A 144,179-nucleotide genomic window follows, 5' to 3' on the forward strand; every position below is an offset into this window, starting at 1 on the left:
AGTAGTAGCAGTAGTAGTAGTAGAAGTAGTAGTCGTAGAAGATGTTTTGTTTGTTTGTTGTTTAACGCCACACTCAGCAATATTCCAGATATATGACGGCGGTCTGTAAACAATCGAGTCTGGACCAGACAATCCAGTGATTGACATCATGAGCATCGATCTAGGCAACTTGGATACGAAGACATGCATCAACCAAGTCAGCGAACCTGACCACTCGATCCCGTTCGTCGCCTCTTGCGGCAAGCATGGGTTGCCGAAGACCTATTCTAACCCGGTTCTTCACGGGTCAGTAGTAGTAGTAGTAGTAGTAGTAGTGGTGGTGGTAGTAGTAGTAGTAGTAGTAGTAGTGGTAGTAGTAGTAGTAGTAGTAGTAGTAGTAGTAGTAGTAGGAGGAGTAGTAGTAGTAGTAGTAGTAGTAGTAGTAGTAGTAGTAGTAACGGTAGTAGTAACAATGTTTCCCTGCATTTATGCTGGAACTCGGCTGTAGTGATCATGAGGCTCAATCAAGGTTAAACGGTGTGATTAATGATCACATTCATCATACAACCGATTCTCTAATCCAAACATGAGGAAATAATGAATATAAACTCCCAAATAAGTAATACGGCTCACTGGCCATCACCCAGGATTACCTCACCTATGACACATGCAGTAATGACACAGATAATCTAATAAATAGCTCAACGGTAGTGTCCAGTCGTCCGCGCATCCATGACGCGTACTTACAAATAACCAGTCAAAACCCTACTTCCGCGAAACTCATATTTCCGCAGCGAAATCCCATTTCCTTGGCGACGGCAACTAAATAGACTGTCTTAGCATGTGGCCCACTGAAGAGGCGATTACTGCGTATTACAACAGAGCGCCTCGGGCATCTGTAACCCGTTCGAGCATGTTTCAGAATCTTTCTGTCTCCATTGACATTAAAATCGAGAGTAATGGCGGAGCTCAATTAGACGTCGCAAGACAACTGTCCTCTCCTGAAGAAATGTATGGGCGTGTGACAGGGCATAGAGCCATTCGTCTTCAAGCTTGATACTGAGCGTACCGCTATCCACACAGCGCTTTTTACAACGATCCGTCTGCACCTCGGTTCCTGCCCATCAATCGTGACTGGACTTGGATCCTGTCTACATAAATCTGCAATCACCACAGCTTGGGAAGCTGTTCACATATCTATGGGTTGAAGCAACGATTGCTGGTTTTAATTCCGATATTGCACATGTGTACAAGCGGTGCTGACTTCCTGTCACTGCTATATTTAATTTGTACGCGCCATTGTCATGGCTGTGGATGAGTCTATTCAATGATTTGCGTTCACTGAATAACGAAGTCTCTCAAAGGTATGTTGAATAAATGGGCGGAATGACACAGATCAAACAGTTTTAACAAATATTGATTCGGATAATTACAAACGTGTGGATGCGTTTTGTTCAGCTCGACTCTTGTGCAGAAAGCAATTTTACGGCACAGTATCGCGTATAAAAATAATTGACTGATAAATGTGTTTAACGCGACAGTCGGCAATATTCCAGCTATATAACGGCGCCTAGATAATCGAGCCGTGGCAAGCAAGAATGTATGAGCACCGATCCACGCCGTTGGGGTACGATAACACATAATCACCCAATTACAGCCTGACCACCCAGTGGCAATTACAGTGGGCTAATGGTTAAAGCGTTCAATCGTCACTCCGGGTTCGATTCCACACATAGGTACAGTGGGTGAACCATCGCGTCCACGGCATGATATTGCAGGAATATTGCTTAAAACGGCGTTTAACCAAAACTCACTCATTCACTATCGTAGGCTCATACAGTAAACTACGGTTATAACGAACTCGAAGGGCCCACTACTTCTAGTTCGTAATAACCGTAGTTCGTTATAAGCATATATACAGCATTTATACAACAAATGGTCGGGACTGAAAAGTATGTTCGTTATATCGGTCAGTTCGTTATATGCGTGTTCGTTATAACCGTAGTTTACTGTTCTACAACTCTGGTGTACTAGGGTCCTTTTTTGACTCGTGATCCAGTCGATTATCACGATTAAATCTAATTCGTGTTCGTGTCCAGTTTGGCGATCGGAGGTGTTCCATGTCAATTTTCCATGTTGATAAGTAAAACTATGTGGAACATATATAGCGAGCGTGGGAGTTTGGTTTAACGCCGTTTTGAACAGCATTCAAGTTATATGGAATATAACGGTCAACTTAAGGTAGGAGAAAAGCACGAAGTGATAAAGGTCTTAGACGTTAACCATTTTGGTGAAACCCATGAGTAAGGCATGGTGCTGGCAAACCTAGAAACATAATCAGGGCGAACCGGGATGCGAACCCACAGTCATTGGTTTCTGGCATGCCCTAGGGACGCAACTCTGCAAAACTTTGAGCGAAATCTTTGCGCACCGGTTTGGGAAGAGGGGACATTTGTTTTGCACGGTAGTGTATTCATATGTACATTGTATATATGTCTTACTATTGACACATATCAGACACAACCACTCAGTCAGAATGCCACACGATATCTATCAGCCTCCGGCCCACACTTTAATGAATAACATTTCTACTCATTTTTCAGCCTGTTGTACGTTAGTATTATTGATTCGCCCTTTCGAAGATCGGGTCTAATTGAATATATAGTTTGTGTGATAGCTGATTGTATATTGTAAAGCACTTATCAGCCAAACCAATAATAATACTACACGAGCACTTAAATGTCAAATATCAATAAGCGTTATTACAACGACTAGCTGGATGATTGTATATCCATGCCAGAGACGGTAATTATTTGATGGCGTCTGGGGCAAGGCTGATCTGTTCCTTAAAGACCGGTCGGTTCAGAAGGGATGTATGAAGGACCTGGGGATGAGGTTAGGGAATACTGATCTTGAAATGTCAATATGTTCCCTACTCCCGGAATATTATCAATTAATTTAAAGGGCAGGATATAAGGGCCCCAAATTGCCCACGAGATTCCACAACTTTGAAAAGGTATTCACCTATTCGTACTGCTGACAGCAAGCATTCATTTGTTTTCCTTTTATACGCTTTCATGTTTGAACATGTAACAACATTAAGTTCACTAAGTGGGTCTGAAACATTTGGAAAAGGTCGAGTCTTGAGCATCCTCGATGGTCCGGGGTATTATCTAAATTTTATTGTGATAAATACCCCGGACCCACCATAGCCTCGTTTTGAGCCCGATTTGAATGACACGACGCTAAAGAGGGTCGTCCAATCAAGTTACACCCATGAACGAGAAAGTCATGTGCTAAGCTCGTGATGAAATAGATAGAGATGGGGAGTCACTATCGATGAGAAGCTTTTATGGAGAGTGAGTGAGTGAGTGAGTTGGGTTTGTGGCGAGTTGGTCCAGGCTATTTATCATAATCGTATGGAGACATAACACACTGGATAATCGAGGATGAGTTTTGAGGTTTTCCGAGAGAAAATCCTTTTTAATATTTTATTATGAGCAAACCTTTGACCCGAGTTGACTGGGTCAATTCGCCTCCTCGGTCAATTCACACAACACAAAGACAACACGTCGAGATATCCCGAGCTTAATCAAGTAGACCCCGTCATGATATCTCGCAATTAGGAAACTCCATGTCCGACCACCGTGATACATTAAGGGTTTACTTGATTAACCACTCGGCTTACTTCCGGGCTTACGATCTCAGTTGAATGATATTTCTCTATCAGCACACGAGCCGCCGCGCCATCGGAACCCGATACAACATTAAGGAAGTAACGGTATGAAGTACGTCACCCTCTTTGTTTCCTACTGCGCCAAATGTCGTTGTAGCTTTTCCGACATGAAATACTGTTGTTTGAAAGGCACGGGGAGAGGCGGTCCCTTGAACTTGATAGGGAATAACGGGGAGTGAGATTGGACGAACGCCGCTTTAAACAGTACTTCAGTTATGTTATGTGAGCTTCATTTTTGAATTCCCGAAGTGATGCGGAACTGAGGCACTGAAGCCCACGATGATAGCACCGAACTTGTTCTCGTGGGCTTCAATGCCCCAGACCTGTAGATCAGTCATGTGTTTGTGAATAGATCAGTCATGTGTGTGTGAATAGATCAGACGTGTATGTGTGTGTGATTAGATCAGACGTGTGTTTGTGAATAGATCAGACATGTGTTTCTGAATAGATCAGTCGTGTGTCTGTGAATAGATCAGTCATGTGTTTGTGAATAGATCAGACGTGTGTCTGTGAATAGATCAGACGTGTGTCTGTGAATAGATCAGACGTGTGTGTGTGTGTGATTAGATCAGACGTGTGTTTGTGAATAGATCAGATGTGTGTTTGTGAATAGATCAGATGTGTGTTTGTGAATAGATCAGACGTGTGTCTGTGAATAGATCAGTCGTGTGTCTGTGAATAGATCAGACATGTGTTTGTGAATAGATCAGATGTGTGTTTGTGAATAGATCAGACGTGTGTTTGTGAATAGATCAGACGTGTCTTTGCGAATAGATCAGACGTGTGTGTGTGTGTGATTAGATCAGTCATGTGTTTCTGAATAGATCAGTCGTGTGTTTGTGAATGGATCAGACGTGTGACTGACTAGATCAGACATGTGTTTTTGAATAGATCAGTCATGTGTTTGTGAATAGATCAGACGTATGACTGACTAGATCAGACGTGTGTCTGTGAATAGATCAGACGTGTGTCTGTGAATAGATCAGACGTGTGTGTGTGTGTGTGTGATTAGATCAGACGTATGTTTGTGAATAGATCAGACATGTGTTTCTGAATAGATCAGTCGTGTGTCTGTAAATAGATCAGACATGTGTTTGTGAATAGATCAGACATGTATTTGTGAATAGATCAGACGTGTGTCTGTGAATAGATCAGACGTGTGTGTGTCAATAGATCAGACGTGTGTGTGTGTATGTGATTAGATCAGACGTGTGTTTGTGAATAGATCAGACATGTGTTTGTGAATAGATCAGACGTGTGTTTGTGAATAGATCAGTCACGTGTGTGTGAATAGATCAGTCATGTGTTTGTGAATAGATCAGACGTGTGTTTGTGAATAGATCAGACATGTGTGTGTGATTAGATCAGACGTGTGTCTGTGAATAGATCAGACGTGTGTTTGTGAATAGATCAGACGTGTGTCTGTGAATAGATCAGACGTGTGTGTGTGAATAGATCAGACGTGTGTGTGTGTGATTAGATCAGACGTGTGTTTATGAATAGATCAGACATGTGTTTGTGAATAGATCAGACGTGTGTTTGTGAATAGATCAGATGTGTGTTTGTGTGAACAGATCAGACGTGTGTTTGTGAATAGATCAGACATGTGTTTGTGAATAGATCAGACGTGTGTTTGTGAATAGATCAGACGTGTATTTGTGAATAGATCAGTCATGTGTCTGTGAATAGATCAGACGTGTGTCGGTGAATAGATCAGACGCGTGTCTGTGAATAGATCAGACGTGTGTCTGTGAATAGATCAGACGTGTGTTTGTGAATAGATCAGACGTGTGTTTGTGAATAGATCAGTCATGTGTCTGTGAATAGATCAGACGTTTGTCTGTGAATAGATCAGACGTGTGTCTGTGAATAGATCAGACGTGTGTTTGTGAATAGATCAGACGTGTGTCTGTGAATAGATCAGACGTGTGTTTGTGAAAAGATCAGACGTGTGTTTGTGAATAGATCAGACATGTGTCTGTGAATAGATCAAAGTGTGTTTGTGAATAGATCAGACGTGTGTTTGTGAATAGATCAGTCGTGTGTCTGTGAATAGATCAGACGTGTGTCTGTGAATAGATCAGACATGTGTTTGTGAATAGATCAGACATGTGTTTGTGAATAGATCAGACGTGTGTCTGTGAATAGATAAGACATGTGTGTGTGAATAGATCAGACGTGTGTGTGTGTGATTAGATCAGACGTGTGTTTATGAATAGATCAGACATGTGTTTGTGAATAGATCAGACGTGTGTTTGTGAATAGATCAGATGTGTGTTTGCGTGAACAGATCAGACGTGTGTTTGTGAATAGATCAGACATGTGTTTGTGAATAGATCAGACGTGTGTTTGTGAATAGATCAGACGTGTATTTGTGAATAGATCAGTCATGTGTCTGTGAATAGATCAGACATGTGTTTGTGAATAGATCAGACGTGTGTTTGTGAATAGATCAGTCATGTGTCTGTGAATAGATCAGACGTTTGTCTGTGAATAGATCAGACGTGTGTGTGTGTGATTAGATCAGACGTGTGTTTATGAATAGATCAGACATGTGTTTGTGAATAGATCAGACGTGTGTTTGTGAATAGATCAGATGTGTGTTTGTGTGAACAGATCAGACGTGTGTTTGTGAATAGATCAGACATGTGTTTGTGAATAGATCAGACGTGTGTCTGTGAATAGATCAGACGTGTGTGTGTGAATAGATCAGACGTGTGTGTGTGTGATTAGATCAGACGTGTGTTTATGAATAGATCAGACATGTGTTTGTGAATAGATCAGACGTGTGTTTGTGAATAGATCAGATGTGTGTTTGTGTGAACAGATCAGACGTGTGTTTGTGAATAGATCAGACATGTGTTTGTGAATAGATCAGACGTGTGTTTGTGAATAGATCAGACGTGTATTTGTGAATAGATCAGTCATGTGTCTGTGAATAGATCAGACGTGTGTCGGTGAATAGATCAGACGTGTGTCTGTGAATAGATCAGACGTGTGTCTGTGAATAGATCAGACGTGTTTGTGAATAGATCAGACGTGTGTTTGTGAATAGATCAGTCATGTGTCTGTGAATAGATCAGACGTTTGTCTGTGAATAGATCAGACGTGTGTCTGTGGATAGATCAGACGTGTGTCTGTGAATAGATCAGACGTGTGTTTGTGAATAGATCAGACGTGTGTCTGTGAATAGATCAGACGTGTGTTTGTGAATAGATCAGACGTGTGTTTGTGAATAGATCAGACATGTGTCTGTGAATAGATCAAAGTGTGTTTGTGAATAGATCAGACGTGTGTTTGTATATAGATCAGTCGTGTGTCTGTGAATAGATCAGACGTGTGTCTGTGAATAGATCAGACGTTTGTTTGTGAATAGATCAGACGTGTGTCTGTGAATAGATCAGTCATGTGTCTGTGAATAGATCAGACGTGTGTCTGTGAAATGATCAGACGTGTATCTGTGAATAGATCAGACGTGTGTTTGTGAATAGATCAGACGTGTGTCTGTGAATAGATCAGACGTGTGTTTGTGAATAGATCAGACGTGTGTTTGTGAATAGATCAGTCATGTGTCTGTGAATAGATCAGACGTGTGTCTTTGAATAGATCAGACGTGTGTCTGTGAATAGACCAGACATGTGTTTGAGAATAGATCAGACGTGTGTCTGTGAATCGATCAGACGTGTGTTTGTGAATAGATCAGACGTGTGTTTGTGAATAGATCAGACATGTGTCTGTGAATCGATCAGACGTTTGTTTGTGAATAGATCAGACGCGTGATTGTGAATAGATCAGTCATGTGTTTCTGAATAGATCAGATGTGTATTTGTGAATAGATCAGACGTGTGACTGTGAATAGATCAGACATGTGTTTGTGAATAGATCAGACATGTGTTTGTGAATAGATCAGACATGTGTCTGTGAATAGATCAGACGTGTGTCTGTGAATAGATCAGACGTGTGTTTGTGAATAGATCAGACGTGTGTCTGTGAATAGATCAGACGTGTGTTTGTGAATAGATCAGACGTGTGTCTGTGAATAGATCAGACGTGTGTTTGTGAATAGATCAGACGTGTGTTTGTGAATAGATCAGTCATGTGTCTGTGAATAGATCAGACGTGTGTCTTTGAATAGATCAGACGTGTGTCTGTGAATAGACCAGACATGTGTTTGAGAATAGATCAGACGTGTGTCTGTGAATCGATCAGACGTGTGTTTGTGAATAGATCAGACGTGTGTTTGTGAATAGATCAGACGTGTGTCTGTGAATCGATCAGACGTTTGTTTGTGAATAGATCAGACGCGTGATTGTGAATAGATCAGTCATGTGTTTCTGAATAGATCAGATGTGTGTTTGTGAATAGATCAGACGTGTGACTGTGAATAGACCAGACATGTGTTTGTGAATAGATCAGACATGTGTTTGTGAATAGATCAGACATGTGTCTGTGAATAGATCAGACGTGTGTCTGTGAATAGATCAGACGTGTGTTTGTGAATAGATCAGACGTGTGTCTGTGAATAGATCAGACGTGTGTGAATAGATCTGACGTGTTTGTGCATAGATCAGACGTGTGTTTGTGAATAGATCAGACGTGTGTCTGTGAATAGATCAGACGTGTGTTTGTGAATGGATCAGACGTTTGTTTGTGAATAGATCAGACGTGTGTTTGCGATTGTATAGCTCGGGGAAACCTTTAGGCGCATGGGGGTGGGGGAACAAAAGGGAAATCCTCCCAGAGGAGTCATGAATTAAAGGAGGGACGGATCGATACATGGAATGGTAAATGGACGGGTGATTGACGTGTGGGGAAATCAATAAATATATTTTGTTGACAGACAACCAGGTGATAGAAGACTTGATGATAACTTTTGTTGATAGACAACTAGGTGATGGGAGAGTTGAGGATAACCTTCGCTTACAGACAACCAGGTGATGGAAGACTTGATTATATCGTTTGTTGACAGACAACCAGGTGATGGAAGACTTGATTATATCGTTTGTTGACAGACAACCAGGTGATGGAAGACTTGATTATATCGTTTGTTGACAGACAACCAGGTGATGGAAGACTTGATCATATCGTTTGTTGCAGACAACCAGGTGATGGAAGAGTTGATGATAACTTTTGTTGACAGACAACCAGGTGATGGAAGACTTGATGATAACTTTTGTTTACAGACAACCAGGTGATGGAAGACTTGATTATATCGTTCGTTGACAGACAACCAGGTGATGGAAGACTTGATGATAACTTTTGTTTACAGACAACCAGGTGATGGAAGACTTGATTATATCGTTTGTTGACAGACAACCAGGTGATGGAAGACTTGATGATAACTTTTGTTGATAGACAACCAGGTGATGGAAGACTTGATTATATCGTTTGTTGACAGACAACCAGGTGATGGAAAACTTGATTATATCGTTTGTTGACAGACAACCAGGTGATGGAAGAGTTGGGGATAACCTTCGTTGACAGACAACCAGGTGATGGAAGACTTGATGATAACCTTCGTTGACAGACAACCAGGTGATGGAAGACTTGATGATAACTTTTGTTGACAGACAACCAGGTGATGGAAGACTTGATTATATCGTTTGTTGACAGACAACCAGGTGATGGAAGACTTGATTATATCGTTTGTTGACAGACAACCAGGTGATGGAAGACTTGATCATATCGTTTGTTGCAGACAACCAGGTGATGGAAGACTTGATTATATCGTTTGTTGACAGACAACCAGGTGATGGAAGACTTGATTATATCGTTTGTTGACAGACAACCAGGTGATGGAAGACTTGATTATATCGTTTGTTGACAGACAACCAGGTGATGGAAGACTTGATGATAACTTTTGTTGATAGACAACTAGGTGATGGAAGACTTGATTATATCGTTTGTTGACAGACAACCAGGTGATGGAAAACTTGATGATAACCTTCGTTGACAGACAACCAGGTGATGGAAGAGTTGATGATAACTTTTGTTGACAGACAACCAGGTGATGGAAGACTTGATTATATCGTTTGTTGACAGACAACCAGGTGATGGAAGAGTTGGGGTTAACCTTCGTTGACAGACAACCAGGTGATGGAAGACTTGATGATAACTTTTGTTGACAGACAACCAGGTGATGGAAGAGTTGGGGATAACCTTCGTTGACAGACAACCCGTTTTTAACCTGGCATTGTATCGATGTATGGCTTAATCGGTTTCTTATCATACGGTCATGGATAGATAAACACACGGACATGCAGACACATACAACTGATACCCAGGCAGGCTAATAACAAGTATCGTTTAACGTCTTTTGGTTTGACGCGTCCGGATATAGAACTACAAACCCTCCGCTCTCCGAGCAGATGCTCTATTCACTAATCCATGGAGGCGGTCCTCAGTGACGAGAAAGACAAGCCCATGTATAACCGATATCTTCAAAAATTTGAATAAACCCATCGACCATAAAGAAAATTCATCATGTTTGAAAAAAAGATGACATCCACACTGTTCAAAGCCATTGCCCCCTTCAATTCTCCTTCAAACACTTTCTCAATGGTTGTTGCGCACGATGGCGCTCCGGCACTAAAAGTTAATCCGCCGTTTAATTCTACACAGTATGCCCACCTCTCTGTTTGACCATTATTCCATGTTCAATGCACACTGCCCTGGATGTCACAGCGGAACACAACGGCCCTAAGAAGACTTCCACACCGCCGGCAGTACTGCTTGCAGTGAAGGACACAGAGCTCCGACTTCGCTGACGTCAAATCACAAACACTCGTTAACCCGGGACTAAGAAGCACGTGCACCTCCATACATTCGCGGGCTTTTTCTCTGCACCGCAAAGTGTCGTCTGCTTACTTAGCACATGGTGCTGAGATCCGGCATTTTAAAGAAAACTGTAGGACAACAAAGTTGCTTGCCGAGAAATGTCAGCAGTGTTAAGCTAACTACTGAGATGCCGGCGACTGAGTGGAACGGAGAGGGGGATGTATATATATGTATATGCTAAGCAACCAAACTCGTCGGTCGTATTTAAGGTCGTGCCGGTTGTTTCTCGTCAGATGCGAGATGGCGTCCGTCGTGTTGATTCGGGGAGTTAGATTCCCTTTTTGTGGTACATAGAGAATCTGTGAATGATAAACACGTGAACGAGTATTTCAAACAATTCGTGCTCAGGATACACCGTGGAACCAGATTTATTTGCCATTCTGCTTCTCTAATGGATTCCATTAATGGAACAAATACTAAACCATGTATGACTATTTCAATTCTCCATGTGAAGAGTGTCGAAACATATTTTATAAATGTGATAAATATATGTAATGGTATTAAGTCAATCCAGTGTGAGGGTGAGGGTAGGGTGAGTGAGTGGGGGAATTCGTTCAAGACAAATTCAATTTGGGACGTTCTTTAATCACAAATACTTATTTTTAACAAGGGATCATACGATCTATCCATACCTTTACCATATAAAAAAAATACTCCGCTGTCAAAATCCGATATTCTGCCTTTAAGAGATGTTAATGTGTAGCACTTAACAAGTGATTAAGTTGAGTCTGGTTTTGAGGAGGGTATGGTATAATAATTGCACATGTTTCAAATAAGCACGCAACGAAGCGGAACTCTGCACATGCGCGGGGTCAACCAATCACTACCCTTTGTTGACCTTGCGGTTAGCCTGTCCATTATTCGCCATGTTTACGACTATGCTGCACGCGCTAGATGACCACCAGCTAGGGGTCAGGTGCGCCCTATTAGCGTCCATTCATGTACAAAATAGCCACTTATAGTTGCCACGTACAATGATGCTTTGTCTGGTTGATTTATAAGGTGCAGTATGGCCCTATTAGGGGCTGAGGGCCGTTGGAAGCGGAGACTAAAAGGATTATTCATCTTTACTCCGAATGTAATTTTCGTTTGATCTGGCGGTCTCTGCCTATGAGCCTGCGACCCGGGGCGTCCCACCACACCAATAAACCGACCCACATACAGCCACTTCAGACTCCAGTGCCGAACATGTTTTTAATTATTAAAAAAATATTGTTAGAATTCACCCTTTCACTCATTTAGTTAGGGTTCGCTGTGAAGATTTGAGACCAAATATGTCTACTGTCATTGCTAGGAATAGGCAAGATTGACAAAGGATTGACAAAACCAACTTTTTAAGGCAATTAATGACCCTTCAAAAAGAATGATTTAGTTTTGTTGCCCGGGCCGTTTTTCACGTTTTAGCTGAGACCGTTGTCTGTCATACAGAGCGTGAAACAAATATACCCAATACAGCCCATGCAAGTCTATAATTGTGGGCAAGTCTAGATTACTTCAGTCTGTGATAATGAATGGTGTCTCAGGGCTCCTTTTTATTATATTTTGCTGAAATAATTTAACAACAGTTTATTTGTGTAAGATATGTTCATTTCAGAGACTTGGTGTCAGTCTGCTGTGACCAAACCCAGAGCCAGAACTGCGTGAGTCGGTAACTGTAAATCACATCTATGTAATAATTATAATCAGAGACAATTATCTGGTAAATGTACACTGATGTACACTGTAAATAACATTAGAACTTGTTTCATCATATATTTTGTCGTCATGCCTTTATGCAATTATGATATGTATATTAATCATTTGCCATGTTCTCATCACTATGTCATATAACCTATATTTGTACCATAAAAAAGATTCTTGCTTTTATACCACCCACATCGGTATATGGTCTCTGGTTTTCGTTAAACAATACCAGGGAATATAAGAAAGTTTTGAGCCTCACATACCAGACCGCCTCCGTGGTCCTGTGGTAGAGCGTCCGCCCGGAGAGCGGAAGGTCCGGGGTTCGATCCCCGGCCGCGTCATACCAAAAGACGTTAAAAGATGGTACTTGTTGTTACCCTGTCTGGCGCTCGGCATTAAGGGGCTAAAACAAGGACTGGTCGGCTCGGGGTCAGTATACTGTGTCTGAGTGGGGTATTCATGTTAAACTGCGGCGTGGTATCTCAGTGAGCTAGCACTATAAATCGGCATCAGTCCGGACTAGAACAAGCAGCCACACAAACACATACATCTCTATGTAAGTGCAATAATCTTGGACGCGACGTTAAACCCAATTTCACCTCACCTCACCTCACATACCAAGGCTGTTGTTCCTTCGTTAATCTGTCATACAGACCCTGAAGAAATATTTTTAATACAGCCCATGCAATTCTATAATATTTGGCAAGTATATATAACTGCAGTGATAGAAAAATGAAATGAAGAAAGTCTCTGGGCTCCTTTCTATTATATTATATAACTATAATTTAACAACTGTTTTTTTCTGTAAAATATGTTGATTTTAGACTAGTGTTAGTCTGTGCCTACGTGTTAGTGGGCTTATCACAATGTACCCATGTCGGGAATCGAACCCGGGTCTTCGGCGTGACGAGCGAACGCTTTAACCACTAGGCTACCCGACCGCCCCGTGCCTACGTGTGACATTATTAGTTGTCGACCAGTCTCGGACGTTATTATACCCCCGGGGGGCCGATTAACAACGAATTATCTTTTCGCCTGTTTATCTAAAATGTCTTCTTCAGTAGGGCTTGCGAACCGTTTAACAAGACATCTTGACAGCCAGCAGACGAATAAACACACAGCATTACAATCGGATCTGCTCGATTCGCAAAACTGCATTTGATTGTTCAGGTGCGAGATATTATAGTCATGTCGTTGTACTCGCATTGGTAGGCGTTTAGCATTTCCCAGCGGTGTACGTGGAATTTGCATATTACTTGTCAGCGGCGCACATAGGACAAATTGCCAATTCAGTAAAGAAGGAGTATCACGAGGCAATGCCATGTAAGGCAAATATCAGTATTGACTTGTGTTTCACATCTTTCACAATTTTATAAAGCGAGAGACATTGTCTTAGTTAAAAGTATGCTAGGCTAATTTTTTATTTTTTATTTCTGGTACAGTCACTGTTGAATAATTTTTTAAAATGTTGATCTTATGTGCGGAATACAGCTGGCTTGACCTGCCTATTAAAAACGTGTAGATTCTTTTGATAAATATTAGTATTGACGTGTGTTTGTTGAGTCATCTTTCGCAATTTTATAAAGCGCAAGACATTGTCTCAGTTAAATGTATGCTAGGCTAAAATAAATAAGAATTTGGTATTTCTGGTAAGTCTCTGTTGAATGGGTTTTTTTTAATGTTGATCGGAATGTTGTGCGGAACACAGCTAGCTTGACCTGTCTATTTAAGAAATGTAGTCTTTAGAATTAAGAATTAAGATTTTTGGAATTTTTTTTATCAAATTAAATGCAGATGTTCCCCTGTCGCGGTGCAAGACAAAATTGCTCAAACCCCTGACATCCCAGTTGACTCTCTGATTAAAACAATGTCAAAATCAGAATTTTTAGAGGGCTGCAGAAGAGGTTGTCTCCCTTCGGCTTTAGCCTGTCTTGTTAAATGTCACGCTACCAAATATATATCGGTGCATTGTCTCTGGCACTACATTCAAAGAAACAAATTATACAGGCCGTTTCAGTAATGTTGCAGTAAATATTATGATATGAGCCATGAATGAGGTTTACAACTGTGAATCGAACCAAGATCCTTGTTAGGTTTGACAAGCGAACGCTGTAATCATTGGGCCAGCCCTATCCGTCCTCAAACAGGTACAGCCAAACTGAAGAAATGCTCTACTTTGTTCGGGGTTCGATTCCAGACCTCGGCACAATGTATTATGGGTAAATCCCATTCTTAGAACCCGTCAGATAAGCTGGAATATTCCGGTAAAACAACACTCGCTCGTTATTTAAAACACAGCTTGGGAAATATTATGTTTGAAACAAATTATTCATTGCGTTTTATACTTGCATCGCCTGATATGTTTAAACTTAAATATAATAGTTGCCACGTTCAAAGGCTAAATATTATAGAACTGTTTCTTCAGAAACACAAACCTAATTTTGAGGAAGGCGCGTACGTTTGAATTTGACATGGAAAAAAATCGAATGCAAAGTCAAATTCAATCAACGGTGAAAATGCCTTCATTTAAATGCGTGTTATTCAAAGAGCAAACATACATTCTGAATGCTTGCAAGTTGACAAGTCGCCGGGCCCCCGACAGATGGCGCCTTCGAAGAAGGTGCGCACGACACCACACGTACGACAGTGGCGGCAAATCTCCAACATGTTTTCAATACAAAAGCTACCATACTCTACCTGCCGCATTGTTGATGTGGTTTCTTTGTGCGGATGAATAAATTATTATTTTTTGTTGCAGATCCCCGTCAATTGCTAGTGTCATTTTGATAAAGTAGTCACTTCTTGATAAATGGGACCCTGATTGACCTCATTTCATGCTCCGTTTTGGCGAGCACGACTCGGTGTACACTTTCTGAAATCTTTCATACGCCCACTGCCATTAACTGAATGAGGCATCAAATATTGAATAATAGATCAACCCAAGGGAATTGTCAAAGGGAGTTTCATAAAATATTTGATGCAGCCTGCGCCTAATCACAAAGCTAATGTATTAATTAGTTTGGAATTTTACGCATTGTTCGTCAACGCAGAAATTTTCTTTAAAGAATCCATGATTGTTGTGACTAGTCTTCATGTTAATAGCATATTGTCGATGTCACAGATGTCAGCTTGAGTTGTTACGTAGTACTTGTCATTGTTGGTCGTTGTTCTCACTATCGACCATTGGTTTATATGGTCCAAATCGAGCCATGTTCCATTTTACATTCAGTAACTTTTATAGTGAGTGAGTATGGTTGTACGCCGCTTTTAGCAATATTCCAGCATTATCACGGCGGGGGTCACCAGAAATTGGCTTCACACATTGTACCCATGTCGGGAATCGAACCCGGGTCTTCGGCGTGACCAGCGAACGCTTTAACCACTAGGCTACCCGACTGCCCCTGTAACTTTTATATTGTATATATATATATATATATATATAAATGCACATACACACACACACATATATATATATATATATATATATATATATATATATATATATATATATATATATATATATGAATGCACATACACATACCCATAAATATATATGAATGCACATACCCATGTTAAGAAGAGAAGGAAAATACCCGTTCCGTGCAAAAGATAGAGGACGAGTGCGAGTACTTTCGAAGCAAATTGTTTAACGCCACGCTCAGCAATATTCCAGCTATATGACGGCGGTCTGTAAATAATCGAGTCTGGATCAGAACCCAGAAATTTACATCATGAGCATCGATCCAGGCAATTGGGATACGGTGACAAGCATCAGCCAAGTCAGCGAGCCTGACCACCAGATCCTGTTAGTCGCCTCTTACGACAAGCATAGTCGCTTTTTATGGCAGGCATGGGTTGCTGAAGACCTATTCTACCGCGGATCTTCACGGGTCTCAACTTTTCTAATCCCGCGGAATGGTATGTGTATCTGATGCAAATCCAATGTCAAAATGAATTCCCTAAGGTAATGCACGCATGATGAAATCAAATTCCTGTCAGCGGACCAAGGGCCAAGGGTGCATATCGGAGGGAATTGAGTTGCCGCCCATGACCGCCTTTAAGCGTTTTATGAAATGCAATGTACAAGAGGGGTGCATGTCTGAAAGCATACAATGACACTGTCCATTGGATATGTCTGATGGCATCCCATGGGCTGTGCGTGGCCCGCTGTACAAGTCTGATGGCATCCCATGGGCTTTGCGTGGCCCGCTGTACAAGTCTGATGGCATCTCATGGGCTTGCGTGGCCCGCTGTACATGTCTGATGACATCCCATGGGCTGTGCGTGGCCCGCTGTACAAGTCTGATGGCATCCCATGGGCTGTACGTGACCCGCTGTACATGTCTGATGGCATCCCATGGGCTGTGCGTGACCCGCTGTACATGTCTGATGGCATACCATGGGCTGTGCGTGACCCGCTGTACATGTCTGATGGCATCATGGGCTGCACGTGACCCGCTGTACATGTCTGATGGCATCATGGGCTGCACGTGACCCGCTGTATATGTCTGATGGCATCTAGTGGGCTGTACGTCGCCCGCCTGATTGCATGGTCATGGTCCAGTGGTGTACAGCCATGGTCTCTGATAGACTTGTCCATGGTCCAGTGGTGTACAGCCATGATCTCTGATAGACTTGTCCATGGTCCAGTGGTGTACATCCATGACCTCTGATAGACTTGTCCATGGTTCAGTGGTGTCCATCCATGACCTCTGATAGACTTGTCCATGGTCCAGTGGTGTACGGTCATGACCTCTGATAGACTTGTCCATGGTCCAGTGGTGTACGTCCATGAACTCTGATAGACTTGACCATGGTCCAGTGATGTACGTCCATGACCTCTGATAGACTTGTCCATGGTCCAGTGGTGTCCATCCATGACCTCTGATAGACTTGTCCATGGTCCAGTGATGTACAGCCATGGTCTCTGATAGACTTGTCCATGGTCCAGTGGTGTACAGCCATGATCTCTGATAGACTTGTCCATGGTCCAGTGGTGTACATCCATGACCTCTGATAGACTTGTCCATGGTTCAGTGGTGTCCATCCATGACCTCTGATAGACTTGTCCATGGTCCAGTGGTGTACGGCCATGACCTCTGATAGACTTGTCCATGGTCCAGTGGTGTACGTCCATGAACTCTGATAGACTTGTCCATGGTCCAGTGATGTACGTCCATGACCTCTGATAGACTTGTCCATGGTCCAGTGGTGTACAGCCATGATCTCTGATAGACTTGTCCATGGTCCAGTGGTGTACAGCCATGATCTCTGATAGACTTGTCCATGGTCCAGTGGTGTACATCCATGTCCTATGATAGACTTGTCCATGGTCCAGTGGTGTACATCCATAACCTCTGATCAGGGGGTGGGTGGGGGGGTGTACCTCGACTTCCTGCAGAAGGTGATGATCAGTTGGTATTAGCACATAGATGGATCAGTACAATGCATTCATATTCCACTCTCAAATCCATCTGAATCATACAATCGAAGCTAGGAAGGGGTTACTTTCTCATTGCCATCATTCCCTAGCAGGTACCCATTCAATGGTGTGGCATTTTGGCCGAGTCCATAGGAATCGTCACATAATCTTCAAGCGTGTTGAAGGTGGGATGCTATGTCAGACTTCTTTATATCCGGAGAGGAGTTCTTCATTTCTATAAAGCAGGCGGTGGTCCGGACGCTGTCTGTCCTTTCTAGTGTTGGTTGCCACCACGTCTCTCTGAGTGATCACTGAGGACCAATTTCCAGTGCTATCAAAAATGGCAAATTTGACGAAAACCTCATGAACCCGGCAGAAATTAGGTAATGGAGTGTCGCCATCACCCATCTCTGGTGACCCCCCTCGGGCGGTCATGGCTACCCGAGGCAATCTCTGACCGATACGGCAATTATCTCCCCTTTAATGATCAATATTTAATGCTTTCTTATTGATTTTGGAGGATAGGTTCAAGTCTTCAGGCCCCGTGCACCAGCAAAAACTCATTTCCGGAATTGAAAACAACGTACGTCTGCTTGGGCGATGCTGGAGGCGATCCTTCTCGCCGACCGTCGCCATTTTCTGATCGCTAAAACGAGCATGGGAGTTGCTATGGAAGTGACATGTATGTTAATCCATTTTATGTTAAAACAAACCAAATCTTTTTTAAAAAACAATCTCAAGAGAAAAGGATACTTGTGAGGCGATTTAATTGCGTGTTTCTAGGTCATATAAAACATGTAAGAACGTTGTACCATTCATATGAAGGCGACAAGGGACGTCAGACAATCCTCGTTTTAGGCTAGACGTGGCTTGAAAAAACTGTTGTAATTTGATTTATGCTCGGGCAGCTTTCACCGCCGAAATCAATTTTTAGAAAAAAAGGATTGAATTATAAAGTGAATAAGGAGTTTTGACCTTAGACTCTTGGATCAGTTACTTTGCAGGAGCGCAGCCTCAGGTTAGATCGATATTATTGGTTAGACACTCAGCGGTAGGAGTAATTTCTATGTTCCAAGATTTGGGTCTCCGTGATATAAAGAGAATTAGCCAGTGGCACTTATGTTGCAGCAAAATAGATTACAGCATTTTTCTGCGCTCTGGAAAAATAACGGTTTCCATGTTCCGGGCGAGTAATGATGGTATGACACATGTAGTATTCACCTTTTTTTTCATATTTCAGAGCCATGAATTCGCAATTGCCAACTCTGTAAAACGCATAGTGTCGCCTTCTTAAACCACTTTCCAATCTAAATCCTTGAATGCAACGTTCTCTGTTCGCATTGTCTATGCATGGCCTAAGCAGAGATTTATAACATCTACCGTATGGGAATTTATTTGAAATAGTCCCCATGCCCGCGATGACCTTTAATGCAAACTAAGATGAGTGTCAGTTGGTCACAATAGCGGATTAGTATTCCAAATTCAAATTGCATATTTTGGTATAGACGCCTTCGGCCCATGTGATAAAATATAAATAAAAGTATAAATCTTTGGTGGCTAAAAATGAAACAAAGAAAAAATGGTCATTCCATGGGTACCAAAGTTGTGTTTGGACCTTTAGTTTGTAGTGTTTCGGCGACTTTTTTCTGTTTTGTAAAGTTTCGATAAAGTTTGTAATCTTTGGTCAAATCCAGTTTCCAAGTGCCTACTTTCTTTTGTTGTTAAACGACAAGATAGCAATTACAGCGGTACATGAAACGATTTACAAGCTTTATACATTTGATACAATATAGCTGATGATGAAAGCCTCACACACTCTATTCAACATAAAGGTTCCGCAGCCCAAAGACAGTAAGGAACTAGTATTTGAGTGTATTAGAGTCGTTGCGAGGCCTGACACATGATCAACATCATACTTAAGGATCAACACTGTGCGGAGAATAGGAAACGTGTTTACACACAAACGTGTTTTGACAAACAAACACACAAACAATTAGAGGCGCGTTCCAAATAATGCTGCTGTATGTAAAACCAAATCAAAAACAACAACACAGGTATGCAACAATATATAAATTTTCGTAAGAAAACAAAGTTTCTTGCCAAAGGCTTGTCAGCAGCATACCTGTGCTCGTGGCCATGGGTTTCACCGTCGAAGTGGAAAACGAAGACCTGCATCACTTCGGGCTTTCCTTCCACGTTAAGCTGACATGCCGCGATATAACTGGAATACTGTTAAAAGCAGCATTAAGCAAACTCACGCACTCACTCTACTTAAACAGTACTTAATAGGTACAAGAGAGATACAGTGTATTTGACTTATAGCACCATGACGGCAATATCACAGCAACATCACAGCACTGTAACAGGAACACCATAGAACAATCACTGCAGCATGACATCAATATCACAGCAACATCACAGCACTGTAACAGGAACACCATAGAACAGTCACTGCAGCATGACATCAATATCACAGCAACATCACAGCACTATAACAGGAACACCATAGAACAGTCACTGCAGCATGACATCAATATCACAGCAACATCACAGCACTGTAACAGGAACACCATAGAACAGTCACTGCAGCATGACATCAATATCACAGCAACATCACAGCACTATAACAGGAACACCATAGAACGATCACTGCAGCATGACATCAATATCACAGCAACATCACAGCACTGTAACAGGAACACCATAGAACAGTCACTGCAGCATGACATCAATATCACAGCAACATCACAGCACTATAACAGGAACATCATAGAACAGTCACTGCAGCATGACATCAGTATCACAACATCATCACAGCACTGTAACAGGAACACCATAGCACAATCACTGCAGCATGACATCAATATCACAGCAACATCACAGCACTGTAACAGGAACACCATAGAACAGTTACTGCAGCATGACATCAATATCACAGCAACATCACAGCACTGTAACAGGAACACCATAGAACAGTCACTGCAGCATGACATCAATATCACAGCAACATCACAGCACTGTAACAGGAACACCATAGAACAATCACTGCAGCATGACATCAATAACACAGCAACATCACAGCACTGTAACAGGAACACCATAGAACAGTCACTGCAGCGTGACATCAATAACACAGGAACATCACAGCACTATAACAGGAACACCATAGAACAGTCACTGCAGCATGACATCAATATCACAGCAACATCACAGCACTGTAACAGGAACACCATAGAACAATCACTGCAGCATGACATCAATATCACAGCACTATAACAGGAACACCATAGAACAGTCACTGCAGCATGACATCAATATCACAGCAACATCACAGCACTGTAACAGGAACACCATAGAACAATCACTGCAGCATCACATCAATAACACAGCAACATCACAGCACTATAACAGGAACACCATAGAACAGTCACTGCAGCATGACATCAATATCACAGCAACATCACAGCACTATAACAGGAACACCATAGAACAATCACTGCAGCATGACATCAATATCACAGCAACATCACAGCACTATAACAGGAACATCATAGAACAGTCACTGCAGCATGACATCAATATCACAGCAACATCACAGCACTATAACAGGAACACCATAGAACAGTCACTGCAGCATGACATCAATATCACAGCAACATCACAGCACTGTAACAGGAACACCATAGAACGATCACTGCAGCATGACATCAATAACACAGCAACATCACAGCACTATAACAGGAACACCATAGAACAATCACTGCAGCATGACATCAATATCACAGCAACATCACAGCACTGTAACAGGAACATCATAGAACAGTCACTGCAGCATGACATCAATATCACAGCAACATCACAGCACTGTAACAGGAACACCATAGAACAATCACTGCAGCATGACATCAATATCACAACAACACCACATCAATTGCACAGCAACATCACAGAAACATCACACTAAGTAATAAACTTCACACATTGTATCCATGTGGGGGAATTGAACCCAGGTCTCCGGATGAAACCACACAGCTACCCAGCCGCCTCGATAATTTCAGAATTTATTCCACGACGATCAAACATTTGTGAAATGAACTTTATTTGTTTTTAAATGTAGATTTTTGTCCCTTCTCTGTTATTCAATAAAAAAGTGACGCTTTCTCAGTCTCCTATACATTCCTTAATTATCGCTACCTCCAGGCCCATAACCATGTTATCTCTCCTCATTACACTGCCCATCCTGTTTCAGAAGTCGTAAAATAACTCGTTTTACGATTGTCGCACGGACCTCATTCGACAGAAGATTAATTGATGCTGCGTTTGCAATGAGCAGCCGCGGTACTTCCATGGCAACGAATAGGAACGTATACATTGGAATTTCCATTGAATGAACGCTGCTTTAACCGATGTTACAGTAATGTTATCGGCAATTTGTGTTATATTTGTATGATTCTGAATTTATTGGTAGTTAATGCATCTGCAGCCTAGCATCATTTTATTTTTCTCATCAACAGAGTGGGCAGCGTATCACTACATGCCAGGCTGGCTAAGGTTAACATAACGCAGCTTTTAGAATTTTACGACTTCGGTGAACCAACGAGCACGGGTTTGGTGCTGTTCATTCGTGACCCACCCGTGTTATTCCGGGACAAGCCGAATAGCGACTCGTGCCCCTCTCGTGGCCATTTTTGCGACCGGGTTCCCTCTTAGCGCAAACGGGCATACCTAAAACAATTGTCAACTCATTGCGTAATAGGTCACATATATTTCCCCATATATTATATATATTTCAGATGCAATTTAAAGCACATCGGGACATGCGGAATTATACAGTATGATTGAACACATTTTACTGTGTCCTGGGTATATTTTTAGATGCAAGACATGTAAAATCAAAAATTTATTTCTGGGGGTTCTTTGATGAAGAACTTGAAATCATACGCGCATTCTGATTGGTTTGTCGTATTTTCGCACATAACATTCATCGACACAGGGACGTGTATTCTTGCAGGTCACGGAAAGGGACGAGTGGTGACGAATGTACGAGTTTGGTGCTGTTGTCCATTCGTGAACATTCGCGTCATTCCGTGACAAGCCGAATGGTAACTCGTGCCTCAATCGTGGCCGATTGTCCAACTTGGTTCCGTCATTAGCGCACACGGACAAAGCCGAAATTAGTCAACCATTTGCTTTGTAAGATTACGAGAATGTTTTCTACATACATTTACAATACTTTCAACCATTTGTTATTAAGCTTAGCTGTCGCATTGGTATATTTTACTTACAAATTATTCCTATATGCAACAAAAAAGCCTCTTGCCACGAGCATAGTCGCTTTTAACGGCAAGAATGGGTTGCTGAAGGATCTTCACGGGTCGCTTGTCGTAAGAGGCGACTAAAGGTATCGGGTGGTCAGGCTCGCTGACTTGGTTAATACATGTCATCGTATTCCAATTGGGTGGACCCGTGGAAATCCGGGGTAGAATAGGTCTTCAGCAACCCATGCTTGCCGTAAAGGCGACTATGCTTGTCGTAAGAGACGACTAACGGGATCGGGTGGTCAGGCTCGCTGACTTTGTTTATACATGATGTCAGTTAATGGATTGTCTGGTCCTGATTCGATTATTTATAGAACGCCTTCTTATAGCTGAGTGTGGCGTTAAACAACAAACGGACAAAAAAATGTGCAATAAAATATTTCATAGACTAAGTGTTGGTCTACTTATGCACTGATCAGATGAGTGGATACCTTTTGAAGCAGTCTCCTTGATCGTCGTGTCATGGGCCACATCAACTATATTACTGCCTGTGGTGTTTGGTGTTTGGAATATTTTGTAATTAAGACACTTAGCGTCCCTCCTTAATTATTCACCTGCATGTGCTGCACGTGTTGCACATGTTTTACGTGACTAATGGTGAATCACGTTTTCTTTTTGTCAGAGACACCTATTAACGTTTTTTGGTAATAAGGCAAAGCCATTGAAGTCTTGGGCATTCTTTGCTATTAACAAAGAAACACCACAAAATTGAAAAGGAAGCAATTTTACTTGCGAGGCTATAAATATCTTTTTCAGACATCATAATTTAAATGACTATGCAATATAGTTTAAAGTGCAGCAACCACATGCCGTAAACCCAACACATTACGACATCATAAACCGTCATGCCAAAATGCGTACCGCACACTTTATTCTCTATGGAAATAGAGAACAGTTTTTTTTGCACATTTCATCTATGGTCTTCTTTCTATATAATTCAGTTTGCCTCGTAAAAAGCCCAGGTTTATCGTATAAGCATTCCAGGAAAACACTGCCAGTAGAGGCCGAGGCATTTACGTGTCATGAGATCGATCAGCTCTTCCAGGCCGCTACATCATCGTAAGGCAATAAATCCCTATCCCTATGAACCGATAACATGTTTTTCAAGTGGCCAAACTGTCAACACTTGTGTTATATACTGACACGGGTCAGGGTTTCGTTATCGTAACTGCCATAGATGCAACCTTGGCGTCAGTCTAAGATTGATAATAAGGAGATTCTCTTGAGGATAACGCGATGTTAGGCACGGCTTGGTGGCCCTAAATAAACTGATTTTGATGCAAACTAGATACTTCTGACACCGGAGACGCCTTAAAGAGATCCTTCAGCTTTATTTGAAGAAAATGAACTCTTTTCAAATCAGGGGATTATGTCTTGTTCAGCTTAAGTAGCGTTCAACGGATCTGCTATTTTGGGGGACAGCGTGGGTGGGGATGTCGATAACGTCGGGGTCGTCCCCCTGAGTGTTTGTATGTGAGATAGGGGCACCTGCACATGATAGTACGAGCAGAGAAGGCAAACAGCTCTCCGACGTCACCTACTGTACGCCGATGACGTTTACTGCTCGATGCTCGTGCTATCAACCACTGGTTTGTCAATCAATATTATTTGGCCTGCATCTGTTGTATGGTTGCTTGTGTATGAGTTGTGATGAAACATATAGGCCTAATATAAAAAAATCAATATATTTTCAAAACGAACATCGCCAATATCAGGTCGATGCCGTCTGTAGGAGACCCTGTGAAGCCTTCGCCGCCTAACATGTTAGCTCCCAATCGGGATCGGTAAGCTGGATCTGAGACTCGGCTGTTCTTGGTCAAACCTACGCAGAGAAAATCCCACTTACCCCTATCACTAATGGCATTACTATACCACTAATCCCTACCTCATATACAGAACATGTGTACATATCGCACATCACAGGACACATGTATATACCACTTGTCACATGAGAAGTCTATAAACCACTACGTCAAGGTGTTTACTCAGATCATCTTTACATACTACTGTCCTCATAACAGAACAATCCAGTATATCCCTTCTCCACACCCTGTAAATACCACTTATTACAAGAGAAATCTATAAACCACTACGACAAGGTGTTTACTCAGATCTGGCGTATATATTACTATTCTCATACACAGAACAATCCAGTATATCCCTACTCCACACCCTGTAAATGAATAATAGAATAATCTACTGCCTCGATTTCTTTAAATAAACAATCCAATATACCGTAAGCCCTGTAAATGAACAATCCAATATACCTCTACCCCACACCCTGTAAATGAACAATCCAACATACCCCTAACCCACACCCTGTAAATGAACAATCCAATATACCCCTATCCCACACCCCGTAAAAGAACAATCCAACATACCCCTATCCCACATCCTGTAAATGAACAATCCAACATACCCCTACCCCACACCCTGTAAAGAACAATCCAATATACCCCTATCCCACACCCTGTAAATACATGACCAATCCAATATACCCTTATACCACACCCTGTAAATAAATGAACAATCCTGTTTACCCCTATCCCACATCCTATAAATGAACAATCCAATATACCCTTACCCCACACCCCGTAAATGAACAATCCAACATATCCCTACCCCACACCCTGTAAATGAACAATCAAACATACCCCTACCCCACACCCTGTAAATGAACAATCCAATATACACCTACCCCACACCCTGTAAATGAACAATCCAATATACCCCTACCTCACACCCTGTAAATGAACAATCCTGTTAACCCCTATCCCACACCTTTAAAGGAACAAACGAAAATACGCTAAACCCAAACCCTGAAATACACAGAGCGCCTTGCAAACACCCTATGCCATCACCCTATGTATATAAAACATACAAATATTCCACTACCAACTACTCGTGCTCTACCACTATCTCCCATCCTAAACACTGAATACTTCAATATACCAACACCCTAAACATAAGACACTCAATATACATCCACCCAACACCCTAAACACAGGACATCCAATATACCAACACCCTATAAACAGTACACCCACTATACCAACACCCTAAATAGAAGACATCCAATACACCAACACCCTATACACAGGACACCCAAAACACCAACACCCTATACACAGGACACCCAATATACCAACACCCTATAAAGAGGACACCCAAACACCAACACCCTATAAAGAGGACACCCAATATAACAACACCCTATTCACCTGACACCCAATAAACCAATACCTTATACACAGGACACCCAATATTTCAACACCCTATAAACAGGACACCCAACATACTAACTTCCTATACACAGGACACTCAATATACCAACACCCTATACACAGGACACCCAATACATCAACACCCTATAAACTTGACACCCAATACACCAACACTCTATACAAAGGACACCTAATATACCATCACCCTGAAAGAGGACACCCATTATATCAACACCCTATACAAAAGGCCACCCAATACACAAACACCCTATACACAGGACACCCAATATACCAACATCCTATACACAGGACACTCAATATACCAACACCCAACCCACCCATTTATCTCCCTCCCTATGTATTACAAAGGAATACGCTGCCACACACACATCCCACTCCATGTGCCTCCCCTATCCCGCGCCCAGCCTCCTGCCTCAAGCACTGCTACACGCAGTTAGCCCTATTTCCTGAGCCAACCCTTGGCCATCAATCAGGAACTCATTCCACTATATTTGACTCGGCGAACGCGGATGAAGACGAGACCTCTTTGTTCCGGCGCTCTGTATTGATCCGCGACTCAGATCGGACTATTTACATTCTCAGGCTGTTAGAGGCAACATCTTCAGTGCCCGCGACTCCCGACCTGATTGAGAGCTTATGCGAGCAGAGTATTGGAGGCGTCTTAAGCATGCAGCCACCTGTCTACACCAAGCCGCTTGTTTTGTATCAAGTTTTCTCCCTTTGTGTTGCGCCAGCGTCTTTCACTCGTGTCTTATTGTACGACAAGGCTTGCTCTTCCCTCCTTAGGTATTCAACAAAACATGCTGCGCGAGGCTCTCAACACTGGCTGACACTGCTTGACGTGTGAGGGTGTGCTTTGTAACGAGCTGCCCCGAGTCTGCCATATCCTACACCGTACAAGACTGAGTGTCTTGGATGAAATTGGCAGGGGATGCAGAGGTGGAATGTGGCACGAGTCGTATCTATGATGCACTTGCTGATGAAACTCGCGGATAACAGGATAGGATATATTTATGATACGGCCTGGTATTTACTCTCCCCATTCCCTGTGTTATTACATGGACTTGGCGCTGGGTTAGGAGGCTTGGATTGTGTCAGGGTCGTGTTTAACCCCGATCTGAGGTGTTTGTCCAAACACATGAACTACTTACAGTAACAGTTCTACAGCCTCCTGTCGTCTGAGCTCCATTGTCAGGACAATGCTGGGCAATGAAGTATTTCATTTATCATATGTTTATTGACGTTGTCTTTTGATAGTGATGATGGAATTGTTGTATTTTGAAACACTCTCCTGTTAAATCTCCCGGGCGATGTCCATCCCATCACCATCATCATCATAGATGTCACCATACTCTTCACGTCATCACTGATACCACATCCTAAAAATGTCCTAACTTCATCATCATCATCATCATCATCATCATCATCATCATACATCACCATCAGACATCATCATCATCATCATCATCATCATCATCAGACATCATCAGACATCACCATCAGACATCCTCACCATCAGACGGCATCATCATCATCATAATCATCATCATCAGCAGCTAACACCATCAGACATCATCATCAGACATCATCATTATCATCATCAGACATCATCATCAGACATCATTATCAGACATCATTATCATCATCATCATCATCATCAGACGTCACCATCAGACATCATCATCAGACATCATCAGACATCATCATCATCATCATACATCACCATCAGACATCATCATCATCATCAGACATCATCATCAGACATCACCATCAGACATCCTCACCATCAGACATCATCATCATCATCATCATAATCATCAGACATCATCATCAGACATCATCATCATCAGCCAACACCATCAGACATCATCATTAGACATCATCATCATCATCATCAGACATCATCATCATCATCAGACATCACCATCAGACATCATCATCAGACATCGTCATCATCATCTTCAGAAATCATCATCATCATCATCATCATCATCAGACATCACCATCAAACATTATCATCATCATATCCTTAAAGTCGACTGAACCGCCTCCATAAAGAACATCATCATCATCATCATCGCCATCATCATTATATACATTATATATAGTTTTCATCAGCAACATACGTAGCAGCAACATTGACATCGTCATCATCATTACAACACCACACATGTCGTCACATTCACTCTATCTGGAATAGGTCTTCAGTAACACATGCTTGTCGTAAAAGGCGACAAACGGGGACGGGTGGTCAGGCTCCCTGACTTGATTGGTGCATGTCATCGTATCCCAATTGTGTAGACCGATGCTCATGGTGTCAATATCTGGATTGTCTGGTCCAGACTCGATTATTTACAGACCACCGTCTTATAGCTGGAATATTGCTGAGTGCGGCGTTAAACAACAAACAAACAGAGTAATTTGTAATACTCATAAGCCGTTTTTGCCACCAAATACCGATTTTTACAACAGCCGGTGAGTAATTAAATAAACTGTCGTGCAAATTATTAAAAATATAAAACGTCGACACCAGAGTATAACCAGTCTTCATTATCTGTCGAAAAATAACGGCGTAAAATAACAAACAAAACAAATAAACAAAAACATTCACTCTATCAACTGTCTCCACAAATTCCATCGTTATATGACCCGCCTCCATTGTCTAGTTGATAGAGCGTTTGCCCGGACAGTCGAAATTCCCCGGTCGCGTCATAACAAAGTACGTTAAGAGAATGTACTTGTTGTTACCCTGCCTAGCGCTTAACATAAACAAAGACGTATGCTGTTTGCGTGGGGAATCCGTGGTAAACTGGTGCATGGTATCTAAATGGACTAGCGCTATTAAAACTGGCATCAGTCTGGACTAGTACAAGCAGCCACACATTTCTCATTTCCTTCAAGTGAACACTTACACATATCTGAATAATCAAGTCTGTTTCGTAATCCAAAGAACTCAATTTTGTCATCTCCCGTATGCTTACATTGGTGGAATAGCTCGCCTCCCTGCGTGTTACTAACGACCAACACTTCCGTGAGCCACCTGTTGGCAAGAATGATGCTGATGCCCCTCGGAACATAGAGCTGTCTGCCTAGAAAACTCGGCTTAGTGCTTGGTTACAAGCACATGCTTACCCTACTTTGCTCAGAAAGAAGACCTTTATAACCCTTAATTGTTCGGAAGACACCACTTAACTAACTTTGCTTAAAATACATTGTTTGCCCTTCTTTGATCAGAGCTGTATGCTTACCCTCCTTTACTTAGAACTCCATGCTTACCCTCCTTTACTTAGAACTCCATGCTTACCTCCTTTACTTAGAACTCCATGCTTGCCCTCCTTTACTTAGAACTCCAAGCTTACCCTCCTTTACTTAGAACTCCATGCTTACCCTCCTTTACTTAGAACTCAATGCTTACCCTCCTTTACTGCGAACTCCATGCTTACCCTCCTTTACTGCGAACTCCATGCTTACCCTCCTTTACTGAGACGACCATGCTTACCCTCCTTTACTTAAATGACCCTGCTTACCCTCCTTTACTGAAATGACCCTGCTTACCCTCCTTTGTTTAGAACTCCATGCTTACCCTCCTTTACTTAGATGACCAATTAAACCAATTTGCTCAGACACTATTGCACAGACGTGTTTAACATAATATCGTCCCCTTGCTTAGAAGACACTTCTTACACCCCCCCCCCCTCCTCCAACCCCCCCCCCCCCCCCGTCTCTTCCCCCCACGGGGCGTAAAAGCTCATTCAATCACTTATGCAGACTCAAGGACTCCTACCTGTTTAAACATAGCGAGAATATTGCCCAAACCGACGTGACGCCACACTCACTCACAAACTCATAATCTTTATTTCTCATTTCTGTACCAACCTTATAACCTTCGTCTGCAGAACCTTTTGCCAACCTTCACGTCCTCCAATAAAACGAAGTCCAGCAAACTGATCAAGTACTCTTCTTATACAAGCTGCTCATTAACTCGACTTGAGCAGAGATGAAAAGAGTTCACCCAGAGCAAAGACACCAATAGCACATCACCTAGTTTTTTGCAGCAACAAAAGTGCCACCTTGCAAACTGAACAATTTCCTGTACATTAAACCATGTAGGCTATAACCACGTATATCCGTCTTACCCATCCATATGCTTTCACCAAGATCATATCCTTGTATATTAACTACTATCAAAAGCAAGCAAGTGCGGACGGTGTCCATAAAATAAGAGAAAATAGGATAAAAATGTGAAATCAGAAACGCAAAAGCCGTTATTGTGGCAATAATACACGAATTCCCCCATCGATCTCGCTTCCCTAATGTGCATTACTTTGTGTGGAAGTGAGAAAAAATCACCATAAAAACAATAGCACTCCAGGAGCAATGTCTCTGGGGAACGTCGCAGCAGACGACATGAACTCTCATGATAGAAGAAGCCCACTTAGCGGAACGAAGTCGAGCCAATTACTGCTGCCTTGTTTTCGGGGTATTTCTTTCCAGTCTTTGATGTCTTTGTATCGTTGGATCACCGAGGGCCAGGTTTCTACCCCCGGGCCGCCCTCCTACCCCCAGGGCTCCCCTCACCCAGGACACCAGGGTGCGGAGAACTTACTCAATGTACCTGGGTGCCAAAGTGCACGCGAAGGATGAAGATGGAGGCTATTGGTCAGATGGAGGCTTTCTTCATCACTTCCGTTATCGTTGTCTGATTGTTTTAGTTTTTTTTATGTTTAGTGCCGCACGCAGCAATATTCCAGCTATAAGACGGCGATCTGTAGATAATCGAGCCTGGAGCAGACAATTTAGTGATTGATATCATGAGCATCGATCTACACATTTGGGATACGATGACATGCATCAACAAAGTCAGTGATCTTGACCACCCGATCCCGTTAGTTGCTTCTTACGCCAGGCATGGGTTGCTGAAGACCAATTCTGACCCCGGATGGTGGTTGGGTACAGGTAGCCGAGTGTCACAACTCTGAGTTCGATTCCATACAAAAACTGTGATGCTCATTCTTGGTATCATCTCTCATGAAATGGTTGCGGCATAAAACCTAGCTAAGTCACTCTCAGATAGTGGGGTGCCTACTGGTTGGGAGGCCCAGTGGATAAGGTGTTAGCTTTATGAGAGTTTGATTCTCAGCTTGGTACAGACCGTTTCTCCATTTGTGGAATTGCAGAATGTGTTAAACCCTACTCATACATGAATCTACGTATGTCTCCGAATCTTTACTTCAGTACAATGTTTCATGGTAGAACTTGTACTTGTCATCGAAATATGTAGATTACAAATCCATAACGGTAGCGGTTTAAAGGGGACAGAATTCTCGCTTTCCAAGACCGAGACCGTTTTTTCCAAGTAAATAGAAAATGCGTATTTGTAGGAAAGTGACAAAGGAATAGGTATCTGGGGTATGGTTAAATGGGGTTGAACGTCCTGTTCTAGATTATTGCACTTCCGTAGTGACGCGGGCGTGCGTGCGTGCGTGCGTGCGTGCGTGCGTCTGCGTCTGCGTCTGCGTCTGTTTTTAATATTTCGGACATTCGGCGTTACAGGCAACGGAGATACAAACCGCAGTTTAACATGGACACGTGACACAACGCTCAGACACAGTATACACCGACTGACCAGTCATTGTTTTATCTCCTAAATGTCTATGTACCATATTTTGGTACGACGTGTCCAGGGGCTCGAAGCACTACGAATACTCAGACAGACGCTTTATCAACTGGACCACGGAAGCGGTAGAAGAGACATACATATATAGGTTTCAAAACTATTTTGATCATCTGCACCCAAATAGGAGACGCAGAAGCGAGCTGTAAATCTAAAACCGCAAACCGGCAGGTTTGTTTCTGATGGGTAGATCGGGAAGCTCCCAGTAATGACATATAGAACAGCTGATACACGATGGGTGGGATGAAGGGATAAGTGAGTGAGTGAGTGAATTTGGTTTCGTGCCGTTTTGAACAATATTCCAGTTACATCACGCCGTGTCACGCCCGAAGTGATGCAGGTCTTAGACGTTTACAACTTATGAAACCCACGAGCACGGGTATGGTGCTGACAAACCTAGAAACATAATCGGGACAAACTGGGATTCGAACCCACAATCATAGGTTCCTGGCGTAACCAAGGGACGCAACTCTGCACAGCGAATTGCGGTGCCTTAGACGACTGGGCAACCCGTGCCTCCGATCGGATAAGGTAAGTGTAACTATACTACTCAAAAGACGTTAAGGATCATCGATTCCTTCATATTACTATTGTTAATCTGCCCTGAAATGAGGGATTACCTGCAGTAATATGAAGTAATCGGGTGATCCTTAACTTCTTTTGAGTGGTATAATTTTACATTATTTCTTAAAATACACACTACTGTCTACCTGGGTTGAATGTTGCAAGTAAATAAAGTTACCAATGGCGCATACTTTATCCCGAGAAACTGATTTTCTATTTGGTGCTCTTGAGCAATCTGTCTCCCATTACAGTCCAGTTCAAGACGTTGTAATTGATACCCCGTGTGCAACTGAGACATTTTCTCTGGCTAACCTGGGTAATGATTAACTGCCAATCGCCACGAGCATAGTCTCTGCAGTTGAATTAATCAAAGACGTATGTACGTCCGTGAATTAATGTAATTGTTTTTGAAAATATTATAGACAGATAAAGGTGATTTGAAGCGTTCTCTCGTCACGCCGAAGGCCCGGGTTCGATGCCCCACGTGGGTACAATGTGTGAAGCCCATTACTGGTGTCCCCCGCCGTGATATTGCTGGACTATTGCTACCAGGAAAGAACGAAAGGCCTGTCAACTTTGAGCCACTGCACGGGTCACAAATTAGCCCTGGTGGGGACAATTACACCATTTATGTAAACGAAACATAAGCACTTGTCTGATAAGGATACTGTATTGCCATATTCTGCTGCAGAATGCAAAGAATTTCATTACTGTTATATACTTTTCATATTTCTTTTTTAAGGACTTTTAGAAAGAATATATATATATATACTTTGTACAGCGCGGTGTATTCCACATAGTGCATGTAACTATTCTACACACTGATATAGTTACAAGGGACATGTTATTTGATTAGATTAGGAAATGCACTTTGACTGGATATATTCTTAGTATGCAGTTTCATTATTATCAAATGTGTAGCCCACAGACCTGGTTGTCCTGCGATGTTCCTCAGTGTAAAACACATATGCAACAATAACACTGCCGCTATTTGCCACTATGTGCCGCTATTTGCCACTATTTGCCGCTATTTGCCACTATTTGCCATTATTTGCAACCATTTGCCATTATTTGCCGCTATTTGCCACTATGTTCCACTATATGCCGCTATTAACCACTATGTGCCGCTATTTGCCACTATTTGCCGCTATTTGCCACTATTTGCCATTATTTGCCACTATTTGCCACTATGTGCCGCTATTTGCCGCTATTTACCACTATTTGCCACTAATGAACTGCAATTTGGTACACGCGTAGTTTGGCTTCAAACACTGATATTGATTTATTTTGATAATTGACCCTGACTTGACCTGTGATGAGACCACGCCGCTAGCCCTATATATATCCCTATACTAGTACCGGGTATAGTGGCTCAACATCCTCTCCCAAACTGCCGCAACAATGCAATTACGTGTTAACTCTGACTACTTTTGTTTGATTGTTTGTTGTTCATTCCAGCTATATTACGTCGGTCTGTAAATAATCGAGTCTGGACCAGACAGTCCAGTGATTGACATCATGAGCATCGATCCACGCAGTTGGGATATTATGACATGCATCTACCAAGTCTTTGTATTCAGTGAGGAGATTTAAGTATGTTATTATGCTACGTGGGACTTGAGAATTGTCCACAATGACCAGCTTAGCGGCTGAGGGCCACATGACCCCTTGTCTGTACCTGTATGTGGCAGGGGATGTAATGTATAGAACATAAAGTGAGAAGCAGATTAGGGTGTTGAAATGCTGTAACTGGCGGTTAAAAACACTCACTCACTCACTCACTCACTCACTCACTCACTCACTCACTCACTCTTCTATGGCGTAGGCTTGATCGAATATTTTTGCCCCTCTTTAAAAAGCGAATGTCGGTGAGGCCCATTTTGCAGTCTTACCAAGTTTGAATCAAGTCATCAAACAACACTAAACTTGTCCATTCACATTTTACTATGTCAATCAGTCTGGCAATAAACAGTTATCCTAATACAAAAGACCAAGTCTCTCACACTCGGCACAGCTAATCCTATAGTCTCCATTTAAATGAGGCAGAGACGGTGAGGTGATCTTCTCTCGTCACGCCGAGGTCCGGGTTCGATTCCTATTCCCCACATAGATGCAAAGATGTGAAGACCATTTCTGGTGTCACCCGCCCATATATTGCTGGAATATTGCTAACCACGCACTTTTGGGGGGCTCATAATCGTAAATAACAATACCACCACCACCAACAACTATAACAACTACAACAACAACCCCAGAACTAGAAGGGTAAGAGCATACACCGTGTAAGCTGACATAAGATATGCACAGACAAACTGTTTCACAGCGAGTTCACTTTTTATTCAGCCTAACGTGTCATAGAACATTCACAGACACAACAACCATTATAAAACAGTTTATTGCCTGTATAAAAAGAACGTGATAAAATATGTGTTTATTTAACATTACGAAGCCGACCTCGCGACCTGTTTTACACAATAGCGCAAAAAAGAAGACATTTAAACACGGCTGTGTGAAAGAACAGTAAGCTAGCGCACAGACCCCATGTCGACCCTTCTCGCAGCGCGGTGTGTGTTAATCTAATACTCAAGCGATAGAAACTGTAGATATCACGTGTCACCAAACCCAGCGTCACAACGCAACGTCGCTGCGTACAGGTCTGACTGGTATTGTCGATCGTCTGTAAGAACATGAAGAATGTGGCCCAGTGTGGAAGGGAGCATTCAGTGAAGTCAAATGTCAAGTGGTGTCAGTGCTTCCAGGTCGACAGTCGTACATATACTGTCACCCTCGTGTTCGAGTTACCTTGTCAACACATGAAGTGCTTGTTTGAAAGCTTACAGTATGCGAGGGTGGTTTTACATAGCTTTTTGACTGTTGTTTAATGCTGGGACGGGTAACTCGGGTACTCGGGTCACGTGATATATTGTTTAATGACAAAAAATATCTAAATCTCTATGGTTACACTATAAGTCACTAATGTTCCCATTTCTTTTTGACAATGCACCCATTCCTTCTGACTTTTATATGTTTGAATAAAGATAAAACTTCATGCAGTAAACTTCAGTGTCTGCATGACCAGATCGTTTTACACGTGTATCTAAATACATTTTGCCAGGGCTAAGGTCAAACTTTTCCAAATCGGACAGTTTGTACCTATCTCTAAATATCTACTGCGGGTACACGGGTAGGGTCTTGTAATAGGTTGGTGGGTACCCGGGTAGTCAATTTGGACTCGTCCCAGCTCTACTGTTGTTTACGTGTATCAAAGTGGCCTAGGGACACCGAGAGGTCTATATTTTCCCCTTTGGAATCGAACCCAGGATTATGTTTGGCAGACGAACGTACTAACAACTCAATTTCCATTTCCGCGAGAAACAGGCTCATTGTGTGCTATTATAGTGTTTTCATAAAATTTTCTCCAGTTTTGACCTTTGCGCCCAATCAATCTGTTTCGACAGATAATGAAGACTGGTTATACTCTGGTGTCGACGTTTTATATTTTTAATAATTTGCACGATAGTTTATTTAATTACTCATCGGCTGTTGTAAAAATCGGTATCTGGTGGCAAAAACGGCTTATGAGTATGACAAATTACTCTGTTTGTTTGTTTGTTGTTTAACGCCGCACTCAGCAATATTCCAGCTATAAGACGGTGGTCTGTAAATAATCGAGTCTGGATCAGATAATCAAGACAATTGCCATCATGAACATCGATCTATGCAATTGGGATACGATGACATGCATGAACCAAATCAACAAACCTGGCACCCGGTCCTGTTAGACGCCTTTTACGACAAGCATGGTCGCCTTTTACGGCAAGCATGGGTTCCTGAAGACCTATTCTACCCCGGACCTTTACGGGTAGCTAATTATTCTGATAGGATCAGTAACAGGCACCTGAGAGGGTCACATCGATGCTTACATATCCTGTTACTAGTTTTACTGGTCCAGACTCGATCGTACTTTACCATCATCGATTATCTAGTTTATTATATCGCCATTCTTTTTAAATATATACAACGTGCCCATTCGCTATCATAGCTACGTTTTCAGCCCGATAAGAATAGCACGACACGAAGGAAGCCGTCCAATCAAATTACTCTCACGAGCGAGGGAAATGTAGTGCTACGTTCGAATCTTGGTGAATATGGCCAGGGTATTTATCCTAATAGAAGGGAGATAATAATACAATGGACAATCGAGGATATACTTGACATGAAGCTATGACGTAATAACAGTGTGGCAAACAGAAAGGGTTTTTTTTTACTTATCTTAGGCCTTCGGTCGAGCTTCACTCATAATGGTGTGATTATGGACAGGTATGCTCGGGTTGATAGACACCGCATATCCATGCTAATTAATGGATAACGACTTTTTTTTTTCATAAGTGAAAACTTATTTTAGAACAATATATACTGTTTTACAGGAGCAGCAAAATGTATCATTAATTTTAGAAGTTTACATAGACATGCTAGACTAAAGCTTAGTCTCTGAAAAAATATATAATTTTGATAAAAAATAAGCAACTCAGTCTTAAAAAGAAAAGGAACCCAGTGAACCTGTGGCAAATCTAGACTTGCTTTATTTAGTGCTACAGCCGCATATGTAGCCTTGCTCCAAGTCTGTACTGAAAGAAAAGGTCGATGGATGTGTAGTAATTCTATCCTCCTAATAGGGATGTCTTGTAAAGACCCCAGTCTCTTATAGGGACAACATGTTCTTATTATTTACATACCTAGAACTTATGATTTAAACTAATAACTATTGCCTTAGAGACGTGTGAAAGTCTACCGCATATAGGGCCTATGCACTGTAAGTGTCTGACGTTTACTGTCTGGGAAGTTAGACACGTGGCTCATCCATTCAGGGAAGCCTCAGCAGACGACACTTGTATTGCTTCCGGTCATGAAAAGTCAGCCATGATGTAAGGCTGTCACCAAGCTCATCAAAGCTCAAGAGACACAGGCACAATATATTATGAAAACTCGACGGTTTTAGTGTTTCTGTGTCAAATTTGGGGAAATGATTTAACGATTCGGTTGATAAGAAAGCCGTTCTGTTGTTGAGTGTTTTATCTTGTTGTCAGCGTTTTCAGTGATGAAGGTTTTGTGTTCCTTTGTGAAAGCATTTGTCATCTGGAACATGATGATATACAGCAAGGAGATAATGGCAGGACTAGGTTATACTTATTTGTGATGTCATTGTTAATTATCGTGATAATTATCGTAATCGTTGTCACCACAACTATCACTATCACCGCTACGCCAGTATATTAGAGCCATCAGAAACATCACTTTCATCACTACGCCAGTGTATTGAGACTTCAGTATCATCATCACTACGTCGGTGTAAAAGGGCCTTCAGTATCATCATCACTACGTCGGTGTATTAGACTTCAGAATCATCATCACTACGTCAGTGTTTAATGGTCTTCAGTATCATCATCACTACGCCAGTGTATTAGACTTCAGAATCATCATCACTACGTCAGTGTTTAATGGTCTTCAGTATCATCATCACTACGTCGGTGTGTAATGGTCTTCAGTATCATCATCACTACGTCAGTGTGTAATGGTCTTCAGTATCATCATCACTAGGTCTGTGTGTAATGGTCTTCAGTATCATCATCACTACGTCGGTGTGTAATGGTCTTCAGTATCATCATCACTAGGTCTGTGTGTAATGGTCTTCAGTATCATCATCACTACGTCGGTGTGTAATGGTCTTCAGTATCATCATCACTACGTCAGCGTGTAATGGCCTTCAGTATCATCATCACTAGGTCTGTGTGTAATGGTCTTCAGTATCATCATACTAGGTCTGTGTGTAATGGTCTTCAGTATCATCATCACTTCGTCAGTGTTTAATGGTCTTCAGTATCATCATCACTAGGTCTGTGTGTAATGGTCTTCAGTATCATCATCACTAGGTCTGTGTGTAATGGTCTTCAGTATCATCATCACTACGTCAGCGTGTAATGGCCTTCAGTATCATCATCACTACGTCGGTGTGTAATGGTCTTCAGTATCATCATCACTACGTCAGCGTGTAATGGCCTTCAGTATCATCATCACTAGGTCTGTGTGTAATGGTCTTCAGTATCATCATACTAGGTCTGTGTGTAATGGTCTTCAGTATCATCATCACTACGTCAGTGTTTAATGGTCTTCAGTATCATCATCACTAGGTCTGTGTGTAATGGTCTTCAGTATCATCATCACTAGGTCTGTGTGTAATGGTCTTCAGTATTATCATCACTACGTCGGTGTGTAATGGTCTTCAGTATCATCATCACTACGTCAGTGTGTAATGGCCTTCAGTATCATCATCACTAGGTCTGTGTAAAAGGGCCTTCAGTATCATCATCACTACGTCAGCGTGTAATGGTCTTCAGTATCATCATACTAGGTCTGTGTGTAATGGTCTTCAGTATCATCATCACTTCGTCAGTGTTTAATGGTCTTCAGTATCATCATCACTAGGTCTGTGTGTAATGGTCTTCAGTATCATCATACTAGGTCTGTGTGTAATGGTCTTCAGTATCATCATCACTACGTCAGCGTGTAATGGCCTTCAGTATCATCATCACTAGGTCTGTGTGTAATGGTCTTCAGTATCATCATACTAGGTCTGTGTGTAATGGTCTTCAGTATCATCATCACTACGTCAGTGTTTAATGGTCTTCAGTATCATCATCACTAGGTCTGTGTGTAATGGTCTTCAGTATCATCATCACTAGGTCTGTGTGTAATGGTCTTCAGTATTATCATCACTACGTCGGTGTGTAATGGTCTTCAGTATCATCATCACTACGTCAGTGTGTAATGGCCTTCAGTATCATCATCACTAGGTCTGTGTAAAAGGGCCTTCAGTATCATCATCACTACGTCAGCGTGTAATGGTCTTCAGTATCATCATACTAGGTCTGTGTGTAATGGTCTTCAGTATCATCATCACTTCGTCAGTGTTTAATGGTCTTCAGTATCATCATCACTAGGTCTGTGTATAAGGGCCTTCAGTATCATCATCACTAGGTCTGTGTGTAATGGTCTTCAGTGTCATCATCACTACGTCAGCGTGTAATGGCCTTCAGTATCATCATCACTAGGTCTGTGTAAAAGGGCCTTCAGTATCATCATCACTACGTCAGCGTGTAATGGCCTTCAGTATCATCATCACTACGTCTGTGTGTAATGGTCTTCAGTATAATCATCACTAGATCTGTGTGTAATGGTCTTCAGTATCATCATCACTAGGTCTGTGTGTAATGGCCTTCAGTATCATCATCACTAGGTCTGTGTGTAATGGCCTTCAGTATCTTCATCACTAGGTCTGTGTGTAATGGTCTTCAGTGTCATCATCACTACGTCAGCGTGTAATGGCCTTCAGTATCATCATCACTAGGTCTGTGTAAAAGGGCCTTCAGTATCATCATCACTACGTCAGCGTGTAATGGCCTTCAGTATCATCATCACTAGGTCTGTGTGTAATGGTCTTCAGTATAATCATCACTAGATCTGTGTGTAATGGTCTTCAGTATCATCATCACTAGGTCTGTGTGTAATGGCCTTCAGTATCATCATCACTAGGTCGGTGTGTAATGGCCTTCAGTATCTTCATCACTAGGTCTGTGTATAAGGACCTTCAGTATCATCATCACTAGGTCTGTGTATAAGGGCCCTCAGTATCATCATCACTAGGTCGGTGTATAAGGGCCTTCAGCATCATCATCACTAGGTCGGTGTGTAATGGCCTTCAGTATCATCATTACTTGGTCTGTGTATAAGGGCCTTCAGTATCATCATCACTACGTCAGTGTATAAATGACAAACAACCAACGGCACAGGATGAACATCCTCAACATACAACCAGCGGCACAGGATGAACATCTTCAACATACAACCAACGACATAGGATGAACATCCTCAACATACAACCAACGGTATAGGATGACCATCCTCAACATACAACCAACGGTATAGGATGACCATCGTCAACATACAACCAACGGTATAGGATGAACATCCTCAAAATACAACCAACGGCACAGGATGAACATCCTCAAAATACAACCAACGGTATAGGAAGACCATCCTCAACATACAACCAACGGTATAGGATGACCATCCTCAACATACAACCAACGGCATAGGAAGACCATCCTCAAAATACAACCAGCGGTATAGGAAGACCATCCTCAACATACAACCAACGGTATAGGATGAACATCCTCAACATACAACCAACGGTATAGGAAGACCATCCTCAACATACAACCAACGGTATAGGATGACCATCCTCAACATACAACCAACGGCACAGGATGAACATCCTCAACATACAACCAACGGCACAGGATGAACATCCTCAACATAAAACCAACGGTACAGGATGAACATCCTCAAAATACAACCAACGGCACAGGATGAACATCCTCAAAATACAACCAACGGCACAGGATGAACTTCCTCGACATACAACCAACGGCACAGGATGAACATCCTCAACATACAACCAACGGCACAGGATGGACATCCTCAACATACAACCAACGGTACAGGATGAACATCCTCAACATACAACCAACGGCACAGGATGAACATCCTCAACATACAACCAACGGCACAGGATGAACATCCTCAACATACAACCAACGGCACAGGATGAACTTCCTCGACATACAACCAACGGCACAGGATGAACATCCTCAACATACAACCAACGGCACAGGATGAACTTCCTCGACATACAACCAACGGCACAGGATGAACATCCTCGACATACAACCAACGGCACAGGATGAACATCCTCGACATACAACCAACGGCACAGGATGAACATCCTCAACATACAACCAACGGCACAGGATGAACATCCTCAACATACAGCCAACGGCACAGGATGAACATCCTCGACATACAACCAACGACACAGGATGAACATCCTCGACATACAACCAACGGCACAGGATGAACATCCTCGACATACAACCAACGGCACAGGATGAACATCCTCAACATACAACCAACGGCACAGGATGAACATCCTCAACATACAACCAACGGCACAGGATGAACATCCTCAACATACAACCAACGGCACAGGATGAACATCCTCGACATACTACCACAACGCAGGATGAACACAGTCTGTGCGGCCCACGCTTGATTATTTACAGGACGCCGTGTTATACAAGGATAATTACTGACAACGGCGTTAAACCACATTCACTCACTCATATTCTCACTTCCATGTGGCAAAATGGCATTCATGAGTGTGTTGCAAATAGGAAAATACTTTTAACAATTCAAAACATTTCCATATCGTTCCTTTCTGCCAAGGCATTTGTCGTCCATACTCTTACTCTTATTTATCTATATAAACACCCTTGACGATGTGTGACATCATCTTGCACTCACACGGAGATATACATAGCTGTCAATCAACGCGTTCCAGTAACTCCCAAGGGCAGACGGGACAAACACACTGATAATATCGTGTTTATTTTTCTTATTTCGCCAGGCACAACAGTTAAGTAAATCGCTAGAAATGATTATTTATTATGTTTACAAAAGACGCAGTGTCGTGTTCGCCCTGAGGATCATAACTCGCCAGTTTACAACAAAAATAAACTGTCGGCGTTCCGCGGTTGTTATATGGCAAAAAAAGGAATATGATTAACTCATTACGTGTGTCAGAAAGGCTGGCACTGTGCGATCGAGTCGGAATGATTCATTTCGTAAGAAAGCCTTACTGTATGTGTAAACAGGAGTCGTGTTGGTAGCGGTCTGTAATTGAAAGGGCACAGTGGAGAGGGTGTTGACTTTGAACGGCTCGGCCTTGGGTCGATTTTTTATGAATTGAATGACTTCCATATGATGCACGCGTGATGCTCATCATTGATCGACGGGGTGAGGTCAGTTTTGATATTCCAGGAACACAAGGGGAAGAATACATTTGTTATATCCAACGATTTTAGCCATCCCTCAAATCAGTGCCCCTGACTATATGCCATCCTTCAAATCAGTGCTCCTGACTATTTACCATCCCTCAAATCAGTGCCCCTGACTATTTGCCATCCCTCAAATCAGTGCCCCTGACTATATGCTATCCCTCAAATCAGTGCCCCTGACTCTTTGCTATCCCTCAAATCAGTGCCCCTGACTATTTGCCATCCCTCAAATCAGTGCCCCTGACTATATGCCATCCCTCAAATCAGTGCCCCTGACTATTTACCATCCCTCAAATCAGTGCCCCTGACTATTTGCTATCCCTCAAATCAGTGCCCCAGACTATTTACCATCCCTCAAATCAGTGCCCCTGACTATTTACCATCCCTCAAATCAGTGCCCCTGACTATATGCCATCCCTCAAATCAGTGCCCCTGACTATTTGCCATCCCTGAAATCAGTGCCCCTGACTATTTGCTATCCCTCAAATCAGTGCCCCTGACTATTTGCCATCCCTCAAATCAGTGCCCCTGACTATTTGCCATCCCTCAAATCAGTGCCCCTGACTATATGCTATCCCTCAAATCAGTGCCCTTGACTATTTACCATCCCTCAAATCAGTGCCCATGACTATTTGCTATCCCTAAAATCAGTGCCCCTGACTATATGCTATCCCTCAAATCAGTGCCCCTGACTATTTACCATCCCTCAAATCAGTGCCCCTGACTATTTACCATCCCTCAAATCAGTGCCCCTGACTATTTGCTATCCCTCAAATCAGTGCCCCAGACTATTTACCATCCCTCAAATCAGTGCCCCTGACTATTTACCATCCCTCAAATCAGTGCCCCTGACTATATGCTATCCCTCAAATCAGTGCCCCTGACTGTTTGTGATCCCCCAGATGTGTGCCCCCTGACTATTTGTGTTCCCCCAAATCAGTGCCCCCCTTACAGTTTGTGATCCCCTAATCCGTGCCCCCGACTGATTGTGATCCCCCATATCAGTGCCCCCGACTGTTTGTGATCCCCCAGATCTGTGCCCCCGACTGTTTGTGATCCCCCAAATCAGTGCCCCCCTTACAGTTTGTGATCCCCATAATCCGTGCCCCCGACTGTTTGTGATCCCCCATATCTGTGCCCCCTTACAGTTTGTGATCCCCCAGATCCGTGCCCCCGACTGTTTGTGATCCCCCAGATCCGTGCCCCCGACTGTTTGTGATCCCCCAGATGTGTGCCCCCTGACTATTTGTGATCCCCCTAATCCGTGCCCCGACTGTTTGTGATCCCCCAGATCCGTGCCCCGACTGTTTGTGATCCCCCTAATCCGTGCCCCGACTGTTTGTGATAGCCCAAATCCGTGCCCCTCACTGTTTGTGATCCTACTCATCAACCGTTTCCCTGAGTTACTCCACGCAGTGCTCCTCCGTATCTGATTTCGTCATGTGGAGCCCCAGCACGGTTGACAAGATTTCCCCAGCATGGATGACGAGCTCCTCACATCGTATTGATCTGTGCCGATGCCGCACAAGTGAGCGCGTGCCTCCTGTGACGCCACACATCTACAGATGTAACCAGACTGGCACTCTGCATTCAAAGCGAGGCCGCATCCAATAACATTCACCCATAAAAAGGCACTTTCTACACCTAATGACTCAATTTCCCTGGGCTAGTGAATGAAGATACCGTCCCATATATAAAACAGGCAGTGTTTATGTTTTTTAAAGCGACACTGCAGACCCATATTTATTTTTATTAGAGGGGTATTTTTGGTCCAAACCAATGCATCTGTCTCAATAAACAGCGAATAAAGAACTGAGAGACAGCCGTCCCGGAGATGTGATCAGTCTGCCCGGCTGAATGGCGCCTGGGGACTTTCAGGGGGGCGGCGGACTGTAGCCACCCTACTTGTATCCCAATCACCACTTATCACTGTAGAATGGTGGTCGTTATCATGGCTTTAATCGTCATTATCATCGTCACAAACAAACAAACAAACAAACAAACAAACAAACAAACAAATAAATAAATAAATAAATAAATAAATAAATAAATAAATAGTTTAACCACGTGGTCCAGGTAGGATGTCAGGCAATCCACCTACTAGTTCCTGACCCTGACCATCCAACCCATTCACTCACCTCGTATCCCGTAAAGATTCCGGGTTAGAACTGGGCCCACTTGCTCAAAGCGATCTTAGCGCTACTTTAACATAGGCTTACAATAGTCGTAGCGCTAAGATCGCTTTGTGCAAGTGGGCCCTGGTCTTCAGCAACCCATGCTTGTGGTAAGAGGCGACTTAGGGGATCGGGTGGTCAGGCCCGCTGACTTGGTTTGAAATAAGATTGCGTGTATCCGTAACTCACTTTGGGGGGCACGGGTGGCCCAGTCGTCTAAGGCGCCGCGATTCGCTGTGCAGAGTTGCGTCCCTTGGTTGCGCCAGGAACCTATGATTGTGGGTTCGAATCCCGGTTCGCCCCGATAATGTTTCTAGGTTTAACCATTTATACTTAAAATCATTTCTCGAAAAACATCGTATTTTTATTTCTTTGAAAATACATTTTTGAATAAAAACACAAAATACAAGCTGTGATAGAAATAGTCCAGAATCTGTTTTTCGTAGAGAGGAACATCTGTCACAAAACATTAATGTCCAAAACAGATTGATATCAAAAAGCCTCCGGACAAAAGTGAGTGAGTGAGTTTGGTTTTACGCCGCTTTTAGCAATATTTGGCCATTATGTGATATCCGTGAAGAATAGTTGGCGAATGATCAAAAGCCGCTCAAGTAGACTGCTTGTTCGCTCAACTACAGCACAGCTATTGCAATTGACACACAATTGAGTGACAGGTCGCGCTGCAGCAGGTGCTTGTAGACAGTAAACAAGTCGATTCGATGCGCAGCGAATATTTACATATACAGTTTATGTCTTATACAAATACTTCTGCGCAAATCTCAACGTTTACCAAGGACTTGAGTGGTAATCAAGTTTATACTGGATTTCCTGCAGACATGATTAAACTGTTTATGGATGTGTGTGGGATTTCAATAATTTGACCGTTTATATCTCAATTTAACAACCTTCTTGAATTTCCTCTTCATATTCCTTAGGAAGATACATCTAGGGTAATCAATATAGCTGGAGGGTACGTGTTCAGGTTTTATTTCATAATATGACGAATCGTATTTTAAAACCCTGATATGATGGATTATATATTTGAAACACAAAAATCGTAGACGAGGGATTTAATGTTGCTTAGTTTGAAACAGTTGTATGTAAATAGTTTTAGACATATTGATTCTGGATTAATAATGGTCCTCAGGAACCTATGCTTGTCCTTGCGAGTGGCGAATACATGGATCGGGGTGTTCGGTTTGGAGACTTGGTTTGAGGTGAGGTGAAATGGGGTTTAACGTCGCGTCCAAGATTATTGCACCTATATAGCGACGTGCATGTACGTGTGTGTGTGTGTGTGGCTGCTTGTACTAGTCAGGACTGATGCCGATTTATAGTGCTAGCTCACTGAGATACCATGCCGCAGTTTAACATGAATACCCCACTCAAACACAGTATACTGACTCCGAGCCGACCAGTCCTTGCTTTAGCCCCTGAATGCCGAGCGCCAGACAGGGTAACAACAAGTACCATCTTTTAACGTCTTTTGCTATGACGCAGACTTTGATCACGTGTCATCGTATCCCAATGACCTGTCATCGTTGCTCATCAGTCACCGGTTTGTTTGGTCCAGACTCGATTATTTACATGCATCAGTCATACAGTTTGAGGTTCGGTCGGGTAGCCTTGTGGTTAAAGCGTTCGCTCGTCAAGCCGAAGACCCGGGTTCGATTTCCGACCTGGGTACAAAGTGTGAAGCCGATTTCTGGGCAAGCCTCGGAGCTTATCCACTTTTATCAACTTATCAATATATTTGACATCAAAAGATACTCGTGTGAGATTCGCTATGTCTATCGTACATTTTCCCTTATTCTGATCAAACAATGTTTGAGCAAGAGTCGTATGACGCTTTTTGAAGACTTCGTAGAAAAAGTATACTCGAAATGTAGACACAGCCGATTGGAGCTGCTGGAATATTGCTAAAAGCGGCGTAAAACCATACTCACTCACTCATACAGCTTGGATATTGGTGAGTGTGGCATTATACAACGAACAAAAAAGTAATATATACGAGTAAAAGTGATGATTTTATTCGTCCTAGTCAGACTTCATCATATCAGTACTCCGACTTATCGGAAGTAAACTATAATAATGTATTTTTACTTACGTAATGTAGATACGCATGTCGCAAACTAAAAATTGTGTATTATTAAATAGTCTGTATTAGATAAACATCTAAGGTAATACTGCAACCAGTGAAGATCTGGGTTAGAATAGGTCTTCAGCTACCCATGCTTGTCGTAAAAGGTGGTCATGTTCGTTGACTTGGTTGATGCATGTCATCGTATCCCAATTGCGTGGATCGGTGTTCATGATATCAACCACTTGATTGTCTACTCCAGACTCCATTATTTACATACCCTACGTCATTTAGTTGGAATATTGCTGAGTGCGGCGTTAAACAACAAGCAAACTCTACTACTACTCTACCCCGGATACACGATACTAAAATGAGTATCGGGTGGTTAAAATGTCTTGCCTTGCTGACTGATTATCATAGTAACCTGGTGGTTGCGTTTCATGCCTATGCGACTGGTTTGCCTGTGCCAGATTCGATCACTGAAAGGCCGCCGTCATGTACCTATAATAATGCTGACTGCGGCATTAAAACAACATTCACTCACTCAATTATATCACTACTATGCATGTCATCCAAGCCACAAGGCATTGTTTCTATCATCCTCCTCATCCTCATCATCATCGTCGTCGTCGTCAATAATAATAATAATATAATAATAATAATAATAATAATAATGATGATGATGATGATGATGATGATGATAATAATAGTAGTATGATTATTATACAATTACGTAAATAAATATACAAAACCTGTCTTGCGTACATGTACGTCTGAAAGCAGTGAATAGTGAATGTAAATGTCAATATTATTTATTGTTTCAATGTATTTACTGTTAATTCCAGTATGAAACATTTTGTCAAATAATCATGGGATCAATGCATCTTCAAACGTTTGATCAATAACAGCTCTCACCAACATGGTCATTTGTCAATAAAGTATGGAACCCTGTTGGGGTTATCAGCAGAAGTTATGGCTGTCGTTCAATTAGCCTGTAGTACTAACCTACGGTGGTCAATAAACCAGACGAATCACTCACGCGGCCGTCAAAAGAACCAGTTCATTAGAGGGGAAACTCGATCAGTCAACACCAAGGCGCACAATCAATAATGTTGACAGTCTGAATGCTCTCAGTGATGTTTACATTCGGGAAACATCGGATGTTTCCGTGAGGATTAGACAATCTGTGGACTTGGCAGGAAGGTGCATGTTCTTGAATTAATCACCTGATATCCATCAAAGTGCACCAAAGCAGGGTTTTATTAGGTTGAACGCTGTAATTTAAAAGGTTTGGCTGTTGAGGTTTGATTTCGTGAATAAAATGTAATTATTGGATATCTTTAGAGCAGGTTGTTACCCCCTTTGAACGTAATAGGGGGAGTAAAGAAGCGAGGTTCGGAAGCTCACCTTAGCGAAATAAGGTTAACGTTTGAGTGGACACAGCGTTTACTGTTCAGATCGCATTTAGATAGGCACGAATTGCGGTACTTTGGGCAGCCGAGTCTTTAGCTGCTTGTTAACCATGAAGGAGAGAGCGTGAGAGAGAATGGGGAGGAGGAGGGGGGGGGGGGGGGGGGGGGGGGGGTGTTGAGAGAGGGAACGGAGAGAGAGAGAGATGACAAATGAACGGAGAGAGAGAGAGAGAGAGAGAGAGATATGACAAATGAACGGAGAGAGAGAGAGATGACAAATGAACGGAGAGAGAGAGAGAGAGAGAGATGACAAATGAACGGAGAGAGAGAGAGAGAGAGAGATATGACACATGAACGGAGAGAGAAACAACGAGATATTGACAAATAAACGGAGAGAGACAGCGAGAAATGACAAATAAACGAAAAGAGAGACAGTGAGATATGACAAATCAAATGAACGGAGAGAGAAACAACGAGATATTGACAAATAAACGAAGTGAGAGAGAGAGAGAGAGAGAGAGAGAGAGAGAGAGAGACAGACAGACAGACAGACAGTGTGTGTGGTCAAATTAATTTAACAGTTCAACATTTGTCATTATGCCCAAGCAGAAAAAAACACTTTGGGCCAATGGCAATGCCACACATGCTAGAACTCGAAACACACCATCTCTGAAAACGCTGTATCCTATAATGAATAAAGCACTCCGATCACGCACGGCGTTCTAATTACACGAATCGTTACACCGTATACCCAAGATGTGCTGAGAAAATCGTCAACTCAAAATGAACATGATGTCATTTCCGTACTTCCCTTAATTCAGGTTTGATTGTCTCGGGGTCGTTACACCATGTGTGGTGGTTAGCTGACTGGCTGTGTTGCTTCTACAAGAAAGTACAGATACACTTCAAGTTTTGAAAAACAAACACAAATTTACATGGCAGCCGCATGGTTGGTGAATCATTTTATTTTAATAAGAACTTTACGAACATCCCTGATGAGGGAGACTTGGCGTGATTCACGTGTGTGGCGTGCTGGTCAAAGGGGGGTAATCTAGCGTACATAGCGTAAAATGGAATGGCGTGGTGGTGTAAGGGAGGTAACTCCGTAGTGCCAATCCGGATCCCTCAATCGAGCCCACATTTAGCTCATTCTGTTGTTCGTTTCCATGAGAAGTCGAGTGAAAATATATTTCGCTTTTAAATACAGAAGACCTACTGTTCGGTTGCCCACCCACGAAGTGAATACCAATAGGTCAGGCTCATAAAATACAATGAGGACAAGGTGAAGTCAGCCTGTCCCGTTGAAGATTAATGCACGTTTGTGTTTGTGTTTGAGTTTGGCTACTTGCACTAGTCCTGGCTAAGACCGGTTTTATAGTACTAGCCCGCAACCGCAACATACCGCACTTTAACATGGATGAGTCCTTGTTTCATACCCTCAATGTAGAACGCCGGGCAGGATAACAAGTGCCATCTTTTAACGTATTTTTAGTATGGAGCGGCCAGGGATCAAGACTGAAGACTGAAGCTTTATACACAACACTAAGGAGGCTGTTTTAAAATACAATAAAGTCACTGACAAAATATATCATATAATATTCAAGGAATTTTCAATTATGAAACACTGAAAAAGGTGAAGGACATGGGCAGTGACAAATATATTTATTGCCTCACACAGCAAACATAACCCACTACAATAACTGGTCCACAATTGCCCGCCAGTCTTCCAATGCAAGGGACTCCGGGCGACTCACCTGGACAAGTACACGGTTGACAAGTACCATGGGCGTGGAATGGATGCCGCCTGGAGATGAAAGCACCATCAGGTTGCACAATCAAATAATATTATATATAAAATAAATACAGTTCCTTACTTCAGATTTTAAGAGCGCTTCCACTAAACTGATTTTGCATTCAAGAAACGGGTGGCCCAGTTGTCTAAGGCGCCGCGATTCGCTGTGCAGAGTAGCGTCCCTTGGGCACGCCGGAAACCTATGATTGTGAGTTCGAATCCCGGTTCGCCCCGATTATGTTTCTAGGTTTGTCAGCACCATACCCGTGCTCGAGGGTTTCACTGATGTGGTAAATGTCTGAGGCCTGCATCACTGCGGGCTTTCCTCCCACATTAAGCAGACACGCCGTGATATAACTGTAATAGTGTTAAAAGCGGCGTTAAACCAAACTCACTCACTCAATATTACTTAAACACACCGTCATATATAACAGCTTGAGTATTGATGGCTGCGATACTAAACAAACTATCATTGACTGACACCTTTTCATCCAGATTCTCACTCACTCACTCACTCACTAAATCACTCAATTAAACTCATTTCCCATGCAAATCAGATACCCTCGTATTTTTTACACCAACACAAAGTGAGTTAAAAATTTAACGCGGCATCGGCATTATTTCGGCCATCTAGCGACTCCAACACAAAGCACTTCAATAATCATCGATACTCCTCATATGGACTGTGCTGTATACTAAATCTAGAAATACTAAGTTCTTATTTGTCGTCTTTGGCATCTTGGTATTCTGCGTGACGAGCAGATTATAGTGTTCGATCGCCGGGGCGGTCAGGTAGCCGAAGATCCGGGTTCGATTCCCGACATGGGTACAATGTGTGAAGCCCATTTCTGGTGTCCTCCGCCATGATTTTGCTGGAATATTGCTAAACGCGGCGTAAAACCATACTCACTCACTGTTCGATCGCCACGCAGACGACCAGAAGAAGAAGAGAGTGATTCAAACTTTAACGTCGCTTCGGCAGAATTTCAGCCATATAGCAATGAGCACTATCCGAAAAGAGTAAAAGACAAAAAGAGAACTTGAGGCGCATACATGGCCGCAACATGTGAAGTCTTTGCTTGGTCACCTAAGCCAGGTGATGCTGGATTGTTAAAAAGCCAATGTATACCACTTCAGGTATGTATACACAGGGGCAGGTTCTAGACAAGGCGGGGGTCTGACGCTCTCACTCACTCACTCACTCACCCACTCTATATTCTACTCACCCACTCACTCACCCTCGCACTCACTCATCCTTTCACTCATTCACTCACTCACCCAGTCCCTTATACTCTCTCCCACACTTCGAATCCCCGTTGGTCCTGATTACGTTTCTAGGTTTGTCAGCACAAATCCCGTGCACTTGGGTTTCACCAAAGATACAGATATCTAAGACCTCCTCACTCCTTCTCGCACTCACTCATTCACTCAAGGCACACACATTTTCACATTTTTCAGCTGAGACCTATGTTGGTAACGCCGCACTCAGCAATATTCCAGCTATATGACGGCGGTCTGTAAATAATCGAGTCTGGACCAGACAATCCAGTCATGAGCATCGATCCACACAATTGGGATCGATGACATGCATCAACCAAGCCAGCACTCCTGACCACCCGATCCCGTTAGTCGCCTTTAACGGCAAGCATGGGTTGCTGAAGACCTGTTCTACCCCGGATCGTCACGGGTCTGAGACCTATGTAATAGCCCAACCTGGGTAATTCTGCATGTTATTTACATCCATGTAATATTTTTATTCAGATACCATTATCCTGCAAATATACACTGATGTACATTGTAAATAACCTCAGGGTTGGTATAAGGCTGCTCGTATTTTATCTGAATTTCCAATCCCCCGCCCGCCTTGAATGTTATTCCGACGTGAAACAATAAAAACATTTCCGAATTCAATTTTCCCTGAAATGGGGAACATTATGCCCCGATGTGATAAAAAAAAATACTGTTACCATTGTACACTCGTGAAAAAACCCCAGGTCGGCCTGATCTGTCTTCAGATACGTGTATTAAGAATTTGTTACAGGAGACTGGTAGCAAGTGTTTTAAACTTTAAATTGTCATAAAATGACCCACACAATAAGTGAAAAAACACTTTTAAATTTGTTATTAATTCTTTTATCTTCTTTCGCCCGCCCGCTCTCTTACTGGTTGAGGTTGGAGATGAAAAACATTTTAAAAAATATGGATGGCCTAATCATATGTCATGTTTTGTCATCACGTTTTCGTGCATTTTTTTATATGCATAATCATAATCATGTGGAAAGGGCGTTTTTGTACAAGTCTCGCGGTGCATGAGTACACTCACGTGAAGCACCGTACTTCCACGCAACACGTGCGTCCTTCTCCTGTGTGTTGTACGTCAGCATCAGCTGGGAGAATACCCCCCTCTCCATCCCCATCGAGGATGCTATGTCGGCAAACTTGCTGAAATTAGTTACATATATCGCTAACAGTTCCTTTACATATTATTTAAAGGCATATTCAATAATGTTATACACGCTTTCGTAGAAATAATTGTAAAACCTTTGGAGTTCAAGGAACGCTTGCAGACAAAAACAAATCCGCTACGACGCAAATACAAACATTTATTTATATTAGAAAAAACTGTAGTGTTAAAACTGAATTTCTTTGTTTGTTTGTTTGTTGTTTAACGCCGCACTCAGCAATATTCCAGCTATATGACGGCGGTCTGTAAATAATCGAGTCTGGACCAGACAATCCAGTGATTGACATCATGAGCATCGATCCACACAATTGGGATCGATGACATGCATCAACCAAGTTGGTTGGTTGGTTTGTTGTATAACGCCGCACTCAGCAATATTCCAGCTATATGACGGCGGTCTGGACCAGACAATCCAGTTTGTGACATCATGAGCATCGATCCACGCAATTGGGATCGATGACATGCATCAACCAAGTCAGCGAGTCTGACCACCCGTTCTCGTTCGTCGCCTCTTACGACAAGCATAGTCGCCTTTTACGGCAAGTATGGGTTGCTGAAGGCCTATTCTACCCCGGATCTTCACGGGCAACAAAACAATGTTGACACAGCTGTTAATCTACAACACATGTCCAACCTTCGTGATCACCAGTCTATGAGTGAGTAAGTAGGTTTAACACCTATTTTACCAACATTGCAGCCGTATCACGGTGGTGAGACATTGCACTCTTAGTGGTCATTAAATTGACGTTCGGATTTAACATCGGACCATGACATGAAATTCTATAATAAACGCCCACTAACCTTATGACGTCAGCTGTTGTTTCGTTGATTGTCGCGCTGTTTACAAAGTTGTCTTTCCGCTCAAACACAGCTGAGAACCAGTCAAACGGACTTCGCCCTGTCAGATGCTCAAACACAAATGCGCCCTGTTCGAAAAAGAAAATACGAAAATAATAACAATGATGCACGTAAAATGACTGAGGTTGCGATATCATTGATATTATTTTGTTTGTATCCGTCACTTATTCAGTTTGACAGTTGAAATTTTGAGTTGTTGGTTACACTCATTCAATGTAATGTTTTTGGACTTAAATGATAACATTTCAATACACTATGCAAGTGTTTAATAATTCAATACTATCTGCCCGTTGATTTAGTTTGAAACAGGAAAATATTAAAAATATCTTTTTCACTTCTTCGTGCATTTCTTAAAGGAGGAACGATCACTTTTCCACTAAATGTCTAACATCCAAAATGCACAGAGCGAACTTTCGGGTAAAACACGAGGCGATTTCCAATTTTAAATATTTAAAACAACAAGGAATTACACAGCTCGAGAATCACCTTAAATGTCAGAAATTGACACATTACTGTAAAGTAGCTGATTCTTGTCATATCAACAGATTGACGTGTGTGTGTGTGTGTGTGTGTGTGTGTGTGTGTGTGTGTGTGTGTGTGTATATTTATTTTCGAACACGAAGAATGCATTACTTATATTGTATATCATTCATTCATTTTTTGGGCTTAAATAATAACATTTCAATACACTATGCAAGTTTTATAATTCAATACTATCTGCTCGTTGATTTAGTTTGAAACAGGAAAATATTAAAAATATGTTTTTCACTTCTTCGTGCATTTCTGAAAGGAGGAACGATCACATTTCCACTACATGTTTCAAATCCTCCAGCATGTGCAGACCGAATATAACTTTCGGGTAAAACACGAGGCGATTTCCAATTTTAAATATTTAAAACAACAAGGAAGTACACAGCTCGAGAATCACCTTAAATGTCAGAAACTGACACATTACAGTAAAATTAAACTGATTCTTGTCATATCAACAGAGTGACGGGGGAAAATATATATATTTATTTTGGAACACGGAGAATGCATTACTTATATTGTATATCATTCATTCATCAGTCTTCACAACCGTCATCACATTGACCTCCATCGGCTCCAATAACGTGATCCATGAACAGGCCATGGTTTTCTCCACCACCCAGACTTCCTGGTGGTCAACCTTGTAAAGCTACGTCATCTCTGCCATGGAGTGTGTCATCGCTTACATCCTTACAAAAAGAGAGTTTTTGTCCTCAGGGAAAATAGTGTCTGTTCCGATGACGTCATAGACAATAACAATGAGATGACGTCATAGAATGGTTCCATGACGACGTCTTATTCGTCCAGCCATGCAGTCGCCTTCACGATATCACAGTGAACAGACGTACATTTAGTGCTCATCCGAAACTTCGTTGTTTGATGTTGTTGAGTGTCTTACTTCATCACAAAGATACTTGCCAAAGTCTATAAGGTAAGGGAGATAATTTGCGTTGATTATTTGTAACGATTATCTTAATTGTCTTGTGGGATGGATGTTGTCGGGAGAAACAATAAAGAAAGGTTATCAGCTTCATTATTTCAGCCGAACCTCGTTGTGTCGAACTTGGCTGTGTCGAGTTCACGGTTGTCTCGAACTCACCTTCCGGTCACAGCTAATTCCTACTATATTTATCACCATTTTAACTCGGATCTGTCGAGCTGGATGTGTTAATTTCCGACTATTTCGAACATATTCGGGAGTCCCACGTATCCAAATAAGCACAAAACTCGACACAACGAGGTTAGACTGTATTTCTCTAAAACATTTAATCTGTTTCAGTGTTAAAATTTAAATATCATAGCTTGTGTAGATACATGGCACCAGTCTGTAGTTTCACATTTATATTGTATTCCAGATGGTCGTGTTGCCACAAGAACGGCTGAAACGTCGGCAGCTTCTTTCCCCCATTCTTGAGGCGGGCGAGGGCGAATCTAACCCATCAAACGTGACACGGGCACAAAAGGAATATTTACTTGGTACGCTGCACGTGTATTCTCATAAATTCAACAGGAAATACCCGAAATACTTGATCTGCGTGACGTATTTTCCGCTGTTGTAAAAATCGATAAATGTTTTGTCAATTTTAGATTTAGCACATTGTCAACAAGATGTGATTGAAAGCAAACCGTTTTTACACAACGCAGGCATGCCGTCGAAATATGTATACACTGTTCCTTGTTTGTTTACAGTTCAATATATGGACTTAAAATCCCAAGTCGGAGATTTGGAGGAAAGGTAAGCACAGCTTTCATGTACTTCGTTCTTGATTGTTTTCGACCGCCTCTCGTGTCTACCCGGAGAGCGGGCCAGGGGTTCGATCCCCGCCCCCACCATACAAAAATACGTCAAAAGATGGTACTTGTTGTTACCCTACCTGCGGAGTCAGTATGCAAAGTCTGTGTCGGGTATTTGTCATGTTAAAGACTGCGGCGTGGTATCTCGGACGGTTTCACTATGAATATAAAACCTCAACGCATGAGAGTAACCAGTCTCGATTATCCCACGAAACAGATTCCATTTGGCTAATAGACTAAACAGCTGTGAAAATTATATGAGTGGGTTACTGAAGGTCAGTGATGACACCAGATGGACACAAAAGGGTCAGCACCCGTCATTTGACCAGACTAGTACATGCAGCCTCACGTACGTACGCACGCACGCGCATGCATGTCGCTATAAAAGCGCAATAATCTTGAAAGGGACTTTAACCTAATTTTACCTCACCTCTTTATGATTCTATTCCAGATCAAATCTCGAGCTATTAAGTTTTAGTACATGTACTTTGTTATGCACGTGGATTGGGAATTGTTCGCTCTTGGTTCTGCGGTTGTACACATTCGGAAAGTGCAATAACCCGCTCTGAGACAAAGTAGTTAAACATTATGTTCTAAACGTTAACATATTTCTTCTTCAGCCTTCTTGATCATCTCTTCAATGAGAACAAGAAACTCCTAGAAGAGAATGAGCGACAGAGGCGAGAAGTGAGCCATGAGAGAGAGTTGCGGCTGAAGGCCGAGGCTGAAAGACAACAGTTCCGACTAGACTATTATAACTATAAACTCAGTTTCACAATGGAGCAGGCTGAGCTCCGGGAAGTGAAGAAAACACTGGAGGAGCTGGCGGGAATGTGGGAGACGGAGAAGAAGGCGGAGGAGGAACAGAGGAAGAAGCTGGAGGAAGAGCTGAAGCAGCTGAAGTCACACCATCAGCTTGCTGTGCATGAACTGGCTGCTCTCCAGCGCCACACTGCTCCTCTGACCTGTCAGACTCCCGGCAAGACACAGCCCAGTCTTCCCTCCGTGGCTCCTCCAGTTCAGCCGAAGAAGGCACACAGACCCTACACGGGACGATCTAAGAACAAAGGTCTGAACAATGCCTCATCTGCCAAGTCGGACCTCCTCGCTTCAGGGGACAGCCTGATCAAGGTCAAGGTTACAAAAGAAAACAAGGACATGTCAAAGAACGGTGGCCGACTTATGGCTAAAGATTCAAAGCAGGGTCAAATTCCTGCCAAGACACCAATCCGAACAACCAAGCTTGTTTCTGTTACAAAGCAGACCCGGAAGATGCGTTAATGAATTAAGACTCATAAAATCGTCCGTGTGAGTGTGTGTGTGTGTGTGTGCGTGCATGTGTGCGTGCGTGCGTGCGTGCGTGCGTGCGTGTAGCATTGAAATTCGACATTGTTGTAAACTATGAACTCCTAATTTCAATCAGTAAGAATAATACACTTCACTGCTGAAAAAAGATCCGCTTTTGTTATTTCTGTATGTGTTGGAATGGACGACGGTGGGGTCACCTCGTGGTTAAAGTGTTCGCTCGCAATGCCGACGACCCGGGCTCGATTTTCGAAGTGGGTACAATGTGTAAGCCAATTTCTGGTGTCCCCCGTCGTGATATTTCTGGAATATTGCTAAAAGCGACGTAAAACCAAACTCACTCACCCACTCACTCACTCTAATGACGGCGTTGTCCAAGATAAACTGGTGCTTGTTAACATCTATCGACACCGACACCGTGATATTGCCAGGACACGCATGTACAGTGGAGAGTTGTCTCACCTTTTCAGCTGCTATGGTACCGTTTACTGAATGGGAACCGAATGAATGTTGTTTTACGCCATCAAGCATACAAAAATATCATGGTAGCCTTTAAATAAATTACGCATTCGCGGAACCAGAGGTTCCCTCTTCTGAATCATACTAAAACCATGACGTATAAAAAGACATAACCAAACTATTTGGTGACATGTTTCACACAAATATACAATTAATTGTCCAATTGTCATCCGAATTATGTCCTAGCATTTGACTCGGTTTAAGTATGGGACTTACAACAAGTGCAATGACGATCGCACGTCAGGTGATGGGATTAACGACACTTGTAACGATGATGGTAACTCTGCGTTAAGTTAAAATGTGGGGCTTAAAGTTTAGTGCTGCGATCGTTTAATGGAGCGGGGCCCGGGTGAGAATGTCTCCAAAGCCGGATGACTGTCGTCCGGGGCAACCAATGAGGATCGGATGGTTTCAACGTTAACCTAGCCGGGACTTACAACTTAGTGCTACGATCGTTTAACAGAGCGGTCCCAGGTGAGAATGTGGCCAATGCGGATGATCGTCGTAAGAGGCAACCAATAAGGATGGGATGGTTTCAACGTACAACCTAGCTGATGGTGTGATATTTGTCGGTTGTTTCTCATGGTGGTAGGTGAGGTGAAATGGGGTTTAACGTTGCGTCCAAGATTATTGCACTTATATAGTGACGTGCATGTACGTGTGTGTGTGCGTTTGTGTGGCTGCTTGTACTAGTCCGGACTGATGCCGATTTATAGTGCTGGCTCACTGAGATACCATGCCGCAGTTTAACATGACTACCCCACTCAGACACAGTCTACTGACTCCGAGCCGACCAGTCCTTGTTTTAGTCCCTTAATGCCGAGCGCCAGACAGGGTAACAACAAGTACCATCTTTTAGCGTCTTTTGGTATGACGCGGCCGGGATCAAACCCGGACATTCCGCTCTCCGGGCGGACGCTCTACCACTTGACCACGGAGGTGGTCCTCTCATGGTAGTACTTACCTCGGGTCAATTATCTAAAGCCAATGTAAGCCTGCCATCATTTAAACGATGCTTACCGCCTCGGTGATCAAGTAGATAGAACGTCTGAATGCAGAGCGGAAGGTGGGTGGTTCAATCCCCGGCCGCGTCATACCGAAAGACGTTAACACATGGTACTTGTTGTTACCGTGACTTGCGCCCGGCATTAAAGGGATAAAACAAGGATCGATTGGTCAGCTCGGAGCTCGGAGTCTGCAGAGTGTCTGAGTGGGGTATTCATGTTAAACTTTTAAACCAGCATTAGTCCGAAACTAATGTCATGTTTTAGGACTTCAATAATAACATTGCGATATCATTAGTATCATTGCGATATTAATTTGTTTGTATCCGTCTCTTATTCAGTGTGACAGTTGAAATTTGAGTTGTTGGTTAGAACCAATTTAATGTTATGTTTTTTGGACTTAAATAATAACATTTCAATACACTATGCAAGTTTTATAATTCAATACTTTACCAAGCTGACTGTCGTTCATTTCCCGATGAACATCAGTATGTCACGTGATTACGCTGTCAATCGCGCGGAGACATACAGAACTACTTTAGGGGAATTCCTCAATGTCTAAAAATAACATTAAAATTAATTAGGGAAAACTGAGAGCGACATCGATTTTGGCTATGATTTAGGCTTCGCGCATCATGAAATTTGCACACGTGAGGCACTGTCTTCATCAGCTGATGAACGTCGACAAATACCACTTCAATCCTTAAATAACTGCTTTTCCCCTTTCGGTCAGTAAGCTGATAAGGACACTACTCTAATCACATACAATGGAGATTGTATTAATTAAACCAGACATGTTGTCAATTAGACAAACTGTCAAAGATACGTTAACCGAGTTCTCTCGGATATATTTCCACAAGTATTTTCAACAATGGGCTAATGTTTCACGCCTATCAGTGTGAATGAATGGCGAGGTCAGTGCACGTCCACCTGCTGCTAATTATATCTGCAAAACTGTACAACAACACGGGCATTCTTAAAGGAACATTCCCACCGGGGCAAATAAGATTATTCATTTCTTATTCAAGTTAACTTTCACAAGGAAAAATGTTTTCTATAAAAAATTCAGGGGGGCTACTTCTCATATATGTATATAATACAAATTCTTAGATGAAAAAAAAGGTGAATTATCAATCCACAAACAGTCTAAGCATAATTCCTAGCAAAATATTAGTATAATATCTGAACAAAATTCTTAGTATAACATAATTGGAACCCATTGCATCTCGGGATATACAATTCGGACTAAGAATTTCTTATCACATATCAAGTGACGTTTTGGATATTCGCTTATTTATAATTAGCAACGAAACCCTTTAGCGATTGCTAAATATAGTAACATCGTTAGCTGTCTGATAGCCGAGTGTGGCTGTGTAATGGTGTCTTGTGGAATTGAGACAATACACTATCTCGGGTCAATGGTCCTTTGCTTATTGTATGGTATCAAACATTTATTTAAAGTATCACCACATTTGGTAACGTTAGTTTAACCATATTTTATTAACATGCAAACGATTGTGCTCGGCCCAATCTCTATGACGACTCAGATGGTCTCTGGAGAGATTAACACTATAAGTTGTAGCAGGATCACTCGGGGTACATGCGACCCGTGAAGATCCGGGGTAGAAAAGGTCTTCAGCATCCCCTGCTTGCCGTAAAAGGCGACTATGCTTGTCGAAAGAGGCGACTATCGGGATCGGGTGGTCAGGCTCGCTGACTTGGTTGAAGCATGTCATCGATCCCAACTGCGTGGATCGATGCTCATGATATTAATCACTGGATTGTCTGGTTCAGACTCAATTATTTACAGACTGCCGTCGTTAGGTTTGGGGGGCTCGTGGTATAAAACCTAACGACGGACGCAAAAAACACCATGTACCCCGAGTGGTCCTGCTACAACGAATTTATCTTACCGACATGTTTTAATATGACATTGTAAAATAATTCAAATACATTCCAAATTGATAGAAAATAGCTGCTTGAATGAGCTGAGGTTAGCTTGCGATATACCATGTGACATCCATTGGCTCAGAAAAAGCATGCGGCTTTTTGCTCTGAAGCGGGACATAAAGGACTTATGCACGTGCAGAAACGTGTAGACATGCTCGTGCAGCCTGTAGTGCTCGTGGCTGGATATAAGAAATGTATTACCCCGCTGAGAAATCTATTCCCCTCCAAGGCGGGTATCACAGTATTTTATCAAGATCACGTGGACCAATCAGATCTCCTCATTCTGACATAGCGGTATCATTCGTCACCACTCGCCCCTTTCCGTAACCTGCAAGAAGACTCGTCCCCCTATCGATGAATGTTATGTGCGAAAATACGACAAACCAATCAGAATGCGTGTATGATTTCAAGTTCTTCGTCAAAGAATCCCTCAGAAATAATTTTTTATTTTACATATGTCTTGCATCTAAAAATATACCAAAGACACAGTTAAATGTGTTCAGTCATACTGTATAATTCCGCATATCCCGATGTGCTTTAAATTGCATCTGAAGTATATATAATATATGGGGAAATATATGTGAACCATTACACAACGGGTAGACAACTGTTTTAGGTATGCCCGTTTGCGCTAAGACGGAACCCGGTCGCAAAAATGGCCACGAGAGGGGCACGAGTCGCTATTCGGCTTGTCCCGGAATAACACGAGTTGGTCACGAATGATGGCGGTATGATAAATATGTTTATTTAAAATTATTACATCAAATGACAGAAGAGAAACGCACTTACATTGATATTGCTCACTCAAATTTTATTCACATTAATATTAACCACTCGTTGGCACGATTAGGGAAATTAGCATGGACAACCTGTATCAACTCAATATTAATATACCAGAAATCTTTCCTTGTTTTAACCCTTTTTTCTAAAATGGGGGTGTTCGCAAGTAATTGCCCAATCAGAAGCAGACCACAACAATCATTTCCTCAAAGCGTCGATAGTCTGAAAATATCCCCACGAACGAGCCCCCAGTCCAAAATACATTACTTCCAGACTTCCATTACTTCTAGACCTTGAACTAAACACAACTTCTTATGTTCAAGAATTGGCTTGTCTCGGGGTTGTATGTCAAAGTCATGTAAAAGAAAAGCAGTTGTGACCACAACAAAGTGTTACCTATAACCTCAAATATGACCTTGACCTTTGATAGAGAGTGTGGTGGGATTTGATTTGTTTTGTTTGTTTGTTTGTTTGTTTGTTTGTTTTTAGCGCCGCACTCAGCAATATTCCAGCTATATGACGGCGGCCTGTAAATAATCGAGTCTGGATCAGACATTCCAGTGATTGATATCATGAGCATCGATCCAGGCAGTTGGGATACGAGGACATGCATCAACCAAGTCAGCGAGCCTGACCACCCGATCCCGTTAGTCGACTCTTACGACAAGCATAGTCGCATGTTACGGCAAACATGGGTTGCTGAAGACCTTTTGTACCCCGGATCTTTACGGGTATAATGACATATGCATTAGCACTTTTGAGAAACTGTAACACTGAACATTTGGATGACATCTTTCAATCTCGTGACCTTGACTTTTGACCTCTCTACATTTGACAAACTATTTCCCCAGGTCCATGTGGAGAAAGTCCATTGTATTCCCGCCCTATTTTATCGAAGAAATATGATGCAACTATTTTGGACAATTACCTCAAACGTGACGTTTGACACGAATGCAATTGCATACCATTTAATGTGGTAGGATTTCTTGAGAAATATGAAACTATATTATAGTTCCCTGCCAACGATCAGAACTCCAGATAAGCTGAGTGCGTATTTGCGTAAAACACGTATTAAATAAAATTAAGTACGCAGACAAATAAAATCCCAGCGTATCAAATACGCAACAAAAACTATTATAAAAACGCTATAAAAATAACATTAATGGGAATATTACAACTGTTAGATAAAATGATCGTGTATCGGCCGATCGCGAAATTCACTTACGGGCAGTTACATTCGGAAAGGCTTGTGCGACAAACATACTGATAGAAGCCGGTTGAAAATCACATCGTAGTCAATGTACAAGTTGTTTCCTAAACAGTCGCTGATTTTTAAATTACTTAAGGGGATTGTTACGAAACAATTTTTCAAGTTCAAATACCCAAATGTCAAGAAACAGGTGGGTAAACAAATTGAAAACCCTCTAACAATTGTGGATACCCCATCAAAACCAAACCCCAGGGTAAAACACCCAAATAACCAAAAGGTTTGAACGAGTCCACATTTTCATCGTTTATACCACAACCTTTCATTTCATGCAGAAACCTACTATATGCCATACTTCATCAAACGCTTTTGTAATACCACAGTATACCATAGAACTGTTTCTCATCGACTGCTGCACACTTGATTATATAATTGGTTGCCTAAATGATGTAGTGACCCGCTTGGAATCCTGATCCGTCGTGATATTGCTGGGATATTGCTAAAAGAATCGTTAAACCATATTCACCCCTGATTCGTATTTGTACAATGACGCATTCTCACGAATTTATTGTGCAAGTGCTTTAACACAATAGGATAAACTTGATTCTGAGATGTAAGATACCGTTCAAATATCATGATTAAATCTGAATTCAGTTGCATAAATAAACATCAGCTCTCTGTGTCGTGTAAGATGCTGCTGTAACTTTTGCCACGATTAAAGTATATTTTCTCTCCTTTTTTTAAAATTTCCCCACCATAATCAAATTTTAGCTGTTACATTATGATGTTGAGACAAACATGTTCTGTCTTTGTTCATCCTACCAAGTGAACACGCATAGTGAAATATTTTATCATAAGTCCAAAGTGAGGGGGTGAGTGTTTTTGATTTGTTTGACTGGTTTGTTGTTTTACGCAAAAGGCGACTATGTCGATGTGCTAACATTGTTGGGAGGGTCGCTTGTAATGGGAGATTAAGATGGCACTCAACTCCATTAACATGCCTGTACCATGCCGCAGGCCCGTGAAGATCCGGGGTAGAATATGTCTTCAGCAACCCATGCTTGCCGTGAAGATCCGGGGTAGAATAGGTCTTCAGCAACCCATGCTTGCCGTGAAAGGCGACTATGCTTGTCGCAAGAGGCGACTAACGGGATAGGGTGGTCAGGCTCGCTGACTTGGTTGATGCATGTTATCGATCCCAATTGCGTTGATGGAGGCTCATGATGTAAATCACTGGATTATCTGGTCCAGACTCGATTATTTACAGACCGCCGTCATATAACTTGAGCATTGGTGAATGCGGCGTTTAACAACAAATCAACTACAGGGGACTATGAATGTTGATTATATTGCAAAACGTATTTAAAATATTTAAAAGTATTTAAAAACGTATTTAAAATATATATGAAAGAGATGCGTCACGGCAAAATTCAACGTGGTGTTTTCGTTCATCATGTCGCTAGTGTCACAATGGCTGTAGCATGGGATTGAATAGTTGAACTGACGCACAAGGGAATTATGTTCAATCATTTTTAAAAGTCACCATAATATTTCAATTCTGAGTATGCTAGGCTCAAATCTGTTTTTAATACCCCGTGTATGTTTTAATACAGTATGTATGTATTTACACTGAGAAAAAAAAGTCAAGATATTGCCCACTTCCGCCTTGGTTAGCGTCACGCCCGCCATTTTGAGGAAACAGGGAGAAGATTAAATTACGCTGACGTCAATGTAGTGAGTAAATGAGGTTTTGACGTCTACCAAACCTGAGACTTATTCCTCAAGCGAGTGATAATGGGTGAGTGAGTGAGTGAGTGAGTGAGTGAGTGAGGGTTAATGCCACTTTTAGAAAAAAAATCAGCCACAGCGGAGGACACCAAGAATAGGCTTAACTCCTCGCATACAAGTGTTGGGAGTCGAACTCGGATCTTTGGCGTAACAATCGAATACTTCAAGAACAAAGCTACCCCATATACAAATCTACACTCTCACTTCCGTTGTCACGTTTTACTTCTCTGGGAGACCGAAAATGAATGTGTGTCTGTATGAGTTCGTGTGTGCGAGTGTGTATGTGTGCGTGTACGTGTGTGTGCGCGCGAGTACGTGCGAGCTTGGGGTGTGCGGTGGGGGTGAAGTGGGGTGTGCGTTGGGGGTGATGTGGCGTGACGCTGCGTGGCGAAAATATAAGCTTCTCCAAATTCCATAATTAGACCAGATGTTCAATATTAATCTCACAGTATCGGGCATCAATAGGAGACAGAAGCTACCTGATTAAAGGGAACGTGGCAGTTGGATTTCAACCATACTTGCATTGTTCTACTGACGCATGCGCACATGGGAACATGGGAACATCTGTATGACATTATCAAGGACGTGTTTTCAATTGTACACCGCCTAAGGGTGATGGTATATAACTGACAGTTATCACCAGCATGCGTCATTACGTCATACAAAACCTCCTACGTGCATCAGTAATACTTCTTCTATTAAATGTCTCTTATCATGACGTAATATTCAATTAGAACGCAGTTTGTTGTTCTATGTAGTGTACACAACATACAGTCTGCTTGATATTCAGGTCAACTCTTTATATATTAGTTAAGGATATAAAATATTAACGCATATATTAGTTTTGGTTTGGTTTGGTTTGTTGTTTTGCGCCGCACTCAGCAATATTCCAGCTATATGACGGCGGTCTGTAAATAATCGAGTCTGGACCAGACAATCAAGTGATTAATATCATGAGCATTAACGCATATATTATTTTTCATATATTTTCAATAATACAAGCCATGTCACTTCCTTCACCACTATATTGCCTTTTACATCCAATGGAATCTGTTTCGTCAGCTACTCGAGAATGGTTCTCAGGTCGCACTTGCCCAAAGGGATCTTAATGCTAAGACTATCGTAAGCCTATGTTTAAGTGGGGGCACGGTAGGCCCAGTCGTCCAAAGCGCCGCGATTCGCTATGCAGAGTTGCGTCCCTTGGGCTCGCCAGAAACCTATGATTGTTGGTTCGAATCCCGGTTCGCCCCGATTATGTTTCTAGGTTTGTCAGCACCATACCCGTGCTCGTGGGTTTCGCCGAAGTGGTATGATATTTCTGATACAGAAACAGACGAGATAATAATCTCTTTATCATATGATGTCATTCTTAACATAATCGAAGTTTAAGTTAACCGGAAACCTTAGAAACCACTAGAGACACAAAGCATGACTACACCGCCCCGTTTATATTGAGTGCTAAATGATTTTGCAGCCATGTTGTGTACATGAGCACTCACTCAACAGGAAACCTCTGTTGAACAATTTGGGGAACTTTATTAAATAGTTTTTGAGCAAGTAAACACCACATGATGCACAGATCATACTAAAAGTATTTCATGCAAAGTGACCTCATTTGCATATTTATCACATCGCAATACAAAGTATATCATTCACTGTGCAGAGTTGCGTCCCTTGGGCTCGCCAGAAACCTATGATTGTGGGTTCGAATCCCGGTTCGCCCCGATTGTGTTTCTAGGTTTGTCAGCACCATACCCGTGCTCGTGGGTTTCACCGAAGTGGTAAACGTCTGAGACCTGCATCACTTCGGGCTTTCCTCCCACATTACGCTGACACGCCGTGATATAACTAGAATAATCTTAAAAGCGGCATTAAACCCAACTCACGCACTCACCCACTCACTCACCAAGTATATCGGATTTGTTTATCGCATCGATACCACAATCCAAAGTATAATAAAAATGTTTGAATCTTATACTTCTTGGCTTATTGGAAATGCGTCAAACAAGTAAATGTGTCTGCCCTACTATAAACGTACATGAACGTTGCAAGAGAAACCGCCCTACCTTGCAGCAAGCGTTTGTATGGGTTTGGAACAGTCTCTATGAGTGAGTGAGTGAGTATGGTTTCCGCCGCTTTTAGCAATATTCCAGCAATATCACGACGGAGGACACCAGAAATGGGCTTTACACATTGAACCCATGTCAGGAATCGAACCCGGGTCTTCGGCGTGACGAGCGAACGCTTTAACCACTAGGCTACCCGACCGCCCCCAGTCTCTATGAACGTAAGCTGAGTTAATGGTGATCATTTGATGGTTTTGAAAGGGCTAAAATATTCGCAACAATAACATTATTCATGCAATTTTGTGGCGGAACAAGTATCAAATCTGTGCAAATCTAGAGATGAAGGGGCGGTCGGGTAGCCTAGTGGTTAAAGCGTTCGCTCGTCACGCCGAAGACCCGGGTTCGATTCCCGACATGGGTACAATGTGTGAAGCCTATTTCTGGTGTCCCCCGCCGTGATATTGCTGGAATATTGCTTGAATATTGCTAAAAGCGGCGTAAAACCATACTCACTCACTCACTGGAGATGAACATTCGACATCTACAGTTGCGAGTGCTCGAGGTGTGTCACCCTAAATACTGGAATACAATGCTTGTCTCGAATAGGCGAAAGACTCAAAGCGACATATTCAAGGCCTTATTGTGTAGTGTGAATTATTACAGTTAGTAAACGATCTTTGAACTTCCCCAGTTTTACTATTTTGGTTTATTTTTGTTTAGGGGAGGCAGTCCCGAATAAGGTCGTACGGAAGCTGGATCAAGAGTAATATAGCCTCTTTTCGAGATTTCCTTACAGCTAAGCAGCTTGGTGGTAGTGTCACTATGAATGGACTGTTGTTGTTAAATCGTTGTACAAACAAAACCCTTTTTCTTTCTGCGGAGGCGCCCCAAAACCCATTGACCATGTGCTCGCTATTATCAGGATTGGTAAATACCCTTGAATACTTTTTTTTATCGTTTATGTTACGTATCAAACAGGCTGATTTTGGAAATTTCGGGAAACATTTTGTAATATTTAACCGAAGCTGATTTCTTAGATGTAGGTAAATACACATATATTGTGAAAGAATTATCTGGGGTCGCCTACTTGCATGTTGTTAAGTTCTCTCTTGAGGTTCGAAAATCGTTCTTTTTGCACTTTTTAGCCAAACTTCTGTACTGTATGTATCGTGTCAAAGGTTTAACACCTGCAATTGGTGGAAAATAAATCATTATTATGGAAATAAAGAAAGGACAGTTGTCGGATCAATATGTCCAAGAACTTTCATCAGGGACCATACAATAGATTTCTGTTTTATGGTCTCTGCTTTCATTAAACAAAATCAATTTTTTCCATAACTTATAACATTGCCAGTCCGAATGGAACAAAATACCTCTACATATCTCGACCTTTCAAATACACACAGAAAACAACATTTTGTAATTATACAAAGCTTACCTTTCCAGCATAAAACGAGTAGGTGAAATATGGTAGTGGGAACATGTGCACGCGGAGCTGCACGGAGTTCTGGCCGTAATGGTCGGCGAGCTGAAGCAAGGGTTCGTAAATAATTCTGCTGTCTGAACACAGCAGATTCAGGAACACGTCCATCTTTACCGGGGCGTCTGCATTGCTTCCCTTGTAAACAAATCCTGGTTCGTCCTTAGGTATCCATAGTTGTGCGGCAGCTGTCACCAACAGCGAAAGAAACAGACAGCTCTTTACAGCGTCCATTGTTGTCGAGTGCGGATGTATTTTGTGAAGCAGACACGGTCTTAAGCTTATATATACACGAAGCCTTTTGCGACTTACCGTATTGTCTCGAAAATGCTGTGTAAAACTTGTGTCTCCTGAAATCGTTTTCTTATGAACCATGAACTAATTGTGGAACTGCTACTGTCTTTAAGGGTATTCTACGACATGTCGTGAACTTGTATGAGTGAGTATGGTTTTACGCCGCTTTTAGCAATATTCCAGCAATAACGGCCGGGGATGCCAGAAATGGGCTTCACACATTGTACCCATGTGGGGTATCGAACCCTGGTCTTCGGCGTAACGAGCGAACGCGTTAACCACTACGCTACCCCACCGCCCCCGAAAACTAGTGTAAGACTATGTACATATTTTATACATACATATTTTATAAAACAGTCACCCCGTTCGGTTCTTACCTCCTTCTCAGCTCCAGTTAGTAGCCTATATTCATCTTCTTTAATCCTCGCGGGTTCCCAATCTTATTTAACATTTCTTTTCGGGGACTTTACATGCATATTAGTCTAATGCCGGCGTCTTAATGGATCGGTGACGTGGTTGAATGCGTGTCATCGTTACACGGGGTCGTGAATCGTTTTCATAATATCAATCATTGGATTGTCTGGTCCAGACTCGATTATGTCCCTAAGGTCGCGTCAAATGGATTAAATATTGTTCGGCGCTAACCAATAAATAAACAAACAAACAACCAAACAAACCTATGTGGGGATCGAACCTGTTTCATGTGTATAAAGAGCAAACACACTCCCATCTAGGCTACACGTGAGTAGGGGCAGGGGTGTTGTGTTGGTTGATGCGTTCGCTCGTCTGTGCGAATGAACTTTAAATTTAAACTGAATATTTCACGAATTTGGTAAAAAGTATGTATTAGCTCACTGTTGTATTTGTAAACGGGAAAACAGCAAAAGGTTTGCCCGCCATCAACTTTCAACAGCAAACAAACCCAACAACTCAGAAATGTGGTACAGTGAATGATAAATCATAATGCTACGACATCAAGTGTGTTACAGTTGATGATAAAACAGAATGTTACGACACCAAACGTGTTACAGTTGATGATAAACACCATGTTACGACATCAAGTGTGTTACAGTTGATGACAAAACAGAATGTTACGACATCAAGTGAGTTACAGTGAATGATAAAACAGGATGTTACAACACCAAATTTGTTACAGTTGATGATAAAACAGGATGTTACAACACCAAATTTGTTACAGTTGATGATAAACACTATGTTACCAATAAATAAGTGAGTTACAGTGAATGATAAAACAGGATGTTACAACACCAAATTTGTTACAGTTGATGATAAAACAGGATGTTACAACACCAAATTTGTTACAGTTGATGATAAACACTATGTTACCAATAAATAAGTGAGTTACAGTGAATGATAAAACAGAATGTAACGACACCAAACGTGTTACAGTTGATGATAAACACCATGTTACGACATCAAGTGAGTTACAGTGAATGATAAAACAGGATGTTACAACACCAAATTTGTTACAGTTGATGATAAAACAGGATGTTACAACACCAAATTTGTTACAGTTGATGATAAACACTATGTTACCAATAAATAAGTGAGTTACAGTGAATGATAAAACAGGATGTTACAACACCAAATTTGTTACAGTTGATGATAACACGGGATGTTACAACACCAAACATATTGCATGTTACAGTTGATGATAAACACCATGTTACGACATCAAGTGAGTTACAGTGAATGATTAAACAGGATGTTACAACACCAAATTTGTTACAGTTGATGATAACACGGGATGTTACAACACCAAACATATTGCATGTTACAGTTGATGATAAACACCATGTTACGACATCAAGTGAGTTACAGTGAATGATTAAACAGGATGTTACAACACCAAATTTGTTACAGTTTATGATAAAACAGAACGTTTTGAAACCAAATGTATTTCAGTGAATGCTAAAATAAAATGTTACGACACCAAACGTGGTACAGTTGATGATAGAACGGAATGTTTTGAAACCAAATGTGTTTCAGTGAATGCTTAAATAAAATGTTACGACACCAAACGTGGTACAGTTGATGATAAAACACACGTTCACGACGTGCGTACAGCGTTCTTGGTGACACGTTCGACCAAGGCTTTAATGTTTAACGTGACAAAGTTTGCTTGTAAAACAAACCGACTCCCTTAAGCCTTCTCACGTTTTGTCACTAATCGGTTGAACGTTGTGTCGACTTGACTTACTGTAGTTGTATAGTTACAGCTCTCCTGGACCACCAACATGGAGAGGGGCGTCGCGGTAGCATGTCTGTACGGGCCTCATGGCGAGGCCAGTAATGGGCTCGTTATACTTTTCGTTCTGGAATCAGTCAAAAGTATTTACGTGTCACGTTTTTGTTCTAAAATGACTCTTGACTTCTGTTTTGTAAATCTGAATATAAAAATATATTTCTCCCTATAACGTCACTTGGACGTTACTATATATTTTGGCTTCATGGCGAGTTTGGAGAATAATTGAATGTTAAAGAGTTATGCCATAATGTATCACCAAATTGATAATTTGTTTGTCGCAATTTGCTTGGCCTTTCTGACGGCCCTTTCTGCCTTTTTTTGTGTGGTGAACTATTTTTAGTATCTGGGTCCCTGTGGAATGTGTTACATATTGTGAGCTGGCGGATCTGGGTGTCATTACATCCTCACTCATCTGGTTTGCCTGACCAAACATCGATTATTTACAGGCCGTTTTGACTTAGCTATAAAAGAAATTCATCATAAATCAATTTTCAACACTGATCGAAAACAGAACAAAACGGCATGTGGAAACATGATGGCGGCCGCACGAAACCATCCCGGTTTATGATTTCGATCTTGAATCCTTATTCAAAGCTCAGCTTCGATGACAAAAAGTACACATACTTAGAGGTGAATGATTAAGAAAGATATTACGTATTTATATATTATGATGTGTTTGTTTGTTGTTTAACACCGCTTTCAGCAATATTCCATCTATATTACGGCGGTCTGTAAATAATCGAGTCTGGACCAGACAATCCAGTGATTGACATCATGAGCATCGATCCACTCAAATGGGATCGAGGACATGCATCAGCCAAGACAGCGAGCCTGACCGCCCGATCCCGTTTGTCGCCTCTTACGACAAGCGTAGTCGCCTTTTACATCAAGCATGGGTTGCTTAGGACAAATTCTACCCCGGATCTTCACGGGTCTATTATGATTTGTAGCCAGTCAGAGATGTAGAATTGGGTTGAATCCTACAGGGCTCATCAGCTGACTTTTCTAAGGGGTCGCCTTTTGCCCCAACAATGACACATAAACAACCAGTCAGAAATGTGTGGGTGCAAAATACACTCAATACAATTTTAAGCGTCTGGGTTTGAATCCAAGATATGCTTCAATGGCTCTTGGCTTGTCAGCGCCATACATGTAGTTATGGGATTTACGTTAGCGGTAAACGACTGAGACCTGCATCACTTTTGGCATTGAATTGAAAAGCCGTGAAATACTGTTCAAAACGGCTTTAAATTCAGCTTACTCGCTCTTATCTGAAATATATCTATAATATACTATTGAACGTTTGAGACGGATAATCAGTTAGGCCAGATATATTTCAATACACACGTGACATATATATTGTTATAGAAGTTCAAAATAAGCAGGGGGGCACGGGTGGCCCAGTCAAGGGGCAAAGGCGCCACAATTCGCTGTGCAGAGTTGCGTCCCTTGGGCATGCCAGAAACCTATGATTGTGGGTTCGAATCCCGGTTCGCCGCGATTATGTCTCTAGGTTTGTCAGCACCATACCCGTGCTCGTGGGTTTCACCGAAGTGGTAAACGTCTAAGACCTGCATCACTTTGGGCTTTCCTCCCACATTAAGCTGACACGCCGTGATATAACTGGAAAACTGTTAAAAGCAGCGTTAAACCAAACTCACTCACTCTAAATAAGCAGTAATTGTAATCAGAGTATATTTAGTAAACCTTGTCCATCATAGATATCACCTATATTCGTTATATCACGATCTATCTGCAAATGTCATTTCATGATTTTCCCATTAAAGCAAATAATATGATTCTGGTATCATAGATAATTACCTGGAAATGAACTTCATCTATCTGAATCAACTTTGTGGGTCATGTTCACTGTTGATAGCTATGTTTATCTATCACTGAACGTTCGCGCGAGCCTGTGCAGAGTTGCGTCCCTTGGGCACGCCAGAAACCTATGATTGTGGGTTCGAATCCCGGTTCGCCCCAATTATGTTTCGGGGTTTGTCAGCACCATACCCGTGCTCGTGGGTTTCAACGAAGTGGTAAACGTCTGAGACCTGCATCACTTCGGGCTTTCCTCCCACATGAAGCTGACACGCCGCGATATAACTGGAATACAGTTAAAAGCGGCGTTAAACCCAACTCACTCACTCACTCACTCATGTTCGCGCGAGCAGCACTTGTCAGGCATGACCTGATTACCACTGTGTGTCACTACGCTATTTGCATCCATTTATAATATCCCTACTGTTATCATCATGCACTATTACTGTACAGGTTGATGCATTCCCTGTTACCTTGTGATAATTTTGTTCACTGTTTGAATTCATGAGATATTTTGAGTGATAAGAACGATGTTTGTCAGGGACTATTTCTTGTATACACTCTTGCATCGTGATTATTTTTAGACAGTAAATTGGCATTTGATCTAGATAAACAATGACCTAATACACTGGTTATTGAAGATTTTCCTGATAACCTACTTCCTCTAAAATGTTTCACTTTGGATATTAATGATAATTACACTTGATTGCAATAAATAACTAATTTGATATGATTGACATTTCTAAGGTAACGGTGGCCTGTCAATTATGTTTACGCTTGGCAAAGTGACTGTTTATAAATTGGATGTCCGTTTTCACATCAAAGTCATAGATTCATGATAAAGTGTTTTCCTGCAGTCTATACTAGATTTGCAATATTCAGACACATTGAGAAGTCAATAAAAGCGACGTAAAACTTAACCACTTTACGTGAAAGGAATCTTTGTACAAGAGCATTAAGGACAAAACGGTTATCTACAGTTGAATACCCCTTCTGAAAGCCTGACTGGCATTAAGTAATAACACAAAGTGTGTCTGCCCTGAAAACTAATCTCTTGCATAGAATTGAAGTAAATACTTTGCTAAGGACACCCAGAAGGCTTATGGCTCGATAGTTATCTCGAAGAGTTGCGTCATCTTTCTTATGTACTGGGATGATAATTCCTAATGACCAATTTTCAGGAAAAACACCATTTTCATATATACTATTGAATATAATCTCCAAGTAAGGAGGGCGGTCGGGTAGCCTAGTGGTTAAAGCGTTCGCTCGTCACGCCGAAGACCCGGATTCGATTCCCGACATGGGTACAATGTGTGAAGCCCATTTCTGGTGTCCCCCGCCGTGATATTGCTGGAATATTGCTAAAAGCGGCGTAAAATCAAACTCACTCACTCACTCCAAGTAAGGAGAAATAACATCCGATGAGTGTTTTAGGTATTCGCTTATGATATGGTCAACACCAGCTGTGATATCTCATCTTTTTATAGGGCAGTCAAGAATATCTGCTGTCAATTCATGAGATTCACATATGTACGGACTTCCATCGTATCGTCACTGTCAGAGGATCAACATTTGTGTATAATGTTGAGAAATATTCAGCCCGCTCACCGCGGAGTATTGTGATGATGTTGACGCTCGGACACACGTTTGACAATGTCCCAAAAAACGTTTGGAGTCACCATTTGAGTTTATCAGTTGTACTCTATTACGCTGTCGATACTGCCCCCCCCCCCCCCCCCCCCCTTTGTCCTACATAAGGCCCTGTACTCATTGCGTACCTGGTTGAACTTGGCTAGGTGTTCAGTGCTTTGAGTAACCCGAAAAGTGTTTAGTGCATGACAGCGTTCGTGTTTTTTAGTAAGACATTTGTTGTCATACCATGGGGAGTCACTATGCCTTTTACGTCAATTCTCCCTTTTTGAACACACAACGGAAGACAGAATAGCATCTGTCAGTAAAGTCACTGCAGTAGATGCATCAAAGAGTGAACATAAAGCTGCACGTTCTAGCATACCAGTGATACATGGTGATGATATATTCATCATGAATGTCTCACGAAGTTTATCAGTAAATGAGTACTTATAGCGTACTTGACTATCCTCAGGTTCGAACGCATGTCCCTTATAACGAACTGGTAAATGATCACTTTCTGAGCGGGACAAAATGTCAAAATCTGCGACCTGTGGCCTTTATGTATTGGAAAATAAAATGATCGATTTCGACGGTGTGGGACGTTGCTCATGATATCCACCACTTGTTTGCCTGGCCCACAAATCCACAATCATAGGTTTCTGGCATGCCCAAGGGACGCAACTCTGCAACTCTGGGCCGCCCGTGCCCCCTCATACCAATAGACGTTAAACTATGGTACTTACTGTTACCCTGTCTGGCGCTCGGCATTAAGGGGCTAAAACTAGGACTGGTCAGCTCGGAGTCTGTATACTGTGTCTGAGTGGGGATATTCATTTTAAACTGCGGCATGGTATCTCAGTGGGCTAGATATGTGATATGTGTCTTGGATATAAACAATCATTGTGTACATTGTGCTTGTCACTCTCTCTGTATCGAATATCTGGCAGCTTCTGTCTGATCCCTTATACTTCAAGAATAGAGTTCATTGTAGTAAGGGGGCGGTCGGGTAGCCTAGTGGTTAAAGCGTTCGCTCGTCACGCTGAAGGCCCGGGTTCGATTCCCGACCTGGGTACAATGTGTGAAGTCCATTTCTGGTTTCCCCCGCCGTGATATTGCTGGAATATTGCTAAAAGCGGCGTTAAACCAAACTCACTCACATTCATTGTAGTAAACAACAAACACTTTGGTTTGGGTTTTGTAAAATGGTTTTAATGGACACATTGCTAACTTTCAAAGAAGATGTACAGTGGTATTTGATTGTGGTATTTATGGCTGTTTTATGGAAATAATGCTTAAACCAGCTGTCTATATACCAGTACCACAAGTAGAATGGGCATATCTAAACTAAAGCAAAAACATATATGTTATTGCTTATTTGAATATTTGGTGCAGACATTTTGGATTATTTGTATAATTTGTGCGGATGATATGCATTATTTGAGCAATTTGTGCGGACATGGTGCATTATTTGAAGGAGGGGTGCGGACGAGCAGCTTTATTTGACCAATCAGTGCCGCGTGCTGTAATATTTGAAGAATTGGTGCGAGCGAGCAACATTATTTGACCAATTAGTGCGGTCGTGCAGCACCTGCAGTGGAATTTCAAATGATGCTCTGCATGTTCATATAATACTGCCGGATCAAGACGCTGACTGAAGTTCCTGACATAGATGTGAGCAAGTTGAGAGTCCCCCATACTGCGCTGGTGGGTCCACCCGTGTTGAGACGTGAAGAGATGTCAGCTGAAACATATAACAGAGTGAGTGAGTGAGTGAGTGAGTGAGTGAGTGAGTTGCGGGGTGGACGGGTGAGTGAGTGAGTGAGTGAGTGAGTGAGTTGCGGGGTGGACGGGTGAGTGAGTTGGTGAGTGAGTGAGTGAGTGAGTGAGTGGGTTGGTTGGTGGGTGGACCGGTGAGTGAGTGAGTGAGTGAGTGAGTGAGTGAGTGAGTGAGTGAGTGAGTGACCAGCATGTTTGCATATTGATGGAAGAAAACGCTGGGATTCGAACCTACGAACAGAGGATCAGACGTATTATGGAACCTAACTCTGCACAATAAATAACATTTCAGCAACAAGAGCTTGGCAAATTATATTGGTTCTTATTCACTTTAACATACCAATGTCATGTTACGTTAGGAACTACAGTGATGTATAGTTTACCAAACAATAGACTAGTTGCCAATGGCCATGTTAAACCTGAAGTCATTTTGAGTGAAATACTCGCCGACGGTTGTGCCTGAGATCTGTAACTTCACGATTCAACATATCAGAAAATCCAAATCATTTCGTAATGTTTAAATATATATATTTAAACCAGTGTTCGAGTGAGTGAGTGAGTTGGGTTTAACGCCGCTTTTAACAATATTCCAGTTATGTCACGGTGTGTCAGCTTAATGTGGGAGGAAAGCCCGAAGTGATGCAGGTCTCCGACGTTTACCACTTCGGTGAAACCCACGGGTATGGTGCTGACAAACCTAGAAACATAATCGGGGTTGAACCGGGATTCGAACCCACAATCATAGATTTCTGGCGTGCCCAAGGGACGCAACTTTGCACAGCAAATCCCGGCGCCTTAAACGACTGGGCCAACATAAATAAAATTATAATAAAAATAAATATAGACAATAATAGAAAGGGTCACAGTTTGACCTGCCCATAATCCATGTACCCATAATTGTAATTAGGGGCAGCTGATGACGCCCCAAGAGACATGTCGCCTGTCATGCATGTTAAGTTTCCGCTTCATTACAGATAGATAAGCATAAATGTAAATGAGGTAGTCAATGTATTCATGTCCATTCAAACAAAAATTGCATAATATTGAGTACAAAATTTGTCCAATCAGAATGAAGCATTTCACATTCTAACGATAACCAATGGTGTCGTACTTCTATTGATGTAAATTATTATCATGTATATGAACATCGTGTTGACCTGATTTTTCACACTCTTGGTCGACGCCTAGAAGTTTCCGTTGAGTGAGTGATATAGCTGGAATACTGCCGAGTGCGGCGTTAAACAACAAACAAACAAACCATTCCGCATCTACAGGACACAATGTTCTCAATCGGATGGGATAGGGCTCTGTTTCAAGGCCGAAAGTGGGGACGTAACTGAGGGACTTCCGCTTGGTCATGTGCATAGCGCACAGGCCACAGGTGTTAAGCAAAGCCGGCGGAGGAGAGTAGGTGGATGGGTTACCGCTCAGGGAAGGTTTGACTCTTGAGTTAACAGACTTCGGTCCTGTCCTACACTGAATCACTAGTAATGTGGTGTAACCTAATACAAGTGAAATAAGCCTCTGTTCACCCAATGCATGGATGCCCAGTTAAGTGAGATGGTTTTGCAATGAAAAATCGTCCAGCGCTTGAATGTACATTTGGTTGAATGTTTCCATGAGAATGCTATACGGAAAGAAAGTAAATATGCAGTTATTATAGTATTATACAGGGTAAAAGACAAGTGTCTGCTACGGAATTCCAACACCTTGAAAGGGATAAAAAAAGGGTTACTTCACACTTACCAAGATAAATTAATTCTCCTTATGAAGTCTAATTATTTTTATTCCAGCCTTAGGTCTTCGTCTGCGTGAATATAAAAAACTAGGTTAATATCTAAGTCAGATTCAGATAAGATGAGGTCGACCTAAGTGTTAAGAAAGAAGCTGTCTTGATATGGCAGTCAAAGAGTAAATGTGTGTTCTGGCAGGACATGCATGAAGCAGGCAGAAAATCAGTTTTGACATTATTAGTTTGTTAATTTGTTTGTTTGTTTGGTGTTTAACGCTGCACTCAGCAATATTCCATCTATGGCGGCAGTCTGTAAATAATCGAGTCTGGACCAGACAATCCAGTGATTGACATCATGAGCATCGATCAACGCAATTGGGACCGATGACATACATCAACCAAGTCAGCGAGCCTGACCACCCGATCCCGTTAATCGCCTCTTACGACAAGCATAGTCACCTTTTACGGCAAGCATGGGTTGCTGAAGACCTATTCTACCCCGGATCTTCACGGGTGACATCATTAGTGCATGAATGGAATATGCAGTATGACTCGTAAAGATGTACTGAATCTTTAACACAATTCGAAAAGAATTACGAAAGTATTATTAGCATCTATTATTTCAACGCTGTACAAGAACAGACCAAATCTAGCACTATGGGATGGTATTCAATTGTAGGACATGCGTTTGATCGTTTCATTGTTAAAGATTCCAATTGTGGTTGTGGTCATCATGAAGAAGATAACATTCATTATCTATTTCAATGTAAAACATATACGGACATCAGATCAAATTGTTTCTTTTATATAAAACGTTATGATCTTAAAACTATGTTGTTTGGAAATTTAACTCATGATATTTGAAGCAAATATTAGAATAATTGAATCTGTTCATGTATAGTTCCCCTAACAAAACGCTTTGAAGGCATTTTTAAAAAGTATATTAGACATATTTGGTATATTTATATATTTGATGTTGAACCTTTTATCATTCACTGTGTTGTGATTTATCATTTAAGTATTTGTGTATCAGATAGGTCTTCACATAGGCACCGCGCCTGTTGACCAATGCGTTTCCAAGAAATATAACATTGTTGAAACCACATCCATGAACGGAGAAGACAAACAGTGTTTGGGGGTCACAACTAATTTTCTAAAAGGACATGAAGGGGCGCGGGAGGCCCAGTCGTCTGAGGCGCCACAATTCGCTGTGCAGAGTTGCGTCCCTTGGGCACGCCAGAGACCTATGGTTGTGGGTTCGAATCCCGATTCGCCCCGATTATGTTTCTAGGTTTGTCAGCACTATACCCGTGCTCGTGGGTTTCACCGAAGTGGTAAACGTCTGAGACCTGCATCACTTCGGGCTTTCCTCCCACAATAAGCTGACACGCCGTGATATAACTGTAATACTGTTAAAAGCGGCGTTAAACTCACTCACTCACTATAGGACATGAAGTGAACATATTTTTTGAGAAAATCATCATTTTCAATTATTTTAAAAAATCTAGCTATATTACGTTTCATCGTAGGTATATGGGTTGGAGAGAGGCCCTATGTACTGCATTGCTTGTCTTTATTATAGGTTTTTTATTTTGCAGACTGGGAATTTAATTTTTGAAACTAAATAGCCGCGAGGTAAGATCCTCTTGTCAATCATATCGGAATGTTAGAATAAGACGATATTTACTTACTTCAGCAAAGGGTCAATGATCGTTATCCACTGATCAAATGATAGGTTTTCTGGATGATTGGCGTTAACAAGAATATCGTTGATCATCACCATAGGAGTGGAGTGAATGGCGCCTGCAAATATAAAATCTGTGTCATACAACAGCTTAAAAATGTGAAGGGAACCAAGATCCCCATAGCTCATGCAGCATTGAACCATTTAATCATCGTGTGGTTAAGGAAGCACTGCACAGTGGTAAGGTCACAAGGGAAGTTTATTTACACTGTAAGGGCAAATTGTGTCTCAGCTAACCAGATGATGAATGTACAACAACCCGGATCTTCACGGATCGTATTTACTGTATGTAAACTACGGTTATCACGAACACGCTTATAATGTTGTTTATATGCTTATAACGAACTACGGTTATTATTACTAAAATTAGTGGTCCCTTTGAGTTCGTTATAAATCACAAGTCAAAGTAGGGAATTCTTGTTCCTTGGAAGCTATTTCGTTGAGGACATTGGCGATCTTAGCGCTACACAAAGTCCTTGTTAAATTATAGGCGTCTAAGGACTAAGATCACTTTGTGCAAACGGATCACGACCATCTTATTACCATGCATACTCATTGCAAATGGCGTTATAACTGTGACGTCATACTCACGTGTGCAGCCATATTTCCAGGCTAGACGCGCCTCGAGCTCTAATTCGGGATTCGTTGTCATGAGCTCCTTGAAGTCGTTCTTGTTGATCCCGAGTGTTTGGGCCAAGGAGCTCAGGTCACTGCAAGAGAATGTCGTTTTCATAATTAGAATTGTTTGTTGTTTAACGCCACGCCATTGTCCTAATTTGATGTGTTTGTTGTTTAACGCCACGCCATTGTCCTAATTTGATGTGTTTGTTGTTTAACGCCACGCCATTGTCCTAATTTGATGTGTTTGTTGTTTAACGCCACGCCATTGTCCTAATTTGATGTGTTTGTTGTTAACGCCGCGTAATTTTCCTATATAGATTTGTTTGTTGTCAACAATAGTTCAATTAGATCCCGGTGGCTGTAAATAATCGAGTCTGGACCAGAGAAACCATTGACTGAAACATGATCAACGACCCACGACGTCGAGCGAGGCATGACGACACCCAAACTGTCAAGTCACTGGGTCTGACCATCTGGGCCCACTTGCACAAAGCGATCTTAGCGGTAAGATGATCGTAACTCCATTACTTAAGCATGGGATTACAATAGCTAAGATCGCTTTGTGCAAGTGGGCCCAGATCCTCTGTGTCGGCTCTTACCAGAAACGTGGTACTGGGGGTCTGTTCTTCATAGGAAGAGTAGCATGGCTTTATGCCGTATATAGCAGTATTCCAGTCATGAATGGCTGAAGAAATAGTGAACATTGTATCCTTGTGTGAAATCGATCCATGGTTTTCGGCGACCCATTTAGTTGAGGGCAAGGGTGGTAAGGATATAGACAATGCAGTTTTTTTCAGGTCCATTGAACGCTTGACAAAAACTCTCTGGAAGTGGGCATGCATATAATCTATGGTGAATCAATGACAATTCGATTTTTGGTAACCTGAAGTAAATTTATATCAAGGTCTCTATTCCATCGTTCGTCTGTCTGTCGCACATCTTTACAATTTCGACATTGAATCGCAATACCTTGTTTGCTGAAACGTCCCATGGACGATCCCGACAATGACGTTTCTACCGACTGTTCACATAATTCCGACCCGAATTAAAAACTGCCCTCCACGGCAACTATATTGACATTTTATTTGCGTCCATTTTTGACCCTTTGTTTTAACATATAAACATTTAATTCTGTATGCAGTGAGTGTATTCAATATTACAAAATGTTCCTCTTAGATATTTATCGTTGACATAGTTATTTGTTACAAAAACAGTAATGTTCATGTGTTCATTAAATAAAATGGAAAAACCCGCATAATCAAACATAGACTATACCATAAGCATCTGTTTATGGGTCACTAACAAATACAATTGATACCTGATGTTGCCGCAAACACTTATGTAATCAATAATTAAAAATGGCCTTGTGCAATCAAATATTTTAAAAAGACCTCATATACTAATAATCAATTATTAAACTTTGAGGTGATCAATTATTAAAAACAACTCACATAGTCAAATATCAGAAAGGCATGAGCAAACAATTATTAATAAATACCATGTGTAATCAATTGTTGAAAAAACCCTTAGTTAATCAATTATTAAAAACACCTCACATTATCAAATATCAGAAAGGCATCAGCAAACAATTATTAATAAATACCGTATGTAATCAATTATTAACAACTACAGTAAACTACGTTTATAACGAACACGCCTACAACGAACTGACGGATATAACGAACTTATTTTTAGTCCCGACCATTTATTGTATATATGCTGTATGTATGCTTATAACGAACTACGGTTATTACGAACAAAAATGAGTGGTCACCTCGAGTTCGTTATAACCGAAGTCTACTGTATTACTAAGTGCATCATGATATTCTTGGTGCGACAATCACATCAGAATCCAACCATGCTGATACAGTTCAACCTAATGACAAGATTTGAAGTTTTTTTTAAAGAAATCAGCAGAACCCGAAGAATATACGGAAGTTATCACACGTTCCTATGAAAGAGAACCAGACTTTGTTCACTTCAACAGTTGAATGTTGTGGACTTATAACAACACCAAGGTAACACTTGTTGAAAAAGCTAATTTATATTAGCTTTTCTGTCGCATTGTCTTTTCTTTTCTATAGCTTTTCATGAAGCGTTTTTCGATTACTTGACCATGAGCAAGTCTTTGCACCAAACTGATTTTCTTTGGAGAAGTCGATAAAAACAGTACACATATATACTCTTCCAAAAAAGAAACGCTAAACGGATATTTGTGGCCCAAATTAGCGGACCAAGAGGTGCAAAATGTAGAGGTTTAATGTATTATAGTGTCAGTGACAAATTTCCCGGATCAAAATGATCACAACACCAGTGCATTAACAGCAGGGCCGTGGAGCTGTACGTACTGCACGTGCAGCAGCACTATGAACGGTTTTATAGTGCAGGGTTTTTGATTGCCTGGCAGCTGCGTCAATCGAACAGTGACAGTTCAACAACATGCCAATATTAACAGAGGTGCTAAGAAACAACGTCATAGGCCGCTTGCAGGCAGGGGAATCCCGATCAGCTGTAGCCATGGTTTTCAATGTAACGCCCAGCACCATCACAAGGCTATGGGGTCGGTTTCAACAGCATGGGTCAACACGTGATCGGCCAAGGTCGGGACGACCAAGAGGAACTATCCACGTCCAAGATCTCTACATCCGACTGCGCCACCTATGTGAAAGGACGACCACAGCCACCCCATCCGCGTCCCAAATACCCGGACTGCGCAGAATCTCCGACCAGACCGTACGAAACCGTTAAAGAGCAAAACGAGGTTTACGAGCAAGACGTCCTGTTCGACGCGTCATATTAAGTCAACAACAACTGCATTGGTGTCGTCAACATAGGGTCCTATGTCCTCAGCTGCGATGGAGAGATGTCCTTTTCAGCGACAAATCAAGATTTCTTCTCTGTCGAGGGGATGGAAGGGCACGAGAACGTTACGCCGGAAACTGCGTACAGGAAGTGGGCAGGTTTGGTTGGGGTAGCGTTAAAATGTGGGCGGCTATCTCTCATCATGGCAGGACAGGTTTGGTCCATATCCAGGGCATTCTTACGGCTCAACCATACATCAACGAAATTCTGCTTCCACACATCCTCCCAACTGCAGTCAACGGCAACGGTGTATTCCAGCAGGACAACGCTCGACCGCATAAAGCACGGATCACAAGAGCCTGTCTACACAACAACAACGTTGATGTTCTCCACTGGTCCTCATTTTACCCGGATTTGAACCCGATAGAGCACCCGTGGGATGAATTGGATAGACGGCTACGCCGACGTCAACTACAACCCAAGACGTTGCAGCAGTTGGCTTGTGCGTTGCAGGCCGAGTGGGCTACCATTCCCCAGGATATGATTCGTATACTCTTCTCTTCCATGGGCAGGACATGTCAAGCCGCTATCGATTTCAACGGGGGACATACGCGTTATTGATGGGAGTTGACCTTCACCTTGGACATTTCCTATGTACCGATAACTGATATGACTACAATCACCAAGTGTTCTCTCCACAACATTTTGACTCAATTACATGTACGTTTCCTCGTATAAAATTTCCTACCTCACACAAATCAGGCTTTGAGTTTCTTTTTTTGAAGAGTACATAATATCATCTCGTGACTTGTACTGTCATTTTCACTTGCAGTTGGAAAATTAGGCTCTTTTTGACCATTTACCGTATTCTACATAATAAGCGCCCAGGCCAGGAAATAGGGGGCTCTTATCAGAATATTATTTTGGTGAAAAACAACAGTTGAAAGATCGTAATTTTCGTGGTTTATGCTGACAGCTTGAAATGTTTATATACGACAGATATATTTTTCCAGAATTTAATTTAAATAAGTCCTGTGTACATTGATCAGTCGGAAGGGGTGCTAATTGGGATTGTTCACTAGCCAATGTATTAGCAAATATCGCCGTGGGCGCTTATTAGAGCGGGGCGCTTATTACGTCGAATACGCTAGTCATAAATGATTATATCATCCAAAACTGTCTAGGTCATGTGCCCAAACCCCAAATTGAAAACAATCTTCCTTTTTATGCCCGGCGTGGGCTGCAGCAGGAGTAATGATAAAAGAATAATGATTATTATATGGATATTATTTTCTCTGAAATGATAAATCCGAATTATATAGTAAATTAGGCACCACCTGAGACTGTACATATGGTGTGATGATAAGCACAGTATATATTCAGCCAGCGGGTTCACCACGTTAAGCCGCCTGACATGGTGCAACAGCAGGGTATCATGCGACACAGGATGTCTTATCGATTTCCGCCTATCTTTCGAGGTCACATCTGTTAAACATGATCAAAACCAGGATATTCCATGAATTCTGAAAATCTCTATTATCATTTGTTTGCATAAAAAAACGTTCACTGCAAAATCAACCAAACGGGATCGCGTTATATATTGAGGCCAATCCATAACAGCGTCTTTCAAAGTGTAACTGTTGAATCTAAACCAAAAGCACGATTTAAAATTTCCTTAAATATAGGACTCTTGTGTTGCTTACAGATTTTATACAACTACAGCCACAAAACCAAATTTGTTTTTATTACAATCATATGAGCATGGATTTTCTAAAAAGATGAACACTTAGCAACAATAAAATTTTCGTGGCATGCAATTTCTTTATTCTCAAAAATTTTCATGAACTATATTTTGGGGGGACACCCTTCCCCCTCCCGCCGCCCAACCCACACACACGCGCGCACCCAAATCGAATCAGGAACCGAACACCGTGGTAATTGTTATTTGAAACCTCTGACGAATCAGATCGAATTATTTCCACATAAATGGTAGAATATATATTTTTCTTACTTAAAAGCCAGAAAAACTGCACCAATAGCAACTGTGTAGCAATAACGAGCACAATAACAACTGTGTGTTTGTTTCTTGTTTAACACCGCACTCAGCAATATTCAAGCTATAATAATCGAGTCTGGACCAGACAATCCAGTGATTGACATCATGAGCATCGACCCACGCAATTGGGATACGATGACATGCATCATCAAAGTCAGCGAGCTACTACCACCCGATCCCGTGATTCGCTTCTTACGACAAGCATACTCGCCTTTTACAGCAAGCAGCGGTTGCTGAAGACCTATTCTACCCCGGATCATCACGGGTCCAACATATATCATAACACTTGATGAACATAACACACCTGAACACCTTCATCCCTGTCTCCCCGTGGGTGAAGCTGTTAGAGAAACTACCCATGTGGTCAAAGACGTTGTTGAACCACTCGTACGTCTTGTTGCCCTCCGTCAACCTGTCCACGACGAACGCTCCCTGAAATACATGTTCAAATACATGTTACTATCATTTACAACCTGTCGCATCATTTGAAACTTATAGGTTGACTTGTGAATCTCAACTCCTTCACAAATACATTTGGGGGCACGGGTGGCCCAGTCGTCTAAGGCGCCGCGATTCGATGTGCTGTGCGTCCCTTTGGCATGCCAGATACCTATGAGTGTTGGTTCGAATCCCGGTTCGCCCCGATTATGTTTCTAGGTTTGTCAGCACCATACCCGTGCCCGTGGGTTTCACCGAAGTGGTAAACGTCTGACACCTGCATCACTTCGGGCTTTCCTCCCACATTAAGCTGACACGCCGCGATATAACTGGAATACTGTTAAAAGCGGCGTTAACCCATAATTGTGTAAATTTGCAAAGATGACAAACTGAGTTTGTAAAATTTGGTAATAAATTGAAATGAGTGCGTTTAACATCGGGCACATAGTTGGGTTACAGAGGCCAGGTCCAGTGAACACGTATGGTTTTAAGCAAGCACAAACACACGTGTGTGCGTGCGTGCGTGTGTGCGTGCGCGCGCGCGCGCGCGCGCGTGTGTGTGTGTGTGTGTGTGTGTTCTTCGGGCAGTGGGTTAGAGTAGTGGTTAAAGCGTTCGCTCGTCACGCCAAAGATCCTCCACATAGAAAAGCCCATTGTCCCCAGCCGATATATAGCTGGAATATATTATTGCCAAAAGGCAGCTTAAAACCGTACGTGTTCACTTGACCTGGCCTCTGTCGGTGAGTTTCACCCAAATGTTGCAGTGTGTAACCCAACTATGTGCCCGATGTTAAACGCACTCATTTCAATTTATTACCAAGTTTTACAAACTCAGTTTGTCAACTTTACAAATTTACACAATTATGGGTTACCGTCAAGTGTACACGACGCAAGACGTTTATACAAACAAACTGTTTAGAAATCTAACAAACAAGAAAAACAAGTTTTGATATTCTTGACTAAATAACATCGACCGAAATTTCCTGGCTTCATGGGGTTAGTTTGCTGACATTTTCTGAATACCACGTGCGAACACAGGAACATTAATCAAGGGACGACTTTCACCCGAGTCTATGTTAACGTCAAACACACACGTAGCACAGTGAGAATCTGCTAGCAGACAATGAGTAGGTGTTGGTATACAAATGTATGTTATATGAGGTTGTGAGCTGGGTTTATAAATTATTTAATAATTTTCCCGTGATAATTCGAACCCCTCCCTCTCCCCGTTTAAACGCCCGTATGAACTTTGTTCATTCATGAGTGGGGCGGTCGGGTAGCCTAGTGGTTAAAGCGTTCGCTCGTCACGCCGAAGACCCGCGTTCGATTCCCGACATGGGTACAATGTGTGAAGCCCATGTCTGGTGTACCCCGCCGTGATATGGCTGGAATATTGCTAAAAGCGGCGTAAAACCACACTCAATCACTCATTCATGCCTTTTTTATTTTGTGATGCTGAGCACTAGTTACACGGCGTTAAGTGTTACAGGGCATCAGCGGTGTTGCAGCCATATATTGACACACGTGCATAGATCCTCCAGAGGTGAATCGCAAACAACATGTAACAACATGGTGAACTGTCATTCACAACAACATCCAAATATATTGATTGTCTCTAAATATATGTGATGTACAATGGTGTTCGTTTGTTGTTTAACGCCGCACTCGCAATATTCCGGCCCCATGACGACTGTTTATTGAATCCGGACGGCACTTAGAGCAGATTAACATATTTAGGATCAACAAACAGTTGATACGTAGTCATTCTCTTTGTATGTGTTCAGATGGTCTAAAGTCATCATCCGTCTGGATTACGGAGCGTCCAGATAACAATTTTTCATCGTATACGTTTATTTGACAGCAAACCTTTCTTCAGTAAAAACCATAAACAGAAGCCATACACCTCTTTTCTTGTCAATTTCAACGAAAGGGCAAACAAGTGTACTTAAAATCAATTCGTTATATGTAAAAAAACACTTTCACTGAACGTAGGTAATTATTTCTTGTAACAACTGCCTCGTTTTAACCGATTTTTCTGCCTCGTTATAGCGAAAGACGTTTTATCATATACCTACCTTTCCAGCATCAAATGCGTTCTTATGATACGGCAAGGGGAACATGTGAACTCGCAACTGGAGCACACCTGGTCCATAGTGTTCAGCCACTTGTCGGATGACTCCGTAGGCTCGCTTACTGTCGGGACAAAGGAGATCCAGGAAGGCGTCGACTCTAACAGGGGCATCTGCCTTTCCTCTGTTGTATACAAACCCTAGTTCACGTTTTGGGATCCAAACTTGACACGATGTTATTCCAAATAAAAGTAGCCCTACGCAATGGCCGATCAACTTCATGGCGACACGATCCACGAATGCGACCAGGTGTTGCGGTGATATTGACAGCTATCGATGTTGCTTGGTAGCTATTTCAGTCTTTGCTGGGGGTCTGGCGTCACGTGGCGGGATGGCATTGACGTTGAGATAGATGGCTTTTAAATACACAGTAGCGTGTTTGGGGTGCGGTTTATCTTTTGCTGTAGGATGCCGTCTTCCTGCATGTCTTTCTTCGTTTTAGTCATCGACAGTATCTTTACTTCTAAAACTGAATAAAGTCGAACTCGTTTTAAATACAAAGACAGACACGATGGTACAGACATACATACATACAATCTACAAAGGGAGAGACATACTGATACAGACACACACTTACAATAAGACATACGGAGACATACATACAGACACAGACTAATAATCAGACAAATGGAGATATATACAGATACACATACTTACAATAAGACATACGGAGACAGACACAGGCATCCACACACACACTGACACAAATTTACAATCAGACATACAGAGATGGACATATAGACACAGAATTACAATCAGACATACAGAGATGGACATATAGACACAAATTTACAATCAGACATACAGAGATGGACATATAGACACAGACTTACACTCAGACATACAGAGATGGACATATAGACACAGACAGACTTACAATCAGACATACAGAGGTGGACATATAGACACAGACAGACTTACACTCAGACATACAGAGGTGGACATATAGACACAGACAGACTTACACTCAGACATACAGAGGTGGACATATAGACACAGACAGACTTACACTCAGACATACAGAGATGGACATATAGACACAGACAGACTTACACTCAGACATACAGAGATGGACATATAGACACAGACATACTTACAATCAGACATACAGAGATGGACATATAGACACAGACAGACTTACACTCAGACATACAGAGGTGGACATATAGACACAGACAGACTTACACTCAGGCATACAGAGATGGACATATAGACACAGACAGACTTACACTCAGACATACAGAGATGGACATATAGACACAGACATACTTACAATCAGACATACAGAGGTGGACATATAGACACACCTGTGTACCTTTGCACGACCATCAGAGCTTTCCGGGGCGGTCGGGTAGCCTAGTGGTGAAGGCGTTCGCTCGTCACGCCGAAGATGCGGGTTCGATTCCCGACATGGGTACAATGTGTGAAGCCCATGTCTGGTGTCCCCGCCGTGATATTGCTGGAATATTGCTAAAAGCAGCGTAAAACCAAACTCACTCACTCATTTAGAGCTTTCCAGGTACTTTACTGCCCCTACTCAGACACAGGATACTGACTCGGAGCCGACCATTCGTTGTTTTAGCCCCTTAATGCCGAGCGCCGGACAGGGTAACAGCAAGTACCATTTTTAACGTCTCACCGGGTGCAAGCTCTACCAATTGACCAATGAGGCGGTCGTTTTGGCAATGAATTTATTATGATCAAACATTGATCAGACCATTGATCAAACGAATGACCACATATTATGCTGTTATTTTCCAAAACATAACATTCAGACCTATACTTGTTTTCGCTGGTATATATTATACTGCGATATTTGGGGCGGTCGGGTAGCCTAGTGGTTAAAGCGTTCGCTCGTCACGCCGATAACCCGGGTTCAATTCCGTACTTGGGTACAATGTGTGAAGCCCATGTCTGGTGATTTTGCTGGAATATTGCTAAAAGCGGCGTAAAACCATACTCACTCACTCACTCACTCACTCACTGTGATATTGATATTTGGGCGAAACTGAAACGGGCACGCCAGAAACCTATGATTGGTTCGAATCCTGATTCGCCCCGATTATGTTTCTAGGTTTGTCAGCACCATACCCTTTCTCGTGGGTTTCACAGAAGTGGTAAACGTCTGAGACCTGCATCACTTCGGACTTTCCTCCCACATTAAGCTGACACGCCGTGATATAACTGGAACACTGTTAAAAGCGGCGTTAAACCAAACTCACTCACTCACTCAGTCAATGTTGGAACGCTTAGGACTGTTTGGAATCTTTTGAGGGGGTAGGGTACATTCATAAGAAAGTTACTCATAAGTGTCAAATTTATAAACTCAAATTAAAATAGTATCGACTTGGAGAGCAGTGAAAACATCTTTAGCTAGGTATTGGACGAATATTGAAATGTACGACAGTTATTTTGTTGAATGTGTTATCAGTTCAACATATTTCAGTTCATGGTTAGCTTGATCCGTCTAACCAGTTTATGTTCATCAGCCATGTTTATAATGCTTCCAAAAAAAGCAACGTTTATGAACCAAAATGATGAAAAGGAAGCTGAGCAAAAACTGAACTCGGCCTTAATGGATCAGCAGATTTATTCGAGTACAAGGAAGAAATTCAACACTTTAAACGAATTGTTAAACTGAGTAAGTAATCATTTTTCGATGAATATTCACACTGAATGATCATGCATTCATGAATGAACTTATCGTACTCTTATTTATGTAAAAAGTGTGTATCCACCATTTTCATTTGTTGTAAGGTCTTCATATTTTCCCTCTACATTCTCAACATAGTCTCTATCAGATGTGTTTGGCTTGTGTTGGGTCAGACTTGGCCCGGGCTGTCGAAATGAACTTTAAACACACAAATGTATCATCAAATGTGTTTACATCTATAGACTAGTATTATATCTACCTATATACCACTTTATAATGTCACGAAACACCGCATTTAAAGAAAACGGACCCGTTAAAGTCAAGCACTTTTACTCAATAAAATCTGTCGCATGTGCTTGCCCCGACTCGGCCCGGGCTGTCAAAATCAACTTAAACCTAATATATGTATTATGCCATGGATTCAGATCTATAGATTAGTATTATATCTAACTATATACCACTTCATAGTGTCTCAGATATTTACAGAAAACAAGGTGCTCAAAGTGAAGCCCTTTCCCCCTCTACATTCTCAACATAGTCTCTATCAGAAGTGTTTGGCTTGTGTTGGGTCCGACTTGGCCCGGGCTGTCAAAATCAACTTAAACATCACAGATGTAACATCAAATGTGTTTACATCTATAGACAAGTATTATGTCTACCTAAATACCACTTTATAGTGTCTAAGATCGCGGTATTTAAAGAAAACAATGAACTCAAAGTGAAGCTCCTGTGTGTAATCGGTTTAATTGTACGGTATACATTTGTCCAAGGGCGTAGATTTCGGCCCTCGGATGGTAGCTCAGGGTGATGACGGAGGACCAAACTCAGGGGTGAAGTTTAGACGACAGCAGCCATATTTATTGTTTATGGTTGAAATGAGTCGAAAAGGTACATGTTGATAATAACGTGACAGAACGCACACCGGGACCTAGTGGCCAATGTTCCCGGGTGGGAGAACCGTTCTGTCACTTACCTTCTGGCTGTCTCTCTATAGGCTGTCTCAGGCTGTCTCTCTCTGACTGACCATGTCAGTCGGGTTTTGTAGAGCGAGGTATTACATAACGTGTGGCAAGGTCATTGTCCCAAGTGTATGTATATACGTGAGATCCGGCGACGTTAGGAGATGTTAATTAAAATTTATAGATAGCGCTGGAGATTAAGGGTCCTGCCCGGAGGGGCTTATGATAAGAGGGGAACGCCGAATGTTTGCTGAATATATTAAACAGACAAAGGGCATAGAATTTCGGTGCACTTGGAAACATATTGAACCAGTTAGGTATTTAGATAAATGAAATGTTAAATAAAAGTATTGAAATGGTTTGCACTATTTAAGTAAAAGTATTGAAATGGTTTGCACTATAACACATTGTAGACAGACAGACAATAATTTATCAAAGTGTCACTTCTGTACATACATAAAACAGCTTTGTACAAATAAACATTGATAGAATGTACAGAACCATTTAATAGAATTATGAGAGATTATTAACAGAATATTCCACTGCTAAGTATATGATAAATTGTTGAATTAACATTAGATAAGGTTGAGAATAAAGTGTGTGTTTTTTCAATACACCTTAGACTGGTGAGTCGTCTGCTCGATGATAACCAGCCTGCACATATTTTTACCCTGTTCCCCATTGTTGGAAAGTGTGTCGTCTGCTACCCCAGCTGGAGCCATCTGGTAACAATTAATCACAAGCTGTCAATATACAATACATTATAATACATCAAGATGTCAGTTTCCATGTAACGATTAAGTATTTCTAAGCAACTTAAAGATATGTAAATATCTAGATATATGTATCTTTAATTTGCTTTGAAATACTTAATCTTGAACAAGAGGGACAATTATCAAATATGGAAAAAGAGCATGGAGGCTTTCCTGTTGGTCATGGTTGGAAGGAGGAGGGTGGGGCCTTGGTTATTGACTAGGGGTGGGGGGTGGGGGTGGATGCACCACCTGCTCCTGCGACAGTGTTGGAATTGGCTGCATGTAACTGTTTAAAGAAGGGCCTAGAGGGGAGCTGTACCTGCCTTCAGTATAACATGAAATAAACATACCTTTGCAAATTAAAGACATGTAGCAATCACAGAGTTAAGGGCGAGGTTGAATTTGAAGCAAGTGATGTTAATGATGGTCCAGATGATGAGTAACCAACAGTGTACAATGAAGACTCATATGTGACCACCCTTGTTTCAGTCTACAATAATCAAGACTTAAGTTTCTAACACTAATGTGATGAAACAACTGCATTTTATGTTATTGCGGTTAGCATATCCAATTTGACCCCTATTTGGCCTGCAGTTTAATCTTGTGAGCCAAAAAACCCAGAACAATGTATCTTCAAAACAACTTCTGACTACATCTAGCACATGGCCTTTATAATTTGGAGTTGAGAGTTATAAATTCATGTGAACTTATTTCAAGCAGCCCAACCTCATACAATTTTACATCTTTTTAGCTCATGATGACATTCGTTTTAAGATGTACCAAAAATCGTTCTGTACCACACCATAAAAGATGATAAAGTTCCTTTTATCAGACTTTAAACAGACTTAGGTACTGTTTGGCTTCAATCATAGCCCATTTGGGTTAAGAAAGTCCCACTGGTGTGGCATCTGCAATATATTTTCTGGTAGGTGGTAATATTTTAAGCAGAGGTCAAATGTTGTGAGTGTGACCTTTTGACCTCTGGTGACCTACGTTTGTACTGTATTAGTCCTATATTACATACCAACATGTAGAGCATCAGGTTACCAACATTTTGAGTGGTCATACTTCACCATATGACTATTGCTTGTAAAGTTATTCCACTTTCTGGTTTCCCCTACCCTGAAATCTAGTCCCGTGGATTCGACTCTGGGGTCCCCCTTTATGTGGTGATTACTACCACTAAGCTGTAAGTCCCGGATTGCTTTCAAAGATTTTTTTCATCTATGGATATATGACTTTCAAAAAATCATACTGAGATTTTGCCACCCCATGTGGTACCAATATCTGGTCTGGCTCATGGACTATAAGCACAGACACGTTAGTCCAGCCAAAATGTAACTCCACAATACCAGCCTATAGTTCGGCAAGGGTGGAAACTGGACTTTTATACTCAGTTAACTCACTTGCCCCGGGAAGATGTTGGGTCCAGTCTATTGTTTATTTTTAGATCACCTTTTTTAAACATGTCTTTTTACAATGCTGTTTCGGGTGACTTCTAACCATATGACCATGTGTCACCAAGGATGTATGCCATAGGTCACAGCAGCGATACATGGCTAACTAACAATAAGCGAGATGTATCACATATAAAATAAAAATGCGATAAAGGGTTTAGCAAAACTCGAAAAAATTAGACACACACTTGATATTGATAATATTCATAGGAAAGAGTGTCAGCTTCTTTTCAAGGGTTTTCTGTCTTCGTGTGTCTTGACGTGATACGCCACTGACATTCTTTCAAGATAACGAGTGTTTCACGTGCAACTCATGATTTTGAGTGTCGGAATAAATTCGTGCGAATGCACATGGAAATAACTTCAAACATTGACACAACCGCCAGAAGTAAACGAGAGTCAGAAAGAGCACCAACGTGGAATGCCTGTACACCAACATCACGAGGCAAGGGGAAGGTTGCAAACTGGACAAGGTGTCTGTCAAATTGCTGGCCACTTAATGTGAATTACAGCTCCACATCGCGCGTGAACCATCCTGAAGAGCACACAGTACGACCACTGATGGCCAGGGGGCACGGGTGGCCCAGTCGTCTAAGGCGCCGCGATTCGCATTGCAGAGTTGCGTCCCTTGGGCTTGCCAGAAACCTATGATTGTGGGTTGGAATCCCGATTCGCCCCGATTATGTTTCTAGGTTTGTCAGCACAATACCCGTGCTCGTGGGTTTCACCGAAGTCGTAAGCGTCTGAGACCTGCATCACTTCGGGCTTTCCTCCCACTTTAAGCTGACACGCCTCGATATAACTGGAATAATGTTTAAAGTGGCGTTAAACCCAACTCACTCGCCGTTGGCCACGTGTGACAACCCAATGTGAAGATCGTTATTCGGTGACGTCATCACGAGGCTTGAGACTTGCAGCAATCGACTGGAACCAACGCAACCGAACACACTCTCCGTAACTTTCTTCTTTCTTTCTTTGTTGTTTAACGCCGCACTCAGCAATATTCCATCTATATGACGGCGGTCTGTAAATAAGCTAGTGTGGACCAGAAATCCAGTGATTGACATCATGAGCATCGATCCACGCAATTGAGATACGAGGACATGCATCAACCAAGTCAGCGAGCCTGAACACCCGATCCCATCAGCCGCCTCTTAGGACAACCTTCGCCCGGCAACGTGTTCACACGCCCCCCTTCCTGTAGTACAACATCGCAGGTTGATACTGGTATATACTGGTATATATATTTGGTCTCTCATTTGCCCAACTTTCTTTGCACAGTGTAAATGTTACATCCATGTCAGAATGTTGAGATCTGATTGGTTCTCACCTGGGAGGGAAATAGATTTCTGAGCGAGAGACTTAATTCCTTATACCCCATCACGAAGGAAAAAAGTCTGCTCATGGATTTCTGGGCGGGACAATAAATCTGTTGTACCCTGCTACGCTGCGCTTTGTTTACGAGTCAATGAAAAAGGCACTTGACAGAGCACAAATCAGATCAAATGTAACAATAGTTTTCTATCAATTTTCAATTTGTTTTAATACTTTTGTCTGAAATTTACAAACCAGGAATATATTTCTCTCTTTGTACATATTGCAAAAAAGCAAGGAGAATAACAAGTCGGAGAGTTTTTTTCATTGTAGAGTTATGGCTGCAGATTAATATGTATTTCAATCTTTGCACAAAACGGTCGCTCAAGTTATGATGTGGCAATTTGTTCACTGAGTCATTAGTCGTGCACTTCAAAAAAGGTAACATACATGTCAATGTGATTGCCCTTTCAGAGTTGTACGTGACAATAGCACACATTATGGTTACGGGATTTTGAAAAAGTGTTTGCTGTGATGGGAAATAATATTCAGATTGTAAATCATCTCATCTTGTAACGTATTACTGCAAGTTTGTTAGGTTTATTGATATTTGAACTAAGTTCTATCTCTAACATAATTTAATAAATTACTTTTGATAAATATTTCATTCGATTTTGAAACCACACAAACATTAGTTCATTTACAGTTATACTGCATGAAAACAATGACATGAAGATATAGAGAGTGTCCTGAGAAATTGTTTTTAATGTGGCCTAAGCATAGAGACTCACAGTCATGGTGTTTTGGAGAACAAAGCCATTGTTTTAGTGTGGTAGGTCTGACCAGCACCACATCAAAACAGCACCAAGCGAAAATGGAACATTAACCTGGAAAAAACGGCACCATTTTTACTGACCAAAATAACACATTAAATAACACAAGCTGTCATCATACTATGGAGTTGTAGGTATAAATATGGCACATAACGTATCTGTTGTTTTAGGGTAATTTTCTCTCCAGATGTTATCTTTAGGTAATATCAGCAAAGACTGACTGAAACCGATCGAGGCAGTAGTATATGGAGTTACCTCCCTTTGAGAAATATTCAATGTCTGACAGTGCCAGGCGCGCTAACCAGAACCACAATATTACAGACTGCAGCAACTACAAGTGATAAGTAAGTATGAGTGTGACTTGTTGTTTACGTTGGGTATTCGCACGAAAAGCCTCATCCTTCTGTCTTATCTCTGTGAAGAATGAAGCCTGTGGCAGAAATCGATAGTAAGTCCGCTTTTCAATAAGGGTATTTAATTTACAGAAAGTATTAGCAGATAGGCCTAGCCATGGCAGGAATATGAACATGTTGTGCTAGGATAGACAAGATTGTAGTTTTACGGGTACAGGTCATCTGCTGCCCGTTAGGCCTCAACCAGAGACCTGATAAGAACCCCTGATACATGTGATCTGTATTAACATGATTAAGAATATTTAATCAAATTTTCCAATTGAAAAAAGAAGGGGGTTGTGTGTATTTTACTTATTTCTCATCTTGTCCACCCTTTTGCCTTTGGGGGTAGTCTCGTGGTTAAACATTTTTGTTAAAGCGTTCGCTGGTCACGCCAAGACATGATACAAGGTGTGAAGCCCATTCTGGTGTCCCCTGCCATGATATTGATTGGAATATAAACCATAATCACTCACCTTTTGCCTTCGGAACCTCCTTTAGGATTCTTTGGGTTAGTTGTGTGCTCGGCAATTGTCATTCCTGTTTGCAATGATGGCAGAGCGATTTTCAATTTTCTGTTAAATTTGAAGTAGTTAGGTCTAGATATACAAATCCCCTGTTATGTTCAGATCAGCAGCATTTACAAAATGAAATGCAGATCTCTTGTTTGTAATGTACTTTGATGCATATTCTGATCAAATAAAGACAAGTCATCCTGATGTTTCACATAATAAGCCCAGATGTACACAGATGAGTACACAAAATCGGTAATTGATGAGAGGTATGGACAGAAGTACCGTATTTGACGTAATAAGCGCCCACGGCGATATTTGATAATATATTGGCTGGTGAACAATCCCAATTGGCACCCCTTCCGATTGATCAATGCACACAAGACTTATTTATAATACACACAGACTTTTCTTTTGTATCATTTCAGGCTGTAAGCATAAACCACTAAATTTACGATCTTTCAGCTCTATATTCTAAAAAGAACCCCCTTATTTCTAATTTTAAAAGCGCCCTGTGCACTTATTGCGTCGAATATGGTTATTAATAGTGTACACTGTTAAACAAGTTAAATTAACAAAATAACATCAGAGGCAGGTGCCAAAGTGTGTTCACTTCTTGCCTTCAGGTTATCTCCCAAGCTTGCACTGAAACTGTTATGTGATTGTCATATACATGTACCTTGTGTACCAAGATAAAGTTATGATTATCTTGCTGGTCGTTTAAATGGGTTTTATGTTCAGATTTTGGGTATGGGTATTCATGACATTCTTCACTTCCACTTCTTTAACTGTACAGGTAGAGGGGCGGTCGGGTAGCCTAGTGGTTAAAGCGTTCGCTCGTCATGCCGAAGACCCGGGTTCGATTCCCAACATGGGTACAATGTGTGAAGCCCCACTGTCATATTGCAGGAATATTGCTGAAATTGGCGTAAAACCATACTCACTCACTCACTCACTGTACAGGTAGACAGTAATGCGTGTGCACATCTTTCTAATTTTTGTAGATTTCAGTGCAAATAAAAAAATCTATGTCTTATTTCTTTTTAGTTTTTTTAATAATCATGATAATGTCCATAAATAAATGGGGAATGATAATTGCATGCTGGGAGTGTTTCTCAGTATCAATAGACATGATTGACTTGTTGATTGGAGCGTGACTAGATATTCCCCGAATTAAACATCCTCTTTTCTCTGACAGGTCAAAACCATATGCCAGATATAAAAAAAATGTCACATGATTATGTCATCATGGTCATACATGTTGAGAGATAAGGATATATTGTTTCACATTTCTGTTTACCCCCAGGATTCACAACCATTGCATTTTACCCTTCTCTCCTTCGTTTCCCAACATGGGTACAATGGGTGAAGCCCCATTTCTGGTGTCCACCGCCATGATATTGCTGGAATATTGCTAAAAGCGGCATACTTACTCAATCACTCACTCTCGGTTCATTTACAGATGCAATCTCAAATCTCAGTCTGAGCTTAGTATGCGATGCACTTTCTTTCACCAGTCCACACAAAGGGATCAGACACAGATTGGTTTGCAAAGAAGGAGTCCATGAACACCCCTCTTGCATCCGCCTGTACATTGGAATTTTATTTTGTTTGTTGTTTTATGTTTTGTGCTTGATAGCAGTATTTTACCCAATTCTCAGATGACTATATCATGATTTTACATAAATTAATGACATATTGCTGTAAAACGTATAAGGAACATGTGCACATAATATTTGAGTACCCACAGTTTGATGATGTCAAGCCCAAGAAAGCATGATAAAACACACGAATACAGTGATTAGTGGTGTAGAATGAAACATAAAGCTTAGAGGTACGGAGTGTGTTCAGAGATCATTGTTGTGTGCAAGAGTAAGGGTTAGTTAGACACATATTTGAAAATGTTTAACGTGCACTTGGTGCATGTAAAGATACATATTTGGTTACATTTTTCAATAATAGGTTGCACTTGTGCATGCAATGGTAACACCATTCTACCGAGGTGGCTAAAGGCACCAGATAGCTAGCAGCATATTAATCAGTCTTTGATTCTGTCACTGACTCTTTAGAAGGATTAGTAGGACACTTGTTTTCCAAATTTTCTGTTTTGACATGTGTCACAATGAGGGAAGGTGTTTTTATAAAGTGTTTTATATTGAGTGCGTCAGAATCCATTTATCAAGTTTAGGATCAACAACATTAGATGTTAATTTTGTGCTTAAAACAGGTGAAACACCTAAACATTATCAAGAGACTACCAGTATATTAATGTTTTTTTTAGAAATAACAGCATGAATAGTCATGGTACATTTTCCAACACAAATTATGAAATCCAAGTGAGTATGACCCTTTGAAGGGATAACTTGTTATCCAGGAGGATATTCTAGTTGGCACATTCCACACATAAATATTTGTAGCAATGACGCCATGGACATTACCCATGGGAGGTCCATATACCCGAGGCAAGAGCATTAACTGACTAAAAAAGTTCAGTTTCCACCCTTGCCGAATTAGGCTGGAATTCCTTGGCTCGATCGTAGCGCCACCAGTGGCTTTCATGAGTTATGTCCCTTCTGAGCCTCTCCTGTGGACCAATCAGATTCCACCTCTCATATCACTTGCATTTGCTCCAAACAAAATGGCGGCGCCCAGTCAGGGCGATCTGATTGATAATCAAGATCTATATTGTGATAAAACGTGTCTTACATCGTGAAATGCATCAAATCATGTGAGCACCTTGATTATGAACATGAAAAGATTTAGAAAATATCTGTTGACAACGAGTTGGTGGTGCACATGCTTTGCAAATCCTGCAATCGACTGAAATCTGCATGACAGTGTACGAACCGGATTTCGATTTCGTTGTGTGATTTTGATTGGACTATGCATAGACTTGTTAATCCAGCCAAAACGTAACTCCATAATACCATCCTAGTTCAGCAAGGGTGGACATTGGACTTTTATGGTCAGTTAACTCTGTTGCCTCGGGAAGATGTTGGAGGTGAAGCTTGGTGCTTGTCTACAAGCTCCAGATACCTTCAAGAACTTTATATCCCTTTGGTAGCCTAAAAACACACGGTGATCTGCAAGCCAGGTACAGTTCCAAGTTCCACCTGCCAGGAACATAGTGCTAAAACCAACAGAAAGCAGACACTGTTCCACATGGTCCACAGAATGATCTTCCAATCAAGGGGAGGAGATGTCAACAGTTGGTGATCAACACTCAAGATCATCCCCTGGGAAAGTGCATGTTACTATGTGCTTTTGAGAAGCAAGTCTGTCTGCTTTTTTATGATACATTCATCCTTGCCCTGAGATCTGCCATTCAGACTTTGGAAAAGATAACGATGACCAGCCTGACAGTTCATTCATCAGTATTCATGGAAGTGTGTTAATTTGACATGTTTGAAGTCAGAATGACATTTTGAGCTCTGAGCGATACCTCACAACACCGTACAAAACATTACTTCAGGATCAGCATGCAAGGATCAATGAGCATTTGTAACAATTGTACTGACAAAGTGACATCAGTATCTATATCCTGAACCTGAATTTATTGAGAAGATTCCACTAAGCTTTACTTTTTGTCTCTTGGCTGATGACTGTTCTGCACACCAGTTCACCAGGTGTGCTGATTCCAGAGAGGTTTGGGGCGGTCGGGTAGCCCAAGGGTTAAAGCGTTCGCTCGTCTCGCCGAAGAGCCAAGTTTGATTCCCGACATGGGTACAATGTGTGAAGCCCATATCTGGTGTCTCCTGACATGATATTGCTCGAATATTGCTAAAGTCGGCGTAAAATCAAACTCACTCACTCACTCCAGAGAGGTTTACTGCAATTATGATATTGTCTCATGCCTCATCCTCATTCATCCTCAATGCCTGTTTGTTCATACTACCTTATGTGTATTCATTTTGTTTGACCTTCTTGTGATATCGACAACATGTCTTCTTGAAAATACAATTGTGTGTGTAGTACATTCCATGCATACCTCAGCTGTGTTAGTAGTGACTCCAGTCATATGTTGTGAACCATCCTGAAGTCATCTCTTGCATAATGAGGTTAAAATGAAAATGAAATGTGATCTGCAATGATCTATTCCAGCCTATTTGTACCACAATATGTCCAGGGCGCAATGATACAGAAGGCCATGATATGATACATATCTCAATACACTGGTCACATTACATATATCTCAATACACTGGTCACATTACATATCTCAATACGCCAAAATAACAAAACAAGGGCCATGAACTGAAATACTTGTGTATTTCAGATGAGGGGACAATTGTGACAGACTGTTCTTCCTAAACCGTTTTGAGTCCATCACAAAAAGAAACCGGGAAGCCAAAATGATCCCAAACAGCTGATTTGCAGGACGCAGACAGCTTTTCAAACTCAAATTTATTCCTATTTGGATAACGTTATTCTTTCATGAAGTAAGTAAAAACTATGTATTTTGTATTGCCATGTATCTTGATAACATGATAACTGTATATATTGTGTATCATATCGATGGCTTAATCTTGTGGTGTTTGAGAGTTTTGGTGTATTGTTTCTCCCTTGTTATCTTATCTTATCTTATGTGTCTAAACTTTGGGACATAATTTGATGATGAAGAATGTTTGGCTAGAGTTTCTCCAAGTTCATTTGCAATTTCAGTTTTATTAGTTAATAACTGATCACCGTCCTTAAGATTTTGAACCTTTGCCTTTTAATTTCTAAACCATGTTCCACACCTTGGACATTGATGTATGGTAATTTATTTTGGAGACATAGTTCCTCCAAGGTTGTCGCTAATTTTGTCTGAAATAATGTCGTGCCTTGGCATTTGTAATTTTAACCTTATCAAAATTATGGACTGTAGGATGTCTGCGAAATTTTTTGTCTGCTTTCTTCCAACATTTTTAGCCAGTTTGCATTCATTAGTAAACCATGGTTTACGAATATTGGGATTTTTCAGAGGACTTAGGAATGGTTCGGTCAGCAATGTCATTCAGTAAGTCCGAAAACAACTGATCTGGAATATTCTTGAAAATGTCATGTTTTAAGTTGTCAGTACTCAGTGCCTCATATCAGGACCAATTAGCCTTGGTAAAGTTCCATCGGGGTTTTTGTAAGTTCATTCACTACCCTACTACTTGACGATTATCACAACTGACTGGTGCATGTTTTATACAGTTAAGTCTGCATGTATCGTGCATCATTTTGAAGGACTAATATCGTGGTGTTTGGGAGTTTTGGTGTATCGTTCCTCCCTTGTTATCTAATTTTATGTGTTTAACTAAGTTCATTTACTTGACAATTATCACAACTGACTTGGCTAATGTCAAATGTTGTAAATTCAACATGTTCAATAATTGTTGTCAAATCAAGTTAGCTACAGAACCTCATTGAGTCATCTTTCTTTCCAGAAGGTGACAGGTCTTTACCTCCACAGTTAACACCGTAACATACATGACTTCATAATGGAAACTGAAGGCCAGATACAGGAAAATGAATGTGTCTCTCAGACAGACACAGCTGGTAACACTGAAAGGAAAACGGCAGCAGTAGGACCAGGAACAAGCGATCTTAGGAAACCTATGTCATGTCCAGGTCGGTTTCAATGTACTGTGTGTGGCAAAGAATTGACAAGAGCAAGTAGCCTTCGGACACACATGAGGTGCCACATTGGAGACAAGCCGTATGAGTGTACTGAATGTGGAAAAGTGTTTAAGCGATCAGAACATCTGCAGACGCACATAAGGAGTCACAGTGGAGTCAAGCCTTATGAGTGCACGGAGTGTGGGAAAGCATTTTCACGATCAGGAACTCTCCAGACACACATGAGGTGTCATAGTGGAGTCAAGCCTTATCACTGTACTGAATGTGGGAAAACATTTGCACATTCAGGTGGCCTGCAGGTACATATGAGAAGTCACAGTGGAGTCAAACCTTATCAGTGTACTGAGTGTGGAAAAACATTTACAATATCAAGTAATTTGCAGACACACATGAGGATTCACAGTGGAATCAAACCTTATCAGTGCAGTGAGTGTGGCAAAGACTTTACAAGATCAGGTAGTCTGCAGACGCACATGAGGTGTCACAGTGGCATCAAACCTTACCAGTGCAGTGAGTGTGGCAAGGATTTTACAAGATCAGATAGTCTGCAGACGCACATGAGGTGTCACAGTGGCTTCAAACCTTATGAGTGTGGTGAATGTGGGAAAGCGTTCAAACAATCAAATGACCTTCAGAGACACATGAGGTATCACACTGGCGTAAAGCCATACCTGTGTACTGAGTGTGGGAAAGCATTTACAGAATCAGGTCATCTACAGAGACACATGAGGTACCACAGTGGTGTAAAACCCTACAAGTGTCCTGAGTGTGGGAAAGCATTTACAGAATCAGGTCATCTTCAGAGACACATGAGATGTCACAGTGGAGTCAAGCCCCATGAGTGTAAAGAGTGTGGGAAAGCTTTCACACAGTCGAGTATCCTGATGAGACACATGAAATGTCACAAAGGACTCAAGTAGTATGGTGAAAGAGGGAAGCCATTGAGACAGAGACAAACCTTCGGAGACAAATTTGGTGTCCATACATTTGTATGTCCAAAAATGGAAACAGAAGTGAGCACTGAAAAGTTTTACTCAATGAAGTAATCCACAGAAACATGTGTCTCACTCATGTTTTTTTTACTGACGGAAAATAAGGAATGCTGAATTAAAAGTGCACTCCTTAATCTTTTTGGATCAATGACACATTGTTGCTATTGGAAGTTGCCACCTCTTGCTGTTCTCTACTTAGTAACAATCGGAACACTGCCATTTGTTCTGAGCAAATCTGCCAACCCCGCCCAATTCCGTGTATCCATTTGACCTACCATTGCATGGTCAAAGGCAAAGGTCACTATGAGTCAAACACAGATTTGTCTATTAACACAAAATTTTATCATGTAATCAACTTCATCAATCTTGTAGTTTTTAATTGCCCCAATTCAATAATTATTTCAGTTTTAGATACGTAAACAGTTAATGTTTCAGTTTTAGATAAGTTAGTATTTTGGTGACCTTGAAGCATAAGTTCCTCTTTGATGATATGTGCAGGCTACTGGATCATAAGTTTCCCACATCAGGACTTGAATAGTCGGCTGGACAGGGAGGGTCCTCAGTCCAAGTCGGCTCACACATTCTGGTAGATGACATGCCACCAGTTGGGCAGGATACGGCCACCTTTTGATGAACACATGGTGTCATGATGATTTCAGACCGATTCATTAACACATGGTTGCAGTGTAGTAAAAATCATATTACAGACTCGGCTATGAACCGAGATTTCTTATGATTATGGATATATTTTTTGTCCCTTTTATTTATCAATCTTACGATTCTTGAAATTTTCAAGATGTCATGATGTCAGCATCAGTTTCAGTGTACAAGTAATATTTTATTGTTGTCTTCACTTTGTATGACTAGTGCGTTATCTCCATTTAACTTTCCACACGGTTTCATGAGAGGCATGAAAGTGTAGTAGCATCCTTACATCATTTGTTGTGTATGTTTATGTATGCTGTTGTATAATCCTATAATTATGTGATGGTTAAGTTAAGGAATGGGTTCTAGAGAAAAGGTGCACAGAGCATCTGTGACTTTGGCCCTAAACATGCTAAACGAAGGAAAAATAAATGTACAGAAAATGTTTGTGTCATGTATCAAATCAAGGAAGCATTCTGAGTGGATTATTTCTTTCCAAGTATTGGTAATAATAGGCTGAAGCTATGGATTGTTTTTTCTCTCCTTTCACATGCATCATTTCAGTCTTAACCAGTCAGAAAGAACATGTTTAAAGATGAAAAAACAATTTTTTATTCTTTAGCCATAGTATTTATGTGAGATCTTAGTTAATTTTCAATGCATTCAAGGCGAAATGAAGTACTTTTCAAGAAGAACAGTAAAGCAAGTTTCATTTTATTAAATATCTGTCCTGTTTTATTATTATAATCTGACGTTTGTAAATCTTCTTGCAATATTGTTAATGTTTTTCAAACATGACATGTCATTAAAAAAAATAATCTCACAAACATTTGTATCAGTATTTACTAAATGTCATTAAAAAAATAATGTCACAAACATTTGTATCAGTATTTACTAAATGTCTATAGAAGACTTCAAAATGTTTTGAAGAGCCATTTCCGCTAACATTGTGAGGTGTCACCCTAAATGGAAGGGACCCCATGACTCTTCAATTCATGACTTTCAGTGACATTACCAGAGACAAACCCGTGAAGATCCGGGGTAGAATAGGTCTTCGGCAACCCATGCTTGCCGTAAAAGGCGACTATGCTTGTCGTAAGAGGCAACTAATGGGATCGGGTGGTCAGGCTCGCTGACTTGGTAGATGCATGTATCGATTCCAATTCCGTGGATCCATGCTCATGATATCAATCACTGTATTGTCTGGTCTACATTCGATTATTTTACAGACCGCCCTCATATAGCTGGAATATTGCTGAGTGCGGTGTTAAACAACAAACCAACCAACCAGAGACAAATGACATGTCACCAACATTTGATTCAATTTCTTTCTGTATCATCACCAAGTTTGAAAAATAAATCTGCAGGACATTATGAATATCATTCAGTCAGTGAACTAGAAAGTGAACTGATCTGAAGCCTTTGTGCAACACTCTGTGTGATTATGTCAGTTTTCATTATTGTCTGTCCTCAACAACCTTTATCCATCTCGTCTGAAACAAGCAAGTGCAGAATGGATGATCCCACCGATGGTATATCTCAGCATCACTACTAAGAGTATTCCGGGTTAGAATTGGTTCTGGGGCACGGGTGGCCCAGTTGTCTAAGGCGCCGTGATTCACTGTGCAGAGTTGTGTCCCATGGGCACGCCAGAAACCTATGATTGTGGGTTCGAATCCTGATTCGCCCCCATTATGTTTCTAGGTTTGTCAGCATCATACCCGTGTTTGTGGTTTCACCAAAATGGTAAACGTCCTAGACCTGCACCACTTCGGCTTTCCTCCCACATTAAGCTGACACGCCATGATATAACTGGAATACTGTTAAAAGCGGCATTAAACCCAACTCACTCACTCACTCACTCACTAGACATTGGTTCCCAGGAATAGTTGAAAGAGGCCACTCATAGACTGGGTGATCAGTCTCTGTGACTTAGTTGATCGCATGTCATCATCATACCCTGACATCATGAGGTGCTGCTCATTGAGTATTTCAAAAGAAATTGTGAACTGCTTAATAGTTAATAATCTCTGTACGAGATCTTGGACAGTACGTAGTAGACAACAACCTGTGGATAAAGAATGTGCATATTGGGTGCGTTTAATCCTGGTTGGATTGTGTGTCATCGTACCTGTTGGCTTGTTGCTCACAAAATTGATTACTGGTTTGACTGTTCTTGAAAAGGGGTGCCAGCATTTTTAACTCTAAAAATCTGTACATGTATGTTCAAATACGACTTTACTATTCCCTTGCCTGCCCTGAGGACATTCATGTTGACTCATAAAGTGTAAAAAATGACATGAATGGACAAAGAAATATTTGGAATAGACAACTGTGTGAACAATATATTTAAAACTGCACACTACTAAAACATGAGACCGATATGTAACCAACGTCACAGCTGTATCATTGGTGTTGCCTTCAGCAACAAGCAAACATCATTTTCCAACAAGACAACCTCCACACAGATGGCAAGACCGACAACAGCCTTTTTCAGGAATCACAACATCCAGGTCCTGCTATGGCCCTCCAGGTCTCCAGATTTAAACCCAATCAAACATTTATCGGTGCACTGGATCAACGACTGTCAGCATGTCAGCAACAACCACAAAACCTCCGACAGTTGGGACGAGAGATTGAGGCAGAGGGGGTGAACATTCCCCAGGCCACAATTCGGGATCTGGTTGCTTCCATCGGATGACGATGCCGGTCAGTTATGGACCATTCAAGATATTGAGAACAGATGACCATCACCTCGGGACAATGACAATTTTGAAGAAGCAATTACCGTCTGTCTAACTAAATGCTCTTGAGCATCAAATATATCTGGGTATTTTTTTTTTTATAAATTCATCCTTGCCGTGAGATCTGCCATTCAGACGCCGGATAAGATAAATTCTAATGGTGGGGATCTTTTCATCAATCCTTGTGGAAGTTCACTTGTGTCATTTGTGTTCTGAGTGTTAAACCACATAACACCTTACAGAACATTGCTTCAGGACCTACAGGATCTACTGACCATCTGAACAATTGTACTGTCATTCTTAATTTGGTCATCACTATCTCTACATCCTTCACCTGGATTTATCATGAGTGAGTTGGGTTTAACACTGCTTTTTACAGTATTCCAGTTATATCGCAGCGAGTCAGTTTAATGTGGGAGGAAAACCCCAAGTGATGCAGGTCTCAGACGTTTACCACTTCAGTGAAACCCACGATCATGGGTATGCTGCTGAAAAACCTAGAAACATAATCGGGGTGAACCGGGATTCGAACTCACAATCATAGGTTTCTGGCATGCCCAAGGGACACAACTCTGCACAGTGAATCACGGCACCTCAGATGACTGGGCCACCCGTGTCCCCGGATTTATCAAGAAGTTAAAACACTCAGTTTCTTAAAACACTTGGTGTCAACACTATTTGATAGTGGTTCATAAATACATGCTCATGATACATTCGGAATTGTACAGTCGACTCTGCTTTTAGCAGAGATTCCTTGTGGCTGTGGAAAGGGTTTTGTCACTTATATTTATCTCTTGTCCATTGACAGTTCTGCACATCAATTCTCAGGTGTGCTTGCCATTGCATTCCATGTTTGCTACAATTGTGATATTGTCTCATGTCTCATTCATCCTCAGTGCCTGCCTATTCATACAATGTGTATTCATTTTATTTGTCCACCAAATCACGTGGACAAGATGTCTTCTTGTAAATACAACTGTGTGAAGTACATACCACAGCTGTGTTAGAACCACCCTGAAGTCTTATCGTGAATATTGAGGTTACAATGAAAAGTAAGTTATAGATGAGAAGTAAAATGTGAGCTACAATTATTTATTCCATCAAGTTTGGACCACGTTGAAACTAACAGTTTTAGTCCACTAGTCCTTATGATGATAACATATAGCAAAACCCTTAAAAAGGGCAAATTTCTACTCGTCCTTATAATACCCTAACTATTGTCCAGTTTTGCAAGGACTACAGGACTAGTGCCAATTTGTAACGCTGAATATACTCTTATTTAATGTGCGATGACTTTGTGTACATGGTGAAGCTCCTGTATCACCTGTATGATTATCATATTTGAACATACCATATTCAACATAATAAGCGCCCAGGGCGCTCACAAAATTAGAAATAGGGGGCTCTTATTAGAATAAAATTTTGGTGAAAAACAAAAGAGTGGAAAGATCGTAAATTTCGTGGTTTATGCTGACAGCCTGAAATGATACAAAAAAAAGTCAGTGTGTATTATACACGACAGATATATTTTTCAAGAATTTAATTGGCCATAATTAGGGGTGCATATAACACACGAGTGTGAACTATACACAAATAAATAAGTCTTGTGTACATTGATCAATTGGAAGGAATTGGAATTGTTCACTAGCCAATATATTAGCAAATATCGCTGTGGGTGCTTATTAGAGCGGGGCGCTTATTACGTCAAATACGGTAAATCAAATGTTGAAAATCCAACAATCTTCAACAGTAAAAGTTAGCCACAGAGCCTCATTGCTCCATCTTTCCTTTCAGATATTTACTATATGACAGTATTCATCTTTGGTATTAGCTGAAGAAGGTGCATGACGGAAGATGACAGCTATTTCACCAACACAGTTACCATTAAATACATGACTTCATAATGAAAACTGAAGGCCTGATTGAGGATGACTGTGTCTCAAAATCAGAGAGTACCCCTCAAGGGGTGAGTATGGGAACAAGTGCTGGTCAGAAACCAATGTCATGTCCAAGGCTGGTTCAGTGTGCAGAGTGTGGTAAAGAATTTACAAGCTCAAGTAGCCTTCGGACACACATGAGGTGCCACATTGGAGACAAGCCGTATGAGTGTACTGAATGTGGAAAAGTTTTTAAGCGATCAGAACATCTGCAGACGCACATGAGGAGTCACAGTGGAGTCAAGCCTTATGAGTGCACGGAGTGTGGGAAAGCATTTACACGTTCAGGAACTCTCCAGACACACATGAGATGTCACAGTGGAATCAAGCCTTATCACTGTACTGAATGTGGAAAAGCATTTACCCAATCAGGTGGCCTGCAGACACACCTGAGAAGTCACAGTGGAACCAAACCTTATCACTGTACCGAGTGTGGGAAAGCATTTACACAATCAAGCAATCTGAAGACACATATGAGAAGTCACAGTGGCCTCAAGCCCTATCAGTGTTCTGTGTGTGGCAAAGACTTCACAAGATCAGGTAGTCTGCATTCACACATGAAGTGTCACAGTGGCATCAAGCCCTATGAGTGTGGTGAGTGTGGGAAAGCATTCACACGATCAAATGATCTTCAGAGACACATGAGGTATCACAGCGGCATCAAGCCTTACCAGTGTGGTGAGTGCGGAAAAGCGTTTACAGAATCAGGTCACCTGCAGATACACATGCGATGTCACAGTGGAGCCAAGCCTTATGAGTGTAGAGAGTGTGGGAAGACATTCAGAACTTCAAGCCACCTGAACAATCATATGAAGTGCCACAGTGGACTCAAGTCTTAGTAAAGTGAAAGAAGGAAGGCATTGAAACAATCAGGTAATCTTCTTGAGGTGTCACGATATGCCTACCTCATCATTGGATACATATCTTGATACTTGATTCACGATATATAAGTTGTCATTTCATGATTCTTATTGTCTCATCTGCTATCATCCATCTTGAAGACCGCCTCCGTGGTTTAATGGTAGAGCGTCCGCCCGGAGAGCGGAAGGTCCGGGGTTCGATCCCCAGCCGCGTCATTCCAAAAGACGTTACTTGGTACTTGTTGTTACCCTGTCTGGCGCTCGACATTAAAGGGCTTTAACAAGGACTGGTCGGCTCGGAGTCAGTATACTGTGTCTGAGTGGGGTATTCATGTTAAACTGCGGCATGGTATCTCAGTGTGCTAGCACTATAAATCGGCATCAGTCCGGACTAATACCAGCAGCCACACACATACACGTGCATGCACGTCACTATATAAGTGCAATAATCTTGGACGCGATGTTCAACCCAATTTCACCTCACCTCACCTCACCTCACCTCACCTCACCTCACCTCATCCATCTAGTTTTACTCTCAAGTGATTGGTTAGCAGCAGTACTTCTGTCATGCCACGGAAGCCTTTGAACACACCAGACAGTCAAGTCATGGATCAGAAAGTCCATTCAAGGCATTTTACACCAGGAAAAGTGGTCATTGTTGATATTTGATGGTCATATGCTGAAAGAAAGTTAAAATAAATCAAGATCAATCATTTTCTGTAGTTGCGGCATTTAACAAACAAACAAACAAACAAACAAACTGTAGGTCATTAAAAGTTCTGTGTGTAATACTAGAGGCATGGTAATCTGTAAGGTTTACTGTATTCCAAATTGGAAGTGATGAAATTATACTGGAAGTGCAGATGACTTTCTTATGAATTATTAGGGGGCACAGGTGGCCCAGTCTTCTAAGGCGCCGCGTGCAGAGTTGCGTCCCTTTGGCACCCCAGAAACCTATGATTGTGGGTTCCAAACCAGGTTCGCCCCGATTATGATTCTAGGTTTGTCAGCACCATATCCGTGCTCGTGGATTTCACCGAAGTGGTAAACGTCTGAGACCTGCATCACTTCAGGCTTTCCTCCCACATTAAGCTGACACGCCATGATATTACTGGAATACTGTTAAAAGTGGCGTTAAACCCTACTCACTCACTCACTCTTATGAATTAGCTAGAGGCATTCGATTTTGTGTTTTAACATGATAAAGCCATGACATGTGCTTTGCCAAACCGGAAGTGATGTCTTGAAACATGCATGCATGCAAACTTTCCTGTGAAGGAAGCTGGAGGAATGGGACTTGATGTTGTCAGGTCATGTGTTCGCAGAGGCAAGGCATGGAAGTGTTGTCTGAGGTTGTTGTAGGCATGTTATTCCCCAGGCTGATACAATAGAATCAGACATGAAATGCTTGGTGGTATGTTGGGATTTACAGGGTCTTGTGAAAAAGGGGATGGACTTACAAATGCTTTTCTACTTACACTTGGCTTTTTAGGCTTTCACCTAGCCAATGATTACTAAGATTCATTTGCACAATGTAAAGGATAATACATGAACGTTTAGTCAACAAGAGACTGATTTATAGCTCACCTGGCTGAAAGTCAAGAAGGCTTATTGTCTGTTGTCAGTTGTCTGTCCAGTTGTCCGTCCATTGTTTGCATTTTACATTTTCAATGAGAACGTATAATAATTTAGTTTTTCATAATTCAGGTGATTTGACTGAGATTTGTGGCTCCATTTCTTCATTATAGTTTCAAGGATAAGTATGATAAGTGAGTTTGGAGCAATGTGAAATGAAAGGGGTAGTACCTGGCGATGTAATTGCATTTGAACCTCTTCTCATGTCTTCATATAATATTTTATTCACTATGTGCAGTGACTGTCTATTTTGTAGATCTTGTAATTACCAGTATCATGTATTTAATTATCATTTATCAGTTTTGAGCATCACAAATAAGTCCACATTGTGAAAATTCACAGTTCAGGTTAGCCACAGAGCTTTATCGCTCGATCTTTCTTTTGAGATATGTACCCTTGAGACAGATGGAACTTGGGTATCCATCATTGTTCCCATGGTAACACCTAAGGAAGGTGACAGCTCTTTGACCTGTTCCAGTAGCTTTGGATACTTGACATCCAAATGGAAACAGAAGGCCAGATTCTGAATGATGGCTGCGTCTCTACATCAGACAGTGCAAGTGAAAATAGAGTATAGGAACAAGTGATGTTAAGAAACCAAAGTTGTGTTCACGTGTATTCAAGTGTCCAGAGTGTGGCAAAGAGTTGACAACATTAAGTAACCTGCGGAAACACATCAGGAGTCACAGTGGAATCAAGTCTCAAGTGTAGAGAGTGTGGGAAAGCATATTCAATTTCAATACAAGCGAAAAAAGTGAAACAAGTTCATGCAGATCAAAGCTGAGCAAAAGCTTGGTTTTTCTTATTCTGAGAATCTATTGCATCGATTTTCCTTTAACATGTTTAACTAACTTAAGATGCTTGTAACCAATATCAAGCTGAAGTGTCATGAAATTATGTCTTCATTATTCAGGTGAGCTTCATAGCCTTCTGGCTGTATTTTGTAATTTAATATTCGGTGTGTACAGTGACTGTCTATGTTGGAGATCATTTATAACTTGCATTATACCTATGATCATCACTTCTTACATTTGGGGTGAGGTGAAACAGGGTTTAACGTCGCGTCCAAGATTATTGCACTTATATAGCAAAGTGCATGCATGTGTGTTTGTGCGTGTGTGGCTGCTTTTACTAGTCCAGACTGATGCCGATTTATAGTGCTAGCTCACTGAGATACCATGCCGCAGTTTCACATGAATACCCCACTCAGACACAGTATACTGACTCCGAGCGGACCAGTCCTTGTTTTAGCCTCTTAATGACGAGCTCCAGACAGGGTAACAACAAGTACCATCTTTTAACGTCTTTTGGTATGACGCGGTTGGGGATCGAACCCCGGACTTTCGGCACTCCAGGCGGACGCTCTACCACTAGACCACGGAGGAGGTCTTACATTTGAGCATCAAGAGTGGTAACAAATATAATGTAAAATTAGTGTAAACAGTTCAGGTTAGCTACAGACCCTTATCGCTGTGCCTCTTGTTTCAGATATATTCCTAGGTGACAGACCAGATTTGGCTATTCATCATTGTTCCCATGGTAACGCCTAAGGAAGGTGACAGCTCTTTGACCTGTTCCGCTTACTTTAGATACTTGACATCATTATGGAAACAGAAGGCCAGATTCTGAATGATGGCTGCGTCTCTACATCAGACAGTGCAAGTGAAAAGGAGAGTATAGGAACAAGTGATGTTAAGAAACCCAAGTCGTGTTCACGTGTATTCAAGTGTCCAGAGTGTGGCAAAGAGTTGACAACATCAAGTAACCTGCGGAAACACATCAGGAGTCACAGTGGAGTCAAGTCTCATGTGTGTAGAGAGTGTGGGAAAGCATATTCAACATCAAGTGACCTGAAGAGACACATGATGACTCACAGTGGAGTCAAGCCTTATCAGTGTAGGGAGTGTGATAAAGCATTTGCCCAATCAAGTGACCTAAAGACACACATGAGATGTCACAGTGGAATTAAGCCTTATCACTGTACTGAATGTGGGAAAACATTTACCCAATCAGGTGGCTTGCAGACACACCTGAGAAGTCACAGTGGAACCAAACCTTATCACTGTACCGAGTGTGGGAAAGCATTCACACAATCAAGTAATCTGAAGACACACATGAGAAGTCACAGTGGCCTCAAGCCCTATCAGTGTACAGTGTGTGGCAAAGACTTCACAAGATCAGGTAGTCTGCATTCACACATGAAGTGTCACAGTGGCATCAAGCCCTTTGAGTGTGGTGAGTGTGGGAAAGGATTTAAACGATCAAATGATCTTCAGAGACACATGAGGTATCACAGCGACATTGAGTCTTATGAATGTACTGTGTGCGGAAAAGCGTTTACAGAATCAGGTCATCTGCAGATGCACATGAGGAGCCACAGTGGAGCCAAGTCTTATGAGTGCATGGAGTGTGGTAGAGCATTTGCACAGTCAGCTACCCTCACCAGACACATGAGATGTCACAGTGGAGCCAAGCCTCATCAGTGTACTGAGTGTGGGAAGGAATATGTAGAACTAGGCAGTCTTCAAACACACATTAAGTGTCACAGTGGCTTTAAGCCTTATGAGTGTGGTGAATGTGGGAAAGAATTCCCAAGATCAGCTGACCTCCAGAGACACATGAGGAGCCACAGTGGAGCCAAGCCTTATGAGTGTGCTGAGTGTGGTAGAGCATTTGCACAGTCAGGTACCCTGAAGAGGCATGTGCTGAGCCACAGTGGAACCAAGCCTCATGAGTGTAAAGAGTGTGGGAAAGCTTTTACACGATCTAGTATCCTGATGAAACACATGAAGAGTCACAGTGGAGTCAAGCCTTAGTATCGTGAAAGATGGACGGAATTTAGAGAAGCAGGTATACAAATTTGGAGTCATGATAAAATTGAGGAGTCTAAACATGTCAAAGAATGCTATGAGTTATGAATGGTGAAAAGTAACCATGGTAACACTCACAGTATAGTCAGACATAATGGGAAATCTGCGGCTGCTGCTGTAAATAAGGAGTGCTACTTCTAACCATGCTAACTACCCCGTAATCATGCTCATGGCTGCCTCTTCGGCCATATTGAAAAGGTGAATTTTGCCAATAAATTGTTGGTAGGATGGTCCAGGAAAAGTTTCACCTTCCTTCACCTTTTTCAATACAAGCGAAAAAAGTGAAACAAGTTCATGCAGATCAAAGCTGAGCAAAAGCTTGTTTTTTCTTATTCTGAGAATCTATTGCCATGCCATGATCCTTTAACATGTTTAACTTAAGATGCTTGTAACCAATATTAAGTTGAAGTGTCATGAAATTATGTTTTCATTAATCAGGTGAGCTACAGAGCCTTCTGGCTGTATTTTGTAATTTAATATTCAGTATGTACATTAACTGTTTATTTTGGAGATCATTTATTACATATATTTATTATTCATATTTTTACATATGATCATTTATCATGTTTAGCATATTTGGACATCAAGAATGATAATGCATATTGTGTAAAATTAGTGTAAACAGTTCTGGATAGCTGCTGACCCTTATTGCTGTGTCTTTTTTTTCAGACACATTCTCTGGTGACAGATCTAACTTTAGTATTCATCATTGTTCCCATGGTAACATCTAAGGAAGGTAACAGCTCTTTGACTTGTTCCAGTAGCTTTGGATACTTGACATCTAAATGGAAACAGAAGGCCAGATTCCAAATGATGGCTGTGTCTCTACATCAGACAGTGCAACTGAAAAGGAGAGTGTAGGAACAAGTGATGTTAAGAACCCCAAGTCATGTCCACGTGTATTCAAGTGTCCAGAGTGTGGCAAAGAGTTGACAACATCAAGAAACTTGCAGACACACATGTTGATTCACAAAGGAATCAAGCCTTACAAGTGTAGTCAGTGTGGTAAAAAATGTTACACAACTAGTGACCTGAACAAGCACATGAGGATTCACAGTGGAATCAAGCCTTATGAGTGTACTGTGTGTAGCAATACATTTACCGAATCAGGCAGTCTGCGGATCCACATGCGATGTCACAGTGGCATCAAGCCCTATGAGTGTACTGTGTGTGGTAAAGCATTTGCACAATCAGGTAGCCTGGGTCGACACATGACGAGCCACAATGGGATCAAGCCCTATCTGTGCAGTGAGTGTGGGAAAGCGTTTCCACGATCCTGTTCCTTGCAAAGACACATGATGGGTCACAATGAAAACAGGTCTTTTGAGTGCAGTGAGTGTGTGAAAACATTTTCAACATCTAGAAACCTGCAGCGACATATGAAGTGTCACAGTGCAGTCAAACCCCATGTGTGCAGTGAATGTGGCAAGGCGTATGCACTGTCAGGTAGCCTGCTGGCACACATGAGGTCTCATAGTGGGAAAAAGCCTCATAAGTGTAGTGAATGTGGAAAAGCATTTACAGAGGTATACCAACTTCGCACACACATGAAGAGCCACAGTGGAGTCAAGCCCCACCAGTGTAGTGAGTGTGGGAAGGCATATCTGGAACTAGGTAATCTGAACATACACATGAGGTGTCACACTGGCATCAAGCCTTATGAGTGTGGTGTATGTGGGAAAGCTTTCGCACGATCGAATGACCTGGAGAGACACATGAGGCATCACAGTGGTGTGAAGCCTTACCAGTGCAAGGAGTGTGATAAAGCATTTGCACAATCAGGTACCCTGAAGCGACACATCATGAGCCACAGTGGAGTCAGGCCTTTTCTCTGTAATGTGTGTGGGAAAGCTTTTACGCGAGCCACCATCCTGAACAAACACATGAAGTGTCACAATTGAGTGTAGTGAGTGAGTGAGTGAATTCGGTTTAATGCCACTTTTAACATTTTTCCAGTTATATCACAGTGTATCAGCTTAATGTTGGAGGAAAGTGATGCAGGTCTCAAAACTTTACCATTTTGATGAAACCCATGAGCATGGGTAGCCTGATGACAAACCTAGAAAAATAATCAGGGCAAACTGGGATTCCAACCCATCGCCATAGATTTCTGTCATGCCCAAGGGACCCAACTCTGCACGGTGAATTGCAGCTCCTTAGATGGTGCACCACTCGTGCCCCCAGTACAGTGTAAGAGGGAAGGTATTAGAGATCCAGGTTTTAAGTTTATATTAAAATCATTAAAATCAGAGTTTTGTTCTCACTACCACTAAACAAAGGTCTGAGGACATTCCATTATGGGTCCAACAGAACGACCTTACATCTGACCAATCAGAGCATCGCTTAGCAGATCTGGTGAGTGACTTTGGGAATGTGTTTTGTAATTCTTCGCCTCAAAATGGTCAACACTTGGTATTCCGGACGACTGCTATGAGCTGTACAACCGATTCCATGCAAATCATTGTTTATCTCTTGCTTCAATGAGATAAACATTTGAAACGGAAAAGATTTTCCATAGCCCGTGGGAAGTACTACCATACAATCAAACCCTATTAGACCTTCAAGAATTTGCAATTGCAATTGTTGATTTTTTGTATAGCAAGAGAAAGCTGCTTTCTGTTTGGCTAATGTCAACTTCTTGTTCATCATTTCACTGACTGGTCAAAGTTTGCCAAAGGTCATTCTGACATGACCCGTAATGGGATGTCCCCAGATCTTTGTTCAGCAGTAGTGAGTACTAAGATGTGATTTTAAAGAGATTGAAGTCTTGAATTTTTCATCATGTGTGTCTACTGGTATTCATGCATGTCAGCCAATCTGACATTAGAGTCATTTCATTGACTTAGAAAAAGTAGAGTGTCACTACTACACCGAATAAACAGCCGATTGTATTGACAGGTGACGGAGGGTTGAAGTGCACTGAAACCTGTGTGGTACTGACTATGTATCACAGGTGATAGTCTGATGGAGGTAATAAGTGTATACAAACCCCTGAAGTATTTTGTTGTGCATAATGCACACTCGTTCACCCCCAAATACAGTTGTGTAGAGGGTGTTGCACATATTACATACAGAGAATGTTTGTTTTTTCTAAAGGAAACACATTACCCTCAGAATGTAAAGATGAAAATAGCTTGTCAACAAGTCTATTCTTTAGTTCTCAAGTAGTTCTGTTATTACACTTATCTTTTCATGGAAATTGTATTTCGCACTTATGTTTAATGCAATATTGTTTACATTAATTTTGTGAAAAAGTTTTGTTTGTTTGTTTGTTGTTTTACACTGCACTCAGCAATTTTCCAGCTATATGACGGCAGTCTGTAAATAATCGAGTCTGGACCAGTCAATCCAGTGATTGACAACATGAGCATCAATCCATGCAATTAGGATACGATGGCATGCATCTACCTGGTCAGCGAACCTGACCACCTGATCCGTTAGTCGCCTCTTACGAAAAGCATAGTCGCCTTTTACGGCAAGCATGGGTTGCTGAAGACCTATTCTACCCTGGATCTTCATGGGTCTGTGAAATAGTGTGTAAACTGATCACCATTAAATACTACCCAAAAACATTCATTTTTATGTTACTCTAGTTAATCTGTCGTACCATGTGGTACTTGATTCTTTTACTAGTATATGCAGCAACCACGATCAGAATACCTCTATTGATGCCATGAAACGAACCTTCGTCATCAGATACAGGATGCAAATGTCCTGAGTGTCACACTGTGACTCGTGATATTTGTTGTTGTATAACTATTGTATGTTGATATATTGTTTCAGGATTGTAAAAGAAACACTGCGTGTCACAATCTCTGATTTTGAAGTCTTGTTGCATAAGGATTTCCCTCACCCATGTATGTTCTCAGGAAAGCATCACGTCCAGCTGAAAAAATAGTTTTTGCCCAAACCTATGTAAATGTAAAACTCTTCTAATCATGTTCATGCCATTATATTTGTACTAGTTTAGTTAATGTATATACGCACACAATACTTCTTTGTACCAGATTTTGTATACTGTACAGTGTTAGCTATTTACGTGTACACAACTAATCAAGCCTGTCTCTGCTTTTATGAAGAACGTAGGCGACTGGGCTCTCGTGTGAAGATGGGAGAACATGATGAGAACATGATGAGGGTAGCATAGTATGAACGGATCAATATGTGTGACCAACCATGAGACAAGAGACCTTATGGGTGAATGTAACAAATGTTATATTTGGGATAACACTTTATTATACTGGATGACTGAGTGAGTGAGTATGGTTTTACGCCGCTTTTAGCAATATTCCAGCAATATCACGGCGGGGGACACCAGAAATGGGCTTCACACATTGTACCCATGTCGGGAACCGAACCCGGGTCTTCGGCGTGACGAGCGAACGCTTTAACCACTAGGCTACCCCACCGCCCAACTGGATGACTGAAAATTGGACTGCCTGTAACTTTCATGACACTGCAAACATCATTTTAATGTCATGGATTAGCAGCACATCTCCCTTCAGAAACATGTTTAGTCATAAGCATGCCAAGTGTGACCCAGTTATGAAGAAATGTAATCATCTATTTTTCATCCTCTGGTAATTTGAGTTTTGCAAAATTGATGGCATGACATGAAGAAGTAGATAGCCATGTTGTGTAACTTTATCAGTTTGATTGCACTGTGAACTATTTGTGTCATTCTTTTCATTGTCATACTGATGAGTAGTTGCCATGAAAACCAGTCCAATTATCTTCATGTATTGTGTGTGAAAAAAATAAAGTTGATGAATATTGTGACAATATTGTTTTGTGTAAGGACATATGCACATGTGCATGCACTGCATTGTTATGCAGTACCAGATATGAATATTCATATATATTCCTCACAAAAGATAAGACCACCTCCATGGTCTAGTGGATAGAGTATCTGCCTGGAGAGCGGAAGGTCGGTGATTTGATCCCTGGCTGCGTCATACCTGAAGACGTTAAAGAATGGTATTTGCAGTTACCCTGCCTGACACTCGGTATTCGGGGGATAAAACAAGGACTGGTTGGCTCATCAACCAAGTCAGCGAGCCTGACCACCCGATCTCGTAAGTCGCCTCTTACGATAAGCGTAGTCGCCATTTATGGCAAGTATGGGTTGCTGAAGACCTATTCTTCCCCGGATCTTCACGGGTGTTATTAAGTGGTGCATCACAACTTGAGATGAAACATCAGAGAGCAACTAATTGAATGAAGTCGTGCATTACAACTGCAGCTGAAATACTAGAGACAAAATAATTACATGAAGTGGCGCCTCAACCGGAGCTGAAACATATGAGAAAAAGTCATCATATGAAGAGGCTTGTCACGTGACCGGAGCTGAAACATAAGAGACCAACTCATTGTACCAGAAAGTGGCGCTTCTCAAATTGATCTGAAACATGGAAAGGCCAACTCATTAAAATAGGATTTTGCATGTCTGAACTGGATCTAAAACATTTAAAGACTAAATTATGGTTACTGGAGGTGGCACATTTCAATATAGACTACAGAGTCTCTACAAAGGTTACTTGCCGGAATGGTTACACACCATAGAGGTCCATAACTCCAAATCTTTGCACTGACTATTGTGCTAAATTAATGGTCAAACAGGGATAGCGTATCTCTTCATTTTAACCTGAAGCTAGGGCTTTTTAATATTTATCAGTATATGTGCTCTAGAGTTCAGACTTCCAGACGACCTCAGCTGACACTACAACTGCTTTTCTACGGTAACTGGGGTATCATTGGGTGTGGACAGCACCCGCAACTCATTTTTACACTTCACCATGAATGCGGAAGGTTATACTTTCCCTACTACTCGGAACATTCGGACCAGCAAAATACACCCCTATATCTACTGACCACATTCTTCACAGGGAAAGTCCAGCATAGCATGGCTTTCTCAGAATGGAGCCCACATGACCACGGACAGTTGCAATGTGTAACCCATGTCCAGGCACCTTGGTCGTCTAGGTATAATGTACAATTGAAGAAGGACATGCTTACATTCAGTCAAAATCACCGTGACTATAGAAACTATATGGAGTTAAAGTACCACCGAGTTTACACCATAACATTGAAAAATTGATTCTGTCTAAGTGATGCGTCACAACTGGACATAAGTCATAAAAAAACAGCTCATACTAGTAGGAAATGGCGCGTCAAAACTCGAGCTGAAAAGGTAGAGATCAACTCATAATATGAAGTGGTTCGTCACAACTGCAGCTACATCACGAGAGACCAACTGATTTTTTCATATGTAAAGGTGCGTCACAATTGGAGCTGAAACATTAGAGACCAACTCATTAAATGAAGTGGCGCATCACAACTGGAGCTGAAACATTAGAGACCAACTCATTATATGAAGTGGCGCATCACAACTGGAGCTGAAACATTAGAGACCAACTCATTATATGAAGTGGCGCATCACAACTGGAGTTATTTGGAGTTAAAGTAGGGCCAAGTTTACACCATAATATTCAAAAATTGATTCTGTACGGAAATATAATCTGCTTCGTCTAAGTGATGCGTCTCAACTGAACATAAATCATTTTAAAAAACCCAGCTCATTCCAGTAGGAAGTGGCGCGTCACAACTGCAGCTGAAACATTTGAGACCAACTCATTATATTGTTTAACGCCGCATTCAGCAATATTCCAGCCATATGACGGCAGTCTGTAAATAATCAAGTCTGGACCAGACAATCCAGTGATTGACATCATGACCATCGATCCACGCAATTGGGATACGATGAATTGCATCAACCAAGTCAGCGAGCCTGACCACCCGATCCCTTTAGTCGCCTCTTACGACAAGCATAGTCGCCTTTTACTGCAAGCATGGGTTGCTGAAGACTTATTTACCCCGGATCTTCACGGGTTCTAAAATGATTACAGCATTCCCATTTTTGCATTTGGGTTAACCGCTTATGGATACGATGTGCTGTAAGGTTCGATTTCGATTTGTTTTTCCTTTCATTGAAACTGTAATAATGGCGCTTTGATTGGTGTGCTGATTCCGCGAATCATGGTACATGCTGTGATTGTACAAGATAATTGATAATCAATTATGTGTGTATGTATGTACATCATCAAATACACATTATAAATCTCCTCAGAAAATGGAATATATTTTCACAGGACGACTTCTCGTATTTCCAACATTCTGACATGGATATTGAATCCAATTAATATAAAATTTACAAATTATTGATGAAGACTCAACTCTCGATTAACGTATGATAATCTGTTGCAAGTCTTCAACTCTTATTTGATGTGTTATCTGAAAGGTCAGCAGTGAGTAAACGCTTTATTTTTTTCGTTCAATGACGTTACAATCTTTAATTTTATTTGTGTAGGCTAAATAGACGGTCGGTGATTTCCCGCCGCTGTCATTTTGTCGTCTGGACAGGTGCACATGATTTGAACTCGCGTGTTGTAACGTGGATGACGTCACGTCAAACAACTGATCTAATGTTGTGGTCGTATAATGGATACACGTGGTTTCAGTTTCCAAATAACAGTATATTCTCTTTGACAGAACTAGAAAGTAGACCAGAACCACGGCGACCGACGCGTGAATGAGACCGTTAGAATATTTGGGGCCGTTTTCTATTTTTGGTATGTTGACGAATGTGCTTTCCATAGCTGTTTAAAGGTTTGATATTCCAAGAAAATAATGTGTATTTAGTTGAGTAAGGGAATGGAATGTTTTACAATGAGAAAGCTGTCAAAATGGACCCAATATTAAACAACTCTTTTAATTTTTTAGCCGCATGTATTACAATCTCGCATGATTCAATTTATAACATAAACAGTAAATATAACATTAGATCTACACGCAATATATAGGTAAATTCATTATCGATTTCTGAATGACAAAATTATTTCAGTGTAGGCTAACTGTGATTTGATTTGCTTTGCTTTGATGTTTTAAATAGTTTTCATTTTGTTTTTGTTTTTTACTGTGCGTTATATAAATTATCAAATACTTCGGTCAGTGACATACGTATTTAGTAATAATTACTTTGTTTAGCATCCTTAGTAAGAAAAGAATTTGTAAAAGAAAAATCTTGTCTAAGAGCAAAATGAATGCGTTCTTGAGGTTCTTTTTTCACAATTTTATATTGTATATGTTCCCTCCAAGCTGTAGTTTAGCTAGGCCAAAAGAAATAGAGAAGAAATTATAACTGAAAACCATTGATATTAGATATTGTGTTCAATACTAAGAATATATGACAAATAATTCCATTACTTTCATTCACCAACGATCATTAGCTATTTCAAACTTTTCCTTTTGTAGAATGGGATGAAATGGAAAACTGTACTGGAAATAAACTATCACGAATGTCTTTGAATGTGCATGTACATACCTAGCTGTAAAATACACTTCTTAAGTCGTATTTATAAAACAATATGAAAGAAAAGGTTGTATTTCAAGGACTGACCATACAAGCATTTTTTTAGCAAAGGTCTCAGTGAGGCAGCCAAGTTCGAAACACATGCTGAGACGAGGATGGTGCCTGGCCGTATGGCAAGCCGTTTTCACATTTATTACGGAATTACTGATATCTTGCCAGGCACCATGAGACTCTACAGCGTCGTGAGACCGAGCGGGTCGCGCGGTAGCTGCGCCAAAATTGCATTATGCGCTGAATGCAGTAGGCTATTGTCAAATTGAGCAGAAGTGCTGTGAGTAAGCAAGGAACAAGGCGCTAAGGGAATTTTGGGTTGATTGCTACCCGAATGCGAACCGCGAACTGTGATAAAACAGCTAAAGCGCGCTGTACCTCATTATTTGAAGTAGGGTGCATACTGGTTGATTGAACCGGTGGTAAGCTTGATACAAGTAAGTCTGGATTAATATTTACTGTTGCATCTACACCTGCTCCTAGCGACAACATACCCGTACTGAGTAGCCCCGAGTTGTTACTTGTTGAAGCTACAGTAACTGCTGCATTTTCCCCCGCTGCCGTTGTCGCTGCCGCTGCCGTTGTGGTTTTCTTGGCTGCAGGCTTCTGTCTAACTAACTTGTGAGCTAACGATGCTCTCTTTTTTTGGTGGCATTGCTAGATCTAGTACTGATCTACTACTAACTACTAGGCCTAATTGTTATGAAAGTAGAATTACGTACCGTACCAGTTACAAGATGGCGAAGTGAGTGTTTTTGAAATGACGTAATATACTATATGACGTCACTTGAGAAACAAATCAAAGACGATAACAAGCGGAAGAATTTGTTTTGCAACAAGGCTACGTGTTATCGTTGTGTTTGTTGCGTATCATAAAGTGAAGGGTGTTAAACTATTACAGAGTCACAGAGAGTATAATTATATTATGATTGTAACTTAGTGTGACCAAGTAAACTGGAATGCGGGTGTGTGTATGAATGGATGAAAGTGAACACATGATGTACATAGGATACTTTGATATGCTTGGAATTAAAATTAAGATTTTAAGTTAAGGTAAATTTATCAGACGGGCCAATAACACCATTTAGCTAAATATTCTTGAATTACATTACATGAATTGGCGCGTCACTACTGGGGCTGAAACATAAGAGACCAAGGTCAAGATTTTCCAAGTGATCTTAGATACGATTAATCTTAACAACTTACGTTCAAAGATAAGATATCTCAAGTTAAAGATCAGATACATTTTCGAAACTGTCTTAAATATGTCGCAGGTCGTATAAAGTTACGATTCCTATCAGAGCACTCATTTGTGTTAGAGATTGAAAAAGCGTGGTGTTTTCCAGTGATGTCACGGGTATGTCCCAGACAATAACAACAACACGGAGTGACAGTCCGTTCAATGCTACATATGTCCAATATGTAGACGTTTTGTTCTTATGATAAATGATACCATGACTACCGAACACAAATAGCATTCGTGTGCCATGCAAAGTGAGTGAGTGAGTATGGTTTTACGACGCTTTTGGCAATATTCCAGCAATATCGGGGCGGTCGGGTAGACTAGTGGTTAAAGCGTTCGCTCGTCACGCCGAAGACCCGGGTTTGATTCCCGACATGGGCACAATGTGTGAAGCCCATTTCTGGTGTCCCCCCGCCGTGATATTGCTGGAATATTGCTAAAAGCGGCGTAAAACCATACTCACTCGCTCACTCCAGCAATAACACTGCGTCTTAGCTGGAGCTAAAAATGATACACTCATTTTAATAAAAAATGGGGCGCCTCAACTGACACTGACACATTAAAAGGCCAATTCATTTCAATAACCATAAAATTGAAAACGATAATGTCTGTAACTGCATCGTCTAAGAGATCTAGACGGATCCCAACTTGAGCTAAAACATTAAAAGTATAACTCATTTTAATAGGAGGTGGCGCGTCTTAAATGGAACTCGTTATTGTAGGAAGTGGGATGTCACAACTGAAACTAAAACATACGAGACGAACTGATCATTATAGAGTTTCACGCATCTGAGCTGGGACCAAAACATTAAAAGACGCTCTCATTATGATTCATCCATTCAAATTATTTCATGGTATAATCGGCCGTAGCAAGTACTATCAGCGACAGTGACTGCATCCCGTCATCAACATCAGCACAACGTCCGACTCGCCAACAGCTTTCAACCTCCACCACTAAAGTCTCCATCTAAAGCCTCCGACCCTACCACAATCCAACAAAGTCCTGCCCCCATTCTTCTTCAAATACATAATAGAGACAATGCCCTTACCACATTCAAAAGAAATCTCTGCTAAAAGCAGAGTCGATTGTACGATTCCGACTATGAATCACTCCAGAATAGTTCGCGGTGTTCGCGAAAAGGTGAGCGTATCCTGCACCACCGGTGGCACACGTCACAAACACATGTAAAGGCAAGTTCATTGTTCACCTGAAACAACACGGGAATATACCCCATGCAGCCACCATACCCGCCGCCATTGCTGGCGCCGGTCGACCACCGACGTCCATTCAGTTGGGATCACAAAGTGAAAGTCCATTCTTAAGTAATCCCTAAAGGTAACCCCGAGGGCAAGAACTGGAACTTCCATCAACACATTACTAGTACTTATATTATCTGACCTATAATCTACCCCCAACAACTCTAAAACTCTTAAACTTAGCAAGAACATTAATATAAAATAGCATCTTATTTCAAAATTTCAAAATTTATATTCCAAATTGTAAATCTATTTGGACATAAATCTCTTCACACTGAAAGTATTACTAAATGGCATATTTTTTTCTAACTCGACCCATTTAGACAAAATAAGTTCAAGAATTCACAGATCTAAACTCTGCAACTAAACACCAAAGTGATCAATGTACAAACTGCAAAACAACCGATGACCTTGACAACTGATCTTAAAATCACGATCAGTAACAAACTTCTGTTCGAGCTCTATACATCAAAATATAAAAAACAAGCTTTACTCCTCAGGCAATTTAATGCATCGACAGTATTCTCAGGAATGTCAAATTTCATTATAATATACAGCAAATATTTTAGAATAATCTTGGACAAAACAAAATTCCAAACAAGCCAATTGACATATATATTGAATCTAAATTCGGTTTTTTAAATCTTTGTATGCAGGGGTTTAGCAAAGACTCACCTTGTGAAGATTTGTTGATAAAAATTCCGAAGGGAAAAGTAACATCTAACCTCACCCCTCCCTATTTAGACACTTGTACTAAGTTTGCGGTTGCTTACAGCGGACCAAACAACTACCCTCGTCCGGGAGTAAGACTGCTGAATCGACGGAGCTAAACTCGATTTTATTGCAATTAATACTAAGTTTTATTGATATTAAACCAACCGTTTGCAGGTTTCACAAAGAAAACAGCATGTATTGATATTACTACACCTTTCATAGCGGAGCTGGACAAGATAGAGCTGCAGTGAATGGTTAAAACGGTAATTTCGCAGCAAATGCTCTGTATGTGTGCATATAGAGACTATCACCCGAGTGTCTTTTGATATCAATTATATCAACACGAGTTAATGAAAGTGGAAAAATTCCGAGGTTTTGCCGAGGATTTTGGCCACTTTTATCAACGAGTGTTGATATATTTGATATCAAAAGACACGAGGGTGAGATTTTATTTATCATCCAACATCATTCTTTCAACTTTTTCAATTTGTAGACAGTAATTAGCAGTGTCTTCAGTGTAAAAAGTACTGCAAACAGCTTCAGTAGCAGAGCCATTAGTGATGTCATTTGATTGTGACGTCATGGTAACCAGTGACGTCACAATGGTCTGCAAAGCATTGTGATGTAATTTCATTGCAGCGATATCTACAGTGTAGATATCGCCTGATCTCACCCAAGCGATATCTCCTGTGAGAGCCAGTTTTGGATGATAAATGTTGTTGGCCAATGTGTGGAGGCGTTGGACAAAATTCTCCTTGTGAAAATTTATTGTAAAAAGTTTCAGAGTGTGTATTGTGTGCACGCGCGGGTTCGAATCCCGACATGGTTACAATGTGTGAAGCCCATTTCTGGTGTCCCCCGCCGTGATATTGCTGGAATATTGCTAAAAGCGGCGTAAAAATCATACTCATTCATTCATTCATTCATTATCTAAAAAAACTAATTTAATAACACTGCATAATTGTGTTGAGGAAGCCGTTATGACGCCAACGAAACTGTTTTCTCTTGTTTACAAAGAAACCATGTTGAAACGTTCGCTTCTCTGACGAAAATCGGGGTCTTGTACCCAAATTGGGTAAAATGTGAGAAACACATCCTTGGTCTTCCCGTAATGCGGTTGAAATATAATTATAATTGTGTAATTGGTCAAGTTGAAAACACCAACGACATATGTGTAAGAACATTAACAGAATTTAGAATCAATATGTTTTATGTGCATGCTATATTCTTACATTAAATAATATGCTTTATTCATTGACGACATGGGACAATCTCCCCTACCCTCCTCCATACACACACACGAACGCACGCACGCACGCACGCACGCACGCAAACAACCACACAAACACACAGTGACAGAGAAACGCTCTTACCGGCCTGGTGCCCTGTTGCTGTTTTGTATCGAATATAACATCACATCATCTGCGAATCGTTACAGCCACAGCGATTATTCGTTTACATAATTATATGTTCATCAACAGATTGTTTAATTACATATTGCTGCACTTACCATGTCGTTTTGTTCAACGTCCTCTCCAAGGTGAAAACATACGGCAGGGCAGGAAATCAAGCTGAAAAAATGTTTCTTCGTGATAGTCTTCATAAAAGCAAATGACATACCAAAGTTTAAAACGCAGCGTTCAAAGAAACGCGTGAATAATATAAACATGAGAAATAGGGGTCTAAGCCCATTGTAATCTCGATTTCAAATGAATTCTAAACAGCTTGTTGAAATTAATTTAACATGCACCGGTGCATTTCATAAAGTAAGCGTCGTCTGCTTCGACCAATAGTCTCGATTGCGCGCAGGAAAAACTCGTGCAACGGAAGTGTTTCCCGATTGGCTAAACTCGTAACCATGACATCACGTGACTATTCTGGTGAGCACCTGTATGAAATATACAACACTTCTAACCTGATTTGACATTTGTTTATACAAATAATCTTAACCGACAAATACATTGGCGGTGGGGTTTGTCTAGCGAGGTGAAAGCGTTGACTCGTCACACCAAATCACCACATGGGTACACTATGTAGAACTGATTTTGATCGTCACGCCGAATGTCCGGGTTCGATTCCCCAAATGGGTACAACCCGTGAATGTGCCGTAAAAGGCGACTGTGCTTGTCGTAAGAGGCGAGCGACTAACGGGGTCGGGTGGTCAGGCTTGCTGACTTGGTTGGCGCATGTCATCGATCCCAATGTGCGTTTATCGATGCTCATGATGTCAGTCACTGGATTGTCTGGTCCAGACTCGACTACTTACAGGCCGCGGTCATATAGCTGTAATATTGCTGAGAGCGGCGTTAAACAAGAAACAAACAAACAAACAAAACTAAAAAGAAGTGAGGATCGAACTTGTATACTCTCAAGCAGCGATTGACTGATGTATACCAAGTTCACGAGGCATGTAGAGTGACTTCCCTTTGATAAGGATACCGTCAAGCTCCTCCCCAGCGCGCGACACCTTCGTAAAACTAGTTCCGCGAACGGGCTATCGCTGTGAGGAGCGTGAGGATGAAGATCAACAACAAGACTTGACTCTTGCAAAAGCATAACGTGTTTCCATCTTTAGGCGTAGACATGGTAACTGAAAAGTAATTAATACATTTGTATGAAGATGGACGGATGAACGCAATTGCGAACGCATGTTCGGTCTTCTGTTTTCGTGCTATATTGATACCACCACAGGGCTTGTCACGTAAAGAATACCACCAATATAGGCCTACATGTGGTCACTACTGGTGTCAGAGTACAATACAAGAAAACTGTTACATCAACACGGCGGCAAACCCTTTGTTCATCAGATTAAATCTGCAATAAAATAATTCCCCCAAAATATTGAATCAACACTGACATGTTTAAAACATTGTGAAAATTTCTTTCCAGTTTCACATCAAAACCATTTTTTCACTACTATGTGATAACATCCTATACATACTGAATGTGCGTTCGATTATGAAAATTTGTCAACCGAAGTTACCATAAATATTTCTGGCAACCAGTTAACTTATGTCAACCTGAGTTAACCTGTGTTAATCTAGGATAACTGAAATGAACCGCATAAAATGCCACCATAGATATAATAATGGTTGCCAGGAGCTGTAGAAACACCGCAGCCATTGCTATAACCAGAGCTCCAGATAAGCTTTTGTTGTTGTGGGTATTTTACCCATTTTAAGATCATTGGGTATCAGTAATTCTATCTGGGTATTCAAATTTCTGTTACCCACTAGTTTTTACACATGTGGGTATTTAAGTTAAATATTTAAAAACACGATTCATCTAGTCCCTGCAAACTGGTGTCGTGTGGGTTCGAGAGCTTTATAGGACTCAAAAATACCACGATACTTCCACAAGAAAGTGTGATGGCAAATGATTATGATGTAAATGTCATAGTGGCAAGGTTGACGGAATGCCTGTTTATAATTTCAAAATAAGTTGCTGATTTGCTAATCGAATACGCAGGGTTACTTCACAATATTTTGATGATACGCACAAGTTTTATTTTGGTAGCGTATCTGTAATGTTCGTTGCGTATTTGATACGCTTGGATTTTATTTTACTGCATATTTCTGCATTTCTGATGCGTATTTTACGCAGATACGTAACTTATCTGGAGCTCTGTATAACACACTACTATAAGAGTTAAAAAGGGTTCTATTTCTTGACAAAGCTGAAAAGTTAAAAATAATGAGTAGAACATCAAACAACATGCAAAATCATCATCAAAGTTGCATTATTAATTCTAAAGTATTTATGTCAACAATCGAAGGTTAAATTTACAATGATGCCTTTCAGAATACCTATATACAATCTATACAAAGTTATTGGCACAGTCAAATTTATACACGGAATATTTCAGAAATCACCCTAAAAAAAATTGTGATAACTGGTCAATGGCCAGTATAGGTTTTTACAATCAGTTGCACTAAAATATCAATGCTAGTTTATAAGGCCAGGTGAAAAAAATCTTGTCTCATGCATTTTATCAAAACTGACTTGTCAAGACAACGAAGGGGATGGGGGGTGATTTTATCTTTTTTAATTCTTAGTAGGAGCTTTGCCAGTTTACAACTTATAGATTAACCAAAACTGATCAACTTTATTGTCCATTTAAACTTCTTTTGACCTTGTCCCCCGTGGCTCAAATTGTGAAGAGATTGGGCAAAACCATGTAGCAGCAAAATCATCCATTTAAATGTTGAAAAATTCAACACATCAATGGTTAACTTCCATGGAGAATGTATAAGATGAATTGAAAGATATTGTCCAGTTCCAAGTGCAGACATCCAACACAGCTGGCGATACAGTCACTTTGACATCCTCACAATAGCATTTGCCGTAGTGTCATTATGATCATGATGATTATGCAAGTCAATTGATTGTGTGTCCTCACACCCCGACGATGTGAACTGTTTCTCATATCTCACAACCCGTGAAGATTCCGGGGTAGAATAGGTCTTCAGCAACCCATGCTTGCCGTAAAAGGCGACTATGCTTGTCGTAAAAGGCGACTAACGGGATCGGGTGGTCAGGCTCGCTGACTTGGTTGATACCTGTCATCCATCCCAATTGCATAGATTGATGATCATGATATCAATCACTGGATTGTCTGGTCCAGACTCGATTATTTACAGAACGCCGTCATATAGCTTGAATATTGCTGAGTGCGTCGTTAAACAACAAACCAACCAAATCATATCTCACACCCATTCTTGATTGTATTCAGACTGCTGGCGGGGCAGTGGGGTAGCCTAGTGGTAAAGTGTTCGCTCGTCACCCAGAAGACCTGGGTTCGTTTCCTCACATGGATACATGTGTGAAGCCCATTTCTGGTGTCCCCCACCGTGTTATTGCTGGAATATTGCTAAAAGCGATGTAAAACAATACGCACTTGCTAGCTGCAAGATTGCTGACTGGGTCATAAAACAACACACAAAAGCAAACAACAAGTGGTTGCTCTAATGTGTGAACAGTTACTTACAGGCTGTCGTCATTTAGTCGGAAAACTGTGGTATAAATAACATGTTTTGTTTGTTTGTTGTTTAACACTGCTCTCAGCACTATTCCAACAGTGTCAAGTCTGTACCAGACAATACAGTGATAGACATCATGAGCATCGATCTACATAAATGGAATACAGGCATAAACTCAGCAGTAGAAACTAACAGTTTCTCTTTACTAGTCCTTATAATGATAGCATATAGCAAAACCTTTAAAAATGGCAAAATTATACTAGTCCTTAGGATACTTTTACTATTGGACTGTTTGGCAAGGACTATAGGACTAGTGCCAACTTCTAACCCTGCATAAACCATGTCAGCGAGTCTGACCACTCGATCTTATTTGTTGCCTCTTACAACAAGCATGGGTTGCTGAAAGCCAGTTCTAACCCGGATTTTCCCGCGAAAATATCTATAACCATATATAAACTGATTTTGTTTTTGCATTACAGTTGTAACCTGTTTTCATGTATGGTGTTGATCCACATGAAGAAGATGTATGAAGAAAAAACGTCAGATCTTTGAAGGTCAAAGCTGTCTGAATCTTTGTCATGGAAATAAAAAGTCAAACACAGATAAGTGACACTAACATCGACAAAAACACTGGATGTGAGAGCGAACTTCTCGAAACAAGTCATCCCCAGAAAAATGTGGAGGATGGGAATGGAGTTAAGTTGTATGAGTGTAGTGAGTGTGGAAAAGAATTCAACAGAACAGGAAACCTGAAGACCCACATGATGTATCACACTGGAGACAAGCCGTACGAGTGTGTTGAGTGTGGGAAAGCATTTACTCAATCGAGTAACTTGCAGAAACATATGCGACTTCACAGTGGAGTCAAGCCTCATCAGTGTATCGAGTGTGGGAAAGCATTTACACAATTAGGTCACCTGCAGACACACATGAAGTGTCACAGTGGGATCAAGCCTTTTGAGTGTGGTGAATGTGGGAAAACATTCACACGATTAGGGAATCTTCAGACACACATGAGGTGCCATAGTGGAGTCAAGCCTTATGAATGTAGTGAGTGTGGGAAAGCGTTTACTATATCAAGTAACCTGACCACTCACATGAAGCGACACAATGGCATCAAGCCGTTTGAGTGCAGTGAGTGTGGGAAAGCATTCACAACTTGTAATCAGCTTGAGCGACACATGCGGTTTCACAGTGGAGTCAAGCCGTACCAGTGTGGGGAATGTGGGAAAACATTTGCAGAATCGGGGAATCTGAAGACCCACATGAGAAGTCACAGTGGAGAGAAGCCTTATGAATGTACAGTGTGTGGCAAACAATTAGCACGATCAGGAAGTCTGAACGAACACATGAAGTCTCACAGTGGTGTGAGACCTTACGTGTGTCGTGAGTGTGGGAAAGCATTTACAACTGCAGGTAACTTGAAGACACACATGAGGTTTCACAACAGAGTCAGAAAGGTCAAGTCCTATGACTGCAGTGTGTGTGGTAAAGAGTTTAGAAATTCAGGTCTCCTCCAGAGACACAAAAGGTGTCACAGCAGAGCATCCCCCAAGGACGCAGTTTAAATTAAATGTCTGTCTAAATGTCATGCATTTAGAACCAACAAAGTTTGTATATCATTTTTATCGAAGGCTTGACCATATTGTACAGGTGGAGCATTCATCACATTTTGTCTGACTAAAGAGTGAGTGAGTGAGTTGGGATAAACGCTGCTTTTAACAGTATTCCAGTTACATCACGGCGTGTCAGCTAAATGTGGGAGGAAAGCCCGAAGTGATGCAGGCCTCAGACGTTTACCACTTCTGTGAAACCCACGAGTACAGGTATAGTGCTGTACAAACCCAGAAACATAATCGGAGTGAACCGGGATTCGAACCCACAATCATAGGTTTCTGTCATGCCCAAGGGACGCAACTCTGCACAGCGATTCATGGCGCCTTAGACGACTGGGCCACCCGCGCCCCCTCTGACCACGGACTTGTATAATATAGGTCCGTGCTCTGACTAAAGAGTAATCATATGTTTGGAAGATAGGATTAATGTATAAACTTATGCAGCTTGCAAATTACAAGGTGCTTCCCCAGTAATATTTTTGGGCAAATTTTGATACTACCTATAATCTGTGATAGGGAAACCTCTGGGTTGTGTATGAGTATGTAATCACGTTTGGGTGATTTTACACATGCTTTAATCACATTCATTGGGATGACACTCAGTGTATGAATTAGTTGCCAAAGTTTACCAGTCAGGAGGGATTGTTTACAACAACAAAAACGCCCAGGCATCTTAGGCACTGCAATTTGCTGTGCAGAGTTCCTTCCCTTGGGCATGCCAGATTACTATAATTGTGGGTTCAAATTCAGTTCAACCTGATAATGTTGCTGGGTTTGTCAGCACCATACCTATGCTTGTGGGTTTCACCAAAGTGGAAATCGTCTGAGACATGCACAATCTTCAGCGAGTCCTCCCACATTAATACTGTTACATTTACCCAACTCACTCACTTGCGAGAACAAAGATTTTTTTATCCCAATAAAGTATTGTGCCCAACCCCTTCTCTATCAGCCAAAGATTTGATTGACAAGACATGCTATTGTGAACAGTTTATGCTCTTGCCTAGACACTTTTTGCTTTCCAGTCAAACCCACAGGCTTTCTGTGTAAATCTTGTGGTGCTTGAAACAAAATTGTATAAAACGCATTGGCTGGACATATAAATCATGCTTAACGTGCATTTGTTGTAAAACAAGAGTTCTTATCTTAATACTGTTGCTGAATGCATTTGCACCATTTTGCCTTGTTATGAGATTCTATTAAAAAAAATCAAAGAAATGTGTATATAATTATTTTCAACAGTTTAGCTTTTTAGAAAAAATAATGTCATTGAAAAGTCAGGGGGCACGGGTGGCTCAGTCGTCTAAGGCGCCGCGATTCGCTGTGCAGAGTTGCGTCCCTTGGGTAGCCAGAGACCTATGATTGTGGGTTCGAATCCTGATTTGCCCCGATTATGTTTCTAGGTTTGTCAGCACCATACCAGTGCTCATGGGTTTCACCGAAGTGGTAAATGTCTGAGGCCTGCATCACTTCGGACTTTTTTCGCACATCAAGCTGACTGGAATACTGTTAAAAGCGGTGTTAAACCCAACCCACACACTCACTCATTGGAAAGTCACACATGGAATAATATGATGTTAGTCTAGTATTTGATGACAATTTGTATGACAATTTGTACATGTTGTATCATCATGTGTTGAGCACTAGCTTTTTGTTTGTCTTGTCAGCAATAGTGACACTATAATTGACTTTTATTCTAAGTCAGAAGACATCGGTTATAACATCCTATTGTGTTTTGCGTTGGACTCATTCCTTCCAACGGTAATACTTGCAAATATACTCAACTGAAAAACTTAGGGTATTTTTGGGGATGTATTTTTAAAGTGAAGACTTGAGCACAAAATTTCATAAAAATATCCCCCAAAACATCATAATACCTAATTTTTTGTGTTCAGTATACATGTAAATGGTGAAGCTTCAATGTTTTGCCTGAATTAGGAAAATGCTCAAAGTGCACTTTAAGAATAGATTTACAGAATTATAAATGTACCCGTTCCAACCTTACAGTTTCACATTATCCCCTAATTCCACACCTGTAGTCAATAGTAGATATAACAAGGAATGAAATAATTGACAATTTGATTCTGCAGAAAAAAATACTTTGCTAATATACATGTACTGAACTCCAAAAGAAACGTCACCATGGATAGATATATGAGAAGCATTGTTTGTCCAAACACTGTAAATATACTTTGAGACATATTAAAAATATGAAACTTGGCAAAACTGATCATCAAGGTTGAAATTAAAATGTCAAATGTTCTTAAAGTGAAACTCAACACTAGTCTCTGAGAAAATGGCATCACAAGTCAGTATCTCGTGTGTCCGTCATGTACACTGATGACTGACGTGCAAAAAGGCCATAGGCACTTGAGCCCAATTTCTGAGGAACGCCTGACGCAGTTCAGCTGCAGTTGTCGGCCTTGGTTGGACGTCATTCAGCCATCTTTGAATCTCGTCCCACAGGTGCTCAATGGGATTTAAATTGGGACTGAGGGCAGGCCACTGGTTCTGATGCCATTCTGGAAGTTTCTTGTTGCTCTTGCAGTTTGTGCACGGGCGTTATCATGCTGAAACTCGTGGTTGCGGCGACGTGCCAAATGAGGTATGGAGTGAGGTCTAAGACTTGATCAATGTACCGAGCTTCTGTGACACCATTGCCTCTCCCCAGACCAATGTTCTGGAAGACCATAGGGCCGACCCTCTGTGGAAGACCAATTCCATCCCACACCATGATGCTCGGACCACCCCACGAATCTCTCTCAACAACACAAGCATCCGAATAACGTTCTCCACAGCGTCTCCAGTCTCTCGCTCTCTGTTTCTCTCTCTCTGTCTCTCAATCTGTCTGTCTCTCTCTCTCTCTCTCTCTCTCTCTCTCTCTCTCTCTCTCTCTCTCTCTCTCTCCCATCTGCTGTTGAGATACAGTAACGGCTCTCGTCTCAGAAGAGGACTCTTCTCCACTGCTTGTGGCGCCAATGCTGGTGCTGTGTTGCCCACTGAAGACGGTCCCGGCGATGCCATGGTGTCAGAATGGGTCCTCGGTGTGGCCTGTGACAGTCGAGGTGTCTGCTCGTCAATTGTCGACGCACGGTGTCCGCACTAATTTGTCGCTGGTGTGTCCCCACGGTCTGTCGAGCAGTTTCCGCAGCAGTAACAAAGCGATCTTCAAGATGCTGTCGCACAATTTGACGATCCTGTCGTCGGGTGGTAACCCTTGGTCTTCCACCACGAGGTCGGTCATCTGTAGTGTTGTTGGTCTGGTACCGTTGCTGGAGCCTGTATATGGTCCTTACGTGGACTTGAAATGCATTGGCTACTTGCCGGGTGGTTTGTCCAGCTTGCAATCGTCCAAGGGCTTGGTGTCGCTGATTTCTTGTCAATCTTGGCATGTTTTAGCGAATGAATGTCATCCGATCTGGGTGGATTTTTATAGGGCAAGAAATGGGGGATCGCATGTTCATATCAATTTGCACGGAACTCACGTGCATCGGGTTACCATGGCCGTTGCCGTGATACGTTTGGGAGATCGGTTTTATTGTCATCTGCTTTGTTTTTTTATCATCAAATTTCATTTTCCGGACAAGGTAATGTTAAATTTTAGAAACTTGGACAAAAATGACCCAGATATTTAAATGACAACTTTTCATTTCTTTTGCGGTTCAGTTTATAATACAGTAAAACTGTCACAGCTTTTTCACCTTTACCAGCCAAAGGTTGCTGGGCAATGCTAAAGTTTCCAGTATGGATAATTACATTTCCTAAATAATTAGAATTATCCACAACCTCAAGTTCCTTACCATGAAATATTCATCTGCCTTTTAACCGACCGTTCGTACAAAAGAAACAAAACCCATTACCTTTGTTTTTGTTCTATTTACCAGCAGGTAAAACCCATTGCTGTAGCAAAATAAACAGTCCGGGGATATCTGTAGTCCTCCCGACCTTTCAGATCACAAAATCAAAGCATCCACAAACAATATGAGGAATCAATCTATATCCATATACTATCCTGCAGCTTCAGATAACCAACGGGAAAGCATTTGACCCGTGAAGATCCATGAAGATCCAGGGTAGAATAGGTCTTCAGCAACCCATGCTTGCCGTAACTGGCAACTATGCTTGTCGTAAAAGGCGACTAACGGGATCGGGTGGTCAGGCTCGCTGTCTTGGTTGAAGCATGTCATCATCGATCCCAATTGCGTGGATAGATGCTCATGATATCAATCACTGGATTGTCTGGTCCAGACTCGATTATTTACAGACCGCCGTCATATAGCTGGAATATTGCTGAGTGCGGCATAAAACAACAAACCAACCAAAATCCTGCAGCTTTAAGCTGTCGAATCTGTGACCACACAACTCTGGTTCATTATGGCTCGCTCATTGCAGGTGTGCACGGGAGCATTTCCAATAACAGTTGTGTCAGCTATCCACGCTAAGTATTCACAAAAGCCACACCACAGAAGTTTGCTTTGAAACATACGTAGTTAATTTTTTTAAAACACTATCTTTGCGAATTCCTATCTGTCGTGACGCCTGTCTGCACAAAGCTTTCGTGATATGTACTTGCCTCATAAGCCATTTTGCTCCTGCTAGTTCGACTTTCAACACTAGTCACTCACCCACTCTGAGCCAAGGGTGCTCCTACTCTCAGTCGTCTCGGTAAAAGGCGACTGTACTTGTCGTAAGAGGCGACTAACGGGATCAGGGGGTCAGGCTCGCTGACTTGGTTGATGCATGTCATCGTATCCCAATTACATCGATCAATGCTCATGATGTCAATCACTGGATTGTCTGGTCCACACTCGATTATTTACAGACCTTCGTCATACAGCTGTAATATTGCTGTATGCAGCGTTAAACAACAAACAACAACAACAGTTGCCTCGCTGGTGCAGCTTTCATTAGTGCAGCCGCGTAATCACCAGTTACTAAGTCAAACCATTCTAGATTTTAGTCCACATTAAGTACAGTTTGAATCCAAGAAGAAAAAAGCCATCTATATTTCAATACTTTCAAAGTTGAGTGTTGTTGCCCATTTAGCACGACGGTCTGTCATGATGCAAATAGGAAGCCACCCGTTTGAATAGTGAGTGAGTGAGTTGGGTTTAACGCCGCTTTTAACGGTATTCCAGTTATATCACGTTGTGTCAGCTTAATGTGGGAGGAAAGCCCGAAGTGATGCAGGACTCAGACGTTTACCACTTCGAGCGCGGATATGGTGCTGACAAACCTAGAAGCATAATTGGGGAGAACCGGTATTCTGGCGTGTCCAAGGGACGCAACTCTGCACAGCGAATCGCGGCGCCTTAGACGACTGGGCCACCAGTGCCCCGTTTGAATAGTGTCACCAACCGAATAACGTACACACAACGGATACCAGTCAAGTAATACGGCCCACTGATTTGGTAAAAATGGCCCACTGAGTTTTTAATATTCAACACGCTGAACTGACTCTTTTGCCTCCTCACACACATTTGCACTTTATTTTGCATGTACACTTTACAGACGAGTGAGTGAGTGAGTTGGGTTTAATGTCGCTTTTAACAGTATTCCAGTTATACTACGGCGTGACAGCTTAATGTGGGAGGAAAGCCCGAAGTGATGCAGGTTTCAGACGTTTACCACTTCGGTGAAACCCACGAGCACGGGTATGGTGCTGACAAACCTAGAAACATTATCGGGGCGAACCGGGATTCGAACCCACAATCATAGGTTTCTGGCATGCCCAAAGGACGCAACTCTGCACAGCGAATCGCGGCGCCTTAGACGACTGGGCCACCCGTGCCCTCTACAGATGTGACGGATTTTTGACAATGTCAGACAACTACAGACAAAAGGATACCATCAATATTCATGTCTACATATACTACATGTACATATTTATATGTATATTCCTTCAAAATATCATAAATCACCCGTTGACGGTGGAGATATGGCAGCGTTGCCTTACCAAAAACGCCTAACGAGGTAGAGTCAAGATACTGGTCACGTGATGTACTTCAGCAAGCAACAGTCCCACCTATAGTTGTGAGTGAGTGAGTGTGTGAGTATGTTACGCCGCTTTAAGCAATATTCCGGCAATATCACGGCGGGGGACACCAGAAATGGGCTTCACATATTGTACCCATGTCGGGAATCGAACCCGGGTCTTCGGGGTGACGAGCGTACGCTTTAACCACTAGGCTACCCGACCGTCCCCCATAGTTGTGACCATCGGCAGTGACACAAGCAAGTCCGAGGACAAGGGCTGTGACAAGAGCGAGTAATATTGCGATTAAAATTATCATGAGATATGCTGCCATTCCCTGTACCGTTGCACTAACTATGAGCCTGATTTTTTATCGAGAAAACCCCTTTTTCTTTGTTTTCAAACAATCTGAAGCATAATTATTTTTGTTCTAATTTTTTCGGGGCCTTTTTTTCAATAAAATCCCAGCCCACGAGTGACTTTACACCTAAGCCAGCTCAAACCGTTATGTATAGACTGGTTCCCATTCGTTCCTTGTCTTTCAATATTCCACGAGCAGATTTACATTGTACCCTTCAAAGAATAATATCCCGTTCACATGCGCCTCTATACATATGTGTGTGTATGTGCATAAGTGTGTAGAAATAAACACGTGAGTATACTTGTCATGTGAACGCGTTTACTCATGTGTGTGTATTTACTCCAGGAGCAAATTTCCATCATGTCTGGAGCAGGTTCAAATGTACATGTAAATTTGAAATGTGTGTATATGTTGCTATGTGAACGTTTATGTCAACGTAAGAGGATGATCTAATTAATATCTGCCCTTTTGCCAACACCAAACAAATTGTCAACAGTTGCCAACTTTTATGCGCATATACAGAGTTGAGCGGATGGTGTTTTTGTTTGGTTTCAAGGAGTCAAAACTTTGTGTACAAATTAAATCAAACACATGTTGCTTCACGCGAATTTTGTCGGTGAAGCAACTCTCTTCTCATTCAACTTTGATTGGAAAACAACCTGTTTTGTGAACAGACTGACGAATATGTGTGCCTTACACAATTAACATACTTTATTTACACACCTAGATGCATTTCATGCGAACGCGTAGTATATTAACGTATCCGCACGTATGTATAGTTACACATGTGTAAAATTACTTACGTTAGTAAATGTTGTGCATGTGAACGGGGTATAAGTTACGACCATCACGTCAGTTCGAATAAAATAAAATCGCATTTGCGAAATCGTATTTGCTTCGCAGATTTACCATTTAAAAAGAGTAGTGATGTATGTAATTTTTTTCCAGCTGTATGTGATTTTTTATAATTTATACAAGAGCACAATTATATAGATTACATTTTTTTATTTAGTATCATTCTCTCGGACGCTCCCGTTTCCGGGCGTTTCCGGACGCCCCCGGGCGTTATTTAGTCCGGCAACCAACAACCTGTTTGACATATAGAGTAACTTCCCTTTTGACAGAGAAACACCAAGCTCCTTCGCAGCGCGTGACACCTTCGTTACACTCTCGGTAACATCGCGATAGTATAGAGAGCTCCGGGAACGTACTATCGCTGTGAGGAGCTTGAGAGAAACACAAGCTCCGGGAACGTACTATCGCTGTGAGGAGCTTGAGAGAAACAAGCTCCTGCGCAGCGCGTGACACCTTCGTTACCTTCTATCATGGCACGGTTTTCCAGAGATGCACGAACCCTCGACAAAACTTCATCTTTCAAATAATGTCATTGTGTCTGGTTTGACGCTTCAACTTCAAACTTGGGGACAATGGTTACTGTAAGTATGGGTGTTTTGAAAGATGAATGTAATACAACAAGCATAAAATACTCATATCCCCCGCCATGGGTACTTTCGTTCATATCCACGTGCAGAAAAAAAGTTTGTTAGATCATCTGAATAGGGTCATACTAGGCTTATACCATGATTTGTTATCAAATGACTGATAGTTGGGGTGTATGAAACCAAGAATTATTCCCCATACAAAAAAGTGCCAAAGGAATATTTACCAAACAGAAAAAGTTGCAGAGAAACACGTACCAACCCAAAATGCACTAAATATTTCATGAAAAACGGAAAAATAAAAAATATCAAATGACCTGATTAGCAAAAGACACCAATTCATCCCCAGGTCTGTACACATACAAAGTTTTGTGGAAAATAAGTAATAGTTTACTACCCGGGTACCGACCCCCCCTATTTCCCGACCCTACGTGCGTACCACTGCAGGTCTCAAGAGATAGATACCAAATTTCCCAGTAGCAATTTTTTTACCATCAACCTGTCAAAACATATTTAGATGTATTAAAGAATCTGGTCATGCATACACTGAAGTTGACTCACATCTTATATCTTTATTCAACTACCGGTATATTAAAAGTCAGAAAGAATGGGTGCACAGTCAGAAAGAAATGCGAACATCAGTCTAGTGTAACCATAGAGTTCCAGGTAATTTTTGTCATTAAACAATGTCACGTACCACAAACTTTTCAAACACGTCACAATACCCTATGACGTAATTTGTAATATTTTGTTGCCAGTCACACTGGCAAAACAATGTCCTGTAATGTCAGGGGTCAAAAGCTCCTATCAGTGATCTATCATTTCTACATGCAATGTCATTAAATAAGCCCAGCGATGTTGAGAGTTATTAATATGTGTTTACTGAATATAGCCTGTGGCGGCACATTTTATAGCAAGGGCTAGTTTTTGAAAGCACTCTGATTTTCAATTTATTTTCTTCTTTCGTTTTTGTCTTGATTCAAGTGGCTAAAATGAATATAAATGGGAACTCATATACATATATTATTTTTTAGATTTATTCATTTTCATTATTATGCACAGGAATGCAGTTTATTTATGAGGTATGGTGTTGCTGGTGTCAGGTAAGGTTCCTGCGAACTTGGATCCCCTTTAAAATCGATCACCCCTGTACGATCATTAGGGTTAGGTACCTGTTTAGTGGCAATAAGATTACCCAATCTCTATCCTTAGCCCTTGATCCCCATTACGAGCCATTAGCTTTACGATCATTAGGGTTAGGTACCCATCTGGTGGCTATTACAGATTCTATAGGGGCTCCGGATTAATGTCGAATATTTTGGCTTCTGGAAACTGTCCTGGAACATTCACACAAGCCACTTTCACACACTACACTTATTATCCGCGTCATGAAGTGGAAGGGGGATATAGGAATGGGTGCCGTACGTCCGTCACATTTCGTTTCCGGAGCAGAACACAAAAACCACGAGAGATATCTTAACCAAACTAGGCACATAGATAGGTGGTGAACTGGTGCTTTTGATAGTTTTTGATTTTTAAAAATATTATTTTTCCAGTTTCCATGGCAACGACTTTGAATTAGACTGAAAATGGCGGTGGTCTTCGTTTCCGGAGCAGATCTTGAAAACCGTACAATATTTCATCACCAAACTTGGCACATTAATAGGTCTAGTTGAAAACTGGTGCCTTTTGATACTTTGAGATTTTTATCAAAAATATTTTTTGAGTTTCCATGGCAACGACTTTGACTTACACTGAAAATCACCAAACTTGGTACAGATCTTGGAAACTGTACAATATTTCTTCCAAACTTGGCATATAAATAGGTCTAGTGGTAAACTGGTGCCTTTTGATAGTTTTGGAGTGTTACAAATGTTTCCTTAGCAAGAGCATAACTCGGAAACTGTTTACATATTCTACAAAAACATCTACGCAGGGTTGTCTGAGAACTGTTACAATAATTACCTAATTGAGATGTATACCGCTTGACAAAAGAACTTGGTCGAGGTATATGGGGAATTATTGTGAAAACACAGTTTACAAGTGGCACCCGAACCAGCCTACTTCCTCGCAGTGTTGTTGGTGTCTTTATGTTTTGTGTTTCACGGAAACACACATGAATGATTACAGTGAAAGAGACCTGCCAGGATATCAAGTCTACCCAGGAGACACTACACATGGTATTGCTGTGTATATTTCAAAAAGTTTCAAGAACAATGTCCAGCTATGTGATGTAATGTCATCTTGCAGTTTTGAATACATTTCATTTCTTGTTGGCAAGTTCTGCATTGCTTGTGTGTATGTTCCTCCAAACAGCATGGATGTGAATATGTCCTAGTTACTAGGGACTTCAACAGTGATCTGAGTGAAAAGCTGAAACTTGAAGATTGACTCAACTCATTCACTCTCCAACTCACTGTCTTGGAGCTACACTGGACTTGTTGTTTACTGATCATGCCAGTTGGTTGATTTGTTGTTTTACGCCGCACTCAGCAATATTCCAGCTATATGACGGCGGTCTGTAAATTCATCGAGTCTGGACCAGACAATCCAGTGATTGATATCATGAGCATCAATCCACGCAATTGGGATCGATGACATGCATCAACCAAGTAGGCAAGCCTGACCACCCGATCCTGTTAGTCGCCTTTTACGGCAAGCATATTCACCTTTTACGGCAAGCATAGGTTGCTGAAGACATATTCTACCCCGGTCCTTCACAGGTCGATCATGCCAGTGTGTAGCATTCCAGACTCCAGTCTACTACTCAGATCATCAGATGATTGGTGCTGTACTTCTCAGTACACCTCATGGTGACCCCTGCTCTTATTAATCTCTAAGTAAAGTAAGAACTCCCTTACTTCTCTGATTATTGTTTAAGTAATAACACAACTCATTGCTAAAATAGTTACATATTCTATCATAAACTGCAGATGGCAAAACAACACCAGTAATAACATTTTTAGTGCTGCAATTATGCCATTTACAAAAAGGTCCAGTGAACATAGTTCACAGGAGCTAATGCATTGCACACAACCGAACTTGTAATATTGGCGGGGGATATGAGTATTTTATGCTTGTTCAGTACTGATTCAGCGAACTCGGGCGGTCGGGTAGCCTACTGGTTAAAGCGTTTGCTCCTCACGCTGAAGACCCGGGTTCGATTCCTGACATGGGTACAATGTGTAAAGCCCATTTTTGGTGTCCCCCGTCGTGATATTGCTGGAATATTGCTAAAAGCAGCGTAAAACCATACTCACTCACTCACCCCAAAAGCGAAATCACCCTGGTGTCGTCACGAGCCATGCTTATGCCTTCCTCAATCCTTACTATTATCCACATCATCCTTAGTGTTCCCTACCACACTTTTCTGTCACAAAAATCACCCGACGAATTATTAAGTACAATGTCATTCACGTGTACCCATGACTTCGACATCTGATGCCCGACGCTTGTAGCCGTTTTCAGTTTGTGCCATATCGGCTAATTCCTCACCACTCAGTATCTTGTAGATTACGGAATGGGACGAGTGCCATATGGCATTGGGGTCACTCGTAAGTGTCTGTAGAGACGCCATGAGACGCCATGCCTATCATTACCTTCGTAAGTGTCGGTCACCCATTAGAACCTTTTCATTCAGTTCCTTAAAAGTAGAAGGGATGACTAGGTAAATTTTCACTTAGTTTTACAGTGTGGACATAGCTTAGTCGGTTAGCTGTCAGGCTAACTATCCTCTGGTATTTTATCTGTTGTTTCCTCAGTTTCTGTGTTTTTCTTCTCCCATTCTATATTTCCTTTTCCTTATCCTTGACTGCCTGTATGGTCTAGTAATAGAGGATCTGCCCGGAGAGCAGGTCGGGGGTTTGATTCCCGTCCGCATCATACGAAAAGACATTAAAAGATGGTACTTGTTGTTACCCTGCCTTGCGCTCGTCATTAAAGGGTTAAATCAAGAATTGGTTGGCTAGGAGTCGGTATACTGTGTCTGAGTGGGGTATTCATGTTAAACTGCGCCATGGTATCTCAGTGGGCTAGCACTGTAAAATTGGCATTAGTCCGGACTAGTACAAGCAGCGCCCAGGAATATTACTAATCATGTTTGAAATGGTTCTGTTTTCTTTACAGTTGTAATCTTCTGTTGATCCAACTGAACATGCTGAAGAAGAGAACTGAAAGAGTCCCTACTAGATACTGAGGCAATAGTGTCTGAGACAGTCATGATACTACAAGGTCAAGGTCAGATGAGTGACACTGACAAAATCACTGGATGTGAGGGAGAACATCTTGAAACAAATCATCATGCTAAGAAACTTGTGTTGGATGAGACTTATGAGTGTAGTGAGTGTGGGAAAACTTTTAAAAGAAGAGTAATCCTGAAGAAACACAGGTTACAATGGAGCCAAGTCATGTAAGTGAAAAGAGGAAAGTATTTACACAATCAAGTAACCTGCAGACACACATTACGTGTCAAAGTAAGTTTAGCCTTTTGAGTATGGGAGAGCTTTTTCCAGAATCCTTAACATGCAGACACATAACGTGCCAGAGTGGATTCAAGTCTTTGGAGTGAGGTGAATGTGGGAGAGTGTTCGCACAATCGGTTAACCTGCAAAGACACATGAGGTCTCATAGCGGTGTGAAGCCTTTTGAGTGTAGTGTGTGTTGGAGAACATTTACAACATCTAGTAACTTGAAGATCCACATGAGGCGTCACACTGGAGTCGGACCTTTTGAGTGTGGGCGAGCTTTTACACAATTGGTTAACCTGCAAAGACACCTGAGTTCTCATAGTGGTGTGAAGCCTTTGGAGTGTCGTGTGTGTGGGAGAACATTGACAACATCTAGTAACTTGAGGATCCACATGAGGTGTCACACTGGAGTCGGACCTTTTGAGTGTAGTCATGGTCGTAAGTCTGGGAAAGCATTTACAACATTAAGTCAGCTGAAGAGTCAGATGAGGTGTCACGGTGGAGTTAAGTGAGGAATGTGTTGATTGTGGGAGATCCTTTTCACAATCTGGTCGCCTTCAGAGACACAAGAAGTGCCATGACAGGGAAGTCCTGTCTTATGAGTGCAATGTGTGTGGGAAA

General features: G+C 41.5%; 6 protein-coding genes across 8 annotated transcripts; 4 read left to right on the plus strand and 2 right to left on the minus strand.

Moving 5' to 3' along the window:
• Positions 1-49,724: 49,724 nt before the first annotated feature.
• On the minus strand, positions 49,725-67,884 carry LOC124142132. The gene is made up of 4 exons (XM_046510415.2): positions 67,571-67,884; positions 53,135-53,259; positions 52,193-52,311; positions 49,725-49,881 (listed from the first exon to the last, which is right to left on the minus strand). The coding sequence occupies exons 1-4, from the start codon at positions 67,844-67,846 to the stop codon at positions 49,769-49,771; spliced, it is 633 nt and encodes a 210-aa protein (XP_046366371.2). The 5' UTR covers positions 67,847-67,884; the 3' UTR covers positions 49,725-49,768.
• On the plus strand, positions 54,351-57,248 carry LOC124142130 (stress response protein NST1-like). The gene is made up of 4 exons (XM_046510414.2): positions 54,351-54,650; positions 55,075-55,195; positions 55,409-55,454; positions 56,134-57,248. Exons 2-4 carry the CDS (start codon positions 55,075-55,077, stop codon positions 56,792-56,794), a joined length of 828 nt encoding a protein of 275 aa, XP_046366370.2. The 5' UTR covers positions 54,351-54,650; the 3' UTR covers positions 56,795-57,248.
• Positions 67,885-74,815: 6,931 nt separating the features above from the next.
• Positions 74,816-87,360, minus strand: LOC124142081. 2 transcript variants are annotated; one of them, XM_048381400.1, is made up of 6 exons: positions 86,873-87,360; positions 84,664-84,791; positions 79,472-79,590; positions 78,828-78,939; positions 77,151-77,211; positions 74,816-75,369 (listed from the first exon to the last, which is right to left on the minus strand). In XM_048381400.1, exons 1-5 carry the CDS (start codon positions 87,146-87,148, stop codon positions 77,160-77,162), a joined length of 687 nt encoding a protein of 228 aa, XP_048237357.1. In that variant the 5' UTR covers positions 87,149-87,360; the 3' UTR covers positions 74,816-75,369; positions 77,151-77,159. The 2 variants fall into 2 exon arrangements, with proteins under 2 accessions (XP_048237357.1, XP_048237358.1); XM_048381401.1 differs by lacking the exon at positions 77,151-77,211 and having other exon boundaries at positions 86,873-87,355.
• Positions 87,361-95,158: 7,798 nt separating this feature from the next.
• LOC124142155 (zinc finger protein 729-like) lies at positions 95,159-113,893 on the plus strand. The gene is made up of 7 exons (XM_048381343.1): positions 95,159-95,241; positions 100,077-100,239; positions 101,215-102,326; positions 107,682-108,563; positions 110,699-110,735; positions 111,810-113,070; positions 113,760-113,893. The coding sequence occupies exons 3-6, from the start codon at positions 101,269-101,271 to the stop codon at positions 113,034-113,036; spliced, it is 3,204 nt and encodes a 1,067-aa protein (XP_048237300.1). The 5' UTR covers positions 95,159-95,241; positions 100,077-100,239; positions 101,215-101,268; the 3' UTR covers positions 113,037-113,070; positions 113,760-113,893.
• On the plus strand, positions 113,876-114,991 carry LOC124142154 (zinc finger protein ZFP2-like). Its single transcript, XM_046510443.2, has one exon. The coding sequence runs from the start codon at positions 113,876-113,878 to the stop codon at positions 114,989-114,991; it is 1,116 nt and encodes a 371-aa protein (XP_046366399.2).
• Positions 114,992-127,175: 12,184 nt separating this feature from the next.
• On the plus strand, positions 127,176-131,502 carry LOC124142129 (gastrula zinc finger protein XlCGF8.2DB-like). 2 transcript variants are annotated; one of them, XM_046510413.2, is made up of 2 exons: positions 127,176-127,309; positions 130,182-131,502. In XM_046510413.2, exon 2 carries the CDS (start codon positions 130,281-130,283, stop codon positions 131,268-131,270), a length of 990 nt encoding a protein of 329 aa, XP_046366369.2. In that variant the 5' UTR covers positions 127,176-127,309; positions 130,182-130,280; the 3' UTR covers positions 131,271-131,502. The 2 variants fall into 2 exon arrangements, with proteins under 2 accessions (XP_046366369.2, XP_048237348.1); XM_048381391.1 differs by having other exon boundaries at positions 127,187-127,320.
• The last annotated feature ends 12,677 nt before the right edge of the window (positions 131,503-144,179 follow it).

The sequence above is a fragment of the Haliotis rufescens genome, unplaced genomic scaffold, assembly GCF_023055435.1.
Source record: "Haliotis rufescens isolate VD_foot unplaced genomic scaffold, xgHalRufe1.0.p SCAF_38, whole genome shotgun sequence".
NCBI classification, from domain to species: Eukaryota; Metazoa; Mollusca; class Gastropoda; order Lepetellida; family Haliotidae; genus Haliotis; species Haliotis rufescens.

Coding starts and splice junctions, on each gene's coding strand:
- LOC124142130 (XM_046510414.2), top strand. CDS start 55,075: ATGGTCGTGTTGCCACAAGAACGGCTGAAACGTCGGCAGCTTCTTTCC. Junction 55,196..55,408: donor ACAAAAGGAATATTTACTTG/GTACGCTGCACG, acceptor GTTTGTTTACAG/TTCAATATATGGACTTAAAA. Junction 55,455..56,133: donor GTCGGAGATTTGGAGGAAAG/GTAAGCACAGCT, acceptor TTTCTTCTTCAG/CCTTCTTGATCATCTCTTCA.
- LOC124142132 (XM_046510415.2), bottom strand. CDS start 67,846: ATGGACGCTGTAAAGAGCTGTCTGTTTCTTTCGCTGTTGGTGACAGCT. Junction 53,260..67,570: donor ACTCGTTTTATGCTGGAAAG/GTAAGCTTTGTA, acceptor TTTTTCGAACAG/GGCGCATTTGTGTTTGAGCA. Junction 52,312..53,134: donor ACAACAGCTGACGTCATAAG/GTTAGTGGGCGT, acceptor AACTAATTTCAG/CAAGTTTGCCGACATAGCAT.
- LOC124142081 (XM_048381400.1), bottom strand. CDS start 87,148: ATGAAGTTGATCGGCCATTGCGTAGGGCTACTTTTATTTGGAATAACA. Junction 84,792..86,872: donor ACGCATTTGATGCTGGAAAG/GTAGGTATATGA, acceptor CATGTATTTCAG/GGAGCGTTCGTCGTGGACAG. Junction 78,940..79,471: donor CTGGAAATATGGCTGCACAC/GTGAGTATGACG, acceptor TTATATTTGCAG/GCGCCATTCACTCCACTCCT.
- LOC124142155 (XM_048381343.1), top strand. CDS start 101,269: ATGGAAACTGAAGGCCAGATACAGGAAAATGAATGTGTCTCTCAGACA. Junction 102,327..107,681: donor TGTCACAAAGGACTCAAGTA/GTATGGTGAAAG, acceptor CCATTAAATACA/TGACTTCATAATGAAAACTG. Junction 108,564..110,698: donor CACAGTGGACTCAAGTCTTA/GTAAAGTGAAAG, acceptor GACCTGTTCCAG/TAGCTTTGGATACTTGACAT.
- LOC124142154 (XM_046510443.2), top strand. CDS start 113,876: ATGGAAACAGAAGGCCAGATTCCAAATGATGGCTGTGTCTCTACATCA.
- LOC124142129 (XM_046510413.2), top strand. CDS start 130,281: ATGGAAATAAAAAGTCAAACACAGATAAGTGACACTAACATCGACAAA.